This window comes from Polyodon spathula, chromosome 15 (assembly GCF_017654505.1).
Source record: "Polyodon spathula isolate WHYD16114869_AA chromosome 15, ASM1765450v1, whole genome shotgun sequence".
Taxonomy (NCBI): domain Eukaryota; kingdom Metazoa; phylum Chordata; class Actinopteri; order Acipenseriformes; family Polyodontidae; genus Polyodon; species Polyodon spathula.
The window spans coordinates 15,413,583-15,557,761 of NC_054548.1; the positions used below are offsets into that span (position 1 = coordinate 15,413,583).

The 144,179-nt window shown below is 36.4% G+C and overlaps 1 protein-coding gene across 3 annotated transcripts; it reads right to left on the bottom strand.

Moving 5' to 3' along the window:
* Positions 1-1,205: 1,205 nt before the first annotated feature.
* Positions 1,206-76,506, bottom strand: LOC121327936 (rho GTPase-activating protein 6-like). Of its 3 annotated transcripts, none has more exons than XM_041272295.1 (13): positions 76,129-76,506; positions 33,983-34,142; positions 26,886-26,954; positions 22,244-22,500; positions 19,184-19,379; positions 19,044-19,099; positions 17,335-17,485; positions 17,034-17,182; positions 14,847-15,026; positions 7,387-7,484; positions 5,382-5,641; positions 3,062-3,142; positions 1,206-2,501 (listed from the first exon to the last, which is right to left on the bottom strand). In XM_041272295.1, the coding sequence occupies exons 1-13, from the start codon at positions 76,168-76,170 to the stop codon at positions 1,738-1,740; spliced, it is 2,463 nt and encodes an 820-aa protein (XP_041128229.1). In that variant the 5' UTR covers positions 76,171-76,506; the 3' UTR covers positions 1,206-1,737. The 3 variants fall into 3 exon arrangements, with proteins under 3 accessions (XP_041128229.1, XP_041128228.1, XP_041128230.1); XM_041272294.1 differs by having other exon boundaries at positions 19,184-19,397; XM_041272296.1 differs by lacking the exon at positions 76,129-76,506 and adding an exon at positions 40,322-40,442 and having other exon boundaries at positions 19,184-19,397.
* Between the last annotated feature and the right edge of the window lie 67,673 nt (positions 76,507-144,179).

Sequence of the window (144,179 nt, forward strand, 5' to 3'; positions counted from 1 at the left end):
ATTTAGTATTTCAGTACAGAGAATCCACAATATCGATGATTTAAATTGCAATTGGACAGACGAATTAATGATGATAATGACCTTGTCTGTGGGTGCTGACAGCTATCCGCAATGTTGGTCGACTAGCGAAAACATGATGACATCATGCAGTCTAGTGCCGTAAATAGGAAGTGGCTCATAGGGCCACCTTCCCCCAAAAGACAAAACTGCCAAAGCATTACTGGGAAAAGAAAATAATGAATGGATAATGCAAAAAATGCAGTGGCGCTACCCCCAAAAATAGGAAAAGGATGAATGAAAAGTAAACAGCTTAAACATAGGCCCGCCTCCCGCGCATGAAATTCACTGAGGGAGAACCCAGCCTCTCTGGCCTGCCACGCCCCCTGTAGAAACTAAATACAAACCGCTTGAGACTCAGGTAAGGGAAAACCTCTACTCACTGGTAGAAGGGAATCCATGGCTGATGGTAGCCTTTCCTCCAGACTCTAAAAACAGCTGTCTACCTGTTTGGCCTCACCGAGTGTGACTGAGAGGCCAAACAAAAAGAAGCAACATGAATGCAAGCCAGTTTTTATGGCTCTTGGATATGGATGTGTTGATTAGTGGGTGGATTCTTCTTCTAGAAATGCAAGTTTTCAATACATGACTGCAGACAGTTGGCATATCATGCAATGAGTATACTGTACATTGGGAAAATAAAGTAAGGTGAAATTAAAAGAAAGAGTAGACTGTTATCCAAAGATCTACCAAAATTAAATAACATCTAATGTAAATTGTGTTAAAAAAAATCCTTACTTCCTGCCTGCAATTTGTAGCTGCCACCTTGTTTAGGGTTTTTGAAAGCTTCTTTCCTAAAATGCTGTTTAGTTTACTGCATTTTTTTTTATTTTGGTTTCACTAAAAAAGTGCACCTGATTCAAAGCTGGTCAGAGAAAACAGGACGGCAACCTTGCAACATTTTTAGATTGCTGCAATGCTGGTCCTGGCTACCCCTGTACCATAGCGTGACCATCTATTACCAAGGAATTGGGAGACATATGAAGTGACAGCGAGTAATATAATGTTCCTGGACTTAATAAACAAGCTATATACGTGAAATGTGTCACATCATGATACCTTCAAGGGGTAGTTTAATTCGTCAATATATATATATATATATATATATATATATATATATATATATATATATATATATATATATATATAGTACAGTTTACAATACATTTTGTCTGATCTACAGAGGGAGATTTAATGCAAATAAAGTACAAACTGATTAAAAGAAAAGGGTGAAGTTCCAGCCCATGTCTAGTGACCTGGATGTTGGGAATCACCTGTACTTAAAGATTTTAATAGTTACAGAAATCAATAACTGAACCTGACGTAAAAAAAAAAAGAAAGTATCATGTTAAAATGCTACAGTATACCTGTGTATTTTTCTTGCAAATCTGTGAAGAAATCAGAAAAGTGTTTAATTATTATTATTTTTTTTTAAAATACACGCTCTTATTTGAGAGACATTTCTAAATGACAATTTGCCATACACTGGAAAAGAAAAGAGTTGCAAAGTCATTTTTTCATCAACCAAAAACAAAAAGTTTTACAAAGTCAGTGGCAATGTTTTAAATTTGTAAAGGGTAAAATGGTTAACATATATAAACATTTTCATAGACTGAATTTTCCCAATGTGTCTTCTTTTAATTAAAGTGACAGAATAACACTGTGCAGCTTGAGCAGAGTTCATACAAGAGTTTCTGGCAGTGAATCTGCATTGTCAGCAGACAAGAGCTCCCAGATCTGCCACCGCTCTCTCTGCCACTCCTGCCAGTCCTGTTCCCCGATGTTCCTGTTGTTCTGGCTGCCTGTCTGACTAGAGTAGGCTTTGTTTACCTTATTGTTGGAAACGGGTGGCATCTGTTCCGCATTAAGCTTAGGCTGCTCTGTGGATGCAACCTTCAGGAATGAGGCCTCAATGAGCGTAGGGCTTTTCTCATATTTGGGAAGTCTTTTCACAGCCTGCAGTGCTGGGGAAACTGGCTGTTGCTGTTGCTGCTGCTGCGTACCTGCTGAGCTTTGCCTCGAAGGACCTGGGTAAGGTGGCGGAGGTCTGCTTTCATTCTTGTTGATGTCCCAGTGCTTGGTATAACCTGGCTTGGGTTTGCTCTGCAGCAAACAGGCAGGGTTGAGGGTCCTCTGGGGAATGTCCTCGGCGCTACTTGAAGCTGAATGTCCCTCAGGCTTCGAGTATAAATTGTCTGAACTCAGTTGAAAGTGCTTTCTTCTCCCCTCCACCTGGGAGCTGCTGCAGGCCCTGGCAACTGGAGGGTGAGATCTGCATTCCTGGACTCCAGCTGTGGTTTGAGTCCGCCTGACTGGCTGCTTCCCATTGTCCACAGGGAGTGAAGTGGAGTCGTGGCCTTCTAGCCACTCAGAAGTCAGACTACCTTGTGAAGGGTAGGAAACATCTTGTGATGAACTGCATTCATGCATGTTCCCAGGGGAGCCTAAGAAAATAAAAAAGGATATATAAGTTGTGGTTTTTCTCTTAATTCCAATTGCTACAATATAGATTAATGAAAACCACGTTGTCAGATATGCATGTATAAAAGGTACACATATTTGTTACAACTTTATGAAGTATTATACACTGTTCCAATAGGTTTTATAGTGTTGATACAAGAACACTCACTTTTATAGTGTTGACACAAGGGCACTCACTTTTATAGTGTTGACACAAGAGCATTGCCCTGTGTACAGCACAATTAGGTTTGTATAGCTGCTTTGTATGGAGGATACAATAACACAGTAATGCAATATAAAAACCAAATAAACTATAGCAGCTGGACAGCTGTTTCAACAATAGCTTTTTCGTATATCAGGAACCTGTGGGATCATGTTACGGCACTTTCACTTTAGACTTGTTTTAAATACAAACATTCCTCTACAATGTCTTAGTGTCATTACATAGCTTTATGAACAGTGTACTTTATAAATGTATTTATTCCTTTTTTTAACAAACACATTTGCAATGCTGTCAACAAAATGTAACAGCAAACACCTGTACCTGTCATGCCTTGATCTCTCGAACCTGGTTTCAGTGTTGAATGCCAGGCGCCCCAAATATCAGTGTGGTCATCTGAAATATCTGAAGAAAACAGAACCACATTTGGTGTTTGGAATGTTAGGTTTCTCAGGACTGACAAAAGAAACTGTCTAAACAGAAATGTTTAGAAAGAGTCATTGCAAACCATTTTGAACAGATTTTCTTTTACATTTCAGTTAATTATTTTTTTTCTAAATGTTTCTTAAAAGTAGTTTCAGTTAAGGCTATTTATCTCCCCAAGTGAGAATTTTGTCAACAGCATTGTACGGACAGTTTGCATATCAGGGCTTGAAACATGTTACTTGTTTGAATACATACTCTTTGTGAAAATAGCACCGTTAATGTACACTATTTGACAGGTAATAAGGGCTAGAAAATCCTTCACATTTTTCATTTTAAAGTCAATGGGACTGATCAAGATTACCATATTGTTCAACATATAACACGCCATTTCACACATTTTAGGAGAATATCTGCATGTTTTAAACAGATTGTTCATTAAATGCTAGGTGCTCAGTGTACTCCGATATTAATATTCTACATAGTATATTATGGCTGGTTTTTATAGGGTAGTATACATAGAGTGCATATCATGTGTGGTATGCAGGGAAGCATGTTAGACAGGATGCATGTTATATTGAGAAGATTACACTGATTTACACATTGGAATGGGGCCAACACAAACCACATGACATGTATACAGCTCCCCGAAGGCCCGCATAGCAGCACATATACATAAAGCTTAACATACCTCATAAGGTATTTGAAGAATGTTATTTTAAAAGTCATGAAAGCAGACATTAAGCAAAACTTTGTTATTTGGGCCTTAAATCGCGTGAAAACATTAAAAAGACTTCTAGTACATTTGTACAGCAGATGTTAATCGTGTTACAAGGTGCAATAAATAGATGTAAAAAAAATAAAAAATCAGCAATTGTGTTTAAAAAGCAGAGAAAGGGTTAGATTATAGAAAAGCTTTTTACCTATGTGTAAACATATTGGAAATATAAATATAGATGACCACATCTTGAAATGGAGTTCATAAACACTTCAACATGATCCTATTCTGGTCACAGCGCAAATGTGAGTGCAAGTGCGCAAGTCGCTTGCCCCTGATTCTGTGGCGCGTAAATGGAGCGAAGATGTAAAAAAAAAAAAATTCTGCACTGAAATGGTATTCTGAAGACATGTCTTGCGCCACTATGGGTTGGCATGAATTTTGGGGCGTCGCTAAAGCGATTGTGATGGCAGCGCAATGGGGTCCCAAATAGACAACTGGGCACTGCGGTGCCCCAAACCCGCTGAAACGCAGGTTTTATTTATGTGCATGATGTAATCAAAGAAAGAAAAGTAAAAGAAAAGAAAAATAATTTGGAAGATAAAAACAACAAAACATGTTAACTAAACAATGTTATTGGTAAATTACCATAACAAATTATATATAATATATATATATATATATATATATATATATATATATATATATATATATATATATATATATATATTATATATATATTGCAGATACAATGGAGTACTACAGAGCGCTCATGAATGAAAGACATAGGAGAGGCAGAACAATGAGGAACACAGTCCCTCAAAATAGAATCAATTACATAACCCTCTCTGCGCGACAATCAGCAGCTGAGATTAAATAAGCAAACAGTAACTGACATCTATCACTTTGGATTGGATAGCAGATTCCCCAGCCTACTCAGCATTGATTGACTGGGCGCTGTCACTGCACCACTAAACACACTTGCGCTTGGTTTTTAATTTCATCAGAATGACACGTTTGGAGAAGCCACTCCTTGCAGGGAAGACCGCATTGACTTTAATCACTGCATTTGCAAATGCACTCATTTCAACAGACTAATGCCCTTAATCTTACTAGCAATACATAAGAATATAAGATGCTTTCTTAATCCTCTCTGTTTTCAACACTACCAGCTGAGAGACCTATAGTGGGATTTTAATCAACCGCACTACATTATGTACTCTTGTTCTGGTTGTTAACATTAGCATAGACATGGTAAAAAGATACTCTATTTAAAATGCCTCAAACTGACACGTTCTTGGTATGTTTTGTAATATGCTGAAATGAAAAATGGCAGTCTTGTAAACATTGGCACATATCTACAGAGGTCCCCTAAGGATTTGTAAAACTTGCCTATTATAATCTAAAAGTCAAAATGACTTAAATGTAATAGGGGAGGGCTGCAATATTACTTACCTGTACATCACCAAATCTATTGTTTGAAGTGTACAAGTACATCCTTACCTTTCCCAGCCCACTGCCCCGGAGACAAGTCCTTCGACTTGGATTTTAAATGTCCAACCAGCACGTACTGCTCAGGGACCTTGAAGAGTTTATCCAAGCTGGGGCTGATGTCCTCCTTCTTCTGAAACAGTAGTCTTTCTGATAGTACCGGCGAGTTGTTGTCATAGGGAGACACTTCCCCACTTGATGCTTTCGAGTCTGTGGAGGAGTGTCTCTCACCCAGGGTGAAAGGCCCATCTGACCTCATCAGATCAGGGATTCTATGGTGAAAAATGACAATCAGACAAAGTCAATACACCAAAGTAATATATTGATACATACATGGCGAAGGCGGGTTTACTGTGTAAAAAAGAAAACTGCATTTACAACTTGCACAGCTTTCTGTTCTTGGGAGTTAACGGAATAAAAGCAGTTCAAAACTTAAATGAAGTAAAACACGTATATTACAAGTATGATACTTTGGTAAGGTGATAAACATTTTTACTTTAGTTGTCATTGGTATGAAAGTGGTTTGTGAAGTTCTGCCAGCAGATGGCAGCAAAATACTGCAGAATGATGCTGACTTTCATTGGACCTGCACTCTCCTAAAGCAATACGTACATGTTTAGAAAATAGTTGGCTGATTATTGTACATAACAATTAGACTAGTAGACATTGGAAAGAAATACATGAAAACTATTCACAGTTGTGCTAAACATATGAGGGCCTACAATGCTTAAGATAACCGGAACAGTGGCTTGACAGAAATAATCTATCCCTGTCTCATTGTCTCTTGGTTTGGAACTGTTGTTTGTCTGAAAACCTCTTGTGCGAATGAGTAAGACCAACTTTCAAACACGACCCACTCAAGCTTTTGGCACATAACGTTAACATTGCTTGAACTGGGATCCCCCAGGGAATTAACATTATACCTGCAGCAGTGTCCGATTTTGCAGCTGTGTAAAGGTGGTCACCCAAGTCAGAAAGCTTGCAAGAGCTATATTCATCAGCAAACTGTCAAACAATAATGTAATCAACTTTGAGAAACATTTACTATGCTCTTCTGCTCTGAGGCTGTCGTACCTCCAAAAGAATTGATTGCTTTAGTGACTATTGAATATTGTGAATATTGTAAATATTTTAGCAGTAGGTGATGTGAGGTGCAAGTGTTTTGTCTTTTAGAGGCTAGAACTACAATCGTGAAAAGACATCACCTTCCAGATATTAAACATAGGGGACCTGTTCACAAAGCTCATGCATTATTTAAATGACAAACTCTTCATCCATATTAGGCCCAATTATCAAAACTTTAAGGACAGTTAAAATACTAATTTTGATTCATTTAATCATGTTTCAAGTTCATGAGTCTTTTAGAGGGAGCTTATTAAACAATTATCTTTGTTCACAGAAAAGATAATGATAAGAAACACTTTTCCAAAAACAGTTCTTTAAAAATTAAAAATATATATATATATATATATATTATTCTATATATATATATATATATATATATATATATATATATATATAGATATATATATATATAACAACTGTTTTGTGTAATGTGTTGTGACTACAGCCCAGGAAGTCAACCACAGTCTAGATCAGCGTAATGCATATTAAACTGTGTTGTATTCATAAAAAGATAATTAGAAAAAATGCAAACATGATTTCATTCTTTGAGCAGATTCGTTGAAATGAACTTTACGTCAAAACAGCAGATTACATAATTAAATATACATCACACACACACACACACACACACACACACATACACACACATATATATACTATTATATATATATATATATATATATATATATATATATATATATATATATATATATATATATCCATATATATATATATCCTATAATAGAATAATGTATTGGTCTGTTGTTGTGAATTTTGAGAGTGGTTAAACCTGTATATGGGTCTGCAGTGTGGAAAGAGTTAAATAACTCACAAGCTAAGTGTTTGTAAATAGGGCCCAGCATTTCAAACCAAGTTAGACTGTTTTACTCACGATGATTGTGAAGCTTTTCTGCGCAGCAGATAGTCAACTACATCCGGGTCAGTCTCCAATAAGCTCATTAGCACCTCGTTTTGAAGATCGGGGGGGACCTGATAGGAATGTAAAGAGGAACATTTGATAAGAAATACAGCAAGCAAGCATAAACCAACAGCAGCAAAGCTTTAAACCACCTGTCATAAATCTGCAAAGCCTCTTGCATCTACAGCACCAGGGTTAAAGCAGAACACTGGCCCTGTTTCAAAGCAGACAGACATGCATAACAGGCAGTACTTGAAAGAGCTGTGCACTGTTAATATTGCTTGTCTATAGTACTCATTGCCATTGTTACTTGTAAGGACCAGGTAACCCTCTGTCAATGTGTCTTGTTGTGTGTCATGGCCCTCTGTGATAAAAAATGCACTAACAGCCCTCTTGTTTGGTATTTACAGTTTTTTCATTTATCTACACATGCTACCCCACAACTTCCAAGTGAATAAAATATTCTAGAAATTTGTAGAAAATTAATTAAAAATAAAAATAGAAATAGCCAGGTTGGATAAGTTTCCACCCCCTTGTAATAGCAATCCTAAATTAGATCAGGTGTAACCAACTGCCTTCAAAATCACACACCAAGTTAAGTGGCCTCCACCTGTGTTAAACTGTAGTGACTGACATGATTTCAGGATAAATTCAGCAGTTCCTGTAGGTTCCATCTGCTTGGTAGTGCATTTCAAAGCAAAGACTCAACCATGAGCACCAAGGCGCTTTCAAAAGAACTCTGGGACAAAGTTGTTGAAAGGCACAGATCAGCGGATGGGTATAAAAAAATATCAAAAGCCTTGAATATCCCTTGGAGAATGGTCAAGACTATTATTAAGAAGTGGAAGGCGTATGGCACCACCAAGACCCTGCCTAGATCCGGCCATCCCTCCAAACTGGATGACCGAGCAAGAAGGAGACTGATCAGAGAGGCTACCAAGATTCCAATGGCAACTCTGCAAGAGCTATAGACTTTTATGGCCAAAACTGGTCAAAGTGTGCATGTGACAACAATATCCTAAGAACTCCACAAATCTGGCCTGTATGGTAGGGTGGCAAGAAGGAAGCCATTCATTCATTACTCAAGAAAGCCCACCTTGAATCCCGTTTGAAGTATGCAAAAAAACACTCTGTAGCCATGTGGCAAAAAGTTTTGTGGTCTGATGAAACTAAAATGGAATTTTCTGGCCTAAATGCAAAGAGTTATGTTTGGTGCAAACCCAACACAGCTCATCACCCAAGGAACACCATCCCTACTGTGAAGCATGGTGGTGGCAGCATCATGTTATGGGGATGTTTCTCATCGGCAGGGACCGGGGCACTTGTCAGGACAGAAGGAAAAATGATTGGAGTACAGAGAAGTCCTTGAGGAAAACCTGCTGCCTTCTGCAAGAAAGCTGAAACTAGGACGGAAGTTCACCTTTCAGCATGACAATGACACAAAGCACACAGCCAAAGCTACACTGGAGTGGCTAAGGAACAAAAAGGTAAATGTCCTTGAGTCAGAGCCCCGACCTAAATCCAATCGAAAATTTGTGGCATGACTTGAAGATTGCTGTCCATCATGCTCCCCAAGGAATCTGACAGAACAGTTTTGTAAGGAAGAATGGTCAAATATTGTCAAATCCAGGTGTGCAAAGTTGGTAGAGACCTATCCCAACAGACTCACAGCTGTAATTGCTGCCAAAGGTGGTTCCACCAAGTATTAACTCAGGGGGGTGGAGATCTTTCAGTTTTGTATTTTTAATATATAATTTTTTCTCAATAAAACCTTTTTCCCCCTTAACAGTGTGGAGTATGGTGTGTAGATAAGTGGAAAAAAATCTAAAAATTTAAATGTATGAAACTCTGAGGCACTGACAACAAAATGTGAAAACAGTTCAAGGGGGTGTAGACTTTTTATAGGCAATGTGTATATATATATTTAAAGATAAAGTAATTTTTGGGGGGTTTCTTGTGCCCTTTCTTCTTTGGCAGTAACATTTTGCTTATACAAACACCTCCTCCTCCCTAACTAAAGGCTGACTAATCAGTTGTCTGTCATGCAGAAGTTCTCAAATTAAATACATGTTTTATTTTTGTTTTTTTGTACCAGTATGTTTATTACTTTTATTTGTCATGCAATAAACACTTCATTTGGCAACTGCAATGAACAGGACTGTGCCACTTCTCCCTCCCACCACCAACCAAACTGGCATTCCTGTCAGCACTGCAAGTTACTTCAGAATGTACGCTTATCTCTCCCTGCACAACAGCTTCTCAAAAACACCCTAAACATTTGTAGCACTTCAGAACCACTACATTAGTTTTCATTAATGTGTGTTTCCATTTCACACACCTCTCTCAGTTTTAGCACAATACGATATATGACCTACAACCAAAAAATCTCTTCCAACTGTTTTTATTTATTTATTTATTTATTTTTTTACAGTATGTCCAGACTAAAACCAACAATATGCTATACATCTGCACACTTTGTACATATTAAAGATGGCCAGTGATATGATGTGCTGCATTAGTTAAGGGATTTCTGAATCAGGGGATGTTCACACTGCAGGGAACCAGTGTTCTGCTCATGTATGGACAAAACATACACAGCTGAAACTAACAGGGTGGTCTCACTGTGCTTACTGTCTGCACTAGCTCAGCAGCTGAAGGGGTGACACAGTTTAAAGACATATCATTTTCAATATGTTCAACTGAAGAACACAAAGTGATGGTTAAGTCAGTTATTCTTGTTTCGGTCACAAACTGACCCACTTTTCATAATTGAAACGTGTTTCGAAACACTTAACACTTCTGTACTAATGAGGTTTACACACACACGCACATGCACACACACACACACACACACACACACACACACACACACACATATATACATATATTTTTTTAATTATCACTCTAAGAGTCTAAGAGTTCTTCACATGCAACTGATACATTTTAGATGATAAGCCAAAAAACTTCAAAACAATTTCCAGATATGGCTAGATCGAGTGGGAAATTAATCTGTTTATTGTTATGCACTAGCAGCGTAAATGAAATGAACAAATAAGGAAATCCATGTTCAAAAATCCACTGGTACAGCACCAGCTTTCATGGTTTGCATAATAACTAATTAGCTGGTGCCTCAAATCTAAATGTCAAAGCCGGCAAAAGAAAGCAGTCTACAATCATGCAATGTTTGAATTGCTTTTCAGGACTGCTGGAAACAAATTAATTCATTAAACAGGGAGTGTAGAGAAGAAGCAAAAGTTATATTTAAGAGATGATAACATTGGGGAACTAGTAGCACAGTACAATAATAAGCTAGTCTGCAGACGCATAGGAATGCTGTTAACAACCTTTGAGTTTTTACTCAGAATTAGTTACTTAATGCAACAGCAAGCCACACAGCTTTAAACTAAGCTCCTGAGTTATTTAAGGAAGTATATTCTTATTATTAAAATGGAGTTTGCGATTCATGAAAATGGGCTACAAAATAATTTTAACTGAAAGAATACATTGGAAATGATCACAATATAAAGGAGTCAAACAACTCCATTGGGCAACATTATTGTTTACGTTTATAGAATCACTATCAGGAAAATAAATCAAATGGACCTTAAGGTAGTGGAAACCCCATCACTTTGGATTGCTACAGTATGAACAGTGTCACAATGTACAATGTCACTGAGCCTCTACTCGGCTGGTTTTCAGATCTTTGCTTAAATCAAACAAACACACTACCCACTGTCAATAATGCACAGCGTGTCTCACAACCTTGCTGACCTTAACATTACTGAAGCTTTTGTTTATATATGCATGCTGATTTTTTATACCAATACAAACACACCCTGCGGTTAAAATACTACCGAAAGAATCTGCAGCACAATTGAAGTAGGTGTGACATGCCATTTAGTTAACCAGCCATTACGGGTCAATTGCAGCATACCAAATTTAGTCCACTTGATGTGTCTAACTAGTAGATTAAGCAGGGGTCAGTGGAATTTACGTTCAATACTAGACGGTCAAATGTGCACGAAAAAGACAGGACACTTTATTTTGAATAAAAATGAATTTTTACAGGGAATGATCCCTATATAATATATATATATATATTATATATATATATATATATATATATATATATATATATATATATATATATATATATATATGATACACGGATATTTAGCCGTGACACTGGATGTTATCGGATTAGTAAAGGGTATATACAGTTATGGCCAAATGTTTTGCATCACCTAGAATTAAAATAAGTAAATATATAATCAACATAATTTAGAGCTTTTATTTAACATCATGAAACTGGAAAATTATACAGCAAAAGTCTACCAGAAGCCATAATAGCAGTATTTTGTTTAGATTTCGAAATGTCAAATTTTTCAATTTGTCAGTTTTTTGTTAATTATATGGTTAACTACAAAGCGGTATGTAATTTAATTTAAAGTAACATTATTTAGCAGGTTTCATAAGACTTTATGAAGCAAAATGTGTTAATTCTACAGGGTGATGCAAAACTCTAGGCCACAGCTGTAGGGTTAGTCTCCATTATCGTCTACGTTGTTCCACCTGTTCTGATCAGTTGAACCAATTAATACAAGGACACCTGCTTGGTATGCTGAAATCAAGATTAAGTTGGTACAGATTTGCAGGATTTTCCAGTTTAGTCCACTTGATGTTGTAATGTTTTTAATGTTATGTTGTGGCATGACCGGATAGAAGCCAACAATAAATAACAAATAATGAAGAACTTCTGATTCAAGGTTTTTCAGAAAATTCACAATTGCTGCCATGTGACAGGGGCATGCTGGAACATGCAGATCCCACTGTATAAGTTATTGGACTGGGGAATCTGGTACAAGTGTATGTGCCCCAGCTGTTTCAGATTAATGCCACTTTGCCCAATGTTTCTTTTTAATTGGATGATATTGTCTTTAGTTCCTTGATGCAGCAAACCCAAAACAGCGATAAATCCCATAAAAGGACTTTAAAAGGATTTAAACTTAGTGGAACCATAATGATTACAGCTGTGACCAAATCTGATGTGCAAGACTTAGCAGGGGGTTGACCTCAAAGTGTTGACAATGTGATGAATAGTAAAAACAAGGTTCCGGTTACACAGGTGCACCAATTAAACAGGTAATTTCCAAGAAATCTACATTTATTAAGTTCCCAGAAAGTTGTCAGTACATTTTAAGGCAAACAAATCAGGAGCTATGTTAGCACTGAAAAGATCTGGCTCCAGTTCAAGCTCTTATTTTTATTGCTGGCTCCAGCTAAGCTTTGTCTTAAGCCCCACTCTCTCTCTCACACCGCAGAGCCAGCAGTACTTAAGCCTGAAGATCACACTGGTACCAAAACAATATTCAGTTGCGTCAGGAAAGTAATTATCAAAAGTACAGGGTACTATTTTTATTAAAATCAGTGTTTATTTGGTCATGGGATTTGTGGGGTTATATCTGTATTACTATACAGCAATGATGTGTGTTATGTTTACGTAAGGCTATGATTTTGGCACTCTGAAACAGACGGTGTCTGAAATAAACTGTGTTCTTAATTCTCTGAGTAAATTTATTTCAGTTTTTATTTTTAATTAAGTTTCTATTTTTTTTCACGTGGAAGTTGTGGGGTAGGATGTGTAGATAAATGGAATAAATATATATATATATATATATATATATATATATATATATATATATATATATATATATATATATATATATATATATTAACGCATTTTAATTCCAAGCTATAAGGCAAAAAAAGGTGAACATTTTGAAAGTGGGTGTAGACTTTCTATAGGCACTGCATTTGTATTTCAGTGCATGACATCTGCATTTTGAAGAAAATAAAGGCAGCGCCTAACCAAGTGTGTTTTCACATCCATTTCCAAGATTTCACTGACTTTTGTTTAAAATCATGATTTTCATGATTTACATTACCTCCGTGACAAAATCGCAGCCTTAGCTATACGGTCTTTATTCAATGTTATATAGATTCCATTCCTGCTTGTCTTTCTCTGCCACCTGAAAGAAGGGGTGACTAAAGTGGGATGAGGTAAGCTATCCCTGTGGGTACTCCACCCTGTGGAACCCTACCTCAGATCAGCAAGTTGGCATGACTGGAATTCTAAACCACACTTTCAGACTTTCTTGTGCTAATGAATTCTTGATAAATCACATGTATTATTTCCTTTAGCTTCTGTTTCTATAGCGCAAAATCATTTTACATTGTAAGTAATTGTGATCACTGGACTCTAATGAGTCACCATTCATAGCAGGCCTTAACACATTAACTTATTTTTTCCCTAATCGCATGTATTGTAGCCATCGGTGTTTAACACACTGCTACATCCGGAGGCTGCATGCATGGAATTACAAAACATGACTCCCAGTGTCCTGCTGTGCAGTGCGCTATAGTGAAACCTAAAAAAAATAAACAGCATTTATTTATATTTTCTAAAATGAATGTTTTAGAAAAGTGTTTCTACGCGGCAAAGACGGATGAGGGGTCAATATTGCCCCAGGGCCCTACTAGAGCATTCTTCTTGAAACACCCCAGAGGACAAGTACTATTGCACAATATTAAGTAATGTAACTGTGGCTATTCATACTGTATTTTTTGGATCGATCAAAGTGTGAAGAAAAAATACAATACTCTCCCAGTGCAAAGTATCTAAAAGGGAAAACTGTTATTTTGCTATGTTTAGGGAAAAAAAAATACAGGTGCAATAACTGGTCTTGCGACCTGTGTGTTGGCCACTTTAGCCAGCTCAATATTCTCAGAAAGGTCCTTTGTTTGTAAAGCAACATCAAACAGAGGTGTAGATGCCAGCTGCCAGAGTTGAAGAAATTGTGAAATCAAACTCTAAATTGACTATCTGGGAGGCAGTTTCATTATGATGGAATTCACAGACAAAAATCCTTTATACAATAGAGGGAAACATGATCGCTTTAAAAAATGATTCCCATGTAGCATTTACTTGAACTGGAGTGGGAGGCTGAAAGGCTTTCAGGAAACTTTCAATAGCATTCCTGTACCTGCAATATAATACTCCAAAATCACACCCGTAATTCAATAAGCTGGCAGGGTGACACCCTCAAAAAACTAATGACATCACTCCCCTAGTCATTACTATCCTCCCTCAGCAAAATGACATCACTGCCCCTGACACCACCATCTGCCCTCAAAAGTCTTAAGGGGTGCCACTGAATCGCTCTGTGTAATTGTGTAGGAGATGGATTGTTAAGCCAGTTAAGGACTGAACTTTGCTTAGTCTGCTGCAGAATCCTTACTAAGCCATGAAAACAAGAGCTGTCTTCTTCGCCCACTGACCTTCAGTTTTCCTGAGATATTGTGAGGAACTGCTGCAGTGAGGTAACATATCTGTACATTCTAAACGGGGGAGAAAATAAAAAGCTGTCACCCACCATGAAAAGCGCCTCGTAGGTCTGTATCATCCTCTGAACGACCCCAATAATGGCTGTGCTCTCCTCCGCCCGAGCTGAGCTCTGCACTGAGAACTCTTTGTCTGTGCTTTTCTGCTTGTGCAGGAGGTTAGGGCCAAATATTGTGGCCAAATTCAACGATGTCATTTTGTTCCCAGTGATCTAAATCAAAACGAAATAAAAAAATAACATTAGATAGTTACATGTGTAGTTACACACTCAGCCTGTGTAATTACAGTGTGATTATTGGAACTTATTGGAAATGTCTTTGATCAAAACTACAAACAGCTGAGTGGTGCCTCTGTTTGCATATTCAGCTGAATTAAGGTTAAAGAGATTGTATAATTGTTAAATATCATAAATGTGTGCAAATTCTTGAAAAAAAATCAAAACATGAGAGTCTTTGTATTAAAGCAAAGGAAAAGGCAAAACCACATTTTTAGTGAGGAATAGACATTTTTTATTTTTTTTAAATAGCAAGAAAACAGTGTTATTGCTATTCAAAATAGCAATAACACTGTCAACAATAATTTAATTAATTTCTTCAACATCCCAGTTAGTCAAAACAAAAGAAAACAGGCAATACTGTTCTACATATAGTTTGCTAGAATTAGTTTTCTGGTAAAAGTAACAATTATATTGGGCAAGATGTTTTCATTTTCATTTAATCTTTATTTTACCAGAAAAGAAGATTGAGAACAAATTCTAATTTACAACGACGATCTAGTCAAACATCACAGCAGCGCAAAGCAAACAGATACAACATTAAAAATAAATTAATAATACATTAACAAGTACATGCACATGCATCAGACAATAGTGAAAAAGGATTCTCAAAGCTTTTTACTTCAGATCACCATTTGCGAGAAATGCTCCTACAATCTGGCCAAACCGGAAATAAAAAATCTATTGACAAATGATTCAGAGGCTTGTAAGTGGTGTTTAGTTTTTTCTTATACATTACGATATATCTATATATCTATATACATCTATCTATTGCTACATCTAGGGCCCAGTATCTTATCAACACACAAAAAGTTGTGTTGTTTTCTGGCATTAAATAAGGAAAACCCATTACTGATAGTCTACACCGTCTGTGCATTGGTGATTGGCTAATTTCTGTTTGAATGGTGCTGTTCTCTTATGGCATAAGGCTACAGACAGGTCCCAATGTGGGAAAGTATTTGAGAATCTAAGACTTGTCTTTCTATAGTGTCAGTTAAGGGGAAGTTTGATGTGACTTTTAATGCTGCAGATTAACACCATATATTAATATTTAACACCTCTGATTTCACAGAGTTAAACTAAAATAAATAAGGAGCCAATTGCCGTAAAAATGTACACCAAAAAGACTAAGTACTTTATATTACAAGGTATACATAGCCAGATAATTACATTGTGATACTTACCAGAGATTCCTATTCTTACATGGTAACTACTGTATAACAACATCAACATTTTATTATCTGATGTTATTACATGCTGACACTGTAGCACAGGCCATTTGCAGTATACACTGTTTTTCCACAAATAGTTACCAGATATAAATACCAGATATAAATACCAGATATTATGGTAGTTACTCAGTTATTACTGTATAATTATGTATGCCCGTGTGACAGAGCAAAGCTCTGCCCTTTTTAAATTGGCAGGGATGGGGTTAATTTCCCCTACCTGCCTGGGTTTATTATGGTCAGGTGGCTGGGGCTGATTAGTTGATTAGGTTAATTAACGATCAATCATCGCCCAGCCACCTGACATAAAAGGAGGCCTCTGCTTCTCATTTGGGAGGAGGGAGTTGAGGAAGCAGGTTGGTGTTTTGTTGTTTGTATTTTTGAAAGCTTGATTCCAGTGAAGGCAATGCCCAGCCTGGAAACCTTATTTTTTTGTAAGTTTTGTTTTGTTGTCTTTCTATTTGTGTTTGAAGATTTTTTATTTTGCCCTTGCGCACTTTCATTTTTGTGTTTATTTATAATAAAATAGTTATTTTTTTGAACTTCAGACTGTCTCTGGGCCTCTATCCACTCACCAGCCTGCCACAGCCCCATAAGCCAAAGTGCTACTAAAGGAGTTATGGACAGTCCTTTAAACCTGTTTTTATAAATTCTAGTAACAAGAAGGTGGAACAGAACAGACAATATCAAATGTTTTTGCACAAACACAGTGTACCTCTTGGCCATCCTTGTCATAGTTATCTTCAGCGTGACTGGCCACAGTGGAAAGGAACTTCAGGAGTCTGTGCAGAGTGTCACAGTTACAGGGAGGTAGAAGGTAGATGAGTAGCTGCAAGGCATTTTGCTGCTCATCTGATTCCATCACTGTGGAGAAAAAAAAAAAAAGTGCCAAGACAGTCATTTGGCATTCTGAGTTCTTAATAAAACACAGGGTAACAAGTAACATATTACAACAGTTAGGTTAATGGATATGCAAACTGGATAGTATTTCCATACCCATGCCACCGGTTACTCACAGACAGTGTTGATGAAGGCAGAGTAGAGCTCTCTGGTGAGGAGAGGGTCGGGAATGTCTCTCAGGAATTCCTTCAGCAGGGCGGCGATGTCATGAACACTCTGCTCCTCATCAAGCATCACATCCACACCGCTGTCAAACTCCGCTCGGAGCTACAAACCAAACAACACTGTGTCCTAAGGCTGCACAGACTCCTATTGTCCTCAGACTATTGTCCAAAGTGACTGGTATGATATGGCTTTAAACTGTTTTCCTATGCAGTTGTGGAACACGGTTCTGAGATAAAGCTACGAGAAGGAAGTTGACAACTGAAGAAACTTGGTCACCTTCCTTGTGATTGAAAGGGTGTAGAGTGCAGTCCAGTTGATCTTATAACCTGAGTTATCAAGGTCCCTCACAAGTTAATTGTTGTGTGGTAAAAGCATAGTGAATTAGAGCAGCAGAATGTGAAATCATCGTAAAGCACAGTACAAGCCATAGCTGTGGTAAATGTATAGCAATGCCTGTATTACTGAATATGAGCCCTGTTATAATTATCATCCGTAAATGTATATACTGTGTGGTTTAATGTTTTTTACAGAGTAGTCTCTAAAAGTAGTGGAATACTGGGGACCTGCAAGTTGTTTGTGTTCTAACTTTTCCCCTAATAAATAAATAAATATACAGAGTGCAGTGAAATACAATGGTGTAAGGCAGTGACAAAGCACAGTAAAGGGGCACACTGGCTTTTCCTCTGCCCTTTAAGCACACAATTTGTTTTTTGTTATTTCTTTCATTTCTGTGCTTTCCGTTGGGGAAACACCAGTAAGAGCTTAATGAGGTGATGACAGCAAACATCCATTTCTGAGGTATACTGCTCAGAGGGAAGTCCTGGAGGGGTTGTAAAAGGCTGAAAAACATTTTGCCTGTTCTGTTAACCCTTGGTATATATTCGTTTTTCTTTAGGTAAATGCAGACAATTAATTCCAGCGAGCTGAGAATGCTTGTACACGGCTACAGCTATCCCAAAAACAAACTCAAACAAGCCCAATGCATTAGGGTAGAGTATTATAGTAATTAACTTTTAATAGTTATCTAGGTATTATTTTATTTTAATAGCCTCCAAAAACCCATTGATAATATACATCTCTACACTGTTATGGATTTTTCTTATTGTCCAAAACGTTGTCTAGAGAGTTGGACTAATGTTTTCACAGTGCTGGCTATTTGTATGAAAATAGTCAAAATACCTGGTCAATGGTTTACCCAGATTCTATACTGTCTTTGTTCATGTTTATGGACCAGTGCACTTTGTATCAAGTAAAAGGTACTGTACTTCAAATGTTTTACCCTTTCAAGGGGATGGTAAACACACAAGGGTTGCATTCTTTTTTCCAAAGTTTGTTAGCAATTCTTTGGTAACGTTCTACCTATGTTCCTGTGTTGGATGCATAGAAGAAAGCTTTTTACAGTGTATCAAGGCAATACAACACTTGTTTGCAATACAAAGTCTTACAATTGAGTTTTGAAGAGGTCACGTCATATTAATGATTTATAGATTATTCTTTCTGTCTCTTTACTCATATTTTTTCCTGCACATTTGAAAATATATGGACTACCATTAGAATTGAGAATTGCATTATTGATTGTTCATAACTAAAATGTTACCCACATTAATGTCATGTTGAATAAAAAGCTTATCCCGTCACATTCCTTATTGCATACTGTTACCTGTCTCACTCTCTTCTTTGAACTTCCTACTCTGAATATTCCTACCGTCTGAAGACCTGAAACAAAACAAAAAGAAAAGGTTTTAGAATTCAGATTCAGGTTCCGTTAAGTAAGTAAGTAAGCGGTATAATATTACACACCATATTTTTCCAGATACTGACAGCAGCTGTCCACTAGCCTGGGAACCTGTCTGTAAATGGGGTTGAGGCTGAGCTTCTTGTCCCTCTGCTTCTCCTTCTTGCTCTGAGCCTCTGCTGGCAGGGAGAGCTGCAGGGCTTCCAGCAGTCGAGACTGACTGTCATCCAGGTCTGTGATAGAATCCACAGACATTCCACCCTGGAAGACACAGTAAAACTAAACACTATGAACAACAGCAGGACAGTTAATTTATTTCATGACCAACCTACAACTGCACTATACTTGGCAGAGAATTATACCAAGCGCAACAGGTGTGGATAGTTAGGCAGTTATTTGGCTGTCAGTAGTAATGGATGGAATGTGTAAATAGAGGCTTGATAGCTTTCAAATTTGCCTATATACAACACAGTTTACAGAGATGGGCTGTACCAACAGGTTCCTGATATGGCAGGTGAATCTGAAGTCAGTCAAGACAAAGTCCTGTGTTATTACTACCAGCATTACACCTTGCATTCTATTTAATGGTCTGCAGGGCTTATGGGTATTATGTCTTTCAAATAAAAATAAGTGTAGCAGCAGGAGCCGAGCCTAAGCCAGTGGTTCTCAAAGTAATTTTGGCACGGGCATAAATTGATCTTACTTGGCTGTTTGCGGGAATGCTGACTATTGCATAGGTTCTTATCTTAAACACTGCTTTCCCGCGAGATAGAGATAGAATATATATTTTTAGTGGGAGTTATTCTTGGCTCATTCTGATAAGGCCAAGTCTCAGTGCTGCACTTTATCTTTAAATAATTTATATAAAATACGCAATGCAAATATTTTTAAATAGCATGTTTACACAGATAACCATGAATAAGCTAAAATAAAAGAGGATAGATAGATCGATTTGCCAAATTTGTCAACACTACTCTCTTTTAAAGCTCGCTCATCTCCAGTACAATTATTCAGAGAAAGGAACTAAATCTACTATGGTGTTTCCCTTGTCTGGTGAAATAAAAAAATATAGGGAGAAAGAAAATTAATTTATAAATACTGAAATGTATTATTTTTCTCCATCAGTAGGCGAAATTCAGCGCTTACCCGGCATATTAACACCCTGCCTCTGCTCACGAATGACTGGACAGCTGTCAGATCTTTTACTTTCCCATTGGCTACTCACTGGCCTTCAATTTTCATGCAGAATACCGTGAACAGCCTCTGCTTGCTTATGATTGCACAGCGGCGTAAAACTTGGCAGATATTCGACTCTCCTATTGGTTAAACTTACTGTCAGTACCTGCAACTGAAACAGACACAGTTTATGTCCCACCCAGCTAACTTATGATTGGGCTACAGCAGAGAAAATGCATATATTCAATTGGTTGATCGTATCGCAGAGGCCCTTGAGGAAAAAAAAAATGTTGAGTACGTATAAGAACAGCATAAGCGAGCAGCACTGTCAACAGACTGCTGTGACGCTTTTGTTGGAAAACGTGTTTAAAGCTTTATTTATTTTCCCATGCTTCGATCTGCCACAAAAGTTTTTCACGATCCATAACGTAAGAATATCTGCCACGGGCACAACGGCCTGGCTTCGCGGGCACGGATTTGCCCGCGAGCACCACTTTGAGGACCACTGACCTAAGCCAAGCCACATCACGGGAATCCTAACACTCTTGTCTGAGGTCTCTGAACTCAGACCAGTCTTGGGCATAAGTTTTCACATTTCAGCATATCTATGGTTATCCAGGTCAATGCAAAAGTGTAACAAAACCTGCCAGTAATTAAATGTTAAGCACACCTGCCAAACAGTTATTTGTTGTGATTTATTTCTTCACATTGCTCCATGCACTAAAATTAAGGAAACATATGGTTTTGAGATCACTGGTTTTAGAAATCAAAATATATGTTTCTCGCAATTTACAGTTGTTTGTGTGGTTAGATTATAAGTACTTTATGAATACACAGTATGTATGCAGTGTCACGTGTTGCTGGGTGTAAAACTTGAACAGATGGTGAATGGGCAAGGTAAATGACAAATATTAGTGGTAATGGGAAGTGGGGGTCCTGTTTCTGAGGATTTAACAGGTGAATTCTGGGATATGTTTACATAACCTTTCTTTTTACATTACAGCACTCTGTGAAAGTTAATAAAACAAATCAAGACAACAATGGAAAGTTCAGATTGCTGGCCTAATCATACAGCACCTTTCCACAAGTCAGTCCTTCTCTGGCTTTTTACAATAACAAAAGGAAGGAAGTATCCTAGGAAGTATGTGGTAGAGCGTGTTCATGTAATATGTAGGTAATGACTGTTGAAGCGAGTTCTGATTTCCATAGTATGCACTGGCCACGGCCCTTTTAAATGTAACTAAAAGTGACTGTTATTTTTTTGACTTAAACTATAATGCATTACCACATTTAGTTACCTTTCTGAAAAAGGAGCCACTGCATTTACAAGTTACTGAAAAATGGAATCTAAATCCAAAAATACTTTACATCTATTTAGGTATGTTTAGGTGTTTAAGTAACTCAACAGAAAGCAAGTTATTCAGTCAAAATCCTTTCTCTTATACAGAAAACTGTTTTAAGAGAAGAATGTTCTAATTTCACGAGTACCAAGGTACATAAACCAGGACTACTTCTGTATAAATCATCTATGTTCCTGAAGCATAGCCTCAAAGTGCTAAGCTGTAACCAGTGTGGGGCATTGAATCAAAGTTTTAATTTGAGGTGAACAGAAACTGATTCTGCATTGTAAGACCTCTTCTAAGCCAGAATCCTTTCCTCCGAGATCTGTTTGCTCAGAGGCAATGATTCCGGATCTATTATTAGTTCAGAAGAGGTCAAACCAACACCTTATGGTAAGAATGCAAAGTCAATATTGTCTGTAAGTATCACAAGGCGTGTCTCTCCACTCAACAGATAAAGACCACTTTTCATACAATAAATATACCGTATGCATTGTTTTATGAAAAGATCCCCTGGACAACCTTCCACACTGATTAGATGCAACATAATGTAGGTGGAGTAGTCAAATTAGAATATGTAATAAAACTACTGTATGACTAACCACCTACCCGTCTGCGTGTCCGAGGGGCTGCCTCAGGTGTATTAGGCAAGGTAGACTCGTTAGGCGTTTCCGATGTGGAGCTGAGAGATGAGTTACTGCTTGAGAGTTCTTTGTTTTGCCTCTTCAATCCAAAGTGTAAGATGGAGGTCACCAGATCAGGGGATTCTTTCTGTTCTTCTTTCTGGGAGTCCTGTTTTTGTTTGTGGGTCCTGTCATTACTTATCACCTGGGACAGTGGCATGCCAAAAGCTTGAGGCACAAATTCTGTTAAAACACAAGAGCAAGATGTAAACTGTCACAAAGAAGGTTATGCAAAACAAAGCTAGGCAAATATAAGTGATCACAGTCAATCTGACCCACTTAGAAATGTGTAATCCAATTGTTTTTATAGTAAATTGGGTTTTGGACTATGGTTCCATTACTGCATAAGGCAACTCTACCAGTACATGTACTTCGAGTAACAACAGGTAAAACAATATCTGTGAGAACATTTATGTATTTCCTTCCTGTTACAGCTCATCCATCCACAACAAAATAACAACGCAACATTGAAGACATTTAAGCTAGTTTTTATATTTGCAGTTTAGGTCAAGGGTTTTGGTCCTTTCTGCATCAACCTAATCAACAAACCTACTAAGAATATCCATTGATGTGCACTCTGAACCCTAACCATTGTCTGATTCATGTGTAGTAGGCAGTGCTTAATTTGTACCAGCCCCGGTACCTCTGGACTTGCTGGTGCACTGCCCTGGTACCTCTTACGTTATGAATGTTAAAAATCTCTTAATGTTATGAATGTTTTGCTCTCAAATGCATGAGAGAATTTAACATTTTAAGTCAGGCATAATATAATGCACCAACATTTTCTTAAAATTCTCAACATAGTGTTATCCATTCTGCCAGTTCTTGCGTGCGCCAAGGATAGAGACAGTCAGCTGTCAGGGATGTTCATGTTAGTTTTTGGTTCTAGGCAGCTGAGGCAGTTCCTCATGCAGAGGGCTGTATAGATATGTAGCTGGAGAATATATCTACAGGCTAAAAAACAAACATGAAATCTCTTAAATTATTATTTTTTTTTGTCATATGGTTGCTTTTCATTTATATTTTTCTGCATACTACTACTTTGTATATAATGTAGAATATGTGATTGTGAACTTGTATCACTAGTACAGTACCGTTTCAAATAAACTTGTGATTTTGAATGTGCGGTCCTTAAGAACGGTATTATTGTCACTGCTTGCACCCCGGCAACTCTCTCTACAAATTTAGCAGTGGTAGTAGGGGTTAAGTGTGGCTGTTAGGTTTTCTGTGTTAATAATTTGGGACATTATTTCGATGCAGTGTGACTCCAAATTTACTGTAACTCAACATACTTCATAAACACTAGGGTGTCATGCTATTAACTGTTGCAGCAAAAACATTGCCATTCATTACTATACATGACTGTATGACCATGTACTGACAGACTCAACAGAGATGTTCTTGTTCAATAGAAAATGCCCTGCTGGGTGAAAATCAAACACTTGTTATGTTACTTCATTCCAAGCTTCCAAGTAACCCCTTAGGAGGTTTTACAAATGGCCATATTCCCAATAACCCTTAACCCTTTTTAGACTATGTACACAGTGTGTATGTTCATGATACTTTCAAATGACTGCTACACATTCATGTGCATTTGATAAGCCTGAAATACATTCTCTGCTTTCAAATAGTTCTCACTCATACAAATATTTAATGTAAAGCATGCCACTGCATTTACTTTAAACATCACAGTCAAACAAGCTGCTTAAACTGAGCAGAATTATATCCAAAAAAGGATTAATATAAACCACCTTCCTGCATTACAATTCGAGTGCTGATAAAGTCATTTTGTGTTACAGCAACAGCAAAGATTTTTTTTTTAAGTCCAAGGTAAAATTCTTAACGCTTCAATCATTAATGTTAAATCTATTTTAACTGTTTATCAATCCAATGCCCTAGCAGGAAACCTGCTAACTGTTTCACAGTTTTGGTAAGATTCTGAGCCTCTCTTGATTGTACTGCTGTGCTAGAATGCCAGGCAGAAGTTAACAATGTGGTTGCTTGTTAACAACCACATTCTAAAAATACCTGCCTAGTATTCCAGCTATTTTTACAGCAAATTATTAACTACAGAAAAATACATAAAATCTCCAGTGCCATGTAAATCTGCAGACTGTGTTATTTATTTTCTTTTAAACATGCTGAGTCCAGATGTTTTATACTGCGATGCTTCCAGGTTTAGGCATAATTCAAACTGTAAACCTACACTTTTCATTACCAGTTGTTGCTGTTTAATCACATAAAAATCAACATACAGTAAGTGAGTACTAAATGTTGTACTTTGAAGGCATGTACACAAACACAACAATACATTAGGCTAGGTAGCTTCTAGATTGCTAACAACTTACTTTGTCATAAAATGCCATTGTTATTATTATAACACCCCCCCCCCCCTTCTGTATTCTCTATCTCGTTTTTTGATGATCTTTTCAAGTTTTACCACCATACTGGTGATAAGTTTGCCAATAATTGCTAAATTGCTAAACATAGTATCCAGTTTCAGAAAAAGAAAATGTATACTTTGTGGGTGACGTATTTATGAATTTACTTGTATAGTATACTCCCCAGCAAGTCTATTTATTTTATTTTTTTTCTTAGGTTTCCGTGACTATTTTTCTGTTTTTTTTTAAGGAGACCTGACGAAGTTTGAAGCGGTTGCAAGTATTTTTTCAGGTTCAGCACAGTCAAAACTCTTTTTGCTTTTTGCAGAAAACAGTGTCACTGTGATAAGTTAGTTAGGAATGCCTATACCTTTTTGATTCCTGATTATTTGGGAATTATGTCATATCAGATCACTACCGTGTATCCGGCTGTCACGTATCCAACAAAACCACTTATCCGCCAGGATCAAGCTCTTCAGAGATGAGTTCAGAGATTGTAGAGCCCACCAAAGTTTTCTTACACCGTGCTGTATGTACTCCGTGCGCTACCATTACTGGTAGTTTCATGTGAGCTCTCCAACGTGTTGATGTAAACAAATCCTGTTCATCTGCGGGGAGTATCAACTTCTGTCTCAATCTCCTGCCTGGCACTCAGCAGCAAATGCACCCACCCACACGGCAGATGACTACCCATTAATAACTTTCTAAACAAGGGATTTAGGGGAGCTCCCTAAGAAAAGCTGCATCTCAAAACAATAATTGTGTGAATAATGTAATTGTTAAAGCTGTGTATAATGGTATTTAAAACAACATTAATTTATCTGACTTTTTACATATCCACCCTTACCCTGGTCCCAACAAAGCCGGACACGTGACGGACTACTGTACTAATATCAGCATAAGATATGTACTTGACTCTCGACTTCGCGTTAAAGTCTTGCCCTTACCTCTCCACTCAATTCAATGGGCTGGAATGCCAATTCATTACAGTATGCACCAATAATGAGTCTGTATTTTTGTTCATCTGCGACTCTAAATTGATCACGCTCTCGAGCACTGGAAAAGGTTAAATATCTGGTCCAATAGCAATACTGCACTTGATCGTGAAGATGCTGGAACAGACAGCGGTTTTATTTCTTTGATTTTAGTGGAGGGTTTATTCTAATATTGGTTATTATGGTATGTCAGTATAAACAGCTGATAATGTCTGAATCCTGCAACACTCGCATAGTTGCACTGTAATGGATGACAGGCTCAGAGAGGGAACAGATCACAGCTGCCAGAACACAAAGCTGGGAGGCTACAGTATGTCAAACTTGGCACAACCTTTGTCCTACAAAAGGAGATTCTGCTTGTGATGGGGGAGAGCTGGAACTCCAGGTGCAGATCAGTAATAATGATATAACCACCAGAAATGTAAACAAAAGTTCACTAGAATGCACTGGTGTCCCCACTCCATTCTGCATTGCATGAGAGAACACAAGGCACCCCCACCTTCAACTCTATTTTAACCTTCTCTCAAGTTGGTGTTCCAAATTGCAGTATGCATTTATTTACACAGCCTCTTTGTTTTTACTGTGATAGGGGAAAGTTGATTAGCGCTTTATTTGCATTTAAATAATAACCCCAATAATATACAAATGAGTGAGTTTCTAACCCTGCACTATCCGTCACCTTTTATGAGCAACATAGTCTAAAAACACCAAACTTAAAGCAATACCTAATAAATATAATGTTGCTGGACCTCATTTAAATGAGTCACAATGTTAGATTATAACTTAAATTGTGAGGAGTAACTGACAATTATATCCTGAATATATCCCGATAAAACACTACAGTTAGAAAATAAAAATGTATTCAGAAAATTGTGTTAAAAAAAAAAAAAAAAAAAAAAACTTAATCCATAACTTCAAAAATCAAAATTGTACCCAGGTGGGTGCACTAAAGAAGGCAGTAGCTGAAACATGTGTTCATTTGACTTGATTTCTTATATGTTTTAACTTCGATAAACTTTAGACACTTATAAATCCACAAGGATCGGACTGAAATGTGATTTGTAAGATGCTGCTATAATGAATAAACAATATACTCCTGTTGAGTGCTGCCGAAACTGATTGTGGACAAGGCCAGCTGAGATGGGTCAATCCATAATGTAATTAGGGTGGCTGCACCATACAACATATTTACCTTTGTCTTTCTTCTCTTTGGCTAAGGAATCAAGCTTCCTCCTCAATGATTTCTTGCGTTTTTGCCCATCTGAAAGTAAAACCAGTAATATAAAGTCAGCAATGTCGTTTTAAAAGGTTAAAAGGAGTGACTCTGGCAGGCACTTTTCATTCATATATATATATATATATAAAAAAAAAAGGTTCAAAGACAATCACTGATCATCTTCTGTGGAGTTTTTATTTATAGTACAGACTTCTGACCGTCCATGCCTAATGCGGTTATTATAAACACAGTGAGTGCAGCCAAAACAACTGGACAGCAACAACGTACAGAGGTATATCATAAATCACTTTGAAAACCAACGCAACACTGACGTCTTCACTGTGCTTTCAGCCCCCATTTTAGGGGTACTGTAAGCAAAACTTGGAAATGAAACCGGATGGGGAGATTGATGTGGTTTTAGTTGTCGTCACATAAAAGTATACATTTATCATTTTCCATGTCATTTACCATTATCCTATTGTACCATGTCTTTTACTACCCCTCCCCAATTATCAATATGGTCTTGAAAGCTTGTATATTTTAGCCTCTATGTTGGTCCACTAAAAGGTATCAATCTTATGTTTTTTCTTTCTCATCTCTGGACCAGTATGACCTACATAACCACTGTCAATCAAATAACCACAAACATATAATTTCAAATCAAAACCCTTCACGTTAAATGCAGTCATGATACTGAATAAATAATGTTGTTTTGTTTAAAAATATAGGTTTATGTTTTGCAAATTCCATTAATAAAATGGTGATTGCAAAATCTAAGAAAGAGGCAGAGACTGTTGCCACAAATGCATTCCTTGAGAAAATGCCAGGCATCTTGAGTTTTGAGTGGGGGACAAACAACAGTAAACTGCTGAGCATAACACAAATGTAATGGCTCACACAGGATGAATGCTTCTTTTTTAAAAACATGAAACAAAGCAAAAGTTAGTATTTCAACATCTATTTATTTGTAGTGAAACAAACCATCCACATATGGTCTTGTTAATTTTGCCAGTATATCTGTTTGCCAGTATTCTAATATTTTTCTTAAATATTTCGTAAGTAAGCAACAGTATTCACTCAAACCTTTCTTTATTTTTCTGGCTATCATTCCTTGTTTTTCAAAAGTGAATTCTTTCTCGCACACAGGGGAATTCAACTGGCCTATTACTGCACTATGGGTTTCTTAATCTTTTATGATAGAAAATCACACTTGTTAGAAACTAGTTTTCTGATAAATGTTAGTTGACTAGTTTAGATTGGTCTAAAATATTTTTTGATAGTTTTTACATTCAGTTTCTCAAGTAATGAACCAGACACCAGGTCCTGTTTTTAAAGCAGCTGACTAAGTTAAAACATTTATTTTTCTTTTCTTCATGCTGAATTTGTGTGAGAGCATAGCAAGAATGAGAGCAACATGGTCTCGATGCATTAACTGCATGCTTTAGAAATGTAAAAAAACTTCAGAAGTTTGAAGCTGTGAATGTGCATTTACCCTTTGAATAGGGTATGCTATATCATATTTAACATTATGTTGCTTTTGCTTAGCTTTAAGGGCATGTTCTTTTATAGGTTTCAATTTTGGTGTTTTCTATTGTATGTGATCACAGGTGCATTTATAGTGATCAGTGTTATATATTTTTACCTCTATAGCATACAGTAGCAGTGCTGTGGCTACAGGTATATTTAATTGTCCGTAAGACACTTAAAAAGACAATATAATTTTGATCCACTAGTTTAAAAACTGCATGTTGGAAAATATTATATACATCTATAGATTATATCCATACACTTTCAACTAAAACCTTTAAGACCACTTTCCCTAATGCTGACCCTAACCTTCAACGTGTACCATGCAGTCTGCTCTGACAGGTCCAGTCTGACCTACAATAATATATGATAACACCATGCAAACACTGCTCATGTTTACTAGCATCATGCATAATTTATCTAAAAATAGGATAAATAACAAATATGCATAGGGGGAGTGGACAAATGTTCGCTTGTGGTAACAAATATCCCTTCCTCTTGGCAGGGCTCGAAATTAAAGCCGGTCATTAAGGCAATGGCAGTGAGTGCCCCACAAAATGTGTCTATTCTTTTCCATTATGGCCGCAGTGTCCTTTCTACAGCAATTAGAGAGACTCCTGCATGAGAGCCAAACAATAACATAATTTGTGTGGAGTGGTTTAGAAATGTTACGATACTTACAAGTGGCAATGTCTAAGTGATTCAATTACGCATAAGGAGGCCGTTTGTGGCCGCCTGTTATCAAATAGAGCATAGAGTTATGTACTGATTCTCATTTCCAGTCATGATTATTCACACCTGTTTTTCTCCCAATTTGTGAACTGTGGTATTGAATGGCATGTCAAAAAATACAAGGATCTGATCCGAATTTCTCTACTGTCCAAGCTGGCACTGTTTGTCAGAAATGCTGGAATTGTAAAACCTTCTCTGAATTCCTGAAGAAGCTAATGGCACTTCTTCAAAAAGGGCTACCTGTATGTCATGGATGATTCGAGTTCAGGCAGTAAAGTTTTGGTTCATCTTTTCTCGGCACTAAGTCAAGTTGTTGCTTGTGTATTCGGGGAAAGACGTCTTTGTTCGACTTTTCTCAGCAGTCAGTCACGTTGCTGTTTGTGTACTCGGGTAGTCACGTCTTTTGTTGACGATTTTAATACATGCATCACTACTGTACTACTGTACTGTTTTTGAGAAGCAAAAAATTGTTTAAAAAGTGTGTCTTAAATCCGAAGGAATATGGTAAATTGAATATGCTTCAATTGCCGTTATCCCCTTATTTCCAAGCAGGTTTTTATGTTGCCCCTAAACTGAAAAAAATGAATCAGTTATAAGTGTTACACCTTTTCTATAATGATGATACAAAAGTATTTTATTAAATTCCAACAGTAAAATGCATCATAAAAATGTTTTATTTTCATTATATAGTTATCAGAGCTCAGATATAGAATACAGAAAAACAACTAGAGAGTAAATACTAGTTGACTTTAGCACACACCATTGTAAAAACTTTCCAAAACAAAACAAAACAAAAAAAAAACCTTCAACCTACTAAATTGTTTCCAGTGTAGAAAAGCACCACACACAAAAATATTATTAAACTGAGGTGAGGATGAGTTTTCATTGAAAGAATACCAGGTAACTGTACAGTACTTGCTAATTATTTGTGGATTTAGGCTTCAGAAAGTTGGTAGCACCTCAGTTTAATAATACTCAGGGCAGGTAGCAGTGTCCTCGCAGGCTAGAATCTACAGCTCTGGACAAGGTTTGGCATCACCCTATAGACTGAACTAATTTTGCTTCATAAAATCGAATGAAACCTGCTGAATAATGTTACATTAACGTATTGAATTACATATTGCTCTGTATTTTTCCATAGTACTTAACGAAAAACTGACAAATTAACAAATGTGACATTTCGAAATCTAACATGAAATACTGTACTGCTAACTGTGTAGTTTCTTTGATTACATGATATTAAATAAAAGATCTAAATTAAATTCATATAGGTTCTTTATTTTTTATTTTTGTGTTATGTATTGATCTTAAAATTCTAGGTGATGCAAATCTTTTGGCCATACAGAATCTGTAGGCTGCTGGTTGACAACAACAAGAAAAAAAAAAAAATTCTGAATCAACAAATTGTTGTTATTATTAAGTAAAACTGTGTTGTTTCTTTCTGTGGTCAATAATTATTAGCTGTATATATGAATCCTACACTTTGGCCTTGAGTTAAGTTTAGCGGCATCGGTGCCCTCTACAAATTTATTGAACTGAAGGCCATTTTGACCTTGCTCTTTTTGTTGTCAATTTAGAGCCCTGCCTTGGGGTACAAATATTTGCAGAATATTTGTTCCTGGGGAAACAAATATTCGGTAGAACCAATATTAATTTTTACAGGACACACACAGTCATACCAACATCTTCTTCCACCAAGAAACTACTAGATATAAGTGTTTTACAAATAGGCATGTTATGTTATTGTGGACGAGCAACTTTAGCACTTGCAGAACATGTATTTCTAGCTTAAAATAACCCCACTGAATTTCTGACCAGGTCCTAAAGTACTTACCATTATCAACTAATTATAAATTACAAATGGAATGCAGGAACATGCAGTTCAATAAATCTTTCAGACATAAAGGAGGAGGACTCCCACTGAACACACCACTGGATTTTTAACTGAATCTCTGCAGTTGGATAACCTTATGCTGGAGTAAACCAACACCCAAAACTAGGTTTTGCTGCTCATTGGTGTACTCAAGACAGGAGATTTTATTTTTAATTAGTTCATCCTGTTGTGATGTATGCTGTATATCAGTATATTTCCCAAAGTTATTCTGCAAATTATTTGCTTTGACACTAAAAGTCTACCATGTCTTCCTATGTTCAGTCAATTAGCTTTAATTCAGATAATGGGATATATTCAAAATAATAATAATAAAACAAACCTGGGAAGGATCTACTTAAATTATTTAATCGGTACCTGTATTTAAATCGGGCGCTTTATATCAATTTAATAGACAGTAATAAGTTAATAACTAGGTCAAACTGTTTAAAAAACCGACAAACATTATTTAAGCATCTCGTCTTCAAAACAGTTTGGGTAACATGCACTCATTGTGAGCAGAAATCTCATTTTAGCTGGGATTAAATCTGAGTATATGAGTCACCCTCGCGCTGGACTGCCACCCTAAAATGTGATATATCGCAGACCCTTTTCTATCATAGTTTTATTTTAATGAGTGATGTTACTAAGGGAACAAACAGCCAACCCTATGTGGAGACACATGTGGGATTAATATAGAAATAAAATCTCTATTTAGATTCACTGCTGTTTAGATTATTAAAATAGACCTGGGTTGTCACCACAACACCATGTCACTGTGTTCAAAGTATGAGAATATTAAAGTCAGCAAGAGTTGGGCTTTTTCTGTACACTATGTCACCCTGTATTTATCAATACAGAAAACAAAAAGGTTTGAACAATAGCTATACACTAACAAACATGCCAGCTATAGAGACACTGGGCATGACACGTTTTTCTTGCAGCGAGAGACCACAGTTATTTTAAATAAACCACAAGTAAACACAGCTTTGTTTCTGTAACAGGATCTTTTGACCACAAGAAGAACATTGCTTTCATGCCATTTTTACTCAAAAAATGAGTGATTCAAGGTTTAGGGTGAGCTACTTTTTGAAAATTTTCATTGGTGAAGTTCCTTTTTTTTTATTCATGTGCTATTTGTGGAACACCATCCATATGTCTTGAACAACTGATGTTGCCAGAGGGTCAGATGGCCCTGTTTCTGCAGACTCCACTTCCAATTCTAAATGAAACTAAAGCACATTTGAAAGCAACTGTTTCCTTGAGGGCAACAACTACCGCAATGCAGCTACATCAACCGTAATTAAAAAAAGCTAAACAGTCATTAATATAGCTTGCTCTTTGAGCTTATATATATATATATATATATATATATATATATATATATATATATATATATATATATATACACACACACACACACACACACACACACACACACACACACACACATGTCACCTCACACCTGGATAGCATACAATCTATAGATTTTAAAATAAATATGTGGTATTTACTGGTTGTAAATCTCTGTAATGGGGATTTTATTCTTTTTAATCGGATTCGGAAAAGTGGAGCCAGTTGTCAGTCTACATAACAGCCTGGCCACTCACAAGAGGGTGGCTTAAGAAAAGCCTCACGGCCAATCTCTTGTACTTGTGATGGCAGGGGTACCCTAAAAACCCAACAGGCATCTAAGAGGACCCTGCTGTGCCCGGGCTGACAACAAGCTAGCTCTGCCAGCAGATCCGGCCCGCCACGCAAACCTCCCTGGAGCAGGCCCCTGACCCACGGGTCGAGGCTGTGCGCAAGGAGGCTGAGCGAGGCCAGACACACCTTCCCCTGTCCAGACAACCGCTGAAGAGGACAGAGTGGCAATGGTGGGACATAATTGCACACAATGCATAAAAACCTTTGTAAGACTTTAGACAATCAACCAAAGAGCAGTTAGTCCGGTTTGTAGGTCAAGATCAATATTTTTATCTTATTTTTTAGCACGCTTTGTTTATTTTTCTGGCGAGATTCGGCGACCACAACGTGTTCAAGTACAAAGAATTACCGGACAGCATACTAAATCACCGAAAATGTTTATAAAGAAACAAAACATTTACTGTAGTGAAATATCTTTGTGACTAATGAGATCTGTCAGACGAGGATGAAATGACCTAGAAAATGAAGCTACAGTATTAATGGACCACTGAGATGATTGACAGCGACTTCCAGCCATTCAGAGAGGAACGGAAACGGGACAGGCAGTAAGTATAAAAACTACACAAACTAGAGATGATTTCTAAATCATTATTTTTGTTAAGAAAAAAAATAGTGAGTGGTTTTACCGATGTTTATCCTATAAACATTTATCTCATATTTTTGGGGAATTCGACATTTCACAAGCTTTACTGATTAATATTGAAAAGTAGCAAGCCTACTTAAAACCATTGTCATCAAGGGACCATTTCATGAATCTGTACAAAATGTGGTGCGGTAAATGCCATTATGCAATGTAAAATGAGGTCTACAATCTGGAAGACATTATTTTACACATCAGGCCAGTTGTCCTGCAATTTTGCCAGAAGTTCAGGAGGGCTTACACCTTGCAACAACTCAGAATGGAAAACCACCTATTTTCACAATTAGGCACAACCTTTGACCTAAAAATCTATCAAACAAAAAGACAGACAGTTGTAAACAAATCAAAACCAGATTATTCACCGTAGTGGTAACACAAAATTGAATCCTATCAGCAGGCTATCTCAGCTGCATTTCTGTAACTGCCCACACAGACAACTTCTGTTGAAAGTATATAGAATTCCAGGAATATTCTCAGATGGCCATGTACCTGGGAATATTGTAAAAGGAATATTATTTTCACTTGATGAGTGGTTTTAAAGGCTCTGTTTCATTCTTGCTTTATAAACAGTGCTTTGATTTTAAATTACGTGTTTACCTCTGGGGATAGTTATCTGGCAGCCCAGGTCATAGTCCTGCAGCAGACGATTGAATGCCACCTCCTGCAGTCGCACTCTTTCCAGCTCGGAGAGACTCTGGATGGGCACTGGCTTTAGCCTTACGCTTCGCCCAGACATGCTGTTCCAGGTAAAGTCACCCTGTGATTAAAACAAAAGAGAGACAATAAATAGACAGCACTGACAGTAAACCATTTTTGTCATTTTTGTCAGTTTTTCGTTGCGTATATGTAAAACTACAAAGCGGTATGCAATTCAATATGTTAACGTAATATTATTCAGCAAGTTTCACTCCACGAAGGAAAATGTGTTAATTCTACAGGGGGATGCAAAACCTTTGGCCATAGCTGTACACCAAAAACCAGAACAATGTACTACCTGATGTTCTCCTTCATCACTGTCATTTTGTAATTTGTATTCCATAAATTTAAACATTTAATCATTGACAATCAAAAAGAAACTTAATTACAGAAACCTTTGTTTTTTTTCATATTGCTTAAGTTTATTTTTAAATCATATGGTACAACACATGCTTGAAAGGGACATCAATAATAATAATAATAATTACAAACTTCTAAAATGTTTTAAAAAATGTACAATAAAAGCAACAACTATACTAATTTTTAAAAACATGTTCGAACTTTGTAATTATTATTATTATTATTATTATTATTATTATTATTATTATTATTATTATTATAAACAATGGTAGATATAATAGTGTTTTTAAATACAAATTCATACTTCTGCTTGTTCATTTTCCAATGTTCTCATACCGTATCCTTGTTAACAGGTGCATATAAAAAGACTGTATTCGCTTTATACTTGAGGGTGTACAATACAATGTAATTTTGTTATAAAGCAAAACTGTTACTTAGTTCCCACTGACACACAACCTTTTAACAAAGTTGCTGGAATGTTTAAACTGAGTTACGATGTTGTGTGTTAGCGGCTTCTCAATGACCGCATGAAGCACGTGAAGCTAGTTATCTAATATAAACACCGGTCTCAAATAATCGCCGGTCTCCAAAACGTTCTTCTGTACTAACATTTCTTTTCTATTTATAATCCAAACAGATGTGCATTTTCATGTTTACCGACAATGTCAACTTAATCATATCAGCACCGCCATCTCAATAAACGAGCCTGCTTCCTGTCTGCAAAGAGCCTGGTCAGGATTGCCTCTTAATGGAGTGTTAGCCAATGCTTTCAATTCAATGTAACCTCTTACTAGCTTTATTAGCATTACTACTGGCTCTTCTTTTATTGTGCAGGTTCTTTTCACTCTTCATCTTTTTGTTTTCATGCAAAACTCTATAGATAAACTGAGGCATTCTGGTACCTTTGTTGTAGGTCACATGGTCGGATTGCAGCTTGACCAGTGGAGTCAGTTTGAACAAACAGGAAGTGATCAGATACCAGGAAGCAGCAGGAACTTTTCATCTATAGTGTTGTCATTGAAATATCTGCATATTTAAAAACTGAAGTATAAAATACAACCAAATACAACTTGAATAGAATGAAAGGGGGACCAGCGATAAAATAGTTTAGCTTCTAATAGGCTAGATCCTTCCAGCACTTATATATAGTTCTATAGAGACTTAAGGAGAAATAGGATTTTCTATAACTTGTCACCTGTTGCTGTTTGCATTAAATTCTGTATTGTCTCATTTTACTAATACAGATCTAACCAGGCAAAACAGTAATATCTTGACAACATAAAGCTGAACCCAATTAGCCACATAATTATGTCAAAGCTAAACTTGAAAAAAATAACAAAAAACAAAACAAAACATCTACGCTTAAATATAGAAACCATAGAATAATTTGTGAAAAACACTTTAATGGAATGCAGTTACTTCCTATTCCAGAAACCTGAATACCATTAAAGTCTCCAATAACACTAATGCAGCTAAAACCTTTCAAATCTGAGACAATAACCATAACACACCACATTTGGCTGTTCTGTCTTAAGTCATTCCAAATGTTTTTTAAATGTCACTCAGGTAATTTGTTTTGGTTTGTTCGGGTAACAGAGAAGTTGTTTCATGTATTTGTTATTGTTTTAGCTTTCTTTTACTAGAGAAAATCTGTACTGTTTTAATAGGTTGTTTTTCATGATAATTCGTGTTTTATTGATATTTTGCTCAGGAGGTGCAAGCACTGTGCTGCATTTCTTTTGAAGGACAGGTCCTGTTTGGCAGAACAATGCAGTGACAGCATTTCAAAATAAACTGTATTTACACCTGGTAAACACGCTGGCATCAGGCGTCAACACAAAGGTGATTCATGAGCAGTTTGGTTAAGGTTAGTTGATGATTTAAGTAAATACTGCTTTCTTATTTAAGCAGAATGGAAGTCCAATACATTGAAACAGCTGGAAAGTGTTTTTTGTGAACAAAACCCAAGTCTCCCACTTGTATTGAGTTTCCAGTGGTCTCACAACTTTAATATCCCTGTAGTCACATCAATCAAAACACTCGAGTTTCACAATCTTTTAAGTACCACATTTTTGTTTCTAATATTGAGTATGCTTATTCAGTCGATACAGCTGAGCCAAGTTTTCTGGGGAAAAAGCAGATGAGACTAGAATGTGTTTAAAAAAAAAATCCAAGCTAATATGTTCCAGTCTTTAGGATCTGAACAATGTATGTCTGCATCTATTACAGGTGTTGTGGCCTCTTAACATATTAGCCAGTGAATACTGTTTCAGGGCTAATCAGGTTGGAATGAAAATACACTTTTGTATGCAATAAAGCTTAGAACTTATTTTTTTAACATCTGGAATACACTAACACATAGGGCCAGATGTAAGTATCTGTCACCACTATAAAAGGGAATAATCCTTTTTTTCTAATAAAGAAAAACACACTAACATTTTACAAGGAACTAGCAAGAAACACATTTGGTGTCCTTCTGGTAGAATTTAGATACGTTCAGTTTTTGTTTCATTAGATATATTTTAAAATGTGTCTCCCTTTCCTAACCTATTTATGCTGATTCTGGTAAGGGACTTGTGGATTTTCTAGCTGGAAAAACAGGGGAGCAAAGCCAGTTTATTTATTTATTTATTTTTAATGAAGAATTGGCCCAACCAAGGAAAGCTGAGCAGAAAAACTTTACCCTCCATCCACCCCTGGCCTCATGCCTCCTGCATTTTCCATATTGACAGGATCAACTTTGATTTATTGCTTTGTGCATCTTGTCTGTGTTACGCCCAGAACAAATAAAAAGCACGAAGGGAAAAATAAACCTTCACACAAACAAGATGGCATCTCAATCTCATGACATTGAAAAACATATTGGGGTCTATCCAAATGTGTCTACGGTGGTGGATTTAAACAACACTGTTGTTTAAGTCGTTACAAGAAGGGAACTTTGTGAAAAACAACACCTCTAACAGTGTCTGTGCGTCTAAGAAGTATATTTTTAAAAGTTAGCAAAATTCCAGGTTCTGTCTTATTTTAAAATATAAAGAACTGAACAGATCACACTATGTTTACTCTCTCTATATTGACCTCTTTCTTGTAAAGAATGTAAATTCTCAGCATCCAAAGCCCTTTATGGAACTTCCTTTTTTTTAAAAATTACTCTAAATTGTACTATTATTCTACGTAACATACTTAACTGTGGTTATCTTATGAAAATAAAATAAAATAAAATAAACATAAAATGTCATTATTAGTTAGCTATCCAAATAAAATGTAAGGATTTCCATTAGCTTGAGTTTTTTTGTACTGCAAATAGATAAAGGTGTCTGTCAAATAAATAATAATAATAATAATAATAATAATAATAAATAATAATAATAATAATAATAATAACAACCAAACAACACTCCTCAGAAGCTCAGCTCCTTTTTTTAAACACATCATTTCAGAAACATAATTGCTTTGCTTACTCATTAACTAGATCATTTTTATCTCCCGCCAGTCCTCCTCCTTCATCACAAACTGACATAAAAAAACGAACTCTGCAGTTTACATGCAAAGCAAAGTTGTCATCAATCCGCACTCCAAGTACTTGACACATAACCCAGATGTCTCAGCTAAAACTCCCATAACAACCTTATTTGCCAAAATAAATCCATGCAACCCAGACTCTTCTTCGGTATCTTAAATATCTTGTAAGTTACACTCAGAAGCCAATTTCTAAATTGGCCTCTGAAGCATCTCACTAAGTATGTAGAAGAAAGGACATTGCTTTACCCATCTATTTTCTTTGGAAGGAACAAAAGTGGTTCGAAAGGGGGTGGTCCAGTTAAAGAAAACCTCCAACTCCACCACCTCGTAGCTGGACTGTTATTTTGGAAAGTCTCCTTATTAGGAATAGGCTAAAGAATGTCAGAGGCATCGGGTAACATCCCAGAGTTGTAAAAAGTCAGATTTGATTGCCTCTGAGCTGAATGAAAGAGAATCCCTTAAACAAAACAATATGTTCGAGCGCACAAGGTGGTTTCAATGGACGAGGCTAAAAACAAACCAAATATAAAGGAACAGAAATACTAAAACCACAATTACTATGCACATTACTATTAGTACTTAATAATAATAATAATAATAATAATAATAATATAATAATAATAATAATAATAATAATAATGCAAACCTTTACACTTTCCATACAAGATAATCTGGATGACATTATTTGCAGGCTTGTTTTAAAACTGGCTTTAAATTCATTCTATACTGTCCTTTCCTGAGGTAGTTTTTATATTTGCTATAAACAATAGTGTGTGAGATAGTCAGATTTAAAATGCATTGGTTTCTATCAGAACTACAGAAGCAAAGAGCCCCTTTACAAAGCTAATCTTTTAAAGGATCAGGAAATTTTGGTTCACAAATGACAACTTTTCATTATAGCTATAGAGATTAGAGGCCACTGAGATTTGACGTATTTTAATATTTCCTATTTTCGATACTCTCTTTTTAATGTTTTCCTTCTTTATGTAAAAAAAAAAAAAAGATTAAGTACATAGGCCTACTCTATAAAAATACCCGATGTATCTTATATAAATACAAATGTGTCTCTGATTTACGAGGTAAGATAGAAAACAATACAAGCTGTTCTAATGAAGCTGTTTTGAAAGCAAGATTTTGAGGATTATAATAGTCATGTTTATATTTTAGATCTATAAAAGAGACTCTGCTCAGAAACTCCACCAAGTTTTGACATTTATTGGTCTCCCTCTTACAGTAGACAGAGAACAACATCATAAAATAAAGCAGATTGTGATCAAAAGCATATATTGTGTTGTAAACAGTATTAGAGACACAGTTCTGTAATCTATTGCCCCTTTCACCTTTGCTTATACAATATATGTGTGAATCTTTAAAAAGCTTAAATAGTGGTAGAAACTGGAAGGGTCTTGGTAAAGATCAGCCAGTGATCATTTAAAGTGCAGCGGACAGTAAGCAACTTATCTAAAAATATGGCACTCTGGCAAAACAGGATCATAGATGGCTGCTTGCTGTGATAGAAATACTGTAGTGGTAACAATTAAAAAGAATTGGTACAAATTAGGATTCCTGTGGTCTCACGTCACGTGTCTTCTGTGAACCCTAGGCGGTTTTCCATTCAGAAAATATTCTCTATGCTCCTCTTACCAGTAAGGCAGATTCAATGAAACTTTCACATGAGCCCCAACAGGTACGCTAAAATGAGTGAAGCTACATTATAGAATACCTTTAAAGTTTCAAGGGCTATAATAGTCTTCAAAACTACTTCTGCATACCTCACTAAACAACTTAACTTCAGGGTGTACCAATAAAGGCTTTTCAAAGGAAAGAAATCGACATATTCTAAATTCACTGATGCAGTAGAACTGCTACCAATAACATGCTTTTAGGGAATACACTAAAATACAGTATATTGAAAAAGGTACATACAGGGATCCAGCACGAAATGCAAGAATTATGCAAGGATGATACAAGGATAAGGCAGCAATCTATGCAGAGAAAAATCCTCACATATATGCATTTTTTTTAGCCAATAGAAGTTAAAGCCTGGATGAATGTACAATGCTACAGAAAAGATTATCTTCTAAGTAGAGTACATTGTTGACTATCAATTGAATTTAGTTGACAAACAAAATCAGTGCTCTGAATGTTCTGAAAAAGCTTCTGTATTTCTTAATTCCAAGCCTCCCCAGTTCATTAATATAATGCTGCTATTCAAAACACCATGGCAACCTGACCACAGTTCTGCATCCATCTGTTGAGCATATGTGATTAGATTTGGTACATTCTAAAAGCAGCAAGTTTTATCCTACAGTAGCACAAACATATCTTCAAAATGAACTACTTAGCATGCCCACTTACCATACAGTCTCACATCCTTCTACACTAATGTTCCAGCTCAAACCACTGGTGCAGAATTTCCTTGTAAACACTCTGGACAGACAGAGGCAAGTTATTCAGTGGGACTATAGGACAAAGCAAAGATGCAGAAGATGCCGTTCAGAATTGTACTAGCTCGTGAATGTTTTGTCTTTTTTTCTTCTTACCATGGCCCCAGTCACGTGTTGAATTACTCATAACAAATAGAACGCCTTGTAAGATCCAAATATTTCAATATGTGGTGTTTGGCAAGGTAGTCACAGCTGCTATAGTGCTCTTATTCCCTCTCCCTCTTTGTTGCTGTTCTATAGAAACCTGAATTCATAAAAAACACACCCTTCTCAAGCCCTGGTTTAGCTACTTAAAACCTAATTTACATTTTTTTTCTCATTTCTGTTTGACACATTGCACCTAGCCTCACAATCAAGGTACAGTATATTTTTAGTTTCAGTAGTTCTTATATAGCTCTTGATATGGGCCAGGTTCTTTGTATTGAGAGGTTTAAAAAATACTCTTATAAAAGAGAAACTTGCCAGTCTGTAGAACAGCAAAGCCTACACAAATCTATTTCAATAGCAATCCATTACAACATCTGATTCCAATTGCCTGGAGATACAACAGAGATTGCTTTCTTTACACAATTACTAAAAACACAAAAAGAACTGAAGGTAATCATCAGTGCCTTCCATGAAATTAAACCAGAATGGCTGGATAATTATGTGGTGGGTTTAACAATACTACAAAACAAGTGAATCTGTGATCATGGTTGAGGATTTAGTTTAAGTGTGTCTTCTTCTATTTGGGACTGATCCCCCCTGTTAGCCACAGATCCAGTGAAGTGTGGACCCCTGTCACAAAAACGGCCGAAGTGGGCGGCGTCAGACCAGGAAATAAAATACACAAACACAGGACGGATGAATTGAAATGATGGGGACGCTTGCTTGCACCGGTTTATTATAAATAAAACAGGTTAAACAAACAGAAACAGGACACGGCACTCTATGCCAAAATAAATAGTTACACAAAACGGACCATACAGACAAACACGGTATATAAACAAGTATCGTGCTGGTCCCAGCAGCACGCAATAGCAATTGATATTTAACTCTAATTCTCCTCCTCTCTCTCCCGTTCTCCACTCACCGAACACCCAACCCCAGGTGTGTGAAAACATGCTGCTTTTATGCAGCTGTACCAAGACTCGATTGCTAATCAATCATTCAATTGGAGTCGCGGTGCAACTGCATGTGAATTAATAAAGTGCAATTCCCCGTGCTCACATATTATTACTTTTACTTGCATGTGAAGTGCTGTGCAATCCTTGTGCCTAAATACAAATATACATTTTAAACACTCGTGTTACACAGACCCGTTTATATCCTGTGTACCAATGACTATACACCAACATTTAACACACCACACGCAACATATAACAGATAATATACACAGGGGTGGGCACGTCGTCACAGCTCCTCAGAGTCGGTCCTCCCTACTTTGCATTTGCCTATATAAAACACAAACATCTAGTGAACTCAATGTACTAATCCCTCCTTCCAAATAGTTCAATGCTGCGCCCCTGCATTCTGTTTCAAGAGGTCAAATGAAAGAATACAGCATCATGTGCCTCCACGAAACAGCAGTGATTGGTTACTGAGAAGGAGGGCTGAGGCATGAGGCTTCTGAGTTCTTGTAAAACTCGAAGAAGAACTTGGCTCCTCGGGTTTTCAGCGTCTATACGTTCAATCATGTGACCTCTTGAACTGGAATGCAGGGGCACATGGAAGTGCAGAATTGAAAATATGGAAGAACTGGTATTTAAATATTGTTTTATGATAGCAGAAGACACCAGTGGTGATAAAAATCTGTTATGATATTAATCATATTAAAATTAATACAGCCCTGGGATTTTAACTATCACGCCTTAATCTGCAGTATTTCAAGTTCTAGAAAACAAAGAAAAAAAAAGAAAGAATGGTTTCCAAGAGCTATTACCTAAACATATATTATTATATAAACAAAGCATGTTTATTCATTAATTTCCTGGACAGTTTTGTATAACAAAATGAAACATTTTTCAATAACTATCTTAAACTCTCCAATTCTCTCAAAGCAAGCAATGAGTAATATGTAGCATTCCTATGGAATGTTATCCACACAGATCTACACACAAGGTGATGAAAGAATCAGAAAAACAGTGTTGTCTATATGTATTTTGTGTGTGTGTATATATATATATATATATATATATATATATATATATATATATATATATATATAGATAGATAGATAGATAGATAGATAGATAGATAGATGGGCTTCAATGAGTTTCAGGAAAATAATTCCACCAAGGATTTCTGTGACGTCATAAATTACAGAGGTCCAGTAATTTCTAAATTGTGACAGAAACCCGAGACGGAATTGTTTTCCTCTAACTTACTGAAGAGGCCCATCTATTATTTTTTTTATAATACGTGGCTGTCCTTGGATTGCCTATATCATGATGCTATTTCCTGTTCATCTCCAGTTTCTCTGAGATATGAATGTACCATCTTTGCATAATTTCTTTTAAAGTATTCTCATTTTGTTGATCATTAATGAACATTTCTGTACTGTGGGTATTGTCGAGTATAAGAAGAAAGTCAACAATGGCCAAAGGATTACAGAAGTGTTCTTTTACTAGATCAGTAAGCTCCAATTACTGAGGATTAGGTTCTGATTATCCTGATTACATCAAACGGTGGTATAAACCTGTAATACTTTACAGCCAGTCTGTGAAATTATCATTTGCATCTGTATTCAATTACAATCCCCTTTACTTCATCAATTTTGGAAACTGGCCTCTGAATCTTTATCTGTTTTACCTACCCTACTTGTGGCCTCGGAAAGTGACAACAGGCACTAATATGAGATGTTTGCTATCTAACTGTAGTCTGATTTGTCGCCATTTTTATCAGACTATTGAAATCAAATCTACAGGATGTGGATAAAGGTTTACTTGGCTTGCCATAAACTCTACTTGTTGATCCCCCTCAAGATAGGCCCTTTAGGGTAACCTGTAAAGAAAGGAACACATGTTTTTGACTCACTAAGTGATACAATCCAAACCTCTTAAATACTTTGGTATAATTTTGCCGTCGGCAGCTGTAATTGAATTTAACAGCATATCCAAGGCATTTAATAAGTAAATGTGTAGTGTAGATATCTAATAATACAAAATATAAACAACTTACATTATAATGTGTACATGAGTGATTTTCATTAATGTTACATTCTCTTGATATAATCAGAGTTACAAAATCTGACAGTTCATAGAACATTGTATCGTCTGCAATTAATATTAAAAGTGTGCTCCTTGATATTCTCTCTTCTAAGTTACTTCAGACAGCTGCCTCTAAAAGAATTTGAAGCAAGCATAGATTGTCTAACACATGAGAACAGTCTAAACTAATGTAAACATTTCAGGTTATTCAGCATTAGATCTTCCAGATAGTCTGAATGCTTGTCATTGTTTATAAATTGAGTTATTGTATTATCATTAAAACAATAATTTGCATTCTTACAAGTGAAATATTGCCCATCATTGTGATTGCCATAGCAACCAATACATCCAAAGCCCAGTATACATGAGGAAGCATGTTTCCAGAAACTTGCTTCCAGACAAGTGTACTGGTGTATGCTGGATGTTTCCCAGAGTAGACCACGGTTCTACTTTCAGAAACATTTTGCCTTTAGCCAAAAGGATATACTCTGTGAGCATCAGTCACCGATCATGTGACTATGCAAGATGGTGACATCTACAGAAGATGACATGGTTTGGAATCCTACTACAATCAATTGTTTTATTTATTGATATGTAAGCTGACACACTGTAGTGTCATTCTGGGTTATCTGTTGTTCTACAAGAGTCAGCAGCTCCTCAAAAGTGTTTGAATTTATACAAACAAAACTGGAACTTAGACGCAGCTCATTTAAATGATTATGGTATGCTCTTCTCTCCTCATGATTCAGGAACCACTCCCTTGTTCACATGACTGCTGTTCCTGTGCTTCCCCTTTTTTTAAAAAGTTTTAGTGCAATTATAAGTTCAGCAACACTCAGTGTAATAAGACTTTTGAAGCAAGCAGCAGGAATGATCACATGCTTGAAAAAGTTTGCTGACAATGTTTGAAGAAACATGTTTCTAATGTACTGCAGTCAACAAAGGTGAACTGTGCCTCATACAAGAGCCAAAAAAAACACACATCAGGCCTTCACCAAGCACATACTGTTTTAATCAAAATATGAGCCTCCTCAACAGAAGAGCCACAGTTCAATTTAATCATTAATAATAATAATAATAATAATAATAATAATAATAATAATAATAATAATAATAATAATGTCTGTTTTTTTGTAATCAATATGGTAATATGCTAGAAAAAAATAAGTTTATTGCTGAATATTTCTGGCCAAGAGAAAACCAGTTAGCAGGGTTTTGGGACACAGAATTTGTTAACCAGTTTTCTTGATATGATTTTACAGCACACTGTTTATGAGTGGTTTGCTTTTAAAAATGGTTGCACTAATAACAGTAGGTCCTCCCAGTGGAAGTGCCTGCGTTTCACATCTGGTCAAGGAATGTCCCAGACTTGTTTATAGAAGAAGAACCGTCTGAATCCACCCTCTTGTGATTGGCTGCAGCAGAAACAAGGTTTGCTTCTGGACTGTGTCCATTTAAAATTCCAGTGGCTACATGTGTCTGACTTTCCAAATGGAATTTTAATCAAGGGAATCAAATATCATAAAACCATTCTTTTGTCTTCAGTGTCCCCAGAGGTGTTGAACCAGTACTGTACACCAACAGCTGTGCTTCTTTACAGCACCTTTGACATGTTTTTGTTCAGTAGATTTGTTTTCTTGACATTGATATTGTTATATCTAGACTTCAGCAAGGGATTGATTTGTTTGCCTTATCGTTGTTAAAAACTAGAATTGATATCTCTGCGCATGCACACAAACATACTTCCAAGTGACACATGCTAGGGGCATGATACATTAACAAAGGTACATATTCAGAAAAGACTGACAGTGTACAAATGCTTCATGAGCACTGAAATATATTACTACACATATCAAATTTTGGATTTACTTTGTAACAAGGTTAACAGTCATCTCATTCAATTTACAGTCAATCTGGTAACAACACTGATCTTTTTGTAAGACTGTGTAGAATACCAGTGGGGATGAGCACCTACAGAGGGGATTAACTCTAGACCTTTTACACCAAAACAAGATCCTTATCTCTTAAACTAAAAGAAGAGTTACACTAACTCAGGTCACCAGATAATCCCTTCTAAACATTACCCGGCTGTTTACAATCTGACCGTAGGAAAGATCACCACCACACAAACCCTGACTGTGATTCCTCTTTGACAAACCAAAGCAAAGGGCACACTGAATTCCAGATAATTTGGTACAATACACTACTGGCTTTTGAAGTAAGTAAACGTGACAGTGACATTTAATTTCCAGCAACAGCATTTAATGTGTGGTTAAACCACAAACTGCTGATCTGCACATACACTGGTCTCATCAAAAAAAACAATTGGAAGTTCTTTTTCTTCAGAAACAGATGCAATGTACATTAAATACATATTGAATAAAAGCATACCTGGCTGTGAATTAGTTTAAACAAAAAGTCTCCAGTTCTTCCATTAGGTCTCTGAAATCCTAGCTCAGTAAAATCGTTCACTCTTGGAGACCTTTTCATTTTGCCTTTTGCATACCTGATATGGCGATCATTGGTACATTGCCAGCAGCTTTATAATTTAAATTATTCTTGTACTAGTACTCTTATATTTACCATTCAGATAAAGGAAATGGTGTCAAGAAGCCTGCTGAAGGTCCTTTATCTGTATAAAGAAGCGACTCCTGGATCATGGAGTATTGTGGTTAGTCAACAAATGAGAGTGGCTGAATAACTGTCAAATGTTTATTTAATGTATTCATGTTCTATAACAAATACAATGTATGGAAAAAACATGTTTAACCCTAAACTAAACAACTGAATTTGGAGAATTAAAAAAAATTGTGACACAGACCTGGTATAAAGGATGACAAAGCATACGTGCAATATGTGCTGGCAATGGGACTGTAATACAATTACTAATGTAACGATTTCTCAATTATTTATTGTGATTTTATCTGTAACACCCATGTTTCTAAAAACAATCCCAAATGCATTGTTTTACAATAAAAGTGTTGGCAACTTACCCAGGGTAATTTAATTGTTCTTTTATCATCTATCACAACAAACCTTCCGTGAACAAGCCTGCTAATATCAATTAGGCTTGAATGTTTCTAGAAATGGTCTTAATGTGTTTAATTTAAAGTGTTGACAGCAATCTTATAGCCCTTTCACACAGACGAGTTATGACGGCTCAGAACCGGCACTGATGTGGCATTTTGGTCTGTGTGAATTGCCTATACTGTCACAGAGCCGTCATATTTTATGCCATCTCTGAACACGGATTAAAGTCAGCATCCCACGTTACTGTATTTTTGTTGCTGGTGTTATGCGCTTTCCTTTTTTTCCAATACAATGGCTGATCAAGAACTAGGTAGTAATTGCAATCTGGAATAAGTTAAGGAATTGTTAACTTTAAGGGCTGACGAGGTGAATTCACAAATAGAAGGGACGGTGCGTGATGCTGTATGGGCGAAACGCTGTTTCTGACAACAGAACACTATAGTTTTTTTTTGTTTTGCATGAGAAAAAGGATCATTTAGGTAAAAAATATTGATGTCTAGCAACATTACTGACAATATGAAAATGATGTGCAAAACACGCCATTCTTTTATATACACAGGACACACGCACCTCAGGCTTTTTTTCGGGATACTGAGTTTCATTCCAAAAGCATTACCTCATTTGAAATTGAATCCTTACTATATATTGTCTACTGTTTATCACATCATTATGCTTTTGCCACTGTACTGCATACTCCTGTGTTTTTTTTCTTGCAGGTTGATGACTAAGCACGCCATCAGGTTCATATTCACAAGCAACAGGCCTTATTTGGGAACACCTTTCTAAGAGCTACATTTTATAGATTTCTATTTTTAAGCGTTACTGTTTACAACTTCAAAACGTGGCATCTGGTTCAGAAATTTAAAAAAATGGAACACTTTTTGCATCTTTCCCGCCATGACACTCATTTTATAAAATATGAAGAGCATTTTACATTTCAGGTAGAAAGCCAAAAGTAACTACTGGAATTGTACAAAGAAGGTTACAGACCCTTACAGCTGAAGCAAACTGTGCATATTACTAGCTTTTACAAGGAACGTTTTATGATAAGCACTAAACCAACAGTTAATGAATTACTTATGTGAAGTCAACCCAATGCTATCCACATCTGTAATGTTACTCTGTAACATGTACGTTTTTGTGTCAAAAACATATTTAATATATTATATATATATATATATATATATATATATATATATATATATATATATATATATATATATATATACACACACACACACACCAATTTTAAGTTTTTAGCATGAACTGAATAAGTCCTACTTCCCTCCATTTGAGGCCTTACAGACTTCTAATAAATTGACAGAAAGATTTAGCAAAGAGCTGATTGCTGCAGATACAAGAGAACCGGTGGCTTTGTGCTGTTCTATATTTATTATGTTCTCTTGCAAAATAACAGCAGCTTTTAGCAGATCAAATCACAAGATTCATACACATTCCCCAAGTGAATTAATTAGTTAGAGAGTCTCAGTGCTGCTTCTAGAAAAGGGATGCAGCAGGGACGTGATTCTGAGTTTCTCTGAGACGCTGGTATCTATAAACTAGTCTGTATCCACAGTCTTTCTTTGCAAGGCCACAATACAATAACAGCACTGATTCGACGTGACGATATGTGTAACTGAACACAACACGGTAAAAACAAAAATTCTGGCTTGGGCAGGACAGCGTGCTACAGCTGCCACTGCTCAATGTCACTTTTATAAGTGCTGTTCCTCCAGGAAAATGACTTGTGGAGCCTATTAATAGTTTAGCAGTACTTCCAAAAATAAATTCAAATTTAATCCAGAACCCTGTGTGGACCACAAGATGGCTATGTGTATTAATTTATGAACTGTGCCATTCCTGTGACCTGTCAACATGCAGCCATCAACACAGCTGCAGATCAAAACATCTGTGTTATTATAAACTCGGTTTTCCTCTTTACGAGTTTCAGATCTCCTTACTGATAAAGAGGTACTGTATGTGAACTGAATTTGAGGGTTTTATTCTGCTTTTATTTATGATCATTACTGATGCATTCAATTGGCAATGCAGGGACAGTATATTTGTAGTCAATTATCAACAAAAAAGTTGCCTTTCCATTGTTCCAAAGCAAGAAACGTATGTAGAAATAAGAACAGGGTATATTTTTACAAATGTACTAAATAAAATTGGAAAATCCATGTGTAATGTGATCCATAGACTAACATGCGTTTCCTTTTATTCCCCATCCACATGCTGAAATAGTTTGACTTTCCGTAGCTTTTCACCACTCTGTTTAATACACATTTGCACTGGGAGGCACATTTTAAACCATCTTAAAGCTACAGTAGCAATATATTTAAATGTACATTATTATTATTATTATTATTATTATTATTATTATTATTATGCATAATACAATCTCAAACCTCTTTCAAAGTCTTGCTTACCCAAATGACTACAACAGACTGCATATTACAGAATACTGTACATGTCAGGCTGCTATAGTATTAGGATAACAAATTAATCTGTCATGGTAAGGCCAAATCATTTAATCAGAGTAAGTATATGCCACATTGCACAGGCATTTCCATTTTTGTCCAAAACTTGCATGCAACTCATTAGACTATAACCAGATGTATACCATGCAAACGATAGGTTTACGGACCATTATTAAAACAATTTTGAGGCTTTTTGTGTTTACCTACAGTTACAAATTGTTTGTAACATATTTGCCAAATAAATACACTTTAAGTTAACCCTAATGGCTCTGCATGGCTGAACCCCAGCTGGCTTCTGTTTTCTGAGTATTAAAACTCAGCATGAATTTACAAATACAATACACCCTTATATGGAGATCAGTAGAGACACATCCATCCAGTTCTATCCTTTATAATTTATGTTAGTGCATTACCTCACTGCTTCAGAGAGCTGACTCCATACAGCAGCTGTATACTTGAAGCCAGCTTTTAACTACACCGGGTGGTCATTAGAGATCAGTATGGTTATCTGACATTTATTATAAATCCCTCTGTTGCAGCATGTCGCCCTTATCTCAACATGAAAGTCAAATGAAACTGGGTACTGATTTTTAATTTTCACTGGTTTGTAATGTACTATTTTTGGAAAGGAGAAAACACCTGCTGATTTTACAAAGTTAGATTAAAAAAACATTCAATTATTAATTACATTTTGTAGAGTAATGGTAGGTATGTGTTTTCAATACAGCATTTTTTTTTTTTTTGACAGACTAGGTCCCCTTACGATTTATTCAGAGGTGTCTATTCTGTGTTGGTGCATGTGGCTCCCAGGACACCAGGAAACCCATTCCTCCCAAGAAAACCCTGCTTTGTATTTTGTTGCAGCTCATAAAAGACAGAGAAATGGCTGAATTCTTCTGCCCGTTTCACTAAAACTGCAGTTACGTCTCGCACTGCACACCACACAGCCGACTGACTCATGCCTGCAGTATAACCCACAGTATGCTGGAATGAGCCAGTGACATAAATGTGTGTCAGATATTGTGTGTGTGTCTCAAAAAAGATAGTTGAGATATTTGTGGATATCTTCTCTTCCTTCTCTCTCTTTGTCTGGCCACATAGAAATCCGGTGCACATATTTCTTTTATTTGTTTTTTCTCTCTCTCTTTTCTTTGTCTGCTTCCGTGGTAGTTTCAGGGGTATTTATAGTCGACCACGTAATCTGTGCAGAGATTAGACCTGGTTTTCACATGTCAATCACTCCCCTAAAGTTCACACACTCCCCTAAAGTTCAGTCCATGTCCAGCGCTAACACTGACTTGCCAGATGGGCCCTAAAGCACAGGTGGGTAAAGTCTGTTTGCCCATATGTGCACCTGATTTTGGTACTGTCCGTAAAAATGTTTTGCGATTGCCTTAGGGGTTCGCAAACTTTGCTAAATAGGGTCCATAGTGTTCTGTTTACTGAGTGTATAGATGGTTCTTTCCAGTCCTTGAAAAAATATTATAAGAATGTGGTATTTGAACTTTTTCAAATGTCATTCACTTGATTACAGCTCCAGCACTCGGCAGTCTGTAATTACTATTTAGAAGCTGCAGTATTAACATGGGTAACACTTTGCAATTGTAGAGCAAACAACCCCTTTAACTACTGTGATGTACAACAACACCTCAATGGCTCTGTTTGGCAAATATTAGCTTTAGCCTATCCTATTCATTACACAAAGGTTTTACAAACCAGAAATAATCACTCACCAATAAAGGTTAGACGCATTGATATATGTGTCTTTAATTGTATCTCAAGTAGCCTACACTTTCTGCTAATGTTCCAGTTTCAAAAGTCTAGATGGTGGGAATGGACAGCTTGGGTGGGCTCGTTCACATTAGGGTAAACATATTTTGAAAACCTCCAGGTGAAGTGTAGGTTAATGAAAAACCAAATTTGACCTTAAATACCTTGTTGGCCTTCATTATGCACCCACCTTTCTATTAAAAGGTATGCCTCCCCTATGATTGTGGGTCTGCCATATGGACATCTATCCAAATGACAAGAAATTACATTAGACCACAGCTGGCTGGAGTATTTGTGTCTCACTAACAAACCACCAATCAATCCAGCCCTTCAGTTTCATTTAGCACCAAGCTGGTCCAATGCCAATGAATACTGATGCCAGATGTTAAATTCTGCTTAGCTGCCAATGTACACACAACTCCCTTCGGATGCAAGAGCAAACAAACTTTTTAGAAAAATATCTACTAACCGGCACTTTAATTCCTTGTGCCGTCACAGAGAGGCCTTTCAACTGGGGGTCACTTCACACTAAATAACATAGCTATCAAAATGGAACCTCTGCTGTGCAACTCACAGTATAGGAACGCTTATTATCACAGTAGTAGAAGTAGCAGCAGGACTGTGAAACATGTAACAACTATGAATATGGACTGCCTTTCCAGACACTACTTTTATAAAGTTACTAATTCAAAGGAATTAGAGTTATGTTAGGTAATTTGATAGCTAGTTTGAGGTGAGTCTGTGAGACTAACTAGTGACTGTTTCTGGGAGTGAGTGCCATGGTAAAGAGGAGTTAGCAGAAGACTCTTTAACCCTCACAACTAACTGTGTCCAAGGACTTAATTTGCACAAAACTCTAATCATATCTCATAGGCTTGAACTTGCAGTGTTTATCTATTTATTTATTTATTTATTAAACGTGATTTTATAACCAAATTGTTCTTTATACAGAATAATATATTAGGATGGCCAGTTAATACACAAAAACACACTGCAGACCTATACTACAGAATGTCAGAACTTAAGCAAGGTTACAGTGTCAACACACAGCACATACAATACATATTAATGCTGCAGTGAATTTTTGTAAGGATGGGCATGTTTATTTTTAGGTGAAATGTCATAACCTCTACCCCATTCTCGTATGCAGCTTCCTGTGTGGCTGTGACAAGGGTTCATTGGCATTTTCTTTTTCTGGTATAAGTTCAATACGCATGAATGTTACTCAGAGCAAAACAGAACCATTAATAACAGTAACAGTGGCAGTATGCAAATTTTTTTATTACAATTATCTACTTTCAGATACTTATTTATTTTCTTTGAATGGTAAACTTCCCAGCAGTTTGGTTGGGAGTGCTTGGTGGAAAACAAACAGCGGTACTTAATACAAAAAAAGCTGTACGGGCCTGTCCTGAGAGATACAGTCACAATATAACGTAAGCCCAGATCACTGTCTGCAGACTGCTTGTCTAGACGAGAATGGCCTTATAACTTTTATGCACGTACTGTCTTGAGTGGTTTAAAGATAAACATAAAACATTGCCTCCTGGGGAGGAAGTTAACCATGTTCTCAGATAGCTTCCAGCACTGCCACTGCAGCACATAAACACGCTGGGGAAATGGACAGAGTAGAAGACTCCAGTGTAGATCGAGGTATAGTTGCCCATACTGTAGGTAAATCATCCGTAACTTAACATTTATCAATCAGAGACTTTGAAGACACTAAGCCAACTTAAAAAGCATTTTGGCTAGTGCCTTCTTCAGTGTACTGTCTGTGGTGGTGTTTTTGTATTAGTTAGGAAGCGGTAGCCCCCCTCTGTGACAGTTATATATAAACAGTGATTATGATTTAATCTGTTGATGGCGGATGATCAGTAGAGAGGTGTGTGAAAAGTGGACAGGATGGAAAGATAACTACGACAAATGAATGGAAAATAGAATTAGATTAGGTAAGGAAGATCTTTAGGTAGTGGTGTGATTTATTTATTTATTTATTCCATGGGGATAATTCATCAAAAAATATTTCTTGCTCTTTTAGTTTGCAACCGTCAGTTGTCCTTGCAGGGCACAGAGCTAGTAATGTTTATCACAAAAAAAGAAACTGTTGATATACAGGGGTTTGCATACAACAACACTGTGATTACTTTGCAACTAATGGCACAAGATTTGTTTTTACTGCAGCGCATTAGAAACGAAACTACTAGGACAATAAAATTCAAAGCAGCAGGAAGGAAATTAAGTCTCTGGCCGGATGAGAAAATAAATTCAGTTTGAAATGCACTTACACAGGAAGCAACACATGTTGTATTCGGCTCCACTGTCTCAATTAAAACTGACATTCTTCATGTCCTTATTACGACATGTGGTAATGATTGTGCTGGTCACTTACTTCTGCATTGATGTCTCCAAGTCCTTCATTTTATCATTGTTAATCATATAAGGAATTGCAGTACAAATTTGTCAAAATTTCACTACACCTTATCCCTTGTAGAGAATTCTAAAGTTAAACAATACATTTAAAAATGTTTTAAAGAAGTCCCAGAGAAAGATCTTCATTTTGTAATTTGTAGTAAGTTATATGTAGTATAAGTATGTATATATGTATGTAGTAAGTTATATATATATATCTTGGGACAGGTGAAATGGTGTCTCGTATTATAAAGTATGCCATTTCATACAGCTTGAGCAGCTGTGCAGTTCTCTCACCCAGCCTGCTCGAGATAACATTGTTTATACAATAAGAGATACTCTACACACAATTTATTAGTTCTCAAGAAAATGAAATCCGTCATCAACACCCCTCCCTCCTGAACCAGATCAGCATAACAAGTTATCAAATGAAAGGAGATGTGCCTAAGATCACAAAAGTCATCCGTCTGTCTTTGAAATGTGGCCGAACATGCAGTATGTAGTCAATGTGTGTCAATTCCATTGAAAGACAAGATGAATGAAGAGTGAACAGACATTGTAGAAAAGATAGATAGATCAACATAAATAAAGGAGGACAAATACCTCCATAACATGAATACTAAAAGGTACTGAATACACTGGTAAATAACCTGGCAGGTAATGTGCAAGTGTTATACCTTAATAAATGCAGCCCCTTCTTTATGCCATGCATTTCCTCAGATTTTAAGCTTAACCATATGTTTTACCACTCTTACTTGTCTTGTGTTCAATATGCCTGTACGATAAATTGATCAAATGGCTCAATTTTACAATGGTACTGTACATCACAGAAATAATGGGATCTCTTACCATAACATTTCCTTTATAATAAACTGCAACCCCACGTCACTTAGACTATAACATCTTGAAGACATAGATGCATGATATTTATTAATGCATTGGTTTTAGTTTTATGCTTTTATATCTATCTGTAATGAACAATATTTGTCAGCAAAACAAAAACAAGATGGATCGAAAGCAAATGTGATACAGCGTGTGGTTGATATCCAGCAATCCGCTTCATACTGTAACTGTACTTTCCTCCCATTAAGAGTCCTGTTTCATAAAGCACAGTTCAAATGCACTGGGTTTATTTTTACTGTATCCTAGTCCCCACTGTACACAAACATTGTTAATAGGAGGAAATTTAGGTCAGCTTAACGCACTGCTTCCTGTTGAGTCATTTTGATGTATACTTTAATTGCAAGAATGACAAAAGCTTGCTCGACGAGCTGTGAAAATGTAGGTGTTTAACAGCAAAGAAAAATCATGGGGTTGCTTTGTAACATTTCTACATAAGATAATAATACTGTGAAACGAGGGCTGCAAAATATCAAGTTTACAGATTGTCATGTGCTAACATTAAGATCCACACATGTCACTACATTATGAGTACAGATTTCAAGCCACTGAATGCACAGCTGCAGGGCACCTTGGTCTTTCCAGTTCCAGCCATGTCATTAACTGTTCACCAATTGGGGCCCTGACAAAGTATTTAACATTACATTGCTCAAGGAACTTCACTATTACATCACAGCTAACCTGCTGGCAGCTAAGTATCCCAGTGTGTGTTCCAGGGAAAACAAAACAAAAAACCAAGTGATAAACACCCTGCCGAGCAACGTTTCACTTATTTTAATGGGCATATCAAATCAAAACATCACCGCATGCCAGATAGGGTCTTCAGTGTATTTGCTACAGTTTAAACAGAAAAGATTCTTTAAAAAAAAAGAACAATAATACAGATATTGGTTTTCAAGTAATATAAACACAACATTTGTGAGGAAAGCCCTTTCCATCTTTGATGTCCCTCAGTGGGACTTGCCTAAATAATCTGAAAATCCGGCTTATGTAAGAGGAAGTCTGTCAAAACGTATCTGAAGATTAGTTTAGCGGTTTGTGATTCAGGTTCTCAGGACCCTATGGCTGCCACTCCTCTGCTTGGGCGGCACTGAGCCTGTAGGAATTGCTTAAGAGAAACAACATCTGACAGCCAAAGCCAAAGCAAGGAAAGGGATTCTCAAAGAGAGCATCTGAGTTGTTCAAGAAAAGAAATAACGATAAAAACACTGCACACATGCGTTGTGTTATATGTAGGTTTTACTGACAGTTTCCAACACTCCAGTAGCTCAATGTTTTCATAATGGCAAAACTTTAGTACCTGCATAAATACTGTAACATATATTGTACAGTAGTTACAAACAGCACTGAATGACAACATAATCTGCCATGCTGTTTATCAATATTAGTTGTTTTTTTAATCAAACAAAGCATTCCTTTTTGTTATTATTTTATGTCCCTGTTTTTGGTGATGCAACAGTGCATGCCCACATCACTCATTGTTTTCTGTGTTATGGATCAATCGCAGTTTAACACCAATGCAATTCAGTTTTACTCTTAATACCCGCCTCAAGAGATAGTGTCCTGCGATAACAACCTTGGTTCCTGACCTCTGGAAACAGGATTAGTTTCAAAACTGCATTCAACAGCTTTTGAGAAAGCTAATTCTCAAGCGATTAGACTGAGGTCCTTTTTAGAATATTACACACAGCCAGCACCAGTTGTCTTTGGAATTCATTTTCAAACCTAATGACCTATAAATACAACTTTGATCGGGCACTGGTGCTGTATGTATCTTTTGATCCTTTTAAAATACAGAACACAATATTGGTCAGCACAACCTCGTACAACTCGTTGATTTTGCTTTGGATATGAAGACTGGAGCACAATCTCCCTACAACAGAGGGACCTCCCAAGACACACGTGCAAGTCACACACAGCAATGTGGAGAATGTGGACAGACTATTCAACTGAATGAAACAGCAGCAGATTTAAATATTGCTCTGGAGGTACATGAAGACCTGTGTTGGATTTGCAGGCACCCCTGACATTCACAAGCTTTTGCTGACATAGATTATGATTGCTTCAATAAAAAAAGGGGAAACAATTTTGTTTCTGCAGTACTGCTTGCATTATGTTCCCGTCCCATTTATTTTAAGAGAATAATAAGCCAAGCCTTCAAAGCTTACCAGAAGCTCAGGCAAAATGTTCCAATCCCACGTCATACCACCAATTGTTGTGTCTCAGCACTAACACGAGCAAATAAAATAGGCATTTTGAGACTGACAATTCAAGGTCATAATAATGATGCTATTGTGGGTGAGAGCTGAATATTGCATTGGTTCGATTCTGTTAAGAACTGACTTGCACAGTGATACTACATATAAGGAAATACTGTATGGCTAAGTATTCATTTTGTTTAAAACATAGTACATTGCTATAATGCTACAGAAAGGTTACAATGGCATGATATACTGTTGGGTAGACATTGCTGTTGAAGGATTTACTGTAGCTTTGAATGACTTTTTATGTATTTAACGCAATGGTGTGAATATCTTTTTTTTTTTTACTGGATCTCATTTTGCAATCTATCTTGAGGTTTACTTGACAACCCTCTTTCGTGGGATAATGACAGTAGTCTACGAATGTTAATAGAGTCATATCACTCCCTAAAGCCTTGGACTCAGCTGGGCTCCAGGGCACTCATATTGTGGCACAATGTAGAATTCAATTTCTTTGGACATATGATTGATCACAAGTGAGAAAGTAAAAAACTAAGTCATAGTGCATAATTAGTACAATTCACTTTTCACCTGTGATCCCTGAATCTTTTGGGGATGTTAAAGGGTTACAGAATACCATGTAGGGTTTGTCAAGAAGCATTATTTTAACCGTGTTTGTTTTTTTTTTTTTCTTGTATTCACACATCATCGGTTATACAGTAAATAGGCTAGGAAAAGCTAAAGTGTTTCTCAAATGTTACTCTGGAACATTCCACAAAAAAGGAGGGTTTGAGTGTCATAGTGGATTAAAGTCCTGTTTTTTTTGTTCTCACAATCAGAGCAACAGCACTATTATTATTATTATTATTATTATTATTATTATTATTATTATTATTATTAGTAGTAGTATTATTATATTATTATTATTATTATTATTTTATGTATTTATTTATAGCAGTCACCCTTATCCAGGGTGATTTACAACAGTTGCAAAATATAAAAGTCTCATTGTAATGTATATATTTCAGAATATCACATTACAGACAACAGCAGTTGCAAAGTACAATAAAATCAGTAGACAAGATCAAATTCAAACAAGAGCAAAAAATAGAAAATACAGCAAATAATTACATGTAAGAGTGGGTTTGACTAAGAGCAGTTAACTTGTATTAAAAACAATTGCTTATACAAGTAAAGTCCAGCATGAGCACATAGCACATATAATGAATGGATGACAATGATTTCAAATAGGGGCAATTACAAAAAACGTGAATACGGATACCTGTAAGAGTACAGTTAAATACAAGGTACAGGAAGTAGTTCTAACTAAGAGCAGTGGTAGAATACGGCAAGGCATGGAGCAGTGGTGGAGTTTAATACTGCCAGCATTTAAAATATGAGCAATGAGTTACTCTAGGTATACAGATTTGTATTTAGTACATCAAATAAAAAAAAAAAAGTCCTTCTTGGCACCTGTGTTATAGGTCACATGGTCTGATTGCAACTAGACCACTGAAGTGAACAACAGCACAGGACATGATTTAAGGAACCAGGAAGCAGCTGTAAGTTTTAATCTGCAAGTCAAATATTACATTATATAAAACCTAAACTAAATATAAACTTCGGACAAAAAGACTCAACACCAGATAATATGCCAAAATTAGGTTAGTTAATAACAGTTAAGTCGATGGTTAATCCATAAACGGTATTCAGTAGTGGTGGGAAGTATTTATAAAGCTATTCCTACAGCTGACAGGCATGTTATTCTGTTTTGCTTTTCTAACATTTTCTTGTAGGCAAGACTAAAGATCATACTGGATAAACAGAGTATGTGTTTATATTTCTTTACAATTTAACTGGAGAGAAATTTTAAAACAGTTCTAAATTGATTGAATGCTGAGCAGCTTTTGTTCTCCTCAATGTTTCCCATCAGCTTGAAAGTTAATTGAATTGCAGCTTCTCTTTGCATCACCCTAAGAAATAACACATTTTGCTTCATAAAGTTGAATGAAACCTGCTGAATAATGTTGTTAACATATTGAATTGCACGCCACTTTGTAGTTTTCCATATACTTAATGAACAACTGACAAATGCTAAAAAATATACAATTTCAAAATCTAACATTTTTTTACAGTTATGTCTCAATCCAAAAATTCTAGGTATTACAAAATGTGTGGCCATAGCTGTGTGCTTTCAGATTGAACACATTTTTGTATATCTTATGTTCATGTTGATTGCTTTAAACTAGGGACACTGTGCCATTTAACTGATATGTAATACAATATTACATTAACGAACAACACACTTTAAACAGAGTTCTTATTTTAAACATCAGTTTCATGGTAGTTAGCACAAGATCATCTACTATTGGCAATGACTTGGCAAAGAGCAAAAATGACATGTTTTCTCAGCATGCCTCTGTCATTATCAATAATATGAGTTCTCCCTGTACACACAGTGTTCAGTAAAGAAATATAGTGTACAGTACAAGCTGGTATTAACAGATAATTGCTCTGGCCTTAAACATTAAAGAAGGGGTGCAATTTACCCTGCTTTAAACAATGAGTCACAAGTGCGAGAAAAAACTATGGAAAAATAGAAATGGAAACCCCAGTCCCACTTGTAGCCAATTCACTTTGAATATCTTCAGCAGTCAATTTCGGCTTGTTATTAACCTTTCTCACAATTCTTCTGCTTGTTCTTGGTTAAAGAACCTTCTTTCTTCTAGACAGAGAGAGCGTTGTGACAGTACCATGAGTCTTGTATGTCTTGATAATAGAAACAATAGTTGAAATTGAGCTATTCAAATGTTTGGAAATCTTCTTGTACCCTTCTCCAGCTTTATGATAATCTGCCTAAGGTCTGCCTAAGGTCTTCAGATAGCTTTTTATTTTGTCCCATACTGACTTATTGGTAAAGACAGCAATCATACTAACCCTTTATACTCTCTTAGAATGTTCACCTACAATCCAGTATTTTCTAGAATTAGGTTCTGCATTAGCATATTGAATTTTCTAGCACCTTGTAAACAATACTATCACAGCATCAAAGGGTATGAATACTGCTGAATTACTATTTCTGGAGTTTTGCAAAAAACAAAAAAATAAATAAAAAATGCTGAAATAAATAATAGTAGATTCTATGTCTTGTAACTTTTTTTTTTCCTTATCCACAAAATCAAAACTTCAAAAGATCTTGCAGTTCAACTTTCTGTCAGATCACCAAGGTCCTTAGTGACAGGCTTCATCTGCTGTAATAATCTAAACATTCTTCACGAGTGACTCAGTGTGATTGAAAAAACATTTCCACTATCAGATTGGAGCAGATTCTTGTTTCCCACAGTTAGTTCATCAAAGAAAGCACTGTCTTCACTGCTTTAATCCACTGAGATCATTCTAGCGCTCACTGTTGTTTTGCAGGCATCCTTTTTTTAGTTTAGCCTGACACACTTACTACATAGCAAAGAACGAACCGCTTTCTACAATAGACATATATGAAACTATTAGGGTTTAATGATATGGGTAGAACTATATGTTCTTCTTAAATGCAACAGCGATTAGTTTTTGAGCTATGGTCAGGGTTAAGTAGAGATAATAAAACTATTATTTGACAAATGATCAGAATATACGTTTTTACCAATTGGCTAGATATCTAATGATTGAGTGTTTTATAGTTGTGGATAATGGCTAGGGTTAGCATTACATAGTAGTACTGATACAATTTTATAGTTACATTTCTTTCACAGTTAGTTTACCCTTTTATGAGAATGTAAGGAAATCAGTATCAAGTATCTGGATAACATGTTAAATGAGGAAAGCTGTGTTAATACATTTTGAAAGAACCATATAATCCCAGGAAAATGAAGTTACTCAGCAAAAAATAATATTTGCTTTAAAATCCTTTTATAAATAGAGGAATGTCAAAGTAATCTTAAGCTTTTTCTGAAACCATACAGTGAAAATTACACTCTTTGTGGATTTCAAAGCTTAAAAAAGCACATAGAAAATGTAATAATTATTTATTGATATTGACAAATAATCGCTGACATTTCCAGTAGAAGAGTGTCAAAACCACTAGTATATTTGATATGATACGATGTGGATTTGTTAAGCTGAGTTGAAAAAATGACAAAAACAGTCTGAAACAGGACATGTGGTACCCCTTATAAATGTACTTTTGCACTATTCCCATGGTTATACTATGCATTTGCTATAGTTTATCATGTTTGTTTAATAGGCTTTACCATACCACTCTGGCAGGGCCACAACCAGCACTGGCAATATTTACATGACTGCTTGAGTCTTTTTTTAATTTACCAGAATTTTTATATGACCATTATCAACATTTATGATGCAAAAAAAACAACAACCGAGGACATGACCTCGGTGTCCTCATAGCTAGTTACGCCCATGCTGTCTGGGCTTACCTATGCTTTACCCATGATTTACCATGCTTTCACGATACTTCATTACATGGATATACTTTTACTGCCATAAACATTTATAGGGGTAATTCTGTCACTTGTTTCACAGCTAATGCTTTGAACAAATCTGTAAACTTGACTTTAGCAGAATGACTGACACGACTACTACAACTAAACTAGTCAGGTTTATATCGTTTGTTTATCTTTCCTATCCATTAAAGTTGGCATGACCTTATTCAAGCATGGATTTTTGCCAAACATAGGAAGGCCTTTCATAAAACAAGGATGATTTTCCCACCAAGAAAAGCCACATCAGGTGAATATAAAGCAGGTAAACACCTAGAAACATCACAAGGTCCTTCTGTAACCTTAGAAGCAGCATCATAGAAAGTGCAAAATGTGACAGTCGTGTGCTTTTCATTTCACATGGGGATAGCCTTGTTGTTTTTATACAACACACCTGCATAGAAATACAGCATTTTCACTACACTCAACAATTACGTAACACCTAGATCAAGAATATGCTACCAGCTCCTAATATAAACAGAATGGTACCTGCTAAACAAGTTTACCAAGAAGATAAAATGACAAACCTGGACATTGTTCAGTGAGAGAAAGGCAATGTTAATAGAAAAAAAGAGGAAATTGTCCAGAGAGCAAATTTGATTAATTTGGATTCCTGTTTAATGCCAGGCTCCCAAAACATCAGGAATGGTTCTTTAAATAAGTGTCTTCTATTAAGATTTGGGAAACAGCTTAATAATGACTGTCTGGAAATAAAGTCTGTGGGAAAATATCAAGAAATGGCTTAAAATAGAGCAGGAAGAACATATATCTGATAGAAGCTTAGACAAGTACTACTGTACCACTGGGCAACGACTTTAATGATATCATATTTTGGCATCTGCACAGTTTATTAGTTTATTACTGCAATTTCTTGTGGAGCACCATTTTTGCTGTGAAATGATTTTAGAGACCAGAGCCAACATTGATAAAATCTCAGATGTAACGAGGCTATTTTTAATAATCCGCTGTATAAAACTGTGGTATAACATGTGTATATTATAACAGTTTATTTTTGTAGAACATTTTGTCTCTACATTTTTTTTTTATAAAGTAACAAAGATAGAAAAAAAGCAAGCATCAATTTTTACAGAAACTGAAAGTCTTTCATATTCATATATAAGAGTCATCATTGGTACAAACATTTACCACTACCCTCCACACGTTAATAAACATAAGCTGTACCACACTAGACATCATCTATTCTCTTTATGCATTACATTATAACAAATACTGCGTTTTAATCGATATCTGTAAATTCAAATATATCCATGTCTCCATGATATTCACCACACATAATTAATCAGTGTTAACACTCAATCAACAACAATCATTGTAAAAAAAGATGTGATTAAAAAAAGGCTGCATCACGTACAACGTTGCAAAACAAGTCCCATCTAAACAGACACTCTTCTGATCTAACAAGCATTACATACAGCGTGTCTATGGCAAAGGAGAATCAGGAACTGAAACTCAGGAGAAGCACAGACGAATTTTAACACTTTAGGCGCTTTAAAAACTATGAGTAAGATATTTTATTGTGACACATTATTAGATAGATCAACAGAGATGCAATAGGGAAATGTTACCATATGGAAATTATAATTATTATTCCCAAACTTAATAGCAAATGTCTGCCATTGTTGTGCTTTTATGTCAACATTAATGTTTATTGCACCGAGAAGCCATCAAAATAAATCCTAACAAACATGCTCAACATACAGTACATAAGGGAAATGAGCACATCATTGCAATGGCAATCTATTTGCAAAGGTACCCCAATCACTTGTCTATGACTGTTTATTAACTAATAGACAATACATGGACTTTGTATATAATGTAATACTTATATTGCAAGCAAAGCTCTACCATTTTATCACCAGTGCTCTTTTTATTAACTCCGGGATAGGCTGTGCATAATCTATTATCCGCTGTATGTTGCTGGGACCTTTTGAATGTACTGCAGCTGTGTAACAGGATCCAAGCAATACAATACAACTGTAAAGACCACTTCTGGCATCACGACAGCCAAGGGGGTGTTTGTGTTTAAAATATATCATATTACAATTATACATTAGGCTACCTGTCAAACTGCTCTAGGCTTCGAAACTAACAAGTCTAATGTTGGTAAATGATCTTTTTTATGCTGAAATGTACGACCCATTACACTATATAATCTCTTTGCCTCAGGTCCTGAAAAAACTAAAAGCTGGCAGTACGTTCATTATGTGTTTATAAACCACTATGTGAAGTTGCTGTATTGTAACGGTTTGTTCTTTGTCCTATGCTGCTTATATATGTTGCACCCCTTTGACAACAAAAAAGTTAATCACAGCTTAAAGCTTTTTTATATGAAGTCCTGTACAGTATGTTATACAAAAATGACATTCTATAAAAGAACGGGAGAAAGGGAACAGGTCACAGACAGGGGGTCTACTGTACACACCACAGAGCAATGATGCCAGGATAATGTACTGATGCAGAAACATCCTTACAAATTGTATCAAAATTAGAACTGTGGCAGAAATAGAAATGTTGAAAAAGTCTCCCTGCAGAAGAATTCTTGTCATGGTAACATTAAGCAGTGATATTTAAAAAAAAAACCATTAGAACAATTGGGATGTCAGTTTATTTAGCAGATATCAGTCCACAGCATTATCCAAGATAAGTTGCACAACAGTCATTACATACTTCAAGAGCAGACTTCTCCTGATATGGCAACATGGTACTGCAATGGATTAAGCTTGCGATGCTTCATACATGCATCTGTGACTTACAGAAACTTTTCAGTAAGAAATTAAGTAATGCATACCTTAAAAGGCTTTTTTTTGTTTGTGTTGTGTGTATATATATATATATATATATATATATATATATATATATATATATATATATATATATATATATGTATGTGTATTGGATGTGCTTGAAATGCTAAAAAAAAAAATAGTAATATCTAGAGCTAGACCCTCATAAGGTAGTAATATCTAGCAATAGACCCTCATCCAGTAGTAATATCTAGAGATAGACCCACACAAAGTAATAATATCTAGAGATAGACCTGCACACAGTAGTAATATCTAGAGCTAGACCCTCATACAGAAGGAATATCTAGAGCTAGACCCTCATACAGTAGTAATATCTAGAGATAGACCCTCATATAGTAGGTTTTCTGCAGATGTGAACAGACTCAGCTGCAAATCCCTGTTGCCCTGGCAATACCAGACTGAAATAATTAATATTTTTTAGAATAAATGGCATCTCTTCAACTCCTACTTCAAAATGCTTTGAATGCGTGCTTTACAGGTTCTTAAGCCATGCCAAACATTTACAGCTAAAGAAAATGTACAGATGCACTAACTGGAAAAAAAAAAATTAAAAAAAAAGAACCCTGTGTAGTTCCACTACAGTATTGGAGTCTGGAGATCAGGAGCCACCTGATTCCTTGTCTCTAAATTATCCCTCGGAAAATCATCAGTGTGGAGGAACTTGAAAAAACATTTTTATCTTTTGTTGAACTTGGCAAAGGAAATGATAAAGTATTGCATCCTAAAGTCCCTGATCTGCACTTTGAAAGAAAACAACAATGCTATTCAGAGTCACAAAGATGCCTTCACAGACAGTGAATTTGAAAAGGAAGTCAGTAGGGGAAATAATAAAACAGTATTCTGTGGAACCCACTCCAACTACACTAATGCTAAAATAGCTGTCAACTAGACTGAGAAGTTGCTTTTGTTTGTTTAGATTTCACGCTTGAGTATTTTATAGGATAATGTCTTTCATTTGAGCATGGCATTGCAGTAGTGCCTGCATGTGAGTGATGTTCAGATCAAGCTGAAACACACAAGGAATGTGTACCTTGGGCCTTATTGTTGTAAAGGGAGATGCTAGCTACTGTGCAATGATTTGATGCAGTTTAACTGTGATCAGCTGGTTATGGGTAGGTTATTTTTATTTATTTATTTTTTACCGAATTGACGATTAATATTGACATTTATTTTAGAAAGAATTTAGAGGTTTTTTTCAATCTTTATTTTTCAATTCAAGCATTATGCTTTTAAAAAGAACTTTTTATACCACTGAGATATGTCTCATTTAGCGAAACCCCTTTATCATCTTCAACATGCAACAAAACCATGGTTACCAACATTCTAATTGAAATACCGTTTGGTCACAGTGGAGCTATATCTTGTAAAGATAAAGATCCTACACAAATTTCAATTGTCTCAAACTGTAGAAAATGCAGCATATAAAAGTGTATTACAGATTTTTATAGCATAAATTTACTAGTAAAAATAATATACACAGAACAAAACATTAGATAGTTGAACAGCACTAACTTCCCCTCTCCTGCTTCTACACAGCTGGGCTCAGAAAGATCACTGGAAGGTAGGGGAGATGAACCTGCTTCGTCCTGCCGCGGAGATTTCAGCCGTCGACTGTGCACAATATTCGTTAAGTGTTTCCTCTTGCGCCCCATTTTCAAATCAAACTGTCACCATACCTATAGCAAAAGTTTACCTACACCTTAAACTGCTGATTTCAAAGTAGGCACTTTGAATGACAGACTCTGCAGCTGGCAATGAATGTACACAGTTGGTGCAGGTCTTGATGATTGACAGATTTTTAATCGAACGAGAGCATTCTAGCACTGTTTTAGTGAAATGGTGAAATGACAGTGCAACTACAGTACTACAGTACTAATGGACCACTGAGATGACTGACAGCGACCCCTAGCCATTCAGAGAGGTATGGAGACGCTAAGTATAAAAACTAAACAAATGAGAGATGATTTCTAAATGACTATTTCTTGTAAGAAAATAATAAAAATCTCAAGTGGTTTTGACAACATTTATCCTACATTAATTTATTTTAGTCGAACTGGGAATTCGATGTTTACTAATTAAATCAAAAAGTAGGAAGGCTAGTTATGAGCATGCTATCAGCAAGAACAAGGTGGCACGACCACACAACACAACAAAACACACAAAGACAAGACCACTTCAAGTGACAAACGCCTGGAGAGATCATAGGATTTAATGTATCAGAGCTGCAGAGACAACCTCAAGACAGCATGTGCATACGTGTCTACACAGGCAGAGAGTAATGGCACTTCATCTATAGTTCAATCTATTTTTTCAACTGCAATCAAAGCAAGAATGAAGATTAAGTAATACTGACTTCCTAAATGAGTGTCACCCCATCCTATGAGAACCCATGGATCAAAGTGACAAACTGTGGTACCCAACCTGGTTTTGTTTAGTTTAACCCTTCAACGATCATGATAGAAGCCAAGCCTTCCCCAGGGTGCTTCAGAATGAAATCCAGAATGAGTGAACTGTTTGATCAAAAGTTTTAGACTTTAGGAGTCAGAGTGGTCAAGGCAGCCTAAGGGCTAGTAGCAAAAGAATGTGAGCAACAGAATCCTGGGCATAAATCCATTCATCGACTTTGTGTGTCAGTCCCTCACGGCAGTTGAACTGGACACAAGCAGGACTCTTCCTGAAACAAGATGTTGCATTTTTAAATGGGATTTACTAGATAATGTAAACGTGTTCTCCCCGCGTAACAGCTGAGATAAAGACTTTTTGACTTAAATGTTTGTGATTTATGTTTCCCTTCAATGGTTTTAACTGAGTTCTGATATTGATAAACAGTAAAAAAAAAAAAAAAAAAAAAAAAATTGTAGGGATGTGACAGGATGACAGAGGGCTGAGGCTCAGAGAAAAGGTAAAAAATAAAATTCTTTATTTAAACAAAATAATCAAATAAACAGGCACAAGGGTCAACAAAAAGAAGTTCAAACACAAATAATTAAAGTAAACTTACAAAATAAATGGTCAGGTTCCAAGTCTTTTAAAACAAGACACTCCTTTCTTCCAAACACAAAAAAAACTCTTCAACACAAAACAAACTCCCAAACAGAAAAACACCTCCAGCCAGGCCCTCTCCCCTGGCTTTTATCCCCTGTGGCTGGAGCTCAATTAATCAATAGTTACTGATCATTCAATTAGAGCTCCAGCCACATTCTCACATGTTTTCCTGGCAGGGAGGAATTTAACCCCCTCCCTGCCAGTTCCAAACACATTCATATAGATGGGGCAGTTCCCGGTCACAAGGGAGCATCCAGGAAAAAAGAAAAAATGGATACTGTGAATACTACATTTCAGAAGCAGATAGATACAAGGCATCAACAAGAACAATGCTGCAAAAGAATTTCTCATATTAAAGACAACCTCAGGAGGAATATCACAGGATACCGTGGTTTTACCTCCATATGCCTGTTGATTAAAATGATATGTCATTGTATTTAAATTAAAGCATTGAGACGGCACAAATATTGCCACTTCTTCCCAAACCTGGAAAATTAAACAATATTATGCACAATATTTCTTATCTATGCATACTAGCTAATAACACATTAGCTAACAGAACACAGAAGGTTCACAGAAAGGTTATAACAACTAATTTAAACTGGGTGGGTCATTTTTCAAATATTGATTCAGCCCAACATCCCAAACAGGAAAAGCTTATTTTTTTTAAATTCAATCCCCACCTTTATGATTTGAACCAGGACACTGTCTGCATGACACCACATTGAAAACAGCAGTGCTGTTAAAGCACGTGGACGTCAGAACTAGCTATATTTCCTGCTTCACTTTTCTATGCAATCTGGTGCTTTGGGGCTCACTCTGTGAGCCCCAAAGTGTTGAATTTAAATCAAGGGAAGTAATGTTAAAACTGTACAATGCACTTGTAAGACCTCATCTTGAATATTGTGTGCAGTTCTGGTCACCTCGCTATAAAAAAGATATTGCTGCTCTAGAAAGAGTGCAAAGAAGAGCGACCAGAATTATTCCGGGCTTAAAAGGCATGTCATATGCAGACAGGCTAAAAGAATTGAATCTGTTCAGTCTTGAACAAAGAAGACTACGTGGCGACCTAATTCAAGCATTCAAAATTCTAAAAGGTATTGACAGTGTCGACCCAAGGGACTTTTTCAGCCTGAAAAAAGAAACAAGGACCAGGGGTCACAAATGGAGTTTAGAAAAAGAGGCATTCAGAACAGAAAATAGGAGACACTTTTTTACACAGAGAAGGGTCTGGAATCAACTCCCCAGTAATGTTGTTGAAGCTGACACCCTGGGATCCTTCAAGAAGCTGCTTGATGAGATTTTGGGATCAATAAGCTACTAACAACCAAACGAGCAAGATGGGCCGAATGGCCTCCTCTCATTTGTAAACTTTCTTATGTTCTTATGTTCTTATGTTCTCTGTACTAAATTAACTAGAAAAGGAGATACCATTGCTCCAATAAGGCAGGTGTGAATACCCTGTCACAAGATAATTACTGATCAAATCTGTTCTATTACCTTGCATATAGCAGAAAATACCCATGCAGTGAAAACCATCGAAGTGGGATGAGCTTTAAAAACAGCCTAGAAATAGTGAGAAACATATTTACATGGTATTCTCAAAGAGAGCTAGTTAACAATTTATTTTCAGCATGGGCCTAATCTTCTTTTATGTGCAAACTCCGTTCACACACAGCATCCAAAATGGTCCCTTACATAGAGCTGGTTAAAATGTAAAGAATATGAACTATAGCGAGCAACTGCTATCAGGTTTTTTTCTATACTTATATGATTCAGAAGATTATTATTTTGGTTGCTAACTTGGTTGTTGTGCTAACTTTTTAACTATGGTGTGGTAGGGTGTGGGGAATTAACACACAGGAGACTTTCTCTGAAACGACGCTTGGCACACTGATTTATGATCACCACAAGGTGGCACTGTTGCTACCAGTAATGGTAAAAGTGTTTGGCAGTCCACTCTTGGCGCACACGCAGGTGCTCAAAACAATAATCAAAAACAGAAGGTACAAAGAAAAAGAGAAAATAAAACACTGTAATACAAATGACAACATAAAGGTGCCACGTTCTGCAGCATCCCCCACCACCGTTATACCTTTGATACTCCCTCTCTATACTTTTACAGGGGTTGCCTAGGTTTCCCCCTCTATCTACACATCCATTCTTGGGTACATAAATAATAATTTGCTTCCCGCCTCCAATTGTGGCTGCCTTCCTTAGTCGTGTTGGCTTGGCTCGGTTTCTCGCTCCAGCCACTTGCGTTCTCTCTCTGAGCTTGTTTACACCAGACTCCAACATCACTGTGTATCTACTAAAATGGCCAAGCCAAAAGAGTAGCAAGGGCATTCTTTTATCAGTCGAGCAAACCCCCCCTACCCACCAAGGCCCACCTCTTGACAATTCAGAGAGAGGGAGAGGCAACACACCCTTTCCCAACCTCCCTGTGTCACTGCTTTGATCGACAGACGGATCCCACGGGGCTCCCTAGCTCCTCCTGCAGGATCAAGCTGCATCAGACAGCCAGCCAGTTACATATGGGTTCAGCAATCTCTGCAAGTTGCTTAAACACTGACTGTAAAGAGACAGTCCAGGGGATGGGTGAGTAGAAGTAATACAAAAATGACTACAAAAGATTTAGAAGTGAGTAGTTTTTCGAGATTTACGATTATACTGTAAATTTACAGTATAATCATAAATCTCGAAAAACTACTCATTTCTAAATCTTTTGTAGTCATTTTTGTATTACTTTAGTATAAATACATGTTAATTTGGATTCATATGTTTTTTTCTGACTTTATGTGAACGAAAAGACACAAAAGCGCCCGTTTTCTCATTGGAAATAGTGATATTTTGAAATTTACCTGTCCTGGTCACAAAAGCAAAGTTTGTGGGGAATAATAGCCATTTTCTATACTTTTGAGGCATAAGCAATTAGGAAATAACACTTACTACCCAGGAACAAAAAAAATAAAAATAAAAAAATTGTTACACAGTGTAATTAAAAAATCATTGTGTGTTCAAATGCAAAAGTTCATGAAATGTATTTTGACTGTCCATGTTAAGGCCGCCCACAGCCTTAGCTCTTACACATGATTGTCTGACACTAAAAACATGATAATCACCTTTATGGAGAGGTACATGCATTCCATTGATCATCTGAAGAGTATCTGCACATTTATTAGGTTCCAGGTCAAAGTTCACATTAAGTTAAAGTAAATGTTTTGATACAAGTACAGTAAGAACAAATACAGTAGCCAGTCGGAGTCTCAGGATTGTAAACAAAAAAATAAATACATTTTTGACCTTTGTGACAGGGTTCCTCTGCCCCTGTGTTTATTATTATTATTATTATTATTATTATTATTATTATTATTATTATTATTACTGTAGTGTACTGGTTTGTGTTTATTTAAAACAATGCATGGATGGGATTTCAATTCCCCATCCGACTAATCTCGTGAGATTGCGTGGTCGGCAGAAAATCCTTTTTACAATTGTGTTTTTTCTCCTGAGTTAATTAAAGACTGGACTAAACAGATTTAAAAGACCACTGTTTCCTGATAGTTTATCATTTCCTTTTCCGCAAGTCATCCTCACACCCATCAACTACCAGTCTGGAACATGGGAGTCAGGGAGTGTATTCGAGTTGCTTTGGCACAGACAGCAGCTACTAATGAAAATAAGATTGCAAATATGAACAATGCGTCTACTGAAACGGCAAGTGCTCAGTCTTCTTTATCATTTACAAAACCAAACACAAATACAAATTAGATACTAGATTATAAGTGTTACAAACTAAAAATTTTAAGAGATGGTTGGCAAAGGGATCTAATCTCCAGCAAATTAAAATTTCAAACCTGAATAGTGAACAAAAAAACATTATTCACACAAACGTGTCAGATAGTAACTGGGCTATAGAGAGGGGCTTAAACTGATATAAATGTACAAGCCTGCTTCTGATAACACACTGCTTAAGATACAAATTTAAGTTTTCAGAATCCAGCATATAGAGATAACCATGAAAATATCAAAGTTTTTTTTTTTTTTTGAAAAAAAAATAAAATTATGAATGCTGATAAACCAATAAAATAAAAAACAAATTGAAAGTTATATCCAGAAGTGTTCACACTTTAGAGTTTAAATGTTTAAAACTTTCCCAAGTATTAAAATAATGTTTACATGCAGACCATATATAGATGCTAGTTTTAGTGTTTACAAATTAGTAAGTGTACATTCAATATTTCTTCACATAAATTACAGTATAGAGATTAGTCTATATATGTTGAAGTAAAAAGTCAACAAGAGCTTCTGATGATAGTTTTTCTAATTTCTTACAAACATTCTCAATATGTTCAAACAAATTATAGAGCATTAAGATAACGTTTGTTTTTAAGGGATGCTAGCCACATAAGGTACATCACAAAATCAATACAGAAGATCAAAACATTATATTGCAATCCTACTGAATTACTTAACTGTAAAAAGATTGGGGTCTATTAACTTAATTAACCCTATTAATCTAATGTATATAAATCCCCACCAATGACAAAAAGATAAATAATTGCAAGTGTGTTAATCTAACACTCATGAAAGAATTCTGCAGGTTCAGTAGTAATCTAATCATTTCTACTTATTACTTTTTAAAGTCATTATTTCAAATTGCAAAGTTTACACTGCTGGTAGTAAACAGATTATTAAAATATTATTTCTTAGAAGTAGCACATCTGTCAGTGATTTGTAGAATTTATTATGGTTCTAAAACTAGGAATTTCAAAAAAATTGTGCTTCTTGTGTGTTCTTCCTCTAGCTGATACTTTGCGGTTAATTGACATGTTTTGTAATTGAACATGCTTTCACTAAAAATACAATACTTTACTTTTAATACACCGATTTAGCACAGAAGACTTCTGAAGGTCTTGTAATGCTAAACATGTAGAAACTAGCAAGTTGCATTCCCACAAGCAATTCTGGATGTGGAAGCAATTACTTTCAGCACACCGGTAACCCTTCTATTGACCTACCATCCTCTCCCCTGTTGTGTTCACTTTGTGTGTGACACCTTTCTTAAGTATTCTAAATATTTCTTCTGCCTTCCATTAACCACTGCTACGTGATCTACTCAATCTGGGCAGTAAGTAAACTAACATGTTGGGTGGTTTTGATATAATCCATGCAATGTAAACATGAATTATTCTACTCCGGCTTTGCAAACCATGGATAACCTTAGATATAAAGTACAGAAAGTAGAGAGAAGAGGGAGGGATCCAAAAAGCCACTAAATCTATACAAACCAAAGCAAGTCATCGCAATCAGCTGCATTCACTTATCATATAAAATCAACACTTTCTGGGATACACTCAATAACTTGTGCTGAAGGCAAGGGAACTGGAACTAGGGGTGCTGGGGGTGCGGCAGCACCCCCTTGGCTTTGCATGGCTTCCATCATATACAGGGGTTATTTTGTTCAATGGCTTTCAGCACCTCCACTTTAAAATCGTCCAGTGCCACTGGCTGAAGGCCTTTACAAGTTCTGTGACAACCAGATAACAGGTTCTCTACATTTCATAATAACTCTGGAGTATAGTAAATCTAAAGCTAAAGCTGCTGTGCGTTCGGAGAAGCCATGAAAATTGAGCAGCATTCTAATTAGCATTTTCTCTTATGTAACATCAAAGCAAACATTTTCTAAAACTGAAGCTGCCGCAGAATGGGAGGAGAGATATATTGCAGGGATGCTTTACCCACTGGGAGTGAACTGAAGTTACAAATTTCATGAATCAGACCAACTTTTAATGAAATAAACACGAAACAACAGAAGGGAAGAAAACATGTAGCAACATGTGTACTACTGTACATATTCCGAATACAGAAGTGTACGAGCCCTTTATTGCGGCTGTGGCTATAGGCTAGATAGCTTTTACAGTTTAGAACAATAACATGTCTCAAGAGCATAAAAAACAATGCTGGTAGATCTTTTTTTGGAAAAGCTAAAGGTGAAACAATGGCTGAAGGCGAAGGTGTAGCCAACAGTTGGAACTTTATATGTATGTGAAATATTTCTTATACAAAGCCTGCATACTCTAAAATGTTACTTGCAGTCACTCAACAACGGAGTGTAACACTTCTTACAGATTAATGGTGTACAGTAAAACCCGTCTTTACATATAAACCCCATTTATATGTTGTGTTACTGATTTTTTTTACATAATGCTGGTTCTACAACTCTTGAACAAACATGTTTTTTTATACCATGTGTTTTTACCTCTTTATGACGTATACGTCAAAATCATGATTATACTTTTGTATCTGCAACTGATTTTATACAATAACAAATTAAGAAGTCTTACAGCACTGAAGTATAAACCTTACCAAACCTGACATTAGTAATCAAATGTATGTGAGAACTTTAAAAAAGCAGATGTGTGTGCCAACATCGAGAACAAACAGGACCAAAGCAATAACAAACTGCTGTGTTTGTTTTACCTTTAAAGCATACCTATTATCGCATGCTGTATTCAGGTGAACAACAAAGTGAGGGGATATTTAACAATGGGCAATACCCTTCAAATATTCATATCTGAAAAAAAATCTAGCAAACCACAAAAAAACTGTATTTGGATGATTTGATTCTTATAAGCAGTTGATTCTTAAAAGCAGACCGATATGATTACTGTGGTGAAGTGCTGCAGAATCAATATGTTAGTTTGAGAATGAAAGCTTTGTTCCCTGCAGTGTAATGAGTTGACCACTAGATGTCATGATTTCCCGCATGTATGCATAGGGACCACATGAAGAATTGTTTAGTTAGTGCTCCAACTGAAAGCTAGGTTTATTTGTTTTGTTTGTTTTAATAGTGGCTGTTTCCCCACCGCTCTGTAACAAAAATAAAACCAACACCAGTTTTAAACTGTAAATCAAGACTACCCTCTGCCACGTCACATTACAATTAGCAAAAGTGCCTCAGTGCGCCAGCAGTTTAAATACAGTATACAAATGTCAATGGTCCTCAATCACTGAGGACAACACATCAAAACAAGTCATTGTGGGTAAGCAATTTGTTATATATAATTTGTTAACAGTATCCAGCTGCATACGTGCCTAATCACATGAGATGTGATCAAATTCAAAAACAGCTTAATTGGCTGAACACGTCATTGCACTTGATACAGTACCATATTACATGAAGTCAGTTTGCCCCAAATATATTCTTTTAAGCAGACTGCTTGATTCTTACAAGCAGAGTATTTTACATTGGTTGGGAGAGGAATGATTTTTTCCCAGTGGTTTTGATCACTGTATGCAGTTGATTCTTGTATCAGTGATCCTTATAAACAGTGCACTGTATAACTGATTACCAATGCAACAGTATTTTTGATAACAGTATGTTATGGCAATAAAGATAAGAGTTACTACAGTGATTTGAGAAATATTATACACATAGCTATAAACTCAAACATGTTGTCTCCTACAGTATGCCTCCTTTTCACTGAGTTTGATATGGAATGTATTAACTCACAAGTGTTAGAAATAATAACACATCACATTAAAAAAATACAATAGTACAGCAGAATACTGCAGTGTTTATCGATGGTATGGACAGTATATATTCTGCAGTGCAAAAGAATACCTAGAGTGCTGTGACTTGTTTAGATACTGTATATCTTTACATGAACTAATAAAAAGATCAGTATATTCATGTTGAAAATATTACAAAAACATAAAAATATTTGACCATGAACAAACAGATATTATATTATGTACATTTGAAGATATGATGTCACCAAATGCATTCTTGTGGCTCCTCTGATATTATGGACACCTGTTTTACATTACAGAGCAGCTTTTTGGTTTATGGTGCATATTAATTTATTAGCATTCTTCCCTAATCCAGAGGAACAATAGCTGTAGGAGTCTGTGCACCTTTTGAACCATGAGGTCATCTTCAAGTGTATGTAAATTCTACCTGGGTTTTGAATGTATATGTTAATTAGCTGTATTCAATCACATCTCTTTTTTTCACATACAAGTTTAACCCTTTCTGGGTACATTTCTAAAGATTCTATGATTGGTACCACATATGCATGTTTTACTTAAGGAATAGGAAGGCACACCTATTTGAAATGCAGTGCTTCACGCAGTTTTTACAAACAGTACTTAAATAGCCCATGTTAAAAAACACCCGGTTTTTAGAGCGTTCTGATGTACACCCACATTGTATATCTCAAAATCTGTAAGGCTTACATGTTCAATGAGACTTTTGGCACACAAAAAGAAAAGAAAAAAAATTCCACTGGTTTCCTAATAGATCTTTTCCTTTCTTGATGAAGAATGTGTACAGTACCTGAGCTACATGTCAAACAGGATATGCATCCAATTAGTGTCAGAGCTGTCAGAAATCAGACATTACTTAAAAAAAAAAAAAAAAATGTTGGCAGAACTGTGCATATGTAAAATGAATCACATGTGTGTGTGTGTGTGTGTGTGTTGATAAATAGTGTGTGTGTGTGTGTGTGTGTGTGTGTGTGTGTGTGTGTGTGTGTGTGTGTGTGTGTGTGTGTGTGTGTGTGTTGAATAGACACCATAAACATGTTTTTATTTCAAAACAAGAGTCCAGATGGAGGGAGCCAGTGCTGGCAATGTTCTCTATAAACCTGTCTCTTATTTTAAATATGCCCAAGCAGGAGGCAGTTAATAAATAGTGTTTTCCTAATTCTTACACTGTATTGTACACCTTCAAAAAAGCACTCCTTCTCAGAGGTGACTGTGTTCATAACAAGCGCCGTTGGTATGGCAAACAAGACATACAATGTGTCAACACACTCAATTGCTGTCTTGAAAACCCAACATATCGGAACGCAGATGCCACCCTCACTGACACCAACAAAACGAACTGCAGGAAACAAAAACTCTGTCCTGAATTTTTCTTTAGGCACCATGCAATGTTTTAGCTTTTTAATGCAAACTATCACCTTTACTAGTAACACTTTACAAAACAAAGAAAAAGGAAACAGTAATACAGTAACATTATTTAACGGGTTAACATGTTTAGCAGAATTATAAACTTTGCTTTTTGACAATATTTACAAATAGGCCAATGGGAATAACAATTAAATAAATACCCTTCTACGTCTACTGAATAAAAAATAAATTTAAAAAGTTTGCAGACGTTTGTGAACATTTGACAAAATCCACGTTGTGAATTATGATACAGTATTAAAAGCGGTTTCTTTGAAACGAAAAAACTGTTAAGAAAACAACAAACAAACCCGTGCTAAATACCTAGTACAAGAAAGTAATGTATTATTATATTGACAACTAATTTACTGACATTTTCTACCAAGAACGTGCACTTTCGCAAACTGTATCAAAATAGTACTTACTGTGTAAGAAAGCTGTCTGTCAAAGAACACTGAGTCCCCCATGCTTGCAGTTAAATAACATCCACATAGAACTGGAATTGGGCTCCTCCAAATAACAGATGTAGTATCAAAGCAATGCACTCCTTATAAAGTATTAGAAATGAGCACGACACGTAAATAGAAGCAGTCATAACCCATCATAATTGGAAAAAAAAAAAATCACAAATTCAGAATCCCGAAAGGGCGTCTTGTAAGATCGTAAAAGAGAACATTGCACTTTGTGAGTTAATAGCACTGGTACAATGTATTTGAAAAAATACAGGACAAACCCGCATTGTCAAACTGGCTTTGAGTAGTTCAGAACCAATTAGGTGCGGAAGCTCCCTGCAGCTTGTAGCCGCAGAGTAGGTTTGACTGAACAGAACTGGAAGGAAGATAGGTATGATAAGCAAAGGCGGGGCACAGTAAGGATTCTCAGTGACGACGAGGGCTAGAGTCATACGGTCGTACAACTTGCAAACTAATGACTTTGTACTGGTAATCTCTTTCAAAGAGCAATAAACTAGTATGTCAACTTAGTAAGGGTATACTATGTGATACATTTTCAATTTTAAATGTTAGTGTTACCATATATTTCCAAACACAGCCTAGTCCTAAACGCATAAAATTAAACACAAAACAAAACAAAAATCCCACGTTCTACAAATGTACCCAAAAATTAGAATTTTTTTCTTTCCTATGCTAGTATTTGTGTATCCACATTTTCCCGAGTTTATGTAGTGTTTTAACAAAGCAGTTTGAAACGTTTAGCACGCAGTGCTAAAATACACAAGTCCTTGCATCTGTATTAAAAACAAAAAAAGAATGAGTGTAGAAATATTATACATCAACATAATAACACTACTATCAATGCAACTATGACTAAGACGACTACTAAGAGTAATAATAATAACCATAATAACAATGTATAAAGCCAGTGTAGAGAAATAATCTTCCTTTATCAGTGAAATGACTGCTGTAGTCCCGTCTGAACCGTCAATTTATTTTAATCCCAGATAATTTTCTCACAGGTGCTCCGATTTTTTTATTAACCATGTCAGTTATATTACAATTGACAAACCGCACTAGTGCAATGCTAATTTAGAACCGGCCTCAAGACTACCACTGAGGGGGTTCTGAGCACGGTATTAAACGCTGCCTAGTGTAGACGTTAACCGTATTTAGAACGTTTAAACCAGATTTATAGGCATAGTCTGTACAGGGACAAAAACTGGGTTTTCTCGATTTGTATTAGGATGCGTTAAAGCACTGCACGTGCTTTAACACATTTGGCTGCCTTTTTTTAAAAATAAAAAAGCACAAAGGGAAATAAAATACAGACATAGAGATACACAAATAATAATTAAAAAAAAAACAAAAAAAACATTCCAAACTATGCACATTTATAATTTGTATTGTATTGCATTATTATTATTATTATTATTATTATTATTATTATTATTATTATTATTATTATTATTATTATTAAATAATTATTTCTGTAGATCGTTGTTAAAAATACATTTACATTTTGGTATCTTTCTTTTTTTTTTTGCTCACTGTGATTGCCTTCTCTGTATTATAATGATTTGAGTAAGGCTATTGTTTCAGAACCTGTTAGAACTGAAATACAAGTAAGATATTCACATTGCTACTTCGATACTACGGTACCCTTCATTTTCAACACACAAAAGCATAAGATAAAAGCTGATGTGACCTAGGGTGGGCATCAGATTATACAGTATGTGTCCCCCAATACAATGTTATATAAATAGAGATTACAAACACTAAGAACGATAAAGACTGTCTACGTGGCCAAAATAAAACATAATCTGTATATAGATTTTCTTGGAAAAAAAAAAAAAATCCTGATTTAACATTCAGATCAACACAGCGCTGTATTTGTATTTAGTTGAGTAAGCTATTTTGGTACCAGTACTTATAACAAACTGACTTTGATGTATGCAAGCACACTACAAACAGGATTTAAAAATAACACGTTTATGTAATTTGTTTGCATATATTCAACTTGTTACAAATGGGTTTTGTGGTGGGGTGACATGGGTTTTTAATAAAGAGGGAAAATAAAAAGAAGCAGTAGCTATAGAAAGTAAACAGCATCAACAATGTGGTTCTAAATGTCAATATTAAATTCAATCTGCGCTCATCTTTGCTAAAAGATCTTACAGTTAATAACAGTTCTCAAAAACAAACGTAGTGGTTTTGGTAACATCGTGTTATCTAAACTAAGAACACTGGAATATACAAGTTTATCTCAGAAAGTAAAATCAGATGGAAAACGGTAGAAATAGGTATCTTTCAACAGCACATTCCACTCATAAACAAAATAGTAAACCAAAAGTCAGGCAAACCTGTTGCTCAAGCTAGTTTTACAGGAGCACACTAGGACCATGACATTTCTTACTTACTGGACCCTTAACAACAACTGGTTTCGTGGGTCTCGATTAACACTAATCTTGGTAAACCTAACCTCAAAGATATCAAAGATTAATATGAATCAGGGTCTGTGAAACCATTGGTCATAGGCACTCCATAGCTAAGTTGTGTTTTAAATATAACCTCATGGTATTTGTTTACAACTAATAGATTTGCCATCTTTTCACACTTTGTTACCATTAAATTAAATTCCTTTATAACAGTGTGGCAAAGTGCCCTGCCCCAGGGCTATTTAAGTTGTATGTTACGTGTAGTGTGTTAATGTTGGTGTATAGTCATTGGTACATGGGATATAAATGGGTCTGTCTAACACGAGTGGTTTAAAATGTATATTTGTATTTAGGCACGAGGATTGCACAGCACTTCACGTGCAGGTAAAATGTAATATATGAGCACGGGGAATTGCACTTTTATTAATTCACTTGCAGTTGTACAGAGACTCCAATTGAATGACTGATTACCAATCGAGGCTCGGTACAGCTGCATCAAAGCAATATGTTTTCACCCACTCGGTGTTGGGTGTTCGGTGAGTGGAGAACGGGATTGGAGACGGAGGTAATAATCATAACAACAATAATAATAGCAGCAGCTCACCACGTTTGTCTGTGTGGTTTGTTTTTGTTTGTTTTGTTGTTTTAGCTGCCAGTGCCGTGTCCTGTTTTGTTTGTCTTTGCAACCTTTTATTTTCTGCTCTGTTTAATTATTAAATGCTGAGCGCAAACAATCGCTTAGCTTCAACAAACTCCAGCTTTCTGTTTATTTGTTGGTTCTGGTCTGACGTCACCCACTACAGCCGTCTTTGTGACAAACAATTTTAGCTGTTGTGTGACTCGTGTCTTCCATCCTTCTTGCCACCTTGTTATTTTGTCACTACTTGCAGCAGTAGGATGGTCATAAGTAAAATTTCAACCTTTGTTATAGTTAGTCCCAAATAAAGTGGTTCACCTGTTATGCTGATAACATTTTGTAAGAAACAGTTAAGCTGATATTTTAACAGATCACTGCGCTGAAGACCATTTGTTCATTGATTGATTATTTTTTTTCTAAAATTATGGATAGCCACAATTTATAAAGCTGCTTCCTGTTTTACAGGTCAGCCTCACAGAGGAAGTAAAGCCAGACCATACAAGCAAAGTTAACCTGCTACACAGCTTGGGAAAAGGTACCAGAAACGAACTTTCTAAATCAATAGTAAAACGTGAACAAAACGATAATCATTACATAAGAGTACCAGTGCTAATGTTGTTAATGATGACAAGAAACCCAATAATAAAATGGATGTGATAAAGCCCTGCAGAAACAAGAAACTGTTGCAGAGGTGGCACAGCAAAGTGGAGAAGGAAGGGGTTTAAAATCGGTAGATTGACAGATATTCTGAGACAGAACAGGGGAGGAGCCTTAGCTTTTGTCCCCCGAACCATACTCTAAGGTTACAATTGTATGTTTTGTCCCCAAATGTATTTCTTTCTGTACTTCAAAACCCCTGGTAATATATCTTCATGCTTTAACCATTTTCAGCTTTTTACGTGGTTTTCAGAGATTTGGCAGACTGAAGAAGTATTCAGGAAGTAAAAGGTTTTACAAGTACTGTCAATTAGTTAACAGCTTTTTTGGCGTAAGGTCTCTCCCCAAGGAGCACATGGGTGCCGCCACTAGCTTTCGATAAGCATTGTCTGTGACCTGTGGGGTGAATCTGGTTTGCACTTCTGTCAGTCAAGTGACTGTATAAAAGTGGTTAAGAATGGGCACATTATCCTGCCTCAGCTGGACAATCCAGGGTACGTAATTTTCAGGTAGTTTGATTTTGTACATATCCTAGATTTATATATTTTAATTTGAATTCATTATTTTCCTTGGTGTTCAAGCTGACTGCCCTAGCAATAGTATTTATTTCAAGGTCATGGATTTTATTTGTTATAAAGCATGTTTCTTCACTAAGAAGGGGAGGGCTGGAGGGAGGACAAACTGCATATGGATCGGTCTTGAATGAGAGTGATTAACCAAATGTGTTTTACAAGCACAGGCGAGAATGCTGGAATGGAATGCAAGACTCAAATGTAACTGGAAACGTGAAAACAAATAAGTTAAAGAATAAACAACTGAGCTACCTGTGTCCAAAGACGCATAAGACAAAATAGGGAACAGCAGGCGAAGAGAGAATCCTGTTTAAAATAATCTGACCTATCGTTTCCATCTGCAATAAGTGTTTAATACATTGGTGCTATGGCATTTGCAATGTTGGTATCCTGCCAGGTTTTACTTGTGGGTGTAAGGGCTGATTAAAAAAAATAAAATAAAAAATAAAGTATTAATAAAGGTTTGTCTAGACAGTTGAAAATACATCAACAGTTTACAACAGTTACACAAACATCAAACCTCATGAAAACAGATGTAATGTAAAGCTTTGTCTGTTCTGGAATCTAGTTCAATAACCCCATTCTAGAAGTGCAGAAATGATCTGTTTTATGAGGTGCAAGGCACAATTTTTATTTTTTAAATCACCTTGCTAAAGTTAATATGCTTGACTTTAGCTGGACCCTTTCCACACCACAGTGCAACTCCCTGATTCCTAATAACAAGAGATGTGTAAACAAGGTTATACACAAGTAAATCCTGTAGACATCTAATGAGCCGGCTCTTAATGGACCAAAGTGACACATGGGCACATGCGAGTGGCCCTTTGAGTTTGATAAGAGGATGAAATAAAGTGCTGAGCAACACACAGAAAGATCTGTGTAAACAAGCAAATGTGCAGCCAGAGAACTTGATCTGCCACTAAGATATAAATCCATATAAATGAGCGATTAATTATGCCCTTGTTGTTAATTTGTTTAGGAAAAGGGAGATTTTAACAACTTCTTAACACTTAAGTGTAATTACATCCTGTATTTCATTTTATTCAACTTGCTATGCCTTCCCACTAAATTTCAGTTTACAACACTGTCAGAAGAAGGGATGGGGGGGAGCTAAGGTGGGCATTGAATTTAACTCTCAGGTAAAAAAAAAAAAAAAGAATTATCAGGTAAATTTATTCACCAATAATGTAGAACCTTTTGCAATTACAGCTAGTGAGAAGCAGTAAGGCGCTCTGCAGGTTGCCTGTCCCAATTACTAAACTCAGAACAGAGCTCCTAATGGTAACAGCAGCCAGTTACTCTGGTGTATGTTAAATACAAGTGTGGTGGTAATAAAGGCAGATTTAATTCATTTTTGTACTGGATTGTTTTTCTTGTTAATTTTAAGGCACAAGCCCGGCTATGGCTCACAGCGCAACAAAGTGAAAAATGGAATCTGAACAGTTTTGGAAGAGCAGTGGAGCAGTCTTTTAGATGACATCACTGCTTGGGAATGCAGCTCCAGCCTGGCCCAATGGGAACAGGACAGCGTGAGAGTCACTTTAATGACAGCACGCCAGTTTATTTGATCCCAATGGCGCTCGCACCCGGGCAAATTTATTTTGCTAGGACACTTGCTGACCATCTTAGCCAGGAAATGTTCTCAAAGCACAGACAGGGGTGTGAGCTGTGGTAAGAAGTATGCTTGCCATATGACATTGTTTTGCACAAGGTATTCCAATTACGTAATTTACTATCACATACTGTATATGCATGTTCTACTGCAGTGCAAGTAAAGCAGTAATATAAAGTATGAAACTTTGAACATTATAACAATTAAAAAATTTAATTGGGTAGGAAAATTATATATTATATATATATATATATATATATATATATATATATATATATTATATATATATATATATATATATATATATTATACATATGAACTTAATATTTTGTTTATTATAAACTTTTTTATAATATTAGAATAATAGAATATTTTTCCTTATGCAAAGACAGCACTAATTTGCAATAAATACTATACTGGTGCTGAGTCACTAGTGTATTTACAGCTATGTATATGATAATACCATTGGCACTACATCGAGAAACAGACACTGCTGTAGCTGAGCATTAGCTTTGATTGGGGAAGCAGGAGTTGGCACAGGGCTGCTGTATTTAAGTCTATTACATGGTAAGAATTTTATTTATTTTTTTAAACCACGATACTTAGTTTTAAATTCTTAATTGAGTTTCTTTTATTATTGTTCTGCATTGGTAATTGCGCAAATACAAGAAAACAAATGACAATTATCAAAATGGTTTATAAAGGGAATAATGGAAGCTGAAACATGGCCTCACTTGGATTGCAATATTGCAACCATGAAATCTATGATATGTCCACAAATGATGATATCCATCTGTTATAATTATACAGATTATAGTTCAACAGACTTGATAGCAAAGTACTTTTTCACTTGCTATGTTTGAGTTAACAAAACGAGACCTGGATATTTACCAGTTTCAAACACAATACAACTGGGCAGTACTGACTTACTGTTAAAAGGCTTGGACTGCTCACCAGCACAGTTTTAAAAATTATAATGACAAAGTTACAAAATATTGTGAAACCTTTGCAACTTAAAATTGTAGCACACCAGCTGCATTCTTTAAAAACTGAACATCACATTCTCCATGCTCAGGAAACTCTTTGCTTGAGCCAGTTTGCTTAGGAATCATAAAATCGGTATTGCCCGTAGAAATGTAAAACCAAAAAAAAAAAAAAAGAAAAGAAAGAAAGAAAGAAAGAAAACTATGATGTATCAGCTTCATATTTAGGTGAAGACAAGTTACTGTTATGAAATTGCTCTGTTTGAATTATTATTATGCCCAAGCACCCTACTTTAAAATGTGGCTTGTCTACAAAGCTGAATTCTTAATAAGGGTGAAACTGGGTGGATTAGCAACGGGGTACATGGCTTTTCACCTTTAGGTCACCAGTTCATTTCCAGTGCAGGGCAGCTTTGATCAAATATCATTTTCCATAGTATGTCTGTTCACTTGCCTAAATACATTTTAAAAAATAATCTCTGATGTGAATCCAGTTCATGAAACATTTTCTCTTTCCATTTATTACATGTTTGTATTGTCTGTTAGTAACTGTATGTGTTTATTGAACCACCAGACAGCTAACACGTATCCGGAGCTGTCGCCTTGGGCCAGCACAAGCTGGATCATTGCTGCACCAATAGTCATGAAATAACATTGTTTATCACCCACCACAAGTACGACTGCATGCACCCAGGACTGGTGACTGTGTATAGTGTGGGGCAGATAAGTTTGTGATTATGGTTTGGGACTGTAACCCTGTTTTCATCTCCATACAATACACATTGTTGTGCATTGCCGGGATTTGTTATTTGGTCACCAGACCTGGATTATAAATAAAAACACTTTACAAACCTGATTACAATTGTCTCTGATTACTCCTGCACTGCATCACCTCTAAACCTGTTCACAATCACCAGCCACTTTGTCACTGCTGCATAAATCTTCAGTACTTTAATATGCTTATGAGAAAATCTTAATCTAAAACGAAGACAGAACTTTAGCTGGAGTAATGCCATCTCTATATAAACAGGTGCAGACAGTGCATGTAAACACTGTCTCTGGTCCATAAACTATAAACATTTTATAGGTCTCCTATTGCAACATTATACCTCATTTCTTTGTGTTCAAAAATCTCCATGGGTATAAAAATAAACATTATTAAACCTTTAGATTGACACGCACAACCCTATTGGCTAATAGTGTCACATAACCAAAAATAGTTTGTGCTATTGTCCACAAACCAGACCTTACTCACTCCAGTGGTCAATAGTTAACTAACTATTGTCCTCTGACATCACAAAAAAAGTATTGACTGCAGTTTTCTCCTTATAGTGGTAAACTGTTAAAAAAAAATGGTCTGCCACTTTTTCAACTCTCTGGGCAATAGTTTTTCACTTTAACCCCTTGAATGCAACCTGTTATATTGTTTTTTTTTTTCTCCATTAAGGTCTGAAAGTTAATTGATTTATTTTGCACCAACATTTATTTCTCATTAACTCTTAAAGTGACTGTGAGTCACTTGTGTACAATGTTTCAGTTAATCACCATCAAGTTCTCCTGTCAAATCAAGCCACTTACTGCAATATGAGGAGGGAGTTTCCCATGTAAAGAAAGCAAGACCGTATGTACTGGGTAGCAGTGGATAAAAATAAGGTCAGAATGCCACCACCAAGTGTACTGAGTAAAGATACTTTATATAAACTGTTTTTCCCCACATTTTTTTAAGAGAGAAGTAAATGCATGAGTATCCTTACTTTCTGAATACATCTCTCATTGTTTATGACTTTGATCGGTAAAGTCATAAGTGAAATTTGATAGGCATGACAATCTAAACCAGCAGCTAGTTCAACCAATACAAACTTTACATAGAGGCGAAACCAATGACTGTAAAGGAATTCAACTTCAGGAATTCACTTTCTAACAAAATAAACGATTAAAGCTGTAATACAGGTGGCTTTATTTGCTATGCTAGATGATGGCACTTTGTTATATATTTTAATCCATCTCATTCCCTTAAAACCAGTAATGTTTACTTTCAAAATCTTCATCCATACAGAAGCAAGTCGTGCAATGCTAGTGTTGAACTAAAAGGGGGGAATGACCGCAACTGAATTGAGCTCAGCACCATTACCATTACCGGCCCTTTTACAAAACAACCCAGGTTAGTTCAAAGGAAATAACTGAATTTGAAAGGAGAGTAGAAAACCCTATTGTGGCAAGGCTGAGGCCTGCCTCTGTAAAATATGTTTTGGGTTTCATTATAAATCTGGTTTGGCGGGATTTGTTTGATTTTTAAATAAAAATGTTTAATTTCAAAGTGTGACTAGATATGGCAGGGCTGGAAGTTTAGACTTCCCTCCCTGCCAAATTGATATGGAATGTGCAGCAGGTGGCAAGGTGTCAATCACAAAATTAATGATCAATTAACACTGGTCATCTGCCTTTAAAGGGGGGCTGGAAAGTTCGACAAACCTGGAGGTGATGGAGAAGAACCCTTATGCCTGTGGGGATAACCAGGGTGATCGAAGGGTGATCACCGTGTGTAGACTTAATTTATGGTAGGGGTTAATTAATTTAGGGGAGGTAACATCGCCCTGTTAACCGTCTTTTTGCATTACTCAAGGAGGACATGCCTGGCACATTCAATGGCAATCAGGTGGTTAAGACTCAACTCCAATTACTATTTGTATACTAATTGGCTTCAGTTGTAAAAACTGAGATCCACCCACACCTTTCCCTTAACACTAGACCCTCCTAAACTCACCAAACTCACACAGCCACACAAATCTTCCCTTTGTAAGCAGTTTCTAATCAAGCAGCATTGGTTTGAGTAAACAGGCAAGCTTTGTTTAACTTTTGAAATAATCTTGGAATATCCAAATGAATACAGTATAAGAGATTTATTTTAAAGAGCAGAGTTTTTTTTTTTTTTTTTGCGATTTTGAATTTTTTTTAAAGAGCAGTTGTTATATTAATCTATTTTATATGTTTAAAACTAGTTTATGTATGTTTTTTATATTTAAAAAAGGGCTTTATTTTTTAATGAGTGCTGACATTATCCTGAGTACATAATGTGCTAAATTAGCTTAATTAAAAAACAACAATTGTAGCTGATTGTTAATGATTAGATTTTCTAATCATTAACATATCACTGGTTTAACATTCATCATTCTGAAAAGAAAACAGAACAACTACAAACAATGTAAGACTACTACAAATATTTAAGTTTTTTGTAATGCAGAGTAGTGCACTTTTCTCCCTGGAGCTAGCTTTGATAATCCAGTCTTATCTGTCAATAGAGAGTGAAATCTTTATTAACTGATGGCTCATTGTTCAAAAAGCCAAAACAATGGACCATTTCTGAGAAACTGTTGACAAGAAATGTACAAGCTTGAAACTGCATAGACCTGTTGACAATGGGAGATGGATGGATCCCTTTACCATTTTTATTCCACCTTTGTCAGCTGTGTTTTGTAAGTCTTTATGTAGTTTCAAATGAAATCCACATCTGCTAGAGGCATTTTAAACTAAATAGCCACTGTTGGCATTTCAGTTAAAAAAAGATACATGTCTTGGCAGATGTGCAGCCTAAGCCCCAGTCAATACGGATGCCTGCCTGGTAAACAACACTTTCTTCAGAGCAGTCCTACTGTAAAGCAACACGTATTAGGCTAGATTCTCAAAATCTCCGTTATCTTTGTTTTTGTCTGAAAGGAAAGGAACAAATTACAATTATAATGACAATTCTAAAAGGAATAAGAAACAACTTCAGACAACTCACAGACCACTAAACTGAATGCCCAAATTGTTTATTTTTTGATTTTGTAACTTGATTGTTTTTACTATCAAAAAGATTGTGCTAATGATGATAAAATAGCTTTGAGGCTTTCTCCTCATTAGACAGGAGAACACCCCTGCCTCATTCCTGTTGATATCAAAGCTCAGGCTTTAATTGTCTTTTAAATGTCCCTGGTTTAGGGATCATAACAGGAGCAGCATGCAGAACAAAAACTTCATTGGTTTAAACGCAGACCCCTGGCTTAGACAGTTCTTAAAGGCTCTTTGGTCTGTAACTTTCTTATGAGCATGTCTGTGCTTTTGCAATATTAAAATACAATTCTAAAAAACAGATGCTGAGATAGTTGGGCTATTTTTTAATTTCTGATCATCCTCGTATGCCTCAGAAGTTAAACCTCAAGCCACATCCAAACATAAAGTTGATGGCTATGGGAATGAGAATTTCTCAATTCACAATGGTGTTGACATAATTGGTAATTACACTTAATTTTATTTCTGTTATCCTGCACCAGCTGTCCTTGTTTACCAGTCCTGCCAACCCCACCTACTGATGTGATGTCACTCAAGCACAAAGAACACCAGTGGCAGAACTCTGGCACAAGCTCCGTTCAATCTCAGTTAATGGGTCTACATGGTACATCTAGTATGTCGCTGATGACAAGCTAGCCCAGTATTGATGTCCTGTGGCCACTTCCATACCCCATCCACAATATATATATTCACTTTGTACTATAAGGTAATAAGTATTGTGTATGGTGCCTCTTATTGTAATAAAAACTGTCATCCTGTGCAGTTTGGGGAAGTGGAGAGAAATTATTTCTGTTATAATAAGACATGTTATTCACACACAATGTAATAACTTAATATAAATCACAAAAACAAAGACTTATTTTATCTTTGTCCCAAAAGTCATCTTTACATTGATTACTGTACAGTAGGAGTGAGGAATGAGACTGACCAGTACTCTTTAGCAGTGTCAAACACAGAATAGATTTCATTGCGCTCTAAAGGGGAGAAGAACCAACATCAGATAATCCATATGCTGTCTTGTGCCCAGAAATCAACATCACAGATAAAATCCAAACACAGATTCCGAAATTGTCTCCATAAACACAATAGTAAATGTGCTGTACTTTAGTATCACTGATACATTCTGTTGATCATTTTAATTCTTGCTATAGCTGTTATAATTTGACAAATGTTCTGTGTAAATCTGATTTTATACGAGGCAGTGAGTGTCATACTATCGCAGTGATTTATGAATTATTTTATAAGGTTCCCGTCAAATAACTCCTCAGCATTTACAGTAAACCTCCTGGTTTCCCTTATAAGGGTCTCTCATGGTATTTTTGCACATATGTGTTTACCCTGGTTTGCCATTTTTATTAATATGCTTTACCATACTTTGCTATTCTTTACAATGCTTACATATCCTTTACTGTGCTTTCACTATGATTTACTACACTTTGCTATAGTTTTACTGTGAGAAACATTTAGATGGTTATGCAAAAGGACCTGTAGGTTAAGGGAAAAGAAGAATGCAGTCCTTGTTTAAACTTAAATGTTAATAGAACATCTGTGACGCCTTTCTGAAGCATTAGTATTACAATTACACACAAATCTCAGTGCAATTTACTGTCCAATAAATAATGATTTGGTGTATTGGACCAGTAATCACAGGAACCATTATAATACACTGAGCCAAAACAAATGATAAAACTGAGTTGTATTCACAAAAGGTGAGGCAGCTACAAACATGCATAAATAGTGGTAGAATTGTGATTTAATGGACTGGCAGCCTTATGATATATGAAAGCGTTTACCTTTGCCGTAAATGTGAAGTGATGGAATGTTTTTCACAGGGTAAAAGTTTATTGTATTACTGCCAACAGCTTACACAGAAAGCCTAATTTACAAGGTTTTCCTTATTTGAAAGACATTTTGAGAACTTGGATTCCTGATGACGCATGATGTACTGAGCCGCAATTGGCATCATTCAAGGCTCTGGATTTGATAAGCTAACATGTCTGTAAAGTCTCACTTATCAGAGTACAGGTGTGCAGGAAATTACAGACTACCTAGAGGGGGGTTGCAGTATCGTACCCATTTGTGGATAAAGAGGACATTTTATCTGACCCCTTAAGGATCATTCCACACCAAATATTGTGGTTATTGTGCTATGTTGTGCTAGTGAGAATTCCTAAACCGCTGTAGTGCTTGCCTTCATATTCTCGAAATTATCTAACGATGACTAAGTGTGCAGTGCCAAAGTGCTTCAGAGTACTTAGTTATGAGTGCCAAAAGTAGACATCAAGCCAGAGAGATGTGCCTTAAAAACTTCCAGGTACTTGCAAAATATAATGAATAAGAACAGTGAGATCCTAAAATGTGTTCCATTTGGTGTGGAATGAACCACTGGACCTTTCCACTCAGATAAATTAGCTACTCGTGTATCCAGACCACAGGACTAATAGAAGCTTACTCAGAGATATTAGTGCATAATCTGTGCTTTAGATGCTAATTATTACCCAAGCTTCTCTGACAACTGAAGTTTGAGAAGAGGTTTAAACATTTAATGCTTTTCAATTAAAAACCATAGTTAATTTGGGACAAATGAAGGCTGCCCACCTTTAGTCCTTTGTCTTATAAACTGTAGTTATTTAAATTCTACTCTTGTACCAGTAACTCATTTAGAAGCCTTCCACCAGCCTATATGCCTGAGCGGTGCTTAAAAGCCACAATTAGTTCCAGTCAGTCTGTGCTGCAGTCCAGTGCTGGTAAGTCAGGGTCAAAGGGGAACCCTGTAACAGTATCAGGCACATCATGTCCCCTCAGACATCTTCTTCAACATATGTTTTCATTTTTCGAATGCAGACTGCAGTCCAAGAGAAAACTGAGCTTGAATCCTGGAGAACTTTTGGTGTGCCTTTAGACCCACTTAATAGGAAATATTTTTCAACTCCAGATTTAGGTTTTTTTGCTTGTTCACAGCTAGATTTAACTAGATTTTAACTTCCTTTGACTAAAAGCAAACAAGATATCTCTCCTTTCTGCAAAAGCTCAATTTTTAAAACGGTAAAAAAGAGAAAGAAAGTTCTGGAACTGGGATGTTGGTGATCTGTGAAAGCTATGTCTGTCAACAAACCAGAAGCAATACCCATATAACTACCTTAACTTCATAAAATAAATAAGAAAAAAAAATAACTTCTTTCAGTTAAGACTTTGTTTGATTTGGCAAATGAAACTCTGATGGTCGAGGTCGAGATTTCATCTGGATTATTTAATTTTCTTCTTCGTCACTTCTCTAACCAACAAGGCCAGCACGAAACTCTGATCCACCAGAGAGTTTTGTCTACAATTTGTTTCCCTTCAGAAGAAAAAGGCTTTGCGTAAAAGAAAATGGCTTGTTTTTTTTCCCTCATTCAGTAAATCCTACTTCATTATTACTTCATTTTTTAATTTCTCTTTGATAATAGAAATATATTTTACAGATTGACTATTTGGTGAAGATCTGGGACTGTGTAAATATTAGGGACAGTTTACTTTTAAATGCTCATTTCTCTATTAGAGATAATGCCGATTTTGTTTGGATTGGATTTAAAGAACTGCTTTTCTATATATATATATATGCTCCTCGTGTCACCTCTACTAATAGGATACTCCCACACGCAGTAAATGCACCATCTTGTAATAAAAAAAGGTACTTGGACTGAACAACAACCAGGGTTTCCATTTCTAATTTAGTGAGTCTACTCAATGTAAAATAATGTTTGATGTGTTTGATCAAGGCTCCAGTATTAGCATTTGCAGCCCACCAAAAGCCTTACATTCTACGTGTTGATTCAAGTCTAGATGGGCTGTGATGAGTGCTCTACCAAGAACACGGAAGGACTGAGACCTGTTGCATTTAAAAGAAGAAGTTTGACATCATCAGAAAGGAACTATTCTGTTCACAAGCTGGAATTCTTGGCATTAAAATGGGCTGTGGTGGACAAACATCATGAGTATTTATATGGAGTCCATTTTGAAGTTAGAACAGACCATAACCTACTGACTTATGTACTTATATCTGCTAAACTGGATGCTACAGGACACAGTTAGATAGCTGCTCTATCCACATATTCTTTCACTTTGAGATATCGACCTGGTCGCATCAATGTTGATGCTGATGCATTGTCCAGAAGAGGTCACTTACCACGAAATTCGGATAATGATTGGGAAGAGATCTCTGAATCTTGAGTTAAAGCTTTGTGGAAGTTTGTTACCTACAACAGAAGAGGATGTAGCACCCTTCATAACCACAGTATCGCTCAATTAGGAGCACCTGCAGCTGTTATTCCAAAAGCCTATTGTTGCCTTACTGATTTTCTTTGCTGTTGCGGGAATGGGAACACTTGAAGTTGGAAAAAGGTATAATGTACCACATCATTCAGAACTCTGATCGGTTAATGTTAAAACAAAACACACACACACACACACACACACACACACACACACACACACACACACACACATACTTTTTAAATAGCTTTATAATATAACTGTTTTTTTTTCTCTTTCTGCTTATGCAGTTTAGTAGTTTGCATCCTTGTAGCCTACACTGTGCTACACAAAATTGGAAGACTTCAAACAAAAGAGCAGAAATAGAATAAGCAACCTTTAAACTAATGGGAAAATATGTGTAAACAATGCTGCAGGTTTTATACCTTTATCTTTGTGAGTACCTTTTACGCATGCAACGCTTATTTACATCATTTTTTACTGCATTTTTTTCTCACTGCAGGTTCACGTCTCCCATGAGGGATGTAAATTTTATTGTTGATTTTGTGAACTGTAGATGTGGAACAGGGCCAAGGTTCATTCATTTATTTTTTAGTAGCTTAACTGGGTAGAATATACTCTCTAGTCTAGCGATTGAGCAAAATAAATGTATAGAAAATCATCTAGCGTGTATATTTCTTGCGAATAACCTGAAAACGTAGTGACATATGCAAGTTAGGCTATAACATCATGAAACTTTACACGGAATTCCCTTTGACTCGCTAGAATTTGCAGTGGGTGGATACTATTTTTTTCACCCTTATGTTGCTACTATTTTTGTAGTAATTTTGCTAACTTATAAAGTCGCTAGATAAATGGATGGAAAGCGCATTTTAGATCATTTGTTATGCTCTGTCCCAAATGTGTTTGCAGCAAGTCTTCAGATGTCTATCAGCAGGATTCATTCCCCCAGTCACTGCATTATCAATCTCCATCTTGAAGTAAATCACAACAGGAATGTAATGTAGAAGCCTGGCTGTCAACAATGAAGTGCTGACTGGAGTCTAGAGTCCACTTGAATACTTCCAGGTGGATCTACACTGAAACAGTTTGCCGCAGAAAAAAAAAGAAAAAAGAAAGACCATGTTGTTTTTCTAAAAGTAAATAATGCTGTATTAACACTTTCAAAAGTGAACTTTTGTTTCATTATAACTGCAGTAGAAAATTCACTTGTACTTGTAGAAGTAAGGTTTTCCATGTTTATTTTTTATGGTTTTTGCAATAATGAGAAAAAAAAATGATGGGCAGCAGATTGTGGCATGCTGAACAAAAAAAAAAAAAAAAATACTGTCACAGTTATTACATTTAGTTGATTGGCTTAAGTTTCCTGCTCCAAGGATGAGGAAACTTAACAAAAGACAAGGTCAAATGTAAGCCTGCAAGCTGTTGAAAATATCATGAATTGCTTGTGTTTTTTTTTTTTTTTTTTTTTATCAACAAATGGTTTTGTGAAATAAATACAAATAGAAAGAAAGAAAGAAAGAAAGAAAGAAAGAAAGAAAGAAAGAAAGAAATTATATGCAGACTACACCTAAGATTTTATCAGCTCTTCCACAGCTAAACCAGAAACAACTGCCCCCTTCCCAAAAGCAGATAAAACAGTTCCATGAGAAGAATGTCCCCTTTGGCAGTTAGAAGTGCTTTTGTTATATGTGTATCAATCCTACTGTAATCAACCAATGCTAAATCCAAAGCAATCTCCATAGACTGCTGTTTCCTTAGACTCAGCTGTTTAACAATAATTATCCATATCACTTACATCAATACTAATCCACTTCACAGCTTTAGGGGTAAAATTAAAATAAATACAACAAGTTTCCTGTTTTAAGATTTTAAAAAAAACAAAAAAAAACAGCACACATTATATTAACTGTGTTGTCATGGATACAAGTTATGTGTAGGACCTGTTCCGTAAATATTTAGTATTTAAATGACACAATAATGTTACAGGATGCCTTATGTGTTTTTCTGTCGGAGTAAAGTCTGTATGAAACTCATGAAAGTCCAGGAAAGACGATCCAGTGCTTTATGCGGAGACCACTAAAACATTTTACAAGAGTCTGTGAAGGTCACAGTCACTGTTTTAATTGCATGTTGTCTACAGCTATGGCCAAAGGTTTTGCATCACTCATAGAATTAACTAATTTTGCTTCATAAAGTCGAATGAAGTCTGCTGAATAATGTTGCATTAACATATTGAATGCTTTATAGTTGTCCATATGCTTAAAAAACTGACAATAATTGAAAAATGTGACATTTTGAACTGTAGCATTAAAAACTGTACTACTATTATGGCTTCCGGTAGACTTTTGCGATATTATTTTATTTTAGGCTATATTTGTATCCTGAGCCATTCGGAAAAAAAAGGCATAATACTGCAGTAGTGATGTCAAAATGGCATATTCGTCTAGAAGATTATACCTGACTTTTGACACATATTTCACTCCTATGCACCCTGACCACTTTCAAACAAAATGTCACTCGATAACACCCACAATTCATGGTTTTTAGGCACTTTTAACAAATCTGTCTCTGTGAAGATTTAGAATCATCCTCCACCAACGGCAGCACCAACCAAGCGAATGAGACAAATGATCTTTGACTGACGGCGACTAAAAGATAAAATAAAAAGCATACCCCATTGAAACACCTTTTCCTTAAAAATACGTTATTTTTTTGCTGTTCAGTATTTACCCAGTTTAATTCACCATTCCGGAATTACCAAAAAAGAAAATTATATTTGAGATTCTTTAATATTAACTTCAATCCTTGAATTCTAGGTGCTGCTAAAATTTTGGCCACAGCTGTAAGTAGTTAGAAGAACATTGTGATCATTACTGTGCTCCTCTTCAGTTTCAGTTGAATAGCTGAGAAAAAAAAAAAAAAAAAACAGTAAACCACGCAGCTTGGTGTTGGTAATGATCATAGTAAAGAACAGAATGTTCAAATATGTTTTGTTTTGTAACATATTTGCACTTACAAGCTTAAAAGACCTAAGAGGTCTGCAAACAATTCCATGCATCTCTCCTCATGTACAAGTCCATCTCAACTTGTTCCTGTACCAAACTGGGGATGCCATTTGCAACCAGACGTGAAACCTTAATACACTGTTTCATTTGAATGCGGATGATTGTTGACTAACTTCCTCAAACAGTTGTGAAGAGACCAGCTTCTGGCAAGCTGCAATCCTAACTGGGGTTTACAAGACTCTCACTTGTAAACAAGAGTCTAATGTCTAGATCTACTGCAGACAGGAACAGACGGGATTTATTTGAAATAACTTAACAAGAATAAATGAAGACTAGACACAAACACAGTAGTTTCTGGGCAAAAAAGCAGCAGTGGGCCAATACGAGACAACACAAAGTCTCTGGTAAGGGTTACGTTTATAAAACAACTGAACAAAGATGTGCTGTGTATTGTGATCGAGCTGCACTCACTCACGTTCGTTGCCACTTTAACACAGACTGGAGGTTTTAAGCACAAATACGTTTCACAACAAAAAGTCTTCACACAGTATATTTGAGAACTATGACACTCAGTCGGGCTCTTCACACAGCAACCCCAACAAGACTGGCTGCTCTCTTTAAATACCCTGCACCTAGCTCTAATTTACAATGATAGCCAGGTGCAGGAGATAATTAATAATCAAACAATGATACAATTATAATTAAACAATTAAACAAACAATAAACATGTTTTTATGCAGGAAGGATTTTAACCCTCTCCCTGCTGTGTCCAATACCACACTGCCCTGTTTCTTTTCCAAACAGCTGTGTGAAAAAATCAACAGCACATGCAACCATGGATCATCATGACTTCATACAGTGAGGGCCTCATTTTCACCTAAAACATTATAAAAGAGTGCCTGTGTGAAATAACATATCATACCACAAGGCCCGGAACAAGGCTTCTGTATTATTTTTTGCTAAATCCTCCACTTTTACAAACACTATGAGTGACAACACTGTCAAGTTTTTATTATTGATTGGTGCACTCTGACTGGTACACTTGAGTGACAGTGTGAATGATAGCTCCACCAATTAAAACGTTTCTAGCATTCCACGCAAGGTCATCCAATGGAGACTGTATCTGAGGAATTTACTGCTGTGAAAACAGATCCCAATCACTGAACACAGAAAACATGCATTTCTGAAATCTGCCAAGCTGTATTTCTGTAACTGAGGACTTTTTCTTCCTTTCTTTCTTTTAAACAAGAATGTGTGTTTAAGATGTTTACCTTTTTAAATGGAAGAGAAAAGACTTGGATAACAATGGGATATGGAAAGCAAGTTGCAGCATTGAAATGGAAGAACTTCACCTCCTTAAGATGCCAGAGTTTAATCATGGTCAAGGTCCTTTAGTTTACATTTAGTTTACAAGAAGCTGACATAATGGGTGGATCTGGAATTAAGGTTCTTCAAGTTTAGCATGAAATTACTGCTCTAAAAATTTTGAAAAACAGTACTGCTGATGAGAAATAAAACCACCTCTATAGAAGTTTCCCCACAGTAAAAGTATAGCAAAGTGTAATAAAACATAGTAAAAGGTATACTAAAAAACATGGCAAACTATGGTGTAAACTATGGTAAATGCATAGTTTAACCACAGGACAAGCAAGGGGGGGGGACGACTGCAAAATGGCAGGTCTACCAGAAAATGATTTGACGGACACTACACAGTACTGAAAAACAGCTTTTCAGAGGTTAAAGATTGAACTTGAACACACTTTCTTTATTGGAAACTACATTCAGTTAGTTATTTATGTATGTAAAGTATGTACGTATTTACACAGCTTGGTCCACCTGTCAGTGAATATGCTGCAAGAAAAGGACATAAAAGGCATTTCTGTCATCAGCTGATTGATTAAGCCAGGCTCGTGATGCTGTTTAAAAAATCTATGTTTACTAAAATCTGTTTTTTAGCAATTTTCTTGGATAGCAGTCTGCTCAGTTTCATTTCGGGAGAGCAATCCTATCCACAGAGTCAAACCACAAAAGAACTGCATGCAACATCATGCCTGAACTCCTAAGACACAGCGTGGCAGTGGAATACACTGAAAAGATTATCCATGTGGCTGTATCGAAAGTCAAGTAAGCAGATCCCCGTTTGTATAGGTGGGTAAAATACAGGCACATGATGGTAAACTGACTCAGTACAGTACTTTTATAATGTATTTATGAACTGTTCACATACTTCAAAGACTTTTTTTTTTTTTTTTTTTTTTTTTTTTTTTTTTTTAATCAAACTAGACTGAATCTGAACTTCTCCAGTACGTATGGAATTTAACAATATTTTCTAGCATGCATTCATCAGTTAAGTTCTGTAAGTGCTCTTCAGTTACAGTCAAAATGATTTACAAAATGTATGGCAAAAAAGAAACAGTAAAATTCCTTTCTCGGTTCTTACGCTGTTTTCACCATGAACCTGCAGTCAGTTTATATCATGCTGAACTGTGTGCTGTGGATGAACTAGAATTGATAAGAATGAACAAAACACATGTTTTTTTTTTTTTTCTGAGTAGGAGCAAGTGAGGTATCATGAGTGGATCTTCTTCAAGGGTAGTGGTAACTGCACCCTACCATCCAGTCAAAGACCTGACAACACTTTTTGTTTAACAAAAAAATAAAAACAGCATGACTAGCTTTTAGGTTCACAATACAGCTGACTGTACATCATCAGCAATTAGTATTTTCTTTATTTATTCTTTAACCAGGAAAAAGCCCTTTGAGACAAAGACTGTTTTAAGAGTGTCCTGGCAAGATGACCAGAAACACTAAAAGACAATCACCTTATACATAAAATCTGGGATCAGAAACATTTACACTTCAATAATTCTTGGAACCCGCTCATTTAAAATGAATTTAATCTTCAGTCATTATTCTTTGTTTAGCTAATACATTTGGGTTATTTATCTATCAAATTCCAGATACTCTTGTCCAGACTACTCCATGTCATAGCGGCCGGCTAATGCTGATCAGCCAACCCAAGACCTTCTCCAAGACACTTGATAAACAAATGCAAGACTAGACCATAACATAGCATGGTAGATCATTTTTGTCAGCCACTATATGATGGGCAGGTTGATTTGATGTTAATTGCAGGCCAGAAAGTAGCAGATTACTTAAAGGTAAATTACTTAAAAATAATTACACTGCAAGATAATCATCAGAGTACAACCCAATACACAACTCCGTTAATCTACTTTATTTAAATGTATAGAGACCCATTAGAACAATGCTCCTTTATAACTCTATAGTCAAGACAGTCAGATCAACTTTTCAACTCTTCTTGGCTTGAGGTTTTTCATTTTTAAAACTGGTGACATTGACCGCAAATGATCACACTGCTATCTCCTGTCAGCATTTCAGTACCAATATGATCCGCTGTAGGTGGGAGCCGAGACTCTTGCTGTATAAAGTATTTGACTGGAAACATTGTTCAGCCCTCTGATCGGCTGAACAGAGTCATGAATTCAATATACAGTGCGCGTTTTTATATTGAATGACTTGCTAATAACCTCAGACCTATAGGGTTCATCTAACTGTACCCCACCTCTCATCAGTTTTCCCTAACATATTGTATTTGTAGTGTCTGACTTCCTGCAAATAAACTGGAATAATGTGATTGGTTGGTTTATGGATAGTACACAGTTCCAGTGGCAGTAGTCAGAGCGGAAATATCATATTTGAATTATCTGTAGATGCTAACAAGTGAAACTGTGTTTGTTTAAACTGTCTGCAATACAGACTGGGTGAGTTTACCTCACAAAAGGGGTTTGATCAGATTATCAATACTTTAAATACCAGTAATGCTGTTAGTATAACATATCTTAGTTTGTTACCTTAGTAATGATGTGTTTTACTTTGTGGCTGAAAAGGTTATCTTTATTTAAATAAAGCTTTGTTCAGCTTATCTCTTTGTCACCCACCTGCTTTTACCTTTAATGCTAGTCATCAGAATTTGACAAACAAAAACTACTTGCTTGTTAAGTAAACACAAATCCCACATGATCTCTGTATCTTTTTTCTACTGCCTTCAATGTTTTTTTTTGTTATTGTTCTGTTAAATTTGTAATGATTGGGTCTATGAAAAATGGAAGATACCATACAAACTGATGAAAGACTACAGGTTACTCCGTTAAAAGCAAATACCATTAGATCTATTTGAATATATATATATACATATATATATATAATATATATATATATATATATATATATATATAGTATATATATATATCAATTGAACTGTAATCTAGACCTCTAGTATTCTATTCATCAATCATGCATCAACTACATGTTTTAAATTCGTAGAATAGAATGCTATAAACTGCTAAAGGCATTACCCTTGTAAACGTTCCCCACATTAAAAGCATAGTAAAGTGTAAGTGTAAAGTGTAAAAATCCTGTGCACAAATACAGTGGTAAACTTTTATAAGGGTAGTTTAATTATGACAGCATGGTTCGAATTATAGGTCAGTTCACAATAACAGGGTTCAGATTAGCAAGGGCCTATTGCATATTATATGACTAAGAGCACATAATGAAAAAAAACAAACAATAAATGAAGATTCAAAAGAAATTCAAGAAGAAAAGACAAATTAAAAATATAATTTAATAACCCCAGGTAATAAATGATTGCCTGTTAAAATGTCAGCAAAATCAAGTCAATCAAAACCAAAGCTTGCATGACAGCACATGATTAATTGTCTGATGGTAAATGATCATTTGTTTTTGTGTGAGTAGCACAGGCACTCTGAGTGCTGTCCTCGAGCAATGCTCAAATGCCTGATTTATAACTCTGAAGCATGCAGATTATTTAATGTGACACACGTCGAGGGAATGATTAAGCTACCTGTCAGAACACCAAACACAACCTTTCTTGAACAACTTTTGATACATTTTTGGCTGTAATTGCTGTTCTATCAAGGTAGTTCTGATTGGATTCTTTCCTGCTTACACACACAACACACACACACGCACACACACACACACACACACACACACACACACACACACACACACACACACACACACACACACAAATATTTTCTTTAAAACTGATAAATTAGTTTAGCTCACGTGTATTACAGATAGAAACAGAAATGCCATACAAATCATTAAATCGGTCAGGGTTCTGTTACAACAGGAATATACAGTGAATGTGGTGATATGTACATTTTTACTATAAATGATTCATGTATTTATTTTAGATACAGTACATACCATGGCATAGAGACATGTGGGAGAGGGGGGATGTCTACAGAGAAACATTTGTTTGGACAAGTATCAAAAAGCAAACTGAGAGGTTCTGGCTGTTCAAACTGTGCAAAATGATGTATCCCCTGATATAAGACACCCTACACATGACGTATTAACTGATGTAAATCACAGAAATGATTGTACTCAGTAACGATTATTTAACAGAAACGGAAGTTTATTTCTGATTTTTTTAATCTAAAAAATCAAAATTAAAAAGTTTAAAAAAAAATAGTTATGGCGCAAAGAAATCCGACATGCGTGCTTTGTCAAGTGGTGATGTCATACGCAGTTGTGTTTATTCTGGCTCATCACTGCACATCACATTATTATTTTATTTTATTTTTTTCTGGTGGCATCTCCCTCACAAAAATACTCCCTTTTCCTGTATTTCAATAATGAAAAACATCTTAAGTAGAAAAAACCCACCCTCAGTAACATACAGTACCGAGCAGTATTTAACGCTTGAGAAAAAAGAAAGTCTTTATTTAGTTTTCATTTTGTTTTTTCTAAACAAAACCAAATGTTACCAATACAAATTCACAGTGATTTTGCTCATTGCCATGCTCTCCTATGCTTTACCACTGAATGTGCTCCACAAGGATTTGAATAATCTACTGCAGTAAACACTTATAAGAGAACTACTTTACCTCTCATTTGTGAGAATGTGAAAGCAATTGGAAATGCTTTATTAACTTGACCTTTGTGCACTGGTACTGTTCTTGTCAGCTAGACTATCATGTAACACATGAACATCAGGTCCATATGAATTCATCCTACTGCAACCAGTAAATAACGAGCAAGAACCCCTGCATTCTGTTAAGTGCGCCTCAGTCATGATGCCCTAAGAAAGTACATTGGACTAAAGGTCAGAGAAAAGTGCTAGATTTGTTCCAGCTGCTAAGAGACAGCAAGCCGACAGGATACTGTGCTGCAAAGCAAAAAAAAAAAAAAAACCTACAAACCATATACTGCAGCATTGCACTTAAAGCAGTAGTGTACCACAGGCATATTAAATGCATAAACTTAAACATATTATTCCATATTTTTCCCTTAATCTGTTCACCAGTTTGTTTACTATATTTGCCCTGAAGGTAGTTTTTTCCTGCAGCAGCAGAGGTAATGAGTGTTACCTATAAGCTCCTCTATAGCTCAAAGAATAGTTTAAAATATATTAAGTCATGGGTAAAGTTGTCATCCTGGTTCTCTTTATGTTCAACAGAACCTCCAATAATCACTTTTTTTGTTTCAACTCATATCTAAAGATGTGTTTAAAGCAGACACTTTATTCTAGTGCATATGAAGCAGCACTTACAGACGGTGTACATATCTCTTGTCTGGGGTCTAATGTGAGCATTAGACTCTTGTTTAGAAGGTACTGCATTTATGAGATTTGTAATGCGGCCTTAAATGACCAGACTTTATTATGCTCTTTGAAGTCCTTCAGCACAACCTTTCAATCTGAAACACATTCGCAGCCAGCAGGGAGAGTATATGTTTCATTAGAATGCTGTTCGAGAGCAAATGCAGCTGGTTGTTTCTCATTGCTTTGGCTAAGTGGGCTGGCTCAGTGTGCTTTCACTTTTTTCCAGGTCCTTCCTTTGTAAGTCCATAAACCATCCAGTGAAAACCAGCCTTGAAAATTGATGTGCATGCAAGTGTGTGGATGTGTGCGTCACTGGCCATGAGAGCTTTTACGATTTAAAGCTGTCTAATTGTGATAGAAGGCTCTTCTTTGTAGACAGATACTTGCACAAATTCTGAAAATGTACAGCCATTTCAGGCTAAGGCTAGAACTACATTAAAATATTTTAGCTATACTGTATGCTGCAATGCTTTCTTATATCACAAAATGTGCATTTATACTGATGGCTTCCATTTGGTCTAGACAAGTGGGTGATTTAATGTCAACATGCCACTTTGAACTCCTGCCACTGGAAATGCATTTCCTCCCAATTATCTTGACAACAGAAATTTCAATGACAAACAGCATACAAATTTGAGCTACTACCCGTGAAAAGCAACTTTAGTCCTCAAATCATATGACTAAGTGATAGTTTCACAGCCTATTTGTTGATTCAAAATGACGACCAGAAAAATCTTTCTGTAAACCTTGCTAAACATCTTCTTAGGGCCCTTTATGACCCTTCCCATCATTTGGTGTCTCTACTTTCATCACAGCAGCATTATAAAATTCCCAGACTGCACTGTGCATTCAAATCCAGACACTAGTACAAAGACGGCCATACAGCTCCACATGTTGTACTATTCCACTAGCGAACCAGAAGTCTTTAATTTAAACAACCTGTGTGTCGTGACATGTTCTGAGACTTTAAACAGGAAGAGAATCATTAATTTCATGGTACTTAGTTCCAGGAAACCGGACGTTTGAATTTCACTCTCTCCAGCTCTGAGGAGCGTTGAAATACCTTAGTGCAGAGCTACTACAACAATGCTTCATTTCCAAAAAAGATGCGAGTAAAAAAAAAGTGATGTGACATTTAGTTTTGGAAACCAGGATGACAACCAACAATTCATGTCAGTTATGTAGCTCACTGATCTCATTTTTATGGATACTAGTGTGCACTGTACCGTATATTATTTAATTAGCTCTTATGATTTTGAAGTTTATTGCTATCCATTTTTTACAATACTTTTCCTTCCTAACTTCTACTCTTTCAGTATGCTTCATTACACTTTGCTGTCATAGTGGATAATGTAGCCATAACCTTGAACGCTCAATCGAATAAAGTTGTACTAAAATACTCTTTTTTTAGTTCTGTACAGTAATAAAAGGAACACTGAAAATGTTTAAATAGGCTTGGTAGCAACAGAACAGTACAGTTTAAGAAAACTATGATTATTATACTTTGTTGTGTATTCCTATTTAGAAAACTACCTTCTGAAGTAAGGTCTGTAAAACCTTTAGATGTAGGTTATTAAATGTTGCAGCATCACAGTGTCAGAATGTACAGGCAGTGGACAAAAAAATGGAAACACCAATGTAAAGTCACTTAATAGGGCTTTGGGCCACTATGGTGTGGTGTATTATGTGGAGTTCTCGGCGGACCGTTTTTGATGAAACCGGCTGCTCGCATCCCAGGTTGATATTTGCAGTTAATTGATCTGCAGTTGCTCGCCTGTTTTGCCTTGCACTTCAAATTAATTCACGGATACCACGATCCTGGAGTATGCGCTTACGCCCATGGTCATCCTTTGCTGATGATGTCTTTCTCCTCGGTGTTCCATGCCGACATCACCTTAGACACCGTTGCTCATGAAACATCAACAAGTTGAGCTGTCTTGGTCACTGAAGCTCCTGCCAAACGTGCCCCAACAATCACCCCTCTTTCAAAGTAACTGAGGTCTCCTCTTGCAGCCATGCTAGCCATAATTATAGGCGCATAAGCCACACCTGTGTGGAAGCCCTTGCTTTCAATATACTTGGTGTCCCTTTACCTATTTTTTTTGTCCACTACCTGTATTAGTGCTTCACTTCACAAAACAATCTGCTTCTCTGCTCCTACTGAAGTTAACAGTGTCACTTGCTTACATTTCTGCAGCTGCAAGACCTAACAAAAGGCTCTGAGTCCTTGCCCTTTTCAACACGCTTCTGTCAGTGAAATGTGTTCACCTTTATTTATTTACCTGTGGTATTGTGTTTATAATGAGAGTGTTTTATTTTCCTCGAGTTCTCTGCAGCTACAAATCATCACAATTTGAGCATGGTGCCAGCCTCCACACTGGCTGCCGTAATTCACCAGCAAACACTGCACATACTGCACTGGCCTTTTTCTAATATTTGTCTTTCCATATCAAGGTGGACAGGGTAAATATATGTAACAGGGAGAGATCTGTGCTGACTCTGCTGGCGTGTTCACGGGCTGCAGGAAGAGGGCGGCAGTCAGCCCAACAACCGCCTGTGAGTCATGGCATTGACACGGGGAGGTGGGAAAGTGTGAGTGTGGACTTTCCCCCTCTCTGAATGGCCGAGAGGCGGGTCTTGGGTGATTGTCGGTCCTATAAAGTAACGCTCTGTTGTTTCCTCAGGTCTGCCCACTTAGACGCGCTAAGGGTGCGGACCCTTTGATTCAGGACCGGGAATCAGCGAGACAGAGAGAGAGAGAGCGGGGAACCCTTGGGCAGACCCCGGCGTATTGTGAAAGAGCAGGCGAGATAGCCGAGAGAGTAGGACGGTGATCCGGGTCGTGCGGGTAGCGGCGACCGGGATAACGCTGCAGAGTGCAGCACCTTTTATTTGTAGTTTTATTACTGTTTTATTTTCCCTTGTTCTTTTCGCCTTCTGTTTTCATTATTATTTCTTTGAGCACCTGCGAGTGCATTTGAAGGTCGTGTACCAGCTGTGGTATTTCCGTGGTGCTGTCTATCATCGTTGATAGGCAGCCCACGGTCAACAGTGCCCTCTACCGGAGAAAGAAAAAAATACAAGGAAAGAAAAAAGAGCCGGCCTAAAATAAAACTGGGCACCTGTGTGGTGTTTTCCAAATACACCTGTCTGTCTCCTTGTCAAGGTGAATTAAATATATCATTCTACTTTGTGAAACTAAATATAACATTATTTTTGCCAAATTTTATATAACATTTTTAGTAATACTGAAGAGTAAGGGGATCTCTTTATTTTCTTCATTTGTTTTAACCACAAATTGGCTACCGTGTACACTGCAAGAGAGTACCACAACCACTAGGCAGATGAGCTAGGCTTGTCCACAGGTGTGCTTAGAGATAGTTTAGTCGCGTCTCATCCACAGGGTCACAATCCATAACTGCAGTGTATCACACAAGCCTTCTTGCTACACCCTTCCCCCTCACATTACCCTCTGTGATCGGCGGCAGTCTATTTGTGAGATCGGGATCTAGACACGTAAAGCAGCTCTTATAGACAGTTCTGAGCCGATTTAAAAATACCTAGTTTCACTTGAGAGAAATTTCACATGGGTCATATGAGATTTTCCATAATCTCTGTCTTTGAGGTCTTCTCCTGGGTGTGTGACAAAGCTTACTCTCTCTGTGTACTTTTGTCCCTTTTAGGGATCTGCATCACTGTCCTTAGTATATGCAGCACAATGACAGCATAGGGCAAGTTTGAACAGGGTGGTACCTGTGCATTTATTTGTCTCGGTGTCCCTTCACAGAAGGTTCGTCGTCTTTATCACAACAAAAAAAAAAAACCTAGCTCCTTGTTTGGAGCACTAACTAATAAACACCCGCTATTTCTAAGGTCCCTCACTATCACCTTCAGGTTCAAGCATACATGTAACTTTCTTTTTATAAGTTCAGTATATCAGACTATCTGTAGGTTTTTACCTTAACACAGCCAATTCTCTGTCTGTTTAACCAGTGATTTGACACCCAAGTTAATAATCGACAGGTACGTTAATGTTGCCCTTTCCCAGTGAATGATGTCTTGTTTCACCAAGAAGTACTGAAAGGAGAAGAAAGGTCTTTACACAGCTGGCACTTTTTTTTTTTTTTTTTTAAATCAATTTTGAATGGTAAATGGCCTGGTGAAACATTACATAGGAATCAAATTCTGAAATTTTAACCTTTCAAAACTGATGGCCTTCAACATGCAGTTGTGCATTGTGCTTCACTGAAGAGGACCATGTTTGAAACAGTAGAAGGACAAATCAGAAGAGCTTTTCAGAGTGCTCTGCAAGTCAGCAGTCAGTACAAAAGAATTGTAGGCTGTCAAATGCTGCAATTACAGTTTGCTACCTGGTTCATAATTGACAATGGGATAGCATATAATGAATCATTTCCCATAATCTCATTACTTCACTGAAAACAGTAACCAAGCAACCACATTTACTCAAGGACAATCATAGTGGTCTGTACTAAAAAATAACACAAAGCAAATGGTGCCCTCTGGTGACAACAGAACTTAAACTACACAAAACTTATTTTTTATTTTAATTAATTAATTAATTAATTTTTTTGTGGTTGGTTACTACAAAGTGACTACATTTCCTTTTCAACCTGGGCTAAAGCTGGAATTCTGTATTTTATCTGGTACAGTATTTGTGTTATTATTTTGTTTGAAATTCTATAACTGTTCTGAACTCTCCGATACAAGGCCCCTCTTAAATTCTTTTGGTACAGTTTATCAATTTGAGCAAAGGGAAAGCTTGGTCTGGGGGAGCCAGGAGCTGCAAATATCTGATTCTGGATTAATACCAAGCTCCATTTTAGGTTTGGACAGCTTTTCTTCTCCTCCCCTTAGTTCAAATATGTACAGTACTTAAATCAGCAGATGTACTGAATAAAGAATGTTCTGGTGCATGAGGTGCTGCTATAGCAACAATAAAACAAAAACGAGCTTAAATCAAGTAAGATGCATGTTTCAGCGAATACCTTCGTCAATGCAATGCTTTCGAGTTTTTAATTGAGCGTTATAGACTTTCTGTATACTGTAACATGTTGCATGCTGTCAGAACAGTACAGAATTGAACATCAAGTTATCAATCAGTAAAAATACAGAACTTACATTTTGGACAAAGATAAACAATTCAGTACATCTGGTTTTGTTACAGTTGTACAATACAAACCCATCCATGTGAACTCTTTCACCATTTAAGGAAATAATTAACTCTAACACGCATGCGCTTATAGACGTGATTTAAAGAAAGTGTGTAATTATGTGATATTTTGCTTTCTAACAGTTACTTCATATGATGTAGTAGTAAACCTTAAAACAGAAATATGATTCAAAGAAAAGCTTCACAGCTTTTGCAAAATACATATAAGTACAACCTAAAACGTTCATTTGCCCTACTGTGTTTCTCAAGACTGATTTCTACCTTTCTTCATCTTTCTGCAAACCTTATGGGATGTGAACTTTTACTAAGTCTAATCCTGCAAATTTTCATCATTTGAAGTTAATGTCCTAACAAACAAACATGGAGCTAGTAAATCTTCTCATGGAAGAAAGTACAGGTGAGTATTAGTTTTCTTACCAAAAACGAGGGCATTCAATTTTAGTTCATCTAGTCCCAGAAATCTGACAATGAATCAACTCTTCGTTCTTTTGTTTTCTTTCATTGTATTTGCACAGATTACCCATGGTCCATGCTTCCAGCTGTTATAAGTCAGCATGAAAGGTTCTATTATCTGTTGTATCATCTATGTACATCGATCAATCACTCCTGGTATGCAGATCACTGATCATCATGCTGAGCATGTTGGGGCCAAGTTTAGTGCCTTGGTGGACGTCTTCACCGTTAACCACCAACCTGCCTGAATGGTCTTTACCTTTAACTTAAACACCAGTCTCTGTTTTATTTCAATCAGAGATTATTTGACACATCAAGGTTCCATGCTCACTCACCTTAGTAAGTAGAGTGAAATGCTTTTTTTTTTATATAGTCAGTTAATACAGATCTGACTGCCTGGTCTTGATCTTACAAAAACACCCAGGAGTGAAGAAACCTGATGAGTCTGCAGGACCCCTTTAGAGGCCCATACATGTTTGCATGTTATTGACTACTGTTATAAAGTTCAACATTTGACTCATTCAGTGCATAGAACAATGTCCAATTAGCAGTATCTTATTATTTATTTCATGTTTTCTGTTGATTTCTGTTGGGCACCTATTATTTTCTTTTGTGGAAGTGGTCATTTATGAGATGTTATTTGTCAGTAACTCATTTAATTACACAGTCCTTATTGAGTCTCTCTATGAATCCCCATAGTTTTGTTAGTTTTTAAAGCAGATTACAACAATTTTTAGCAAATTCAAAGCAAAGCTCACCACTGTCTTCCCTATTTTGTCCACTAGGTGGTAATACTGAGCCAATTGGCAACAGTCTACTGAAAGAGAGCCCAGCAGAGCACCTTGCTTTTTTATCTCTTTGTCTATACTCACGTTTTAACCAAATAGTATAGAATATACTGTTTCACAAACTCTGATTTAGATCCTTCGTGTAAATTCACATTCATAGGTACCACATAAAGTAGCTTAAAATGAATTGTTTTGTGTACTGCTCCTTTACCGTTTATGATGTTTGCAATAGTGCTTCGTGGTTCTTTCTGCAATTATTCCAATATTGTGGAGTCTGTTGGGTGTTTTTGATATTTGTGTTGACATGCTTCGAGTGTGAGTTCAGGAGCTTCTCTTTCAGTTCTACTTTCAATAAAAACAATAATTGCATCAAACCTCATAAAATGATAATGATGCAGTTAAAAAAATAAAATACTTCCAAGCTATTTGCTCACAACTGTTCTTAATCTGGACTTTCGGTGTAGTAAGACCGAAAGTTAATGATAATTTTCGTGTTCTTGTCTTGCTTCATCAAGGTGGAAAAAACTTCCTGCTGAAAAAAGGTCCTACATTTCCAGTTAGCTGAATGAAGGGTCACCTTGGCTGCTTAGTGGAACGGTAATTAAGCCTGGCTGAGAAGAACTGCCTGCCCTGCCTCATATTTCTTCATGTTTTTAATGATTGTTAGTTCCAAAATCATCATAGGAGTCAATCTGTACAGTAAAGCTGTTTAAAACTGGATATGCCTGGTCAGGATTATCTGGGATACCTAAATATTTTGGTCAATCGGTCCGTCCGTCCGATTATAACCGAAAAATAGTTTTTGATCCTCGAGTAACGTCATTGCGACCATTTTGTAAATACGACCAAGTTCCTAAAGGATTTATCAAAAATTAATATCAGTTGCCAATAGATTCATCTATAAAATTAGTAAAACCTGCCATAGGGTAGCGCTCAATTATCACTGGCTTAACAAAGTCAAGTTCCTTAAACTGTAATAAAAAGTGCAATAACAGGATTTAATGGGACATTGTTTTCATGTTCATGAGATTTTATGTTTAGCTCGTGTTAATTTAATTGAACCCTGTATCAGATGTTCCACCTCAAGGGTAAAAAGATTGGGTGGGGGTTATGGGAAAGCATTACGACACTGCATACTTTTTATTTTTGCTCTTCATTATAAAGCCTGTTCCTCAATAAAACTAATTAGCACAGTATCACTGCTTAAAACACACTGCAGAGATCCTATTCACCAATACACAATGCCTGTTTTAAGCCTAAGGACTGAATACATAGCATACTATCACCAATTAATTATTAAACAGCAACCTTTTTTGACAGATTTAATTAGGCTGTTATCATTTTACATGTTTACCCTGAGCATTGTAAGTTCCTTAGTGTAAGTACTGTACCTTCAAATGTCATTTTAATTGCTTTTTTCCTTTCTCGGTATTTAATGGCGTTTGTTATCATTCTGAGGGGTTCTGGCTTCTCTTGCTTTGCTATTGAATTACTACCATGCTTCTCTAGATCTGCCTTAACTTGCCTGTGAATTTGTCTGGAGCATCCTGAGTATGGGGTCTGTCAGCCTTCCTCATTACAATTGCGTGAAAATGTAACTTTGCAAATGTCAGCCCAGCCTGCTCTCTCTGCCAATATATTGAGTAGATGGGACTGGCTATGCTTAAAGGGAAGACTATTTGTAGACTTTTTTTTTTTCATTTACCGTAACCTACCGTAGATGAATGAATGCTTAATACTAATCATTTAAAAGCTGACATCGATGAACTCACATAGTAATTGTCCATGACCAGATTTACCGTTTCATTTGATAACTCCATTGGTTTATTTTGGCTCAGTGATCTGTACAAATTTGTGTGGAACCAGCTTGGGTTGCTTTTCTAAATAAATGAAGAGCGAACAGGGATTTACATAATTACGCAACACGTGTCTATAAGAGAAGGATCAGAAATCTAAACAATTACAGCAAGCAAATCCAAACAATTTACCAGTTTCTAAGGGCTCTGTCTCCCTATTGCTGAATCGTACAAACACATCTTTAGTTAAATTTCCCCCTGGTTTTTCCCTTAAGTGATACTTGAGTTTAAGGCTGTTGCAGAAAACAGCTTAATACATTTAAGCCAATACCCTAGTGCAGGGGTAAGAAACCCTAGCCCTGGAGAGTCAATCCTGCATGTTTTGTAGGTACTGTATCTCTTAATCATCAATTGCTAAATACCTGTAGCAAATGTGACTTCTGACTAATTAAGCCCAATCATTGAGTCAATTAACTCATTAAGAGTGAGTCAGTGAGTTCATCAGAATATGCCAGCTGCTTTATTATTTCCATGGTTAAATCAGTAAAAATCAACACTGTAGCTTTATGTAATCAAAGTTGGTGCTTGATACTTTTAATTCCATTAAATCAAATCTAGTACTCAGCTTCTGTAATTTAGTTAAGCGCTACAAAGTTTGATATTTGTTTTCTGGCACTTATCAATAAAAATAATGAATTTAACATATTAGAATTTGCAGTTACAAAAGCTGCAGACATTAGCATCAGAACTTTTCTAAAACAGACAAAACCAAAATAAGGCATACTGTTTATTAGTGGAAAATGTAAACCTGGAATAAACCACTGAGGTATGCATATGAACCATTTTAGGATCTGACTCAATGCCGAAACTCATGTTCAGTGTTCTACGAATATATATTTCATTGGTGTTGGTCTAATATCAAAGTTTAGTCTGTGCGATCGTCTGTATTGGAAAACAGATATTTCTCATTTCCTTTACCCCTATATAACTGTGACCCAAAAAGGCATATGGCAAATGGTATCGCTTAGAACTAATGCAGGTGTTTTGCATACACATATACATTTGCAATAGCTGGTATATTCAGTGTTGGTCTAATGTGCTGTGTTAAGTAGGAAACTAAATATATATGAAGATTTATGAGACTGTGATTAGGTGACTGTTCCCTTGTGTCATGTTACAGTGGCACAGGTTTGCAGTTACAGTGGGCAGCGCCTCCCTCAGGCCATTTATTTTCAGGCAGGATAACCGTCACCCAGCCCCATACAAGCAGTGATACTGCAAGCCAAGCCGAAATATAAGACAGGGGACCACTCATCAGATCACAGGCACACTACTACATTAAACTCCAAAATGAACTTCTATCAAAACAATCTTGTATTTTTTTCTCTTTTTTTTTTAACTCCCCAAATACTTTTGTCGCAGACATAGATATGCAAAACACAATGCATTTTGACACACAATATTAATTCATAAACATCTTGATTTCAGTGGTGTTATGTGCTAAGGAGTTACAAATGTATTTTTTTTTTTTTTTTTTTTAAATTTTAATTTAAACATTTGAACACCTTGAGCAGTACAACAAAGCATTTATAATAATGACAATTCAATACACCTTGTTACGAAGCCCTGGCCAGCCTTGGCACCAATCATGCACTTGTTAAACAGGCACACTGCATTACCAGAATCGAAACGTACTATTTGACTGAAAATGCCACAGTAAAATAAATTATCTGCAGCTTTGGAATACATCGGAGAAAAGTAACACACCAGACATGACCTTTGTTGGCTCCCTCATTGAGGCAAATGAAAAAAGCAACACCTTGTTTTTATTTATGTGCTTTTGCAGAATCTTGCTACAATGGACTTCATGTACTTTTCCTTAAAAGAAGAAAATAGCAATTATGTATATCAATTTGATGACAATCCTTTTGTAGCAATGCAAATTGCAAAGATGCTTCAAGGAGGGCTAGCATTAAGGTGGGGAGATTGGCCCTGGAAGGAATCTCTATTTGCTCATTTGTAAGTCAATGTACTCATTCATATGTTACCAAATTTTCATTCATTTGTACACAGCAGGCTAACAATCACAAGGTGTCCATGCAAGTTTTTTTATTTTATTTTTTTTAACTCGAGACATTTATACAAGAAAAATGTCTTGTGTAAATTGCTTTTTTGGGTTTTCATTCACTCAGTTTATTTTGCTCGAATAAACCAGGCTTTTCACCCGACGTCATTCAAATAAATGGAAAAGGTGGAGGTTGATATGTAAATTAGTTATGCGTAAAGTACTCATGCTGTGGTTTCCATGTGCAGAGAACTGGTACACAAGTAAATCTAAGCTGCTGTAATAAAGCAAAATACCTTGTGTCTAGCTGGTAAATATTGTGTTTTACTACTCTTGCCCAAATTGTTTTTCAGATGTCATTAGTAGTGAATACAGTTTCAAGTAATATATCTCACGACTCATTAATTAAAAATAAACTCAGAGGTATAAAATTAAACTGACCCTTTCATTCAGGCAATACATCATATAGGGGATCAGGTGATGTTGCGTATACTACCCTGGCTTAGAAACAATACCTGTCCAGGCGGCTGACAGCTGCTGAGGAAGCATTCAACACCACACTTGGGTAAATACGGGTAGTGGGCACTTGAAAGGGATGTGGCTGATACTGATGAAACAGACTGAAGTGCAGTATTAGTTTGTTCCTAAAACTGGCATTGCCTGCTGTGAGACAGACAGGGAAGGTTACCAGTGATGCCAAGTCTCACAAGATAAAAAAAAAAAAGCGACACTGCTTTTCAAAACAAGCGAACCCATACTATAGGTGTTCATGCAAGTTCCAACCAGCGACTCTCAAAAACAAGCCCAATTCTGCTTATTATAAGTGGACTTAGCAACTGTGAAGGTTACCTCAGCCGTCAGTTTCAATTGGACAGGATCAATCTAAGGAGGCTCATGCTGTCAGAGATTCTCTCCTTTCTTTTAAGTTCTGTTGGATTTATTGTTGTGTCAAATATTCATGTGCAAACAAATAAAACACAATCAATACGTTCATTTGCAGTTTTATTTGAGATCTGACAGGGCATCAAAAACTTGTTGGATGTTTATTGCGCTGTTTTGGGCTATCGAGCTGGCTCATGACATCCAGTTCACCAATATATTTATTAACGTGGTGGGCAGACACGCATTGTCTTTGTACATAGCTGGGATCAAAAAAAGGACAGGAATTAATTCAGTTAGATATTATAAGGCAAGGGTAGTCTCAAACAGCTGCATTAATACTACAACACAGGCATAACGCAGTTCATGGTAAGTGGTTTAATACAGAACTGTAAACACATAATTGAACTACAACATGACAGACCAGACACAGCAAAACATTAAAAAAAAAAAAGCAGCCGGTATTATCATTAAGGTTAACTACACCACTGCTAACCATAAAATCGCCCATCAGCCACTACTTTCTACCTGCTCCCTTGCAATATTTATAGTTAAGTATTAACACGTTAATTAGCTATTACACGTGAAATGAGGGTTTCCATGTGAAACTGGGCGTGGATTTCCCGTGTGCTTCATCATTTACAGGAGTAAATGAGATTTACCCTTTCAGTCTCTTTGGCTGTTTTTTTAAGCCACAAACCTCACACGAGTAACTCTCCCAAATGTGCACTCGCATCGCCATTTGACATGGTAAATTGACCCACATGGAAACCCCATTAATGACAGACATATACTTTTTCACCAGAGGTGGCACTATAACAATACAACATTGTATCTTTAGTGCCCTTGGGTACCCACTTTACTTGTGTCTTTCTACATTATAAAGTCATGAGGATTTTAGATATGACAGCATGTTTGTCCTAAAATCCTCATTGTTCAATGTAGTTACTTTTTTCTTTACACAATGCAGCCAAATTGTGTTAAATTGTTTTTTCCACAGCTTGCAAAAACCAAAATCTTAGAAGAAGAAAACCATACTGCTGCAAAAATATCTTTTGATATCTCAATACCACATTTTCTGAAAGAATGAATAAAATCAATTAAGAGTATGGAGGCCAGCCGGTAGGTCAAAAGCACAACATATAGGGTTGAACAACTTTGTCTTCTTTGCCTTTCTAGATATTTGTACAGATTTTGACATACAGATAATTACAGTAATTTGTACTCAAGTTTTTAATGTTGCTAATAGTTAGGAATTCGAAGGCTGCAAGGGGTCAATAGGAAGGTCAAAGGTCAAACGAATACTGTTTTAAAAGGTATATGAATGATCCATTTCATCCCAACATCAATTCATAGTAATCACTGTTGGGGCCAATCTTCATAGATTAGTAAGTCCTTTGTATCTTTAGTTATCAGGACCAACAACAACTTCAGAATTGAAATATACATGCCACAGGGGCTTCCAAGTGACGCATTTGGTTCGAGTCCAGGCTATTCCACTGCCGCCCGGGTAGGGAGGGCTTAGGTCAGCCAGGATGTCCTCCGCTCACCGCGCACCAGTGACTCCTTTAGTCTGGCTGGGCACCTGCTGGCCTGCCTCTAAGTTGCCCAGAGCTGCGTGGTCCTCTGACGCTGTAGCTCTGAGGTGGCTACATGGCGGGCCTGCAAGTGAAAAGAAGTGGACAGCTGACGGCACACGTTTCGGACGACGCGTGAGTCCGTCTTCGTCTCTCCCGAGTCAGCGCTTAAGGTTTCCACACACCAGACACAACTTAATTTTTTAATTGGCAATGAGACACTTTCGCAGGGCCATGACCATACACACCAGAAGTGATTCAGAGGCGATGCGAAGGCTTGAAAATTGCCAGATCTATACAACTGTTATAAATGACTATTGACAAACCTATGATCAAGACTAATACATATTGTCAACAAGATGTAATAATTACAAGTGCCTTCCTTGACTGTATTTCAACACTTATGGCAATAAATCATACATACCAGGCTTATCCAGTTCCTTCGAAATGGACGCCCATATCTTGTCTTTCAAATCTGTATCTTTATAATTGTAATAATCTTTGTTATAAAGCTGGGTATTTTTTCAACGGCAAGTATTATTGTTTTCTCCGTCATTCTGGATGCTGCGTCACCCTGCTGGACCACGTGCATTGAAGCTGTTCTCTGATTGTTCAATGCCCCAGTTGTTGCATTGCCTCTGGTGTGAAAGGTACAGGTTCTATTTATTTTCACGCTTTGCTGCACAGTTCAGCTTGCTGCAATGCGTCTGGTGGGTAGCAGCCCTTACTGGAAGTAAGATTTAAGACCAGCACTGCAGAGATAAATACCTTGTTATCAAGCGAACAGAACTAGAAGCTAGGGTATCATTAAAAGGTAATGCAAGAAAAAGAACATGGTGCCTGTTTAAATGAAAACAAATCCCAGGATATGTTGCAACAGAATGATGACTAATACAGATATTAATTTGCGTTTATACAGGAAAACCACAAAGAAAAATAAAACAAGCATTTTACTAATGGCATAATGCCCTAATTCATAAACAAATACCAGATTTCTTTGAAAATCTAGACTTTAAGGGTACTCTGGGGATAGCACTCATATGTTAAAATGCAGAGAAGAAATAATAACAGGAATTACCTTTTACCTTTAAAAAAAGTTTCACTAGAAAAGCACCTTGGAAAGGGGAAAACTGAGGACTACAATCAGGTCAAAACAGAGGACTGAAAACTAATCAGCAGCAGGGACTGCTGCCATAGATACTATAGGAATGACGGTTCAAGAGAAGAGCTATATTGGTAGCTCATCCCCAGAACACCCAATAAGCATAGACCTATAAACCTGTTTTTGAGGTGCTTGACAAGGGTGAAATGCAGTACCATACCCTAGGATCTTCAAAACCGCCATGGGTCAATCAAAACGTGCTTTGAGAGAATTGATGAACTGGGAAGAGACCGCATATTAAACATAGTCTTACAATTTGTCAGCTACACTTGAGATTGAAGTATTCTGAACACATCTTTCCATCCAAACTGATAACCACAATATTAGGACACTGCTACAAACATTTGTACAAAAAAAAAAAAGAAAGTTTTGATTTGCAGTCATTTGTAACCTATGCACATACTTGTATATTTGTTTAAAAACTGGCTTGCAGTGATAGTTTGCAGCTAACCATTAAGTTCCATTTCATTTTAGGTTTAAGTATTCAATCCTGCTTTAAAACACGCATCTGCCCTGAGTAATCTTGTTTTAATTGTTCTACCTTTTGTTCCATTCCATGTTGAGCTTTAACTGCATTCCTGCTGCAAACTCACCACGACTGTTTTTCACATGCAAAGCTGATAAACAAGGAAGAAACAACCCTAATTACAATAAACAGTGGCGGGCTCACATACTGGTGTGTCACCTACCCAACTCGCATTCATGTTAATTATAGGTTGCTGTTTTGTTATATTTTGCTATATAACAGTATGCTTTGTTATTAGAATTAATGCATCACACATGAGGAACAGTTACAGAAAGCCAGTTTGCAACAAAACATGCATCCAAAGTGTTTCTAAACTCCTTTAAAATCACACCATGTCCTGAAGCAATTATTCCTACTGATGAGCATTGAACAAAGACTGCTGATAAAATCTGGACCAGTATGCCTTTCATAAACCAATATGGGGATGCTTCCTTCATGTGTGAAAATACTGGTACTACATTTTCAATAAGCAGAATGCACAATAGGAATACAAACCACAGAATATGATATAGAGAACACATTAGACAACATCGTCTGAGTTGTCAGAGAAATGGAAAACCCACAGAGTTTTTGAAAAGCCTCAACTTTGTTGGCACATCTTGGTTTTCATTTTTACAGGGTTATATATCCAGGGAGCTACAAATACAGTACATTATATAACCACCCTGCCAAAAGGACTACTTAAGTTTTAATATCATCCAAGCATGTAATACATTCTAATTTTAAATCAAGAACGATGTAGTCGGTTTAGTGTTATTATTATTATTATTATTATTTTGCTATTTCTTATGTACAGTTTGGCTGCTGTACATTTGCAAGTCATCCTGGGATAATAATAATAACATCTTAACAGTTTCATGCTTCATGTGTTCTCAGCCTGCTAACATAGACATATATGAAAATTAAACACTGGGAGGCCAAAAATATGTTTGTTTTTTTTACCTCCAATTTCAATTTTTTTCATTGTTGATTTATTATTTGGTGGGTTAGAAATGTTACTTGAACATCTGTTTTCTCCATAGAAAAACCTGTATTGTCCATAGAAAATTTCTGAAAAAATAATGTTTGTATTAAGTCATCTAACATTTATGTTCTGCTTAACTATAGCATTTCAATAGAAAGACACCTTGCTTTAAAATACATCTTTCAAAAAAAAATCTAGATTTTTGAGCACAGAAAAAAATGATAGTTCTGCATGAACAAACATAACCAATATCAGATTTTGCTTGAATCCATTATGTCTCCTTCTCCAAATGTTCAGACTCAGAGAGACATTTTCCTTCAAAAAGTCAGCCTGGTGCAATAGCCATTTCACACACTCAAAAGCTACAAATCACCTCACACAGCAGTGCTGTTTTAAAAAATGAAAATAAACAAACTACTAGGGCCCTGGTTGCCATAGAAAATACTCTGGCACACCAACATCAAATGAATCAACTTATGTAATAAAATAATAAGACCACTACAACGGGAACTGGATGTTGCTATAACACAAATGTAATGTGAAAAAAAAAAATGGAATTTCATCATAAACATAAAGTTAGCTGGAGATACTGTATCATTTCGTATCATCACAATGAAAAATACAGCTGCTGGATGATGGTTTTACTCAACTAAGTGGTTACCTGTTGTGACTGTTACACTCTGAACATAGGCTGGTTACAACTTTTTAGCCTTTTCAGTGATATGTGTCAATGACAAGAGGTCTTGTCACAAATATATTGTTAAACACAAAGATTCCACACCCACCAGCATTTGACAGATTAAGTGAAAGTGAGAGGTTAAGTGAGTGAGAGGCTCATGGCAGTGTACTTGTGAACGAGCAAAGTGAGAGAGAGACACTTTCAGGGAGGTCTAACTTGCAACATTCCCACTCAGAGAATTTTTTAAATGTTGACATCAAAATATGCAGTTTCCTGTGACCTAGAAAGCACATTGTTACATTCAGATACAGCAAAACATCTGTAGATTTTTCACTATGTCTCAAAAAATTCGCACTCCCAAATACTATTATTCTGAAGAGCCTTCCTTGTTTCCTTAACCCTGTGTTCAGTTAAGTAATTTGCTTGGCAGACTCAAAATACAACCAATTACAAGCTATATGGAAATGGTGAATTTCTTTGTGATGTTTCACGTTGTATCACTGTAACACCTATGCATAGAACAGAAGAGACTCAAATAGTTATAGCTGAAAATTCAGAGGAATTAAAAAAGAATACAAGTAAGACAAATGCACATACCAGACAAACCAGGTGCAAACTAACACATTCCTTCAGTGGTCACATTTAAACAGTTAATCTATGCAACACATTAGATATATGGAAACTGAGTATCACTGCATTAGGGAAGGTGATCACACCATTGTCAGCTGTACCTTCTTGTACCTGATTTGTTGGTGGACCAAACAACAAGTGAATGATTGCCAGTGACCTATTTGATAAAGGTACAGTGAGAGAAAATGAGTTTCCGATGCCTAGTGTCATGGATTCATAGACTGAAACTTTTATAACTCCAAAAAGCACGTAAAACCCCTTTTCAGACTAAACAAATTTACTTTAATATATTTAGAACAAATTCCTGCCACAGAACTCGCTTGAAATAAGCACTGTCATTGTAAACAAGAAGGCTTTGTACTCCTGGTTAAGTGTTTTCATAAACTAAGTGATCTTAGAAGTACGTGTGGTACAGTTTGCTTATGAACTTGCTGGTTAAAGGACTGAAACCACAAAAACAGCATTTAAACATACTGTACAGTATCCCATACTTCTCAGCTCTGCTGCAGTATGTGGTAGTAATCTCAAGTGTAATGTAAACCAGATACCAGTGCTGTTAATTTGTAAAATCAAAGCTTGGTCTTTCTATTATTGTTTTTCGTTTTATCTGTGCATTCCGATCAGAGTGTTTGAAGAATCCATAGAGGTTTTGACAGTGGGTGGGAGAGCCCTTATCTTGAAACCCAGTGAAAATGTATGATCTGGGTCATAGGCCATGCAAAACAATCTTCTTGTGTGAAGAGTTTGAATATAAATGAAAACAGAGACAGGGAGGTACATAGGAGGCCTAACAATGTTATACTTTTACCCTGGTTGTGATTGCAATAATCTAACCATTGAGCAAATGGTTTGAGGAGAATGATAATCTAGGCATCTTTCTTGACCAATGCAATCCCTGGTTTCCACTCCATTTGAGCATGTCTGTGATGACCTTGAACAATGTATTCATCACCACGATCCTCTCCTGCACCAATTGTGTGATATATTAATGCCTGAATGGATTAATATCCCTTGAGACACCTTCCAGTACCAGTCAGTTATTTAACCAGTTCACTGCCTTGTGATGCAGTGCCTATACTATGATGTGTCAAGTTTTCATCAACCTTAAATGGTGGGTGTCTTTTCCCTAGTTTACCACCTGAATTGTATGTTGTTGGAAGCTTGTACATGAATAATTATTTTTAGATTTAATATTTGTGAAAGGCATTACTATTATTTTATGATGAAGGGAATGTTGCCAAGGCATTGGGATCCATTTCAAAAATTCTGAATGCCAGCATGGCAGATGTGACCTCAGTTCAAAAACAATGGACAGATATTCTAAGGAACATAGTTTTATAATTCTGTTTAGATGTGACCAGAACAGATTCTTGTAAGCCCTTTATTGTTTTTTTTTTTGTTTTTTTTTAAACTCATTTATGTTTGTAAATGTGTATTGTGTACTCTGATGTGAATTGTTCAAGACTGCAAAGAAAAGAAACCACACAATATCTAAATGACTTAATAAACACTACCATACTTCATGGTGGACTCAAATGCTGCAGACTGTCTTATTTAGGATTTATGTATTTTTTTTTTTTTAAATTTAGGGGATATTTTTAGATGAATATCCTGTTTACAGTATCAGCATGCTGGAGCCAAATGAAATTAGCCTAAAGCTAAAAACAAGAACCAAAAAGCCATAATCTCCAGATCCATCTTTGCAGGAGTCCATATAAATCCAACTTACAAGCTAAAAGATCTTAGGCAGTCATTTTTTGGCAAGCAACAGTTTTAATAATGTTGAAATCATGTTTTGTGTAGAGGTTAGGTTCAGCTGACTTTAATAAAACAGAACATTGTATTTAACTTTGTTTTATCTATCTTTTCCAGCCATTGGTGTTATCAGCAATGACACAGCAGCTTTTTTTGTTATAGTCAATATAAAACAAACTAAAAAACTGTGTGTGTCCTTGTGACTGGGAGTGCCGGTGTTGGTTCTTGCGCAGATGCATTCACCTGGGACATGGTCATGGCTACTGCACAGCCATAGCCATACAGACGGGCGGTGTGTGAAAGCTTGCTCTGTTGACATCGAGGAGGAGAGCATCCGCTCCATGGACAGAACTACTACACAAAACCCTTCCACTCCAAGACGATGCTCGTGAAGGAATTGCCCAGCTGAGGCCATTTAAAAAGACCACTTGAAGAGGCCAATATAGCCGTGAGGATGCCGGGACTCCGGGAGCCCAAAAGTAGGTCAGTTTAGGGGAGGTTGATCCCAAACAGTATAGAGGGTTTGTGTAGAGTAGTAGGTTCCTGGAGCGGGACATTCCTTTTAGTGGGACTAGTGTTCGCCTTGTGTGGCAAACTTTTATTTTTAGTTTTGTTTTCTTTAATAAATCTGACAATAGGGCTAGCACTGCTGTTACCCTAGTAACAATCTGTGCGCCTGTACGGTGTGTCAACACCTATTGCGCTGTGTCTCAGTATTATTCAGTGATGACCCACACACGTTACCAACCCCCCTGCTACAGTCCTGTTTTGAAGTGAGTGTAAAGGAAAAAGGGACATTTTCTGAGATAAAGAAAACAACTTTTACAGACCAAAACTATGTATGTATGAACTCATTTTTTTGTTAATACAGTTTAAACTATAAAACTAGAAAGAGACCACTTAATTGCAAGAAGATGCAGTAAAACCTTTACTGGTTGAGTAGTTTCTTTTTAATGTTACAAAGTAATAAACATAAAATCAAATACAATAAATCAAAACAAAAGCCTATCTCCACTTTGGAGAACTAACTAACCGTCTTCCGGTTTCCTAAATTAAATTACCAGACAGCTAATTCATTTACCGGTTTTAATCCAAACGATGTTTTGCACAATTATTTTAAACTCACTCAACAGTGTTTTCTCTTTTCAGCAGGTGCTCGGTCTACATGCAGGTATCAGCCTGGAGTCCGGCCTGCTACTTCTTCTTTTTCTTTTTAGTGGTTGTTGGCGCATGCCAGCTAAATGGCGATGATGAGAGGCCTCTACCTTTATATATGTCTATATAGTTCTTCCCTTATATCTTCTCCAATTTCCCTATGCTTTAAATACATTTTAATATACATTTATCTTTCTCCATTTGTTTTTCTCTCACTTCTACCTTCAAAATATAATTTACTGTTGCTACTTCAATTTCTATATCCTTTAACTTTCTAGGCTACATATGCTTCTCGGCCCAATAAACTGTCCCTCAACTACCATTCCCCACACTTTATCTAAAACTATATATATTAAATTAATACTAACTGGTGAGCAATTCTTTTAAATCGCTCATCCAGTTGATATTTCCCATAGTATTACACAGCCGTGAGATATGGGAAACATGCACTAATTAATACCAGCAACAGAGTTCTACCCCAGCGTGAGCTGTCAAACTGTCAAACAGCAGAACATCTCCACAATTCTCTAGTGTGTACTTGATAAAGAAAACCCTCTACAGCCCTCCATGTCCAGTGAAAATCAAGTAAATCCAAGAGAAACTCACATTTCCAACATCAAAACTACCTCAGCAACAGGCTCTCTGCTATCAATCTTTGGGCCAAACTGCATTTTCCATGAGGGAGTCTATCCCGTAAGCACTTGGAAATCGGCCAACTAAAAAATCTCTTGTTTGCATATGAAGATGCTTTGTAATACACACTGACTTTGACTGAAGGTAAGCCACTTCTCACAAAGAGATACACAGAAATGTTAGCAAACACTAGCAAACATAGAAAATGCCAAAATAGTCCTCTATAAAAAATGTTAAAGAGCCTCCTCGAAAAAAAACAAGTTGCCACGGAAACCTGACAGCAAAAAAAGCCCATCAGAAACAGCACTCTGTACTGTCTCACATAATGCAAACCTTATTTAAAATTTTGGTGAATTAAATTCTTTATGCAGTTCACTCTCTGTCTCATAGCCCCCCCCCCCCCCATGAAAATGAAAATGTTGCACTCTGACGCATAAGCAGCAACTATGTGGCATGCTGACTTTATAAATGCGATACCTTGTATTTTAAGTCATGCTTAACATTACGTTTTGATTTTCTGTGAAGTAAATGTATGTGCCACTGTTTTTTTTAGGTTTTTTTTTTTTTTGGGGGGGGGGGGGGGGGGAGTTGCCAGAGAAAATGATAAGTTATTAACACAAATTACAAATAGGACAGTTACAGCAATTTAAATTCCTGGAAAACAGTCCAGTGACTCTACAAATGTAGCTAATAGCTATTAACTTACTTACTGTGTTTTACTTACTATAGTCACAAGATTCTGGAAATAATTTACTTTCCAAGTAACAGGAGGCACTGTGGGCTGCTAAACTACTAAAAGCGATACTTCTTTTAATAAAATAGTTATCTTTGGGACGATCCGATTCAGTACAGTATTAACATAAAATGGGTTGGCCCCATTGAAAAAGTGAGCAATGAAGACAATGGACTAATTTACAATTTCAATTTCCTGTGTAAAACAAAAGCATTTTTAATGTATTTAGTTTCTTGACCCAAAAGTAAGAAGCTTATAGAAATAGTCCATAGCTTTCTACTGCTATGTTATTTCAATTAGGGGGCGCTGTGACACTTATGGTTTGTTTTGTAATTCAGTCTGGAATACCAGCCAAGCAGAGTGCAGGAAATCTTTCTACAGTTACATTACATCAAAACAAGTCCCTTTGTGTAAGCAACTTGTTGTATGATTATGATTATGTTTACTCAAGGCTGCAGAATCCTATTTTACTACAGTATACTTGAGAAGCAAACATATCGTGAAAGTGCCTAGTTTAACTGCCGTGTGGTGTTACATGTAATGGTCTTTGAATTAAAATGGCATTACAGTACAGTTTTTTACTGTCACGACTACCACTGCATTTAAGCATCTGTGGCTTGCTTTTTTTCAGTTTCGATGCAAATGTCAGTTTTTCACTAAGCTGTATGCAAAGCTCTGCAATCCCCCCCCCCCCCCCCCCCAGTGCTGTACTCAGTATGCAGTCAATGAATTTGAATTCACTTTATTAAAACAAATATTCACTAACAGAAAACACAAAAAATACCTGTACAATGCAGTCGCGCATCTTTCTTTTTCCTGCCATGTCGACACACATAAGCTGCACAACTTCTACTGGGAGTCGCTGCAGACCAGAGATTATACCGCATGTACTATGTATGTGCCTAATCACGCGAGATGTGATCAAATTCAGAAACAGCTTTATCGGTTGTACACATCATTGCACTTGATGCAGTATCGTATTACATGCAGTCAGTTTGCCCCAAAATGATTCTTACAAGCGGAGTATTTTTGCATGGTTAGTATAGGAATTATTTGGTCCCAGTGTTTTTGATCACAATATGTGGTTGATTCTTATATCAGTAATTCTTATAAATGGAGTGCACTGTATTACACAATACCAAATATTAAGAGGCACACACCAGGGTAGTGGATACAGAAACTTAAGTCTTATGCAAGTGTACTCATATATATATATATATATATATATATATATATATATATATATATATATATATATATATATATATATATATATATATATATATATATATATATATTCAAATACATTTGTTCTTTGTTATTTAATTAGGGTTTACTAATCTAGTTTCCAAGGACAGCCCTGAAAGAAAGCAACTGCAACATCACACAAACCACACTCAATTAGTTACTATGACAATCAAATTGTTAAAATTACAAACCTGCACATATTTCAAAATAAAATTTCCGGCACTACCAACTTAGTTGGTTGAATTATTAGCTTTATTAAAGCAAGCACGGGTAACATATATTTTTATTTGACAAATGTCTGGGAAAATAAACATTTGCAGACTGTGTATTTTCCATTAGGTCATGTATTACATACTAATAAGCAGTTGATCATGTGCATTAATATTCACAGATTACACAGAAGCCATACTGTCCATTCATTAGCTGCAACTGGAAGTCTTTCAGAAGTAATTTAGTGCCACAACAGCCACTTAAAATAAACACATTTACATAATCACTAAGCATGTGGCTGGCAAAATAGCCAGGGGACTCTGAACTAACTTCAGTGCATTTATTAAGGCAAATTTATTGCAGTTGTAGGTATTTGCCCTTGCTTCAGCCAAGACCTGGTCATAAACCACATTTATAAAAGGAAGCGCTTGTAATGGTGAATCAGAAACAGGCTTTGGGCTTACATTTACTAATGTAATTTACATTCTAGTGTTGATAACACTGTGCATGAGTGAAAGGGTATATTCCTATAAATGTATTTTATCATGTTGAGAGTTTTTGTACCAAAGCATTCCAGTGCATGATGATGTCATGATGTTTTTTTTTTTTTTTTTTTTTTTAAAAAGCAGTGATACATCTTTTGAAACATGACTAACAGCAGGGGGAAAAAAAACACATACAAAATGACAAACCTTATGGGCCATAAGAACACAAAAAAGGTATGAACATGTGAAAAATAGATACTAACTGGTGAGCAATTAACTTAATATTATGGGCTTGTTCAAATAAATTATTTTCTTAATAATATATCCATTTTTCTAATTAGCATTCATCACATACGGTTTTAAAAATACATATTTAATTGAACATTTCTTGTGAAATGTTATAAGTATAACAAACAATATAGCATTTTTTATTTTGCATAGTTCCAATTGAGAGTAAATATGTACTTTATAAACTTCCTTACAACTATCAGGACCATTTCTATAAGGCAAAGTGGGAGAAAAGATATTGGTTCTTCAATGTTTTCTTAAGCACAATCGTTCACTTTAAGTACATTCAATAATAATATAATAATATATTTATTTTTATATAGCACCTTTCAAAGTGGATCACCATCACAAAGTGCTTTACAGAGGTAGGCTGTGAACTGTGCTTTATATGCAGAGTCACTTACAATAGGACATTGATTTAACATATCATCCGCAGGATGACTTTTCAATATGGCTAAAACCTGGATTCAATCTTAAGTATTACACCACTTGTTATGATACTGTGTACAGAGACATTATTTCAATGGTGTGCAGTGTAGGTTTAATCTGATCCAGATCCAGGACCAAGGGGCTCACCTCTCCAGGTGCAGATTGGTATTCTTTTCATACAGTTTATACTGTTGTAAAATAATACATTTACAATGTACTCATCTAAAACCCCACTTTTTCGTAATGTTTAGGTGAATGGATTGATGCTCTATGCTGTACAGTATGTTCCAGTGTATTTGTTTATTATATTTTATATAGCGCTTTTCATACAAAAGATTCACAAAGCACTGTACAGTACATAAAAAAAGCATTTACATTTATACAACATAATACCTTTGTATAAAGGTCCCCATCCATGTCAGACACACAGCTGCTACATATTAAATATCACATTTAAAAAACAGTAAAAAAAAAAAAAAAAAAGTTAATAAGCAGAAATATCAAAGTTACATTAAAACCCACTAAAATAAGAAAGCTGTTTTATAAAATATGTTTTCAGTCTTGACTTAAAAACTGTAACAGGCCCAGCTTCCCTGACAAAAGAAGGGAGGGCATTCCCTAATTTAGGGGCTCTGCATGAAAAAGTCCTTCCTCCCATGTTAATTTTGTTGACCCAAGGAATAACCAGTAGCATCCTGTGATCTAAGAGTGCAATTTGGAAGATATGGAGTCAGTAACTCTTGTAAATAACTAGGTGCTAATCCATTTTGGACTTTATAGGTTAACAGCAAAATCTTAAAATCTATTCTACACTGCACAGGGAGCCAGTGTAAGGAGGCTAAAACAGGGGTAATGTGTTCACTTTTCCTGGTTTTAGTCAGAATTCTAGCGGTGGTATTCTGAACGGGTGGTAAGCGAGACAGCACACCTTTTGGGATACCAGAGTGAAGTGCATTACAGTAATCAATGCTAGATGAAACAAAGGCATTCATTAGTCTCTCAGCATCAGATACAGAAATAATTGGTCTAAGTCTGGCTACATTTCTCAAATGATAAAATTTTACTTTTGTAACTTCCCAAATATAAGTATCAAATGATAGCTCAGGATCAAAGATGACCCCCACATGTTTCATTTCTAGTTTAAGATTTAATGAGAGATTACTACGGTTGACTCGAGCTCATGTAATCCCACATATTTTAATTGGTTCTGAGAACCCACTAGCGTAACCCCTGCTTTATCTGAATTTATCATTAAATAATTCTGAGACATCCCACACTTGATGTCTGCAAGACAAGCAGCAAGTAACTCCCCAGCAGAAGTATTTCCTGGCTTTAGGAACAGATCTAGCTGGGTATCATCTGCAGAGCAATGGAAGTTCACTCCGTGTGTACAGCTCATATCACCTAACAATACGGTAGCATATATAATGGAAATAACAATTGCCAGTGGCTGAGCTATAGCAGCATCTCTTCATACACAAAAATTGGCAGTAGGTAAAGCAGAGAAATAGAGAATGAAAATACAAGGATACATGATGAGGTTGTACTACATGGGGTAACCAAGGCAGTTCTAATGCTTTTCCCTACAGTGAAGACACAGTAAATAGTACATCACATACTAACCCATTATGTGTCTTGCATTATTCATCACTAAGGCCAGTAATTTCCGGAAACTCCCCAAATTGCATTTTTTTCCGAAATGACCTTTCCTTTCCGAAATCACTTGATACATCCAATTACTCCCGATTTCCCCCTTTGCGCTTCGTCCATTTGAGTAGTTCACGTTCCACCAGTTCCTATTTAAAAAAAATGGGTAATCCTGAAGATCGCGTAAAAGAATTCGGAAAAGATGTGCTCCATGTGGATGGATGGAAGTTATTCTGTACAATCTGCAGCAAGGTTCTGGACTATGTTAAAAAGGATTGCATAGTCGACCACATTAGAGGCCCTTGTCATGTGGCAGCAACGGAACAAAGAAAACGTACGACAGCAGCAAAGCAACAGCGCCCAACTACTGGAGTGCTTGCACGATAAAATGAAAATCAACAATACAGAGGTGCAAAACTGGGTGGAGGCCCGCTGTAGTCCAAACATCCCGCACTAAAAAATGGACACTCCCAAAATTAGAGAGTTCCTAAACAAGCACGTAAGAAATGGGGGCTGTACACTGAGACAGATCCATCTTCATCGGGTCTTTGAGCAGCACAAACAACAACTGCTAACTGAATTGAAGGGTCAGCACGTAGCTGTAATTGTGGATGAATACACAGACAGGCTGAACCGGTATGTGGCGAATATTCTATTACAGCTGATGCAGGTTTCAGACTATAGCCCAGCTGCCTCCAAGCTTGTAGAAACAGTGGAGTTAGAGCATGTTAACTACTCTACGGTTTCCCAAGCTGTGATAAAGACCCTTGTACAACATGAAATTGACTTTTCAAATGCAGTGGCTTATGTGATGGATAATGCAAAGTAGATGCGAAAGTCATTCAAATACAGTTTAAGAGGCATTTTAACTAACTGCATTCATGTGACTGCTGGGCACACATTACAGCTTTACTAGGTGAGTGCTGGCGCCGATTGTATATAGAAGTGGACCGTCTGTGTGCTCTAATAAAAAAGCTGTTCTGCAAAGCCCTACTCAGACATGCTCATTTCAGAGGCTTATCGACCACGGCGTTGAAAGCCCGACATTACCACCAGAACTCATTGTAACAAGATGGAATAGTTGGTTCCAAGCCGTGGAGTATCACTGCCATCATGTGGAGTACTACAAAGGGTTCGCTGCTCAGGAAATTGAAGGAGGAGCCAAGTGTTTTACTGCAGAGAGAATCGCTTGTTGCAGATTGAAATTGTGTCCAAGGTCATGCTGGCTATAGTTACTCTAATCATTTTTTACATTCTTGTCCTATTACATTATTTTGTTTTTCTTTTCTATTTAATACGAAGGCATTGGCTGAAATTTATGTCTGATTGACCGTGTTTTACCACAGCAATGACTGACTGATTGAAGCTCTTTCTTATGGTACTTAATATAACTGTTGAGCATGTACAACATGTGCAGTATCCTTTGAATTTTCTGATTCTATCCAGCAGTTGATGCCTTCTTTTTTTGTTTTTGTTACATAGTATTTCGGTAATAGTTTTCTGGATGTTAAACACCTGTGTTGTCTTACCTCATTTAAGATGTACAATATACCCAGTGTAGGAGTTATAGTACTGTTACAGTGTGAAATGAGAATTTAAAAAATATTTTTGTCCATCTTGAAAATGAGACCTTGAAGAAACCTTTACTTAACCCTCTTAGCTTTTATTCTTTACAAATCCCTCAATCAAGACACATTTGACACAGGTTAGGCAGTCAGAAAAACAAGTAGCAAACTCACAGTTAACATGACATGGATCAGCACAGATTTAAAGACTTCCAATACATATAAATGCATATTCTTTCCTGTTTCTAAGATCAGTTTTCAAATCGTACATATGTTGTCAATTAGATTTGTACCGATGGGGCAGGAGATGTGATCATTGTGAAACTGTGAGCATGACATCATTCTTATTATATTTTCTTTGGCTTCTCGTGTCTGCTCTGTGTATCCTCATCTCCTAAAGTTGTTTTTTTTTTGTTCTGTCCACCACCAACTGCTTGTTAGCAGCTTGGACCCATCAAGTATTATCAAGCCCTCAATCTGACACTAAAAGAGAATTTATGCTGGGAAAGATCACAATTTAGTTCTAGCAAAAGACTGATTTGGCTAGATTAGGCAGCTGACAGGGCTTCGGCAGGAAGAAGAGTAGATGCTAATCCTGCTCATTCAGAGTTTAAAAAATGTTAGAGTTCCTTACAGTAGGTATTTGAGTCAGATTTTCAAATGAGAAGTATATCTGTCTTTCAGCTTTGCATTTGTTTGTCACTGACATATTTCTATCACCCTCAAGTGCAATCCACACAATGAAGAAAATGTAACCAAATCACTGCGCTGTATTGGAAAGTTTCAAACTGTTAAAGGTGCTAATGGCCAGTTTCATATGAAATTTGTTGCATGGTTGAACAGACAGAAAGACCCTCTTAAAGCAAAAACATTACAATCATCTACAGTACATAAACCACTAGGTACAAACCAACCACAAGATTTAGGGATTGGGGATTAAAACTGTTTTGTAAAATAAATAATAACATTTCTCCAAAAGGTCCTCCAGATACATGTTGTTGTTATGTTTCCTTTGGGGAACCCATCTGCACTTTATATACAGTACAATATAGATCAAATGTGAATACATTTACACCCTGTGGTTAGCAAAATAACCATATGATTAGATTTCTTCAATAAAAGCCAGGACAAATTCAGCATATAAGAAGTCCGCATGGAAATATAGCCGTCATGCTAAATCACAGTCATGCTCTTTTCAACTCGGACGGAACTGTCAAACAGTCTATACTGCTGTTATTTACTAAATCAACTGGAAACAGATGGCAAAGAAAAAAACAGTGCCAGTAATTTTTTCACATCCTACATGAAATTGTTTTTAATTATGATTTATCATTTTATGATGGCCAAGGTAAACAAAAAAAGCGTTATGTTACCAATTTACACAAAACGGCTGTCCACTAAAAGAGCTGCAAATTAATTCAACCTCCAACATATTTTCCCAAATATTAACTGGAATATTATTCCAACGGAATGGGTCTAAATTGGATAACAAAGACACCGTATGTTACCAATATGTATGTTATCTCAATATCATGGGTTGTGCAGAGCATTCTGAAACTACTTTCTGAGATCAGAACCAGCGACCCCTGCAGTCTGGCCAGGTGTCTGCAGGCTTGCCTGTAAGCCTGTGTTGTGTTGTCCTCCGACTCTATAGTTCTGGGTTGGCTGTATGGCGGGACTGCAGAGTGAAAAGAAGCAGTCAGCTGACTGCACAGCGTGTTCGTCTTCACCGCTCCCAAGTCAGTGCTTAAAATACAATTGGATATTTCAAATTGGGAGAAAAACGGGGTAAAATCAATTGGCGACTACTAAATAATATATATATATATATATATATATATATATATATATATATATATATATATATATATATATATACACATTTAAAAAAAAAAAAAATATATAACTCCAACTCCAGACTTAGTGGCCTTTCTTAACTGAGGCCCTATGTGTGTCAAATGCATGAATTGTGAATATGTTTATGAGGAGAACCAAGAAGACTCTTTTGTCTCCAAAATTGGTAATTACGTGCATCAATGCCTTTTTTCGATTAGCATTCTGTTGTCTAAGTTTAATAAAGTATTAGTATTAAACTGTCTAAGTTTTGTGTTGAGCTAGGTGATGCACCTAGGAAACAGTGTAAGCTGCTTTCTAACATGTATATATAAAAAAATGTAAAAGAAAGAAATAAATACACATTTTAGGTGCAGAGGTACAAGGAAGCATGTGTTACTGAGTAGCTAGCATTGTGAGGCTCTGAATGGATCAATTATGTTAATTCATGGAGATCAATAATCGATTAATTCTTGCATATTTATGTTGCCTACAACAAATCTTATTTCTCCCTCAAAAATTAACAACAGTGAAGGCATCAGTTTTAACAGTATGACATAATTTCAGCTTTCCCTGACATACAGAGGCTGCAGTTTTCATCATGGTGACAACAAATGTTGTCTGCTGTTGTTGACAGTTCTTACATTTCTTTGATCCTCATTTTAGGTATCTGATGTGAAAATGCACAAACACAGCTATCCATCTCTTGGTTCTACTCTCCAGATGCACTGGACATTAATTGAATATATTCATCTATTATAAAACCTGTCATATGCAGATCCTAGTAAGTCACAGTTGAGTATTTAATTATATTATAATTAAATTAAACAAGCATTTTCAGAGTCCTGATGATAAGTGACAACAGACATCAGGGAGACGTTTAAACTGAAACTGCACTAAAACAGATACTTCAATGCCTCCATGCAGGAAAACTGTTTGCAAATGCACAAGCTTGTGCAAAGCTGACTGTAGTTGGCCATCAATGCTGTTGTAAGCATGTTGTAACTTGTTGTTTAACAGCCTGATTTATGCATACACAGTCACAAGCTGTACTGTGGCGGTATGAGCACTAACCAATTATAACAGTCATTGACAATCCCTTTAAACCAATTGACAATCCCTTTAAAAACAGCTCAAGGATACTAACATAATAATAATAAAAAACAGATGTTCTACACATTACATTTCCCACTGGCATTGTATTACTGCAATGGACATAGCTACCAAAAGATCCACAGTATTTCTCATTAAGGAGTGAGTCATACTTAGCTATTGCAAAGATATAATATACTAGTAACTGTTTCCAAAGGATTATCTATACAAGGTTACAAAGATATGTAGTATGAAATGTATGGGTGTGAGTGCAGTAAAAGAGGCATTTATATCCATCTTTTATTTTTCTGTTTCTAGTACAAGCTGTAGGGCTATGTATAACCTGCAAAAGTACAATATAACCAGTCTTTATTACGCAGTTAATTAGAATGAATTTAAATCACATTTTGAGACAGAAAAGTTTAACAATATTCCTTAAAATAACATGAAAGACGATACTGCAGACTCAGTGGGAATTTGTTGTTCGTGTGGTATGGCATGCTTCAGTGGTCTGCGCAAGTATCAGTAAGATCTTGGCAATTTCATAGGAATTAAGACGGTCACACTGCAATTGTTGATAATGTGCATGCTTGTATGACAAACGTCTATAACATTAGAGAAAGACTACCAAAACAGCCATGTTCTGCCAGTCATTTCTTAGCCCCCACCTGTTGCTCTCCATCATGTACATTCAAAGCAAAACCTGTCAACAGACCTCTAACCTTAAAATGTGTTACTTCTGTTACCTGCTGATACCATTAAATTGTGGGTAGATTTGAAATGGCCTTTACGAGCAACACACCTAGGTATCAAAGAAGGTCACCTCTTAAGCAATCACTGGTGGACCTCTGTACATTGGAGATCATTTAAATAAACCCCCTTGTTTTATTTTTTTTATTTTTCTTTAGTTAGTTTTTTTTTTTTAGCTAGACTGAGGGTGAGAAGTATTTGATACTTCACGTTTATCTACACTGTAAAAATGTCTTTTCTATTTAAAAAAGTAAATGCTGTTTTCCTTATAATATTAAAGTAATAACTAATTGATTACCTTACTAGTTTTCTTGGCTTTGGAGTGAGATATTAATCCTCATTTTCATATTTGTACAGAACACATTTGTCTTAAAATGAGAAATGTTTTCTCATTAAGATTTTTTTTTTTTGTTTGAGAGTAATTCCTGTTGACAAATTACACTCGAGACATGTTATTCTAAAATGAACATGCTATGTGCAAAACCAACAAGCATGTAACAGGAAGTTACTCTAAGTGGGCTTTGAGAGATCACAAAGCTCTCACTAAAAATACAGTGTTGGAAATACTGTTGTCATTTATGTGATCATTGTGTGGTGTTCAGCTCTATTTGTATTTCTTTGTTCCCTTGGAGGACCACCGTTGAATACCACTCAGAGAAAGCAGATATTGAATGGTATATTGATATGCACAGTAAACTATTGGTACAAAATGGAGGAAACAAGAGGTACCAAGCTCTTCAAACATAATGCATATCTAAAGAAGACCAGTAGAAGAGATTCCATCATTGTTTTTTGGATGGTGTGGATAGTTTATAAATGGGCGGTAATCGATTTTTAAGAGACATTGTCACTCGAATCACAATAACAAAATGAACAGTGTGGGCAGATATTTAGATGTAACTCACTTTAAGATGCTTTAATTTGTTACATATTACTTACATGAATTAAAAAAGTGTGAATTACTCCACAGAAAACAAAGAGCTTCAATTATCGAGTATCAACTCAATACAATCAGGCAGTGTAATTTAATATTCAACCTGTTGTCTACTAAAACTAAAACTATCTAAAACCACTCATATTTTATCTCTGATTATTTGTCTTACCTTTTTTTATACTTTTGATATAAAATAATTTTGATTTCACTGTAGATTTTCTAGTTATGAAATGAACACATATATTAATAAGCCTGTTTGGTTTCATTTCATACCTGCCAACAAAAAAGAAAAAGAAAGAAAATGTAAGGAAATGTAAAAAGAAAGGGAATTACTTGGGTGTATGAGTGTCTGCACACCCTTAGTAATCACTTTACTGAAACTTTTAATTATTATTATTTTTTAAATCTCATGCTAACCATATATGAATGTGTACTATAAAGAAGTAGATAAATGGAGTAGAAACAAAATTGAGAGCCAGGCTCCTCATTGAAACATCATGACACTGTTAATTATGCAGTTTCAGAGGCTTTGCCACTTAATATGATAACTTTTAAGGTACAGTATTGTTCATTACTGATGACTGAATGAGCTGAGGCAAACTGTGCAGAATGCATGCAAGTTGGAAGATAGTTGGATGATAATTATAAATTTCAGTCTGCCATTGGCAAAAAGCAATTAGAAAGTAGGGATCTTGACCTATTTCTGGTTTACTATGAAACATTAGCCTCCTAGGTCCTTATTTGAGAATTATGGGTTGTCACATATGACTGACATCTACACTGCACAAAAATATAAACACAACATGTAAAGTGTTGGTCCCATGTTTCAAGAGCTGAAATAAAAGATCCCAGAAATTTTCCACATGCACAAAAAGTTTATTTCTCTCAAATTTTGTGCACAAATTTGTTTACATCCCTGTTAGTGAGCATTTCTCCTTTGCCAAGATAATCCATCCATCTGACAGGTGTGGCATATCAAGAAGCTGATTAAACAGCATGATCATTACACAGATGCACCTTGTGCTGGGGACAATAAAATGTGGCGACTAAAATGTGCAGTTTTGTCACACAACGCAATACCACAGATGTCTCAAGTTTTGAGGGAGCGTGCAATTGGCATGCTGACTGCATGAATGTCCACCAGAGATGTGCCAGAGAATTGAATGTTCATTTCTCTACCATAAGCCTTCTCCAATGTCGTATTAGAGAATTTGGCAGTACGTCAAACTGGCCTCACAACCTCAGACCACGTGTAACCATGCCAGCCCAGGACATCCATATCCGACTTCTTCACCTGCGGGATCGTCTGAGACCAGCCACCCGGACAACTGATGAAACTGTGGTTTTGCACAACAGAATAATTTCTGCACAAACTATCAGAAACCATCTCAGGGAAGCTCATCTGTGTGCTTGTCGTCCTCAACAGGGTCTTGACCTGCTTGCAGTTTGACGTTGTAGCTGACTTCAGTGGGCAAATGCTCACCTTTGATGGTCACTGGCACGCTGGAGAAGTGTGCTCTTCACGGATGAATCCCGGTTTCAACTATACCGCGTGTATGGTGTCTTGTAGGCAAGCAGTTTGCTGATGTCAACGTTGTGAACAGAGTGCCCTATGGTGGCGTAGGGTTATGGTATGGGCAGGCATAAGCTACTGACAACGAACACAATTGCATTTTACCAATGGCAGTTTTAATGCACAGAGATACCGTGACGAGATCCTTAGGCCCATTGTCATGCCATTCATCCGCCGCCATCACCTCACGTTTCAGCATGATAATGCACGGCCCCGTGTCGCAAGGATCTGTACACAATTCCTGGAAGCTGAAAATGTTGCAGTTCTTCCATGGTCTGCATACTCGCCAGACATTTCACCCATTGAGCATGTTTGGGATGCTCTGGATCAACATGTACGACAGCATGTTCCAGTTCCCGCCAATATCCAGCAACTTCGCACAGCCATTGAAGAGGAGTGGGACAACATTCCACAGGCCACAATCAGCAACTGGTTTTCTGATCCATGCTCCTATCTTTTTTTTCAAGGTATCTGTGAGCAACAGATGCATATCTGTATTCCCATTCATGTGAAATCCATAGATTGGGGCCTAATGAATTTATTTCAATTGACTGATTTCCTTATATGAACTGTAACTCAGTAAAATCTTTGAAATTGTTGCATGTTGCATTTATATTTTTATTCAGTGTAATTGTTTACATATCAATGTACAATGTCAAAAGTTAAACGTGGCAAAGCCTATGAAACTTAACAGCTCAAAACAAATGCGGTTAGTTATTGAATGCATAATGTATTGACATTATGCACGCTTTAAACTATCTTAGAATTTGACTTTCAAGAATCAGTGTTTAACACAGCAGGTCCATTTTAATGAATATGCTTGGAAATGACAAATAACTGTAAAAATAAATAAATGGTGCCCAAGTTTAAGGCCTGGCCTAGTATTGAGCAATGAGCAGATACAAGACTTGCTACCAGGGTTCCATATTTGGACTCCTTAGCAGAGAGAAGATGGGTGCAGTTAACATAAGCAATGCATTTTTAAGGAATGACTTATGACAGGCCAAAGAAGTATAACTTAATCTAGTTATCTGTGAATTTGGGGTTGCAAGCTGCTCTTGGTACACAACGCAAAATGGTCTTTAATGTCTGATTTTCCAAGAAAGAAATTGAAAGTTTCATTATTATTGCTTACCATAATAAAAAAAATAAAAAAAAACTTGTCAGGTGACATCAGCAACCACTTGAGTTAAAATGCTCTATTAATATACAAATAACTTACTTGACCTGCTTTGGTACTTTTGCAATGTCAATGCTCCTTCCTCACATCTGAGGCACAGAGGCTTTTTGGGTTCTGGTCAAGGCAAGAATTCTTGCTCCATGTGTACCCACTACTCAATCGTTTTCACAATCTGTTAATAGAGGTGGTTAGAATGAAGTTGCCTCCAAAGGGTAGTACATTATTCTCAGATCTATACTTTCTCAAACCTCTTTTTCTGTATTTAATGTAGAGGTAAAAAAAATAATAATTACTGGAATTGGTACAGAGTTAAAAAATGCACCCTTCACTGTTTAGATCAGTGGTGTGACAGGCAAAGTATACAGAGTGGTAAGAAACCTAAAATCTAAGTCACATGTCTAACTAAAAATATATTTTGCTGTCCCCTATACCCCCTGGTACCATATTCCACAAGCAATATCTCCCCTAGTGAGTTAGTGCCTGAAGGGATAGATATATTGAATTTGCTGACCTACTGTACTTCCCAGGAGAATTTATTTTCCAATTAGGCTTGTATTTATATAACCTTGCAAACCCCAAGTTATTGTGCCTTTTAAAACGAAATATTTTATTTTCCAAAATGTATTTTCAGTATAAAGTTTCTAAACATAGTAAGGCAAATTCAGGTAGGATCCTCTAGAGATATTAATGCTCTCCACAGACTTTCAAGTATGTTTACTGCATTAATGATTAATTTATGGTGGCTGCTGTTTTACATTACAGTGTTTCAGAGGCACTGCTTGTTTGTAGTGTTGCTACCTGACCCCATAATCATGGGACAGGTTAAGTGTTTCAACTCAACTCTGTATGACACATGAATTGATTTTAATCAACATGTAAAGCAGAAGTGCATTGTATGACCGGCTTCTACTTAATGGATTTACTTGCAGTGCACAGAGATTCCATCCTAACAAAATGGATTCAAACTGAAATAATGTACTGTCTGACAATGTGCATGGTAAAAATAAAGCAAATAGTGCAATTAGCTCTGTGAGCTGTTCAATCTGATTTTAATAATATTCTGTACAAGTATGGGACGGTGGCTGGAAATTTATGGGCTGTTTACTTCAATATGTAGTCCTTTCATTCTACATTTTCTGTAAATAGTGGCCATTCCCCAGTTAGGTAATTTGTGCTAATTGGGGAATGGCCAAATGTATAAAACAAACCAGTGTGTGTGTGCTGTGATTTTTGTATTGTTTTTAAAACCGTATAATGAAGGTGAATACCCAGTCTGTGTTTTGTTTTGTTTTGGCCCTTGTGCCACGTTTATTTGTTCCTGTGTTTTGTGTGTTATTCTTGTTTTTTCTTCATATTTTCTTTCCTTTGTATCACTCAAAAGTTTGTATTTTATTGCATGTTTCATACCTTGTAGTTGCTCTTGCTCCTTGATAAGACCTTCTCAGAGGAGAATAGTTTGCAAAGCAAAAGGCAAATGTGTCTGCCGTCTATAAAATCCCTCAGGCGTACATGTTAATAATGAAAGAGTTTACATCTGGGCTCTAACCACAGGTCTGTCACCAGCGCTGACCGAATAGTAACTGCAGACTTGTGCAATGATATACAAAAATAAACGGTAACACCTTAGTTTAGGAATCCGTTATAAACAATAGCACAAACAAAACAATGGCAAAAGGGTATAATAACTGTATTGCAAAAACAAAACAACCCCATACAATTGACGAGACAAACATATAAAAACAGACAGACACACAGGTATAGAAAGACAAACAGACCTGTAAAGAGAGACAGACTATATCCGTTATAAGAGATTATAAACAATAGCACAAAAACAATGACAAAAGTGTGTAATAATACTCTTATTATTTATATTTGTATTCTATAATTGTTAATAACATGTTTATAGATTGTTTATAATCACTTATATTGGATCCCTAAGCTAAAGTTTTACCAAATAAACAGTACATGCTGCCAGTTATTGTTTATATGTATATTGCTGTACATTGTTGTGCACTTCAAAGTGGATCCTTCCAAAGAAATCACTTGAATTAACATCACCATCATGCTTTTTCCTTCACCTGTTCACAACACACCGAAAATAGATTCCATTATTCTGTGATAATTAAACATGTTCACATAACTCATAATCTTAAATGGACCATGTATGGATTTTCAATGATACTAAGCAGCTTACTGCACAGGAAAGTCAGAGGTACCTTCATTTGTGATGTTACTCCACTGGAAATGACTTTTTAGTGTGTTTTGTGTACATCAAGATGTGAAAACAGAACGGCTTTCATTAGAATGAATAATGACATTCACTTTCATTCCTTAAGTGCTGATAGTTTGAGTGGACTTTTTCCCTTTTTGTACCTTCCTCAGCTGAAACCTCTGCCAATGCAATCATTTCAGGGCATATGTGGTAATGCATTCTGAAAACAGATACCCACAAAGTATTGTCCAGCACCTTCATTTGAAAGGTTTTTTACGATTACTGTATTTACAGTATAATCGTAAATCTCGAAAAACTACTCACTTCTAAATGTTTTGTAGTCATTTGTGTGTATTACTTTAGTATAAATACATGTTAATTTGGATTCATATGTTGTTTTTTTCTGACTTTATGTGAACGAAAAGACACACATTTGCCCGTTTTCCCATTGGAAATAGTGATATTTTGAAATATCACTGTCCTGGTCACAAAAGCAAAGTTTGTGGGGAATAATAGCCATTTTCTATACTTTTGAGGCATAAGCAATTAGGAAATAACACTTACTACCCAGGAAAAAAAAAAAAAAAAAATTGTTACACGGTGTAGTCAAGGTAACAAGCCAGCCACCCTATCAAGATTTTAAAACAGTCAGTGACAATATGGGAGGAATGTTGATATAGAATAACAACAGAAACAAAAAATATATATCAAACTACATTTCCATACCAATTACATACTCCCAAAATAATGGTCTTAAAAAGGCAATGCAGAGAGGGTGCTAAGGTGCAACCTTTTTCATTTATTGAAGCTACAATCATACATGCGATAATTTAACCTACTTCTTATTTTTTCTTTACTCTTAAAGTTACATATTTAGATATATTTTTCATATTGCTCATCTTTAGATATTTAAATGAAGGACCCCTCTCAACATAACATCATTAGGAAGACTGAAAAAACATGATGTTAAATTGAAACTAAACCATTTTAGCACATTCTCTACTACTGTAGCCTACTTAATACACATATCATGGTGCCGCATTAACACGTTATACTGAAGAAGAGTGATACAATGTATAATAGGATCTGTAGGTTTGTACTTCAGTGTACTCCACTATAACATCACTGTAGCTTGTATTCTAAATTAAACTTGCTATCACCTGCTAACAGAAGGAATTATCACTCAGCTTGTTTCATAAGTTTACTTGTAAATACAGCCTAAGTAATGTCTGTGGCACAAAATACTTTAATATACTGTAAAAAGTGCTGCAGGAAGAAAATCTTTTGTTTTTTCTGCTGCTACAGACTGGAACCGGTTACCCACAGGACTTAGACCTGACATCTCCTGTAGTAATAAAAAAAAAATGTTGTTCCAGTACTTAAAAAGGCCATGTGTATGTGCTGTGTAAATGTAATGTGTACTTTGTGTATTGTCTTATCATTATGTGTTTTTATTATTTTTATTTTATTATTTTTTTAGAGCAACGAATAGGCTACAAACGTGATTTGTGTTTTCAAACCAGTAATCCTGTTCAGACGAGTTAACAATGCAATTTAATGAATGCGTGTGACAGGGATCGAATGATTCTTGGTTTTAGATCTCCTTCCCGACCTGTGAAGGCGCTGAGTAAAGGGAACAGAGTACCATGGACTAGATGGCCCGACAGTTCATTCCCATGGTTAGGCGGAAGTTGGCCATCTAGAAAGGGGACTGAGCTATGGTTCACTAAATCATTGACCCAGAAGGATAACGATGTGGCATCCCCGGATTGCAGGAGCGGGTGAGCTCATTTACCAAGGGGTCCTGGTTGACGGTATATAAAGGGGATGTAGAGAGGTGATCTGTTATTTTGTAAATGGTTACAACAAGCCTAAAAAGAGACTGGTGAAAACAGGGTTTTGTTTGTTTGTACTGTCGTATCTAAAAACTGTTTATTGTGATTAGATGGCTAACACGATCTGGAGCTCTCCCCAAAGGCCAGCACCAAACCGAACAACATCACTGCACTTGTGTCAAGAAGAACTGTATTGCACCGCAAGCACTAATTCACTCAATAACGGATTTATGTATGTGTTTTGTGTTTCCTGTGGGGTGTATAAATAACGGGACTATTATTTTGGGACAAACCCGGGGATTATAAATAAGGTAATACACGCTGCTGTATTACATAGCATCATTTATTGTTTACTGTTTGTTTTGCCGAAAATAGACAACATTGTACCTGGATTATAATTGTCTGTCTGTTTACTGATCACCTGCACACTGTTAGCCACTTTGACAATGCATTACAAATAACAAAATACTTATGGTAAATTATGTAATCATTGGATAATTAAACACACTTTTTTTTATAATTGGCTTAAATACATGTTCCTAAATACAGGAATTATGCTAGGAAATTATACTGTTAAGAAAGGTCTCAAGGTCAATTAATGGCACAATACAGATTTATGAATCAGACGAATGATATGTGTCACAAAGATGGTCGGAGTGGGTGGAGTCAGACCAGAGTGAGGAAATAAACGACAGAGAGGTGGAGTTTGGTGGAGCTGAGCAAATGGTCTTGCTCAGCATCTAATGAATGAACAGACACAGAAAATAAACGGTTGGAAAAAACAAAAACACAGGACACGGCACTCATCGTCAAAACGGACTATACAGACAAACACGGTGAGCAGATATTTAACTACTATTCTTATCACAATTACTACCTCCGTCTCCTATCCCGTTCTCCACTCACTGAACACCCAACCCCGAGTGGGTGAAAACATGCTGCTTTTATGCAGCTGTACCAAGACTCAATTGCTAATCAGTCATTCAATTGGAGTCTCAGTACAACTGCATGTGAATTAATAAAGTGCAAATAAAGTGGGGTTTTGGTTGTTTGTGGTTTTGAAATTTTGAATTCGGTGAAGGCATTGCCCAGCCTGGAAACCTTATTTTTGTAAGTTTTATTTTCTTTGTTTAGGTATTTGTGTTTAAACATATTTGTTTTGCCCTTGTGCACGTCTATTTTGCATTAATTTATAATAAAAGTATATATTTTTTGAACTGCAGTCTGTCTCTGGGCCTCTGTCCACTTGCCAGCCTGCCACAGGCTGTCACTAAAACAAATTGAACTTCCACACAAGAAACGCATCGCTGTCAAGCCACAGAAATGAAACACACTTCACATAATTTATTTTTTTCCTTGTACTTTGGCTTGTTAGAATGTTTAATCTGTGTAACCACCAGAAATAAGCTTTGTGACACTGGAGGGTTAAAACATTAAAAACCAAAAACTGTACATCTGCTTAACATTCCTGTGGTGACAGCTTCCTCCTGTTGTTTTTGCATTATAGAAAGAAAAAAAAAAGCTGCTAGTGTATTAATGCCATGAGTAATGTCTATTAAGTAAGCATTAAACTAATCAGATCTGACATAATAATGCAACATAGAAGTGAGTTCTCTTGGCTTGTTGTACAATCCAGTTTATGAGCCTTACAAAACAGTGGACAACGCCTTTCATTTGAACACTGGCCTCCTCCAGGACTTGGTTCAAACTGCACAAAGTGGGTAAAGCGCCTCTAAAATACAAGTTAGCACAAATAAATAGCTGTCTTTTTTACTAAGGTGTTGTAAAAAAAAAAAAAAAAAAAATTCTGAATGAATTCATTGGATTCTACTGTATTTATAAAGAGAAAGCAGCTTGTATTTGCATTGGAATTGCATTTTTACATTTTCCTTACTGCGTTATACAATCGTTATGAGTGGTTCTGTATTATGTTGCTCCAATATTGAGTTATTTTCATCTAAATCTGCCTTTATTTGGAACTTGCTTTGAGCTCTAAAGTATCAGCACTGAACAGCCTTTGTCATTCCATTTCAATAATGTGTCGAAGTATACTTTCCACTCTGTCGATGCTATTGTCACATGATTCGAAGGCTTTTCAGTGCCGGAAGCAGGATTCTCTAGACAAACTCAAAGATCCCATTTATTTACAAAAACACATTTATGTGAGATCCACAGAAAATTAGTTTATTAATTATGTACAGGCGTCATGATTAGGCATGGTTTGGGATTTTCTTCTTTGGAGTTTATTGGCATCAGCAAGGGGATAAAGGAAGTGTTGATTTATAATCCGGTATTAACTTTGCTGGATCAGTGCTTCCTTTTAAAAAATACGTGACAACTAGAATTACTTTCAAATACCGTTTCCTGAAAAACATTGATAATTAACCCAGCTTAAGGTGTCTGCAGGTCACTTCAGTTAAAACTAAATGCTCCTTTAGTTAAAGTAGCCGATAACGGAATATCTATTAACTGCAGATATACAAAAAAAAGAAAAGCAACCTTCCTGCGCAGATACAAATTAGATATACTGACAAAAAGTTTTCAGAGTATGAACAAATTGCAATCAATCAATGGCTCTTGCCCCTTCGGCTCTGGAGACAGCAGTGGCTCCTCCTCCTTATGCTCTGGAGACAGCAGTGGCTCCTCTCCCTTATGCTCTGGAGATGGCAGCAGGGCTTCTCCCTCTCTTGCCTTTGGGAATAGCAGTGGTTCTTCGGACCACAGCTGCTCTTCCTCTGATTCCTAAAGTGCTTCAATACAGGTGAGACATAAATTCAAATTTTTATGCTTACTCTCTGCAGGGTACCAGGCTACTCCTTAAAAGGATAGATGAGGTTTTCTCTAACCCTAATAATATACAGTATGTTCTTGTACCATGGACTTCTTATAATTTAACATACTTAATATAAAAGCTATTGTTAAAATGCCTGGTCTGTCAGTGGTTTTCGACCTTGGTTGTTAAAACATATTTTTCTGGTACCATGAGAATCCTAGTACTCCCACAAAATAAGAATAAAAAACAAGATGCCTTTAAGTACTAAGTTGCTGATAAGAAACTTAGCTACATGCACATTCCAAGAGGCCCCCATCAAGGTAATTAAATTAGGTCATTGTTTTATAATTCATTTAGGGTAACACAGATTTATGCAATAATATTTCTGCTTGTACCTGTTTAACATTTTACATATTTACAATCATATTATTGCCCTTAACAGTTACTTTTCTTCTAATGGTCTTTTGAGTATCCAGTATCCAGTTTGCATCTAGGATATTGGAGTGCTCCCAGCTGGATTGGTAATCTTTTTCTGACTCTGTTCTTAAAAGATCATTAAAAGCCACCAGAGGGTCTGGAATCAAGCGCTGAGCATTGCAAGTGTGGATTACAGTCTCAAGTACTTGATATCTGCAGGAAACGTGAACTCGGGTAGCTGGTCTCCCATCTTTGCATTCTAACTTTTCCAAGTGAGTCCACTTTACTGGATGAGTTACGTTACATCCTATAAATTGTCTGACTTAACATTTAAATGAAAAAAGGATAATCCCTGCAGATCATCAGGGGGACACGTAAACATAATCCTACACTGTTTTACGATATGGGCACATGCAGGACACGGTTTTTAGGTCTATTTTGTTTATACATTTTAATTTGATCATGGGGGGCTATTTTGTTAGCTATTCCTTCCATCCAAAATATCTGAGTTAGCCAGAATTCAATATTTATTTATATCAGATGATTCCCAAGCCTCATTATCATCTCCATCTTCAGTGGGTAACCCCCCCAAGAAATTAAGTTGGTTTGATCGAAAGACCAGTTACTTTGGCTGCATATGGCTCCCATTCAAAAGGAACCAATACCTTATACAAGAGAGGGGTTTATGGGTCACTTGTGACACTGGGCTTAATCGATCCTCAATTAATCAGTTAACCCTTTGCAGTCCTATATCGGACCAGGTCCAACATTACAATTTTCCCTTTCCAGTCCAATGTTGGACCTTGTCCAACATCATCAGAGATGTAAAGCACAGGTCTCTAGTAATTTTTTCTCCGGACAAAGCAGAGAAAACCTTTCAATGGCCGAGTGAGACCGATAGGAGCCTAATGAAACCAAAAAAAAGGGTGTATCTCATAGCCTCATGCATTACAGAGATAACACGGAAATAACAATAGAGGTAGCTACTTCTGCATCCAGTGCTCAAAGAATATCATGGACATTTGCAGAGCTTTTTGAGATGTTATAGTAATAAAATAATTACTTGGATCGCATTATTGAGGAGTTTTGAATAACCAGGAGGGGATTTATCAGTATGCACGTCCATAAAGAGGTATGTGAAAAATGCAGCGAACAAGGGGTGGGGCTGTAGATACAGTACTGAGTGTTTTTTTGCGATTCAATGCCTTTTGAACCTGTTTTACTCTGAAAAAAATATATTTTAAACAGCATGTGTAAAATAAACAGCGCATGTGAAAATAACTTGACGAGCGCTGAATAAATGGACTATAAAGGGTTAAGCCCCAGCCACATTCTGCCCAAAGAGATGAGATTTTAAACCCATCCCTGCAAAAGTTATAAAAAAACACCCCTCCCCCCCATTTACATTGGCAGGGCTGTGCGATTCGTATCGCCCGACGCCCGGGACAGTGAGATTATCGTGACGGACAACAAGTTGTACTGTAATACTTTAATAAGTTTTTATTTATTTATTTATTTCTCCTATGTTCATTCTGTTGCTAGAAAGACACTCCGGGTATATATGTAAAGAGCCACACAAGTTTCTGAAAACCGCCAACACCAAAGCACAAACATTTTAAAAAGAGTTTACGTCCCACGCCTATCACTTCTGATTGGCTAGCTGTGGAAGAAGCTGATCTTCTAATGGAGAAAAATAAACATAGAGAGCCTATGACATTACTTGACCTGACACTTCATTCCGAGGGTAGAAAAGAGACAGATCTTCAGTACACTAACTTATTGACCCAGAGGGAAAATGATGTGGCAGCTGCAGATCATAAAAAACAGCTGCAATAGTTTACCAAGGGGTCATGAGTGATGGTTTAAATGGGGGTCGAAGCAATGTTATCTGTTCCTTTGCTTTGGTTTGTGTTATTGAACCGA

Bases quoted from the DNA above. Each gene is read 5' to 3' on its own strand.
- LOC121327936 (XM_041272294.1), bottom strand. From the start codon at position 76,170: ATGGGGGACTCAGTGTTCTTTGACAGACAGCTTTCTTACACA. The intron at 26,955-33,982 runs GTAAACACGTAA...TTTTACTTTCAG, and splicing joins CCAGATAACTATCCCCAGAG to ATGGGCAAAAACGCAAGAAA. The intron at 19,398-22,243 runs GTAGGTGGTTAG...CATAGTGTTTAG, and splicing joins CCCCTCGGACACGCAGACGG to TTTTACTGTGTCTTCCAGGG.